Below are 142,908 nucleotides of genomic sequence, written 5' to 3' on the forward strand. Positions count from 1 at the left end.
TGGCTACAATGTAGCTTAGCATCACCAGTGTGTGAATGGGAGGATGACATGTTGTGTAAAGCACTTTGGGGTCCTTAGGTACTAGTAAAGCGCTATACAAATACAGGCCATTTACCATAATGTGGACGGACAGAATCTCGTGCATTGTAATTTTTATATGTTATACTATATTGTACTATTGCATGATGATTGTTATTCTTTTAGATTTTTTATTACTATTTATATATTTTTTTTATACATTTAACTTGAACATCGGCAGAGCTGCAAACCAAATTGTGTCACACTGCATAATATATGAATGAAAATAAAGACATATTCTATCTATATTAAGTATCCGTTTGAGACGTAACACCATGTCGCTATTATATGACAGTCATGATTTAAAAAGAGACAGCCATGATGTTGGTTGGTGTAAATAAACACAAGCAACTATTACTGGCATTGCTGAGATTACGTCTGGTCTTGGTCTGTGTTTAAATTTGTATTGCCTGCATGATATAATCGACATCTAAGCACCATAAAAAGCCAGAAATCAATTTGAAAGAGATTTTAGTACTTAGCGCTGCTCATTCCATTTCACAGTGTGTTAGTCTAAGTTAGTTTTCAGAGAGCCTTTTAACCAAGGTTATTAAAAAAATGTGGACATTGTGCATTTTTAATGGACCTCTTAACATCATTTCTCTTCTTCAGAACAAGCTTTATGTTAATAGATAAAGGTTCACTATAAAGAAAATAATTCCAATAGAACATTTAATTTCATTAATTTACATGATAAATTAACCTTCTTTTCCAGAGCAATAACATACATGACTGGAGGGTATTCTTTCTTACCAGTACTACAAGAGTCATTAGGTGGTAGGTAGTATTTGCATCCTCAGTGTGTGATGGGATTAATTATTAATTGCCAGCAATTAATGATTCATGCACCTCCTTTCTTGTTTGCTGCAGAGGTGTGGCGTGTGTGTGTGCTGTACAGGTGGCTGAGGTCTCATCAGGAGATGGAAGCAAGAGGATCACGTCATCTGAGACCCAGTTCATATACCTTGCACAACAAAGAAACGTTTATAAAGAAACAGGTTTGTCTCTTTCCACATCTCTGAACTCACATGTGGAGTTTTAAACATAACCACTGCGGCTTAAATAGGCTTAACCACAGGTTAGCTAATCACTGTAAATAGTTCAAAGGTTCTCTTTGTTTATCTAAATCACGCATAAGATGTTGTCAGTTTTTCCCAAAATTCCCACAGAGACATTCAACAGGTAGAGCTCATTATTTGTATGACTCAACATAATAACATGAGAGCCTATGACAGTTTGAAGACCTTTTTTTTTTCAAAACTTTGAGCTGTTTGGTTATTGATTGAACCTACCTGACCTTTCTCTGCCCTACTCTGATAAAACTTTCCTCGTCTCGGCTCACACCTGTAGCCCTCAGAGGGAACAGTTGTTGAGTCAGGCTGAGGGCAGGAAGACTGCCTGGAAGATTACCGGTCTTATCACAGAAACAAGTGAACATAAATGTAGCCGACATGACCACAAAGTGAAAGCCTATCTGTCTGAGTTATTCCACAGCCTCTTTCTACTTCTGTATTTTGTGCAGTCATGTGGTCTTTTAGTGAATGAATGCTTGCAAAGCACTTTAACTCATTTAACTTACCTTTCCTGATCTTTTGCTTGTTGGATTGCTGCTACTAAAAGCAAGCGTCATGTGAAGTGATTTCTTAGATGTCACTGATGCTGGCAGATGGGCTTTTTCCATCAAATGAAAATTAATTTAAAAAAATCATTTACAAAGTTGCATGATTGGAAACTGTATTTTGCCTCTTTTGAGAACATAAAGCATGTCACCCATGTACAAGCAAAACACTCCCTGTAGTGCTACGAATGATGGTCTCTGCTCTGCTTTTCCACTCGGCTGAAGACAGAGGAAGCTGTTTATGGACCGTCTGACAATGTCCTTTTGGTTAAACATGATCCTCACGCTTACCCCTTTTATCTGTGTCTGATTGATGGGTCTACAGGGGGGTTTGAGTGCTCTTACAGATCCTGTGCTGCTTCCTAATTGCTGCTTCTGACCTAGCTTCAACCCTCCTTGGTCCTAGGGGAAACTTCACCATTAATTACTGTGACTTCATGGTATATCAATCAGGGTGTCCTGAGGGGCCTCTCAACCACCCTTTTACAGTCAAGTACATGTAGAAGACCCACTGAAGTCTGATAAACTCATTCCTGTGGTGGGAATACAATCTTTTGCCTAATTTAGGAGGACGTTTCTGAATGAGCTTGATTTGATGTGTGGCTCTCAGTCACGCCGGCAAAGACGAGACCCCCGGGTGCAAGACGAAGTGGAAGGTTGAGGTGAGAGTAAACTAGCTTTTTATACTTTTAACCATATACTGTGCAGTAATAGCTGTGAGACCAATGTGTTTGAAAACTGCTGTGGTTCATCACTGTGTTTGAACGTATTTAATTCAGTGTTAATGCAGAGATTGGTTAAAAAATAGCGTGATCCTTGTATCAGATTTCTCATAAATGAGAAGAAACGTGGAGGCGATGTTACAAAATTTGAAAACCACACTCATATTTCCTGTACCCGGAAATGTGAATACTGATTTCCTGACAAATCTAAAATTAGTTAAAGGAGCTGGCTGACTGTCAAATACTTTTTTTTCCAAAACTGAAAAAAAGCATTTATTTGTTGCCTCTAGATCTCTAGGGGATCCTGTTGAATGTAAAAACCTCTTGTTCTCATAATCCAGACAAGTAATCTACTCTGTCAGCATAAAATGGGGCCATATTATGTCTTCCATTATTTTAACAGCAGAAAGGCAACGATACCCATATTCAGTGGAGAGTGTCTTAATAAAGAAGCAGATCAAAGCAGCTATGAAAGAGACTTTTTCCAGGAACCTGAGATGCTTGTGCCCTGAAACCTCATCTGAGGGAAGGCTCTGAGCTTGGTGCCCCTTGTCAGCACCTCAGAAACTTTCTGCTTCCTAACATCCATCTCTGCTCTAGAGAAAATTCCCAGGTGAATCTGAGCTTTCACTGAAACCAGGATGGAATGCGCTGTAGTGGTCTTTTCATCAGATGGAGCAACAGTGTGTATTAACGGTTGCCTGAATGAGGAGCCTCAGTCACTCAAATTAAATCTCTGAGTTTGCAGCGTAAAGGAAAGTCTGTCTATCTATCTATGGTAGCATAATTTGCTGTTTGAGTTGGATTGCTGTCTTATATTAGGAACTGTTGACATCTCCATTGCTAATTCCCCCTTCTTTCTTGCTTTTGAGTTAAGAAACCTCTTGAGTTTAGTCAGCCACATCAGCAGACCCAACCTCAGAGTCTTATGACAGCGATGCAATACTGAGCCTGTGGATGCTCATCGAGTTGATAAAAAAAAGAAGTACTGTTTATGTAATTGATTCTTTGCTGCCTCTGTAATGAAGCAGGAGTGTATCATTTCACTAAAATATACACAGGGGAGCAGAGGGTGGAGGCTTTGATAATCATAGAAAGCATGTGGTGTTATGATCATCATGTGGCAACAAGCATGGTTTTGTCTAAAAATTGACCAATAAGCTGAAGAATTAGGTTTTTGTGATACATGTTTCATATTCTTTTGACTTGTTTGCCTTAGATGAATATAAATAAATACTGTTGTTAGAACTACATAAATATGAGCGCTTTGATGACCGCTATAATAATCCTGAATGCATACTGTTTTATAGACATATCGAGTTGCATTTTGACGTAGAATTCACTTCAATTCTCTGTGTGTGCGGGCCAGTTTAGCCACCAGTACCTTACAGTTATTTGGTAGGAAAATGTCTTACCCTGTATTCAAAGTCCATAACCTCAAATGAATTCAAACAGGTCCCTGTGCTGTAACAGCTTGAGCCCAAGTAGCTCGTCTTTAGTCTGTGGGAGCAGTTCTTCACATGCATAGTGCAATCAATCATTTACTGGATGAAGATATTCGTGTAAACACTTGAAATTTTAATATAATCACTTCATTGCTGGGATTTTGTGTGCGTGTGTTTGTATTATGCCTTAAAAAGCCAAAGTTATGTATCTTAGCTGATAAAGATTCAAAATACTATGATATGTGCTGTTAAATCCTGAAGGTTAATTCGTGTAATTATCAAAAACTATTAATACGAGCTGTGATTTTTAAAAAAAAAAAAACTCACTGTGGTTTATTGCAGACGTGTTTAACTACAGTCTGTGTGGGTTTTCCTTCATTCACTCCACTGGGACACATCAATATAACTGATATGAAAGCATTATTATTGTTTAATTGGCCACAGCCATTTACCGTGAAATTTAATGCCTCTCATAACTATAACAGTCATGGTCCCCCCGTCTCACTGTAGATGAGGGTTAAAGGTTTCAGCCACTGGACCCCACTGTGGCTGAGGATATCGCTTAGTCACCCCGTCTGGAGAAGAAGCAGCGCCTCCCTGTGTACACACCGATTGGTTGGTGATCTTGACGGGCTCGCCTTCTCTACAGACCGTCTTCAGCCCAGGGCGGGGCTGATTCTCTACCAAACTGAATTGCTACAACCGCCAGGAGGAAACTTACCCCGGGTCGATCCATGGAGCAGTGTGGGAATGCTCCGTCTGTAGCAGAGAACCGGACGGCAGCCTCATTTCGACTTAATCATCCTGGACTGCCTCAGCTGCTCTTGGGATCGAGAGTGACCGGATTGAATACTACAGCACTGGGATTGGCTTAAAAAAATAAAATAAAACAAAATAACAGAAAAAAAAGAAAGAAAACCCATCTGCGGGGTGAGAAAAGAAGCGCGTTAATCGCCGCACCGCTGTCAGGATGATGTGACAAATCATTTATCTGCTGCCCGTGGAAAAATCAGTGGAATCGGATTTTTTCTCTTCTTCTTCCACTGCTGGAAATCAACTGAACCGGTTGTTATAAGGGTAAGTTGAGACATTATATCGTGGCACTCTCGTGTGGTCGCCCTTACGGAAGGCAGGACTCGGAGGAAGCGCTCACGCGTCGTGACCGCGGTGGAAACGAGCTCAATCCGGTCGATTGAATTACTGGTCAGTTAATTGATCCACAGAGGAACCCTTCAGACTCGGGTTGGCTGTAGTAAACATGGCATCGGTTAGGTTACGGAGTGCTTTGCCATTTTGCACTCATTGTGAAGTTTTCATAGAGAAAGTGGGCTATTTAAAGTGCTCCAACAGCAGCCAATAATTGGTCTATATTTTTGCCCAATCACCTGCTTAACAAGTGTGATACAGCCTAACCTACATAGTAAAAGAGGCGTTGAAGTGGAATTAATGGGGTGTGAAATGAGCTTGAAGTCTGGAAAGGTGAATTACTTTTATTTTTGTACTTGAACTCCTCAAATTCAGGATATATTACTCTCGTTAGACTCATATGAGCCAAAGGCGAGGTGGTTTCCATTTCAACATCTGGTTAGATTATCTAATCTGGCTGTAGGCTCATCACTGGGAGAAAGCCCCAGCCTCATCTGAATTATAGATGTAGCATAAATGTTTTTCAAATTCAAATTCAAATTTTATTTGTCACGTACACAGTCATACACAGTACAATATGTAGTGAAATGCTTGGACAACTGCTCGTGACCTAAAGATTTTGTGGATAATCATGCAACACAGCACACATCGAATCCCACCTGACCTTATCTTTGTCATTCTCCTCCCATATCACCCTTTCTTCCTCTTGCTCATCATCATAAACTGGGTGCACATAAATGGTACATAATTCATGGGTAAAGGGTGCAAGGAAAGAGTAGCAAACAGTATTTTCTTTCCACCCCCCAGTCTCAGCCTCTGTGCACCCTGAAAGTATTATTTTGTCTTTGGATGTTTGTTTTCTGTTGAATTGCTGCTTTTGTGATGCACAGACACACTGTGACTCAGTGTGACTCAAGAGAAGGGCACACGTTTCTCAAAATCATACCCATGGAGCAGACACTTAAATGTCTCGATTTGACTCATCAGCGGTCCGGAGCTCTGCCAGGATGGCAGCGCAAGCAGCGCAAACTTATTAACAAACTGCACTCTTATTGACATCCACAAAGGGTATGTGCACCTCTGTCATACAGTACCTGGGCAGACTGAAGTGAAACCATAGACATACTGTATTAGAAACTGCTGAGTTATTTTGGCAGACAGGACATAGGAGCACATGGCCTGGTTTGTGTGCCCAGTGTTCCTGATCACATGGAGCAGGAGGGGGGGATCATATCTCTGGGTGATGTAATCACACTAATAAAGCAACCTCCCGATGTGTGATAGTGGCACTCATTCCTATCCTCTGTGTCTGCTCCAACTGGACCCTGGAGAGAATATTCCCAGTGTGTCTGTGTTTGTGTGTTTGTATGTCCATGTGATACTTGGAAGGAGCTGGGAGTAGCTGTGGTGAGGCCGGTCGACCATTCAGTCTGGCTTTTGTTGACCAACTGCTATGTGAGTTTTGCAGAGGGCTGCTTAGGGGGCCACGGTGTAGTCATGCCTACATGACTCACAGTATGTTATCTGTCTATCAGCCTAGCCAAGTGTACAATCCTGTATAACTGCTTCATGGTGTTCAAAACTGTTTCGGGGCAGGATTTTACACTCAGTGATTGATATTATCAGCCTTCATTCACTGCCATTTTCAGTAGATATCTTTCCCTGTGTATCTCAAAGCATAACAACAGCAACTTGGCAATGTTTTTATGTGTGACCTATAATCACTTCAAGATGCTGTATCTACATTTAGGACACACTTATCTGGCCTACAGCGGGCTCACTTTGATGCGCTTTCAATGGGCTGATGCAGTTTTCAGTAAGACTACAAACAAGCTGGAGATTTCCTGAAAGCCCCCCTCTGAACTCTAAAATCTGCCTGTTCTCGAACTTTGAGTGTACTCTCTGTGATTGTGGGTCATTTTAAGTCTGGATTACGCTTTCTCCGAGTCCAAATGAAATGAGCGTCACTGGGCTGAACAGTTCCATGTGTGCAGAGCACATGCTTCTCAAAATAACCTCAGGCTGTTTCACCAGCACACACATCTGTATCACGAGTCAGAAAGTGGCTCACTTCACAATCCTGTTTACTGGGCATTCTAAAGCTGGGGTTAATTCCTAACCTGCTACAAAATAGCTCTGCTGATTTGCTTAATTAATGTTTAAATAGCAAGATAGTGCACACTGTAGAGGCTGCTAGGTTAAATCTGTTCATATATGCACATATTTATGCACATGTTCTGATTGCAAGAAAAATGTCCCTTTAGGGCCTTTTCAGGATACTTTTGCAGGGAACAGTGCCTACTCTGTAGAAGATACCTCTGAGCAGCCCTAAAAAGCTGGGGGGCATAGCCAGATGCAGCTAAAGATGTTGCTAAATAATTTTACTAAATAAAAGGCTTAAAGCAGCAATAAGAAGCAATTACTGCCTCTACCTAGCACCTGTCCAGAGTTTCTGCAGTGGAAGCCCAGCTGTTTATTAGAAAGCATTGCATGCTATTATTATTATCCCAAAATATTGTCACTTCTAAATTTTAAGATAATGTAATACTTATGCTTTTCATGTAAAACTTTCACATGTTAAAATTCTGTTAAAACGCAGAGAGGATTTAGATTTTGCTTAAGCTACCTTTAAAGCAGTGATATTCATCCTGGTTATTCTATATCTTCTGTTTTTCTAAATCAGAAAAATATATTAAAACCCAAGTTTAAAACACTCGGCAGGATGTATGACCTCACAGGTTTGGTATCCTTTCTTAAACTCTCTTCTACAAAATTCAAAGAGATTTGTAATGCTCGACCTCCCTACCAGCGTATGGAGTTAAAGATGTATTGTAGTGTCATAAAAGATTGATGTCTAACCGTTGTGCAGCTGAAACACACATTTTTGTCTGAGACTTTTATATACCTGTCATCTCAGGAAGCGTCTGCTTTGTGCGAAAGCTGCAACAGTTTTGTCTGCTTGCCCGGTGTATGAATCAGGGGCACGGCAGCATTACCTAGAGAAGTCAAACATGTTAACCAACTTGTTCTGCTGCTTTCCAAACAATGCATGTGCATTCCCGTTAAATATATTGGTTACAACTGCTACCACAACCGCACATTAGCTTAAAAGCATGTCAGGTCTGCTTGCTAGTGAGAGAGCTCACAGGCAATGTTTGATGTCTCCCTCCCTGGCGCTTGCTCAGCTCGTACCTTTTTGACTTTGATGTGGTTTTAACTAAGTTGTCAAAAAGAAGCACTGAGTTTTCTCCCCCCCCCCCCCCGCATGTCAAATCATGTGATATTTGTGGGAGAAAACTGCCTCTAGAGTATGCTTTAGAGCATGGAATGTAAGCAGATACATCCTGCCTTGTTTTCAGAGCAATAAACAGAATATAACATGTATTAGTAGTGGTGCACAAAATGTAATTATATAGGAAGTGCAGTGTTTGTATGAATCCGCATCCAATGGCTGCTGTTTGTTTGGAATTACATTACACCAGGTACAGTAATAGACAGTGTCCGAGTTCTTCCCCCGTTTATGACTTGATGCGTGAGTCACAGGCGCTGCTGTCCCCTTCCCATGATACCTCATTGGTTTTGTGATGCAGTGGCAGCCATGACGATGAAGTTAGTTGTGATGTAATGCTGCATGCAGCAGCGGCAGTGCTATTTCAGGTCTACCTCTAAGCCTTCAGGGCTTCCATTTGCCAGAATGCCAGCCTGCCCTTCTCTCAGTCAGCACCTCGTCTGTCATGAGCATGACAGCCATACATGAACTGGTATTCACAGAATTTACTAGAAACCTCAGGTGTACTGCTTTGGAAAAAAGCTGTAAATTAAAAACGTGTTGCCGGAGTTGTTTTCAGAGTTACTTGGCTGAACTCAACATAACAGAGACGAAAACTTTAAATGTCAGATTGATAGTTACAGGGTGTTTTTTTGGCTTCCTAGCTTGTGTTATCACTGACACGGCGTCTGAGGCTGGTTAACCTCAGGGCAAAGCTCACTTCCAGGGCGGTGGGAACGGTTTGCTCTTTCTCCCAGAAGGCCAGTGCTTGGAGACAAGCAGCAATGGCTCCTTGGCCTTTAATCTTCCTCTTAAGAGTGTGAAGAGCTCGTAAAGGGTGTGTCTGTGTATAAACCAATAAATATGCAGTATTTACCTGATGTCTCGAGACATCGTATGTTGCAACTGGGAAGTTTCCCTGGCTGAAATCTGTTGACTATTTAAAAGCTTACACAGGGTTCAGTTACTGCAGTGCAACGTGATAGTGAACTTGTGGGAAACCAACCAATAAAGTTGCTCCTTGTTGGAAATGATGAATGCTTTTATTGTCTCAACCAGTTTGTTTGTCACTGGTTACAAAATGTAGTTTTTGTGAACACACTTTTCTTATTGTCAGTTTGCACCGTTCGCTCCTTATGCAGTTCTTTTTTTTTGGACAGAAACCTTAGTTGTCAATTTTGGGTCATTCAAACGGACACTGGAAAAAACTATGATTAGATTAATGTGCTCTACAAAGCCACCGCAGGTGGGGTGTTGACAGCCAAGAGAAAAATATGAATTGAAACGAAGTTGAATGAACATAATAGCTTTACAGAAGCTAAACAAATAAAGGCAGGTTGGATCCTTTGGTAATGTTAATGATTGATAAAATCTTGTAAGGTGTTTTGCACGTGAACTTTTTTTTTTGGCTTCTGAAGTAGGGCCTTCTGGATAAGATTTGAGAAACCTGTGGGTTAACCAAACCAAAATATAATCCCTTTGTCACCACGATAGAATGATCCAGAAACTAAAATCAAACAGATTGTTAGATAGCTAACTAACGTTTGCTAAAGGCCATATATTGCCTTATTGATACATCCAGATTGAAAATACATTAAACTGCTTTCATCCTCCAGCAGCAGGAAGGATTCACCACAAGATAATGTCCAATTTCTTTTGCTTCCTTTTTCAGCTAATTGAAATACTGCAATTTAGAAGTTAGAAATGGATGTGTACAGTGTTTTAGGTAACTAAAATAACCTAATTAGGGCTACAAAACACATTTCAAACACATCAGCCGTGAGGACGGTTGATTCATAATGCAGCTGGGATGTCATGACTGTGAGTCAGCAGCATGACATGGGTATTCTAATACATATTCTTAACGTATTACGTCTTGCATATGAGAAATACACCCACGCATTTTGGCCTAAATTTAAATGTAATACCGAAACTAGTAAAAACTAAACAAAGACATTTTTTAACAGTAAAAACTGAAATGAAACAGGAAATTAAGTGAAAGCGAACTGGATCGGAAACAAAAATTTCAATCAATGAATATCTCATACAAATGTCCTATATCTACTTGTGTATTGATTAGGGCATAATGCCAAAGAGGCAGGTACGCTCCAGTTTAACAATGTAAACTCTTTAGTTGCTCAGAAAAGGATTGCTCTTTAATAAATAATAACTTTTCCTTTTTTTTTGAATGAAGTCTCTTCGCAGAAGCTTTAAAATTACATCCCCCTTTTTAGTTGTTGTTAGTCCACATTGCTGCAAAGACTGCAGGACTGCATAGTGTCTGTTTACTTTTCCCCAGCTTTTTGTCAGGCCAGAGGGTCGGCCTGACTAGGAACACCCTGACTGATATAGTATCTCAGCACTATTACAGCAGCAATGAGAGTGCTGTTTTAAATAGGAAGCCTTCCCCCGGCCCACTCCCCTCCTAACCCTCTATCTTTGGCACAGCTGGTTGTCATACCCAGAGGCTCTGAATCCTCATTGTGCACCAGACTGCTAAACCCAAGTTCCCTGAATTGATTTGCACGCACACAGTTATATCTGGACAGTTTCAGCGCAGTCCCACCAACATCACATACCATGCACCAAACTCACTCCAGCAGCTTTCCCAGAAATGAGGGTGTGTTTTGGACTCCCGTGACTTGTCTTTTTACTGCCTTTTTTCGGAAGAGGTGGATCACAGTCGGTGGAAATGCTCTTTTCTTTGGAATGAGACTGAACCCTTGAAAGACCAACGCTGAGTAGTGTCCAAAATGTGCCAGTCATGCATCTCTTTAAATATTAAATATAGATGTTTAATACAAACAGATTTTAAGTAACTGCTTGGAAGATTTTGTGTGTTTTGTGAATAATGTGGCTTTAACCCAGGCATAATTTGCACATTTAAAAGTACCTGATTCTGTAACTCTTAACTTTCCCTTTCTCCTTCCTCTGCTTCTTGTTACACCGGTGCCAACTTTTCCTCCCATTTGCCAGCCGACAGAGCTTGTAAATTTAGTGTGCCAAGGAAAATGATGTAAAGCCTGTCTTTTATGGTTCCCAGCTGATCACGCCCAGTTATAGTGAAAGGCATCAGTCTGCAAGCCTAATATGTGGTGAAGCATATTCGCTTAGAAAAAGGCAAAAACAAACATTAACAATTATGCAAAAAAAGAAGTTTTTTTTTCTTGAACCGACCCGAGTTTGTGCCCTCTCGTTTTATTTTCAGTTCTCTCATCTTTTCCCACTTAGACATTCTGTCTCCTGTCTCTGCCTCGTTTCCTGACGGTTTGTCACTTCTCCATCACAGTAGTTGTCTTGGTTTTCAGACCACAAACAAAACTTGGAGCCGTCCTTATGTGCGTGCTCTCTGACCTGGAGGGAAAAACTGATTTCAGTTCCATAGACAAAGAAACTGTGTTCTCTTTAGTTACATGAAGAGTAAGGAGGCCTTCCCCTCACTGGGCCTGTGACTGTCCCATAGGACCTGCCCCAGCCTTCCCAGTTTTCCTGTGCTTTTGTCCAGAGTTTTCCATAGATCTTGTGGCCCAGCTGCACGCCTCTATTCTCGCTCTTTCCTCCCCCTTCATCCTTGCTTTTACATCTCCCTGATCACAGCTCAGAGCTCATGGGTTCACTTATGGGTGATCCCCCCTGCATTCCCCTGCGTGTTCACAAAGTAACATATTTAAGGGTCTGCACAATTAGTTGTGAAGTCATGAAATAATTACCCCTTCATTAGATGGAAAGAAAGCCAGACTTTCTGAATTAGGCTTTCACGAGAGGTAAACTGAAAACTATTACAAATGTGAAATTCTGCAGTTCAATATTTGTAGTATTCTGACAAAAGACAGAAAAAACAAAATAATGGGTCAAAATCAATGAATCTACCTTTATTTTAAAGTAATTTAGTTCAATTCAAATTCCAATTAAATGTGAAAATATTTTTAAAAAACATTATTTTCATCCTTTTCGTGAAAACTAGTCATTGAAATGCCTTAAAATGACACCACCTAATAATAGCTTTGACACATAGTCACCTGACTTTCTTTGTTCCTCAGTCGTTGCTCCCCAATCTACACTCTTCACAGCCTCTGCCAAAATGCCATGTGACTCATATTGGTGTCTCAGCACAGTTGGCCTCACAGATTTCTCCTGAGTGGGTTGAATATCTCAAAGACTAGATCAGAAGCAGACTGTTTATCGTTAATTTTATTCCTTTTTCGCACAACTGTTCAAACAAATGTTGATTACGCGCGGCTGATTTGTGTGTTCCTCCCAGCAGTGAGAACTGGCTGTGAATAAGCACTTATCTGTTGGTCGGATCACTTCGCCGTCCATACGTTACGACCAACCAAACAAATACTGTTTCTCCAGCTTTTCCTTTCATCCACATATTTTCCCGTGTGACATTCGAAGGGGAGTTAAATGTGTAAGCTGTATTTGAAAAACATAGCTGTTGTATGTGAAACCGAAAAGGCTGGCTCTCTCTGCAATACACAGGCTTCTGCTGCCGTTTTCTCCAGGAAGAAATGAAATCTCATCTTTATAGAATCAAGCTTCTTCTATCAACCCAGACAGAGGCTCTATTACAAGAACGCTGAATCTGTTTTGCTGCAGAAGAATTGGTTTCATATTCCCCATAATTCAGGCCTTTTTTCAGCACCTGCATGCACAGCTTTATGCTTTCACACACATGCCTACAATCCACTGCTCCTATGTAGCTATACTGTGTATTTTCACAGCCTCCAGTGGTGATAATCAATGCAGCCAGTCAATAAGCAGTACTCTGTTTAAGGTCCGCAAATCTCTCAAAGAGGCGTTTCCTGAAATTGGATGTGAAGGTTGAGTTCATATGAGGCTTTTTAGTAATAACAGCAAGTGTGTTAAATGAAATTATTAAAGATGGAAAGAGTGAAAACCATGATTGTACCTTTGTGAGACGGTCGAGTCCATCAGTTGCTGAATAAAATTAGCAGCTGAGTAGAGGGTGACTCATATTTAAGAGAATAACTCGTCATTTAGATCTTCTGGTGTTAGACTGAGCGATGAATATCCTGTGTTTGGGATTAATAAGTGTGAGCCGTTCTTAACATTTGTTTTCCGTTTGTGTCTTTTATAAACACTTGTTGGGTTTTATCTCACATAAGCTTTTTATCTTACATCCTTGAAATGGATGCTGCTGTTTGCCTAATAACATAGATTCTCTTTAGTGTGCTCGTAGAAGAAGGCGGCTCGGTTTGCTCATTTTTGATGAAAAAATGAATACTTAATGCTTTAAGTTTTTATTCACGAGTTATTACAACTATAATCAAGGCTTAAATGATTTTGATTGTGTGTTTCTCAAAAGTTCTTCTTCATCGCTGTGCGGATTAGTTTTTCATCTACAGTGCCAGTTTCAGAATAAATTTTTTTTCTCTCCTTTATCCTTTTTTAAACTGCTCTACACAACCATCTCCACTTTGGAAGCTCAGTGTCACAGCATCTATTCTCTCCTCTGCTTGAAACCGTGCTACAGGCCGCGTGTTATCTGCTCTCTTCAACAGGCATGTTAGCTTTGATGTCACACTACACAGATCTCGCTCTGCGGCCAGAGTGGGCGGCGACCCTGACTCAAACCAGACCAATTATTTTTGGCGGATGGTGATGTTCTCTTTTACAGTGGACAGCAGTGTGGATGTGTTCCTGTGCATGTGAGCAAATGTATGTTGTTTCCGTGGTCGTGTGGACCGGACGCAGAGAACGCACCCAGTTTGCGGTGTGTTTCCTGCCTTCATTTTCACCTCGCCCCCTTCTCTGTTCTGCATTTCCTTCCTTCCAGCCCTCCTCATTAAAACTAGCAGTAACCTGACCTCTGTGGTCGTGCTCGTGGTTTCTCACAGAGGATGTGAGACAAGATGACAAAGCTAATGGCTGCCCTTTGTGAAGTATTTTTAATCATGTTGATTAGAACACAAGATAAACCTAAACACACACTGGAGGATGATGCATTACAGTTTGTTTTTAATGTTTTATATTTTTTTAAACTATTAACATAACTGTGGTCTATCCACATGTCTAACTTTTGCTGTGTTTGAGTTTAGCACAGACGCTGCTACTAGCACCTGAACGTTTTTAGAAAAGACTGTTAGAAAAGGCTAAGGATGCTTGTTTAAAGCAAAACTCATAATCACATTTATTTTGGTAAACACTGAGACCTTTCAAACATGATTACCTTAACAGAAAAATATTATTTTTCTAACTTGTTTCTCATGATACATCTTGAAACCAAAAGGCTTTCCTTTTGACCAAAACCTTTTTTTCTCGTCTTGGCTCAAGCTGAACTGAAACTGCCACAGTGGTACAGCCAGACGGTTTGGGTTCAAAGGAAGGAGAGAAACCAGAGTAAACTGCGTTTATAACTAAAGAGAACGCAGCACAGCTGTTTAAGCCAAACTTGTAATAGAACATTAATTCAGATTAGTTACACAGGCTTACTGCTGACACGGTTTACTTTGAAAATGTCACAACTCTGTTTTAGTCCCATCTACAGCCTGTATATAGAAGACAGCCATTTGTTGGTGAACTCCAGCAGTGCAGCGTCGAGCTTAGCGTTATCATTGTGGTAGTCTTAGTGTTTTAAATCCGGACGTGACAAGTTAGGGGTGACGGTATGGTGTGAATGAGCGAGAAACCAAGAGACACTTCAAGCTCATTTTAGCAACTAGTACTACGTGTCAGTCAGAAAGTGGGGTTGCTCTAAAGCCTCCTTTACTGCCTTATTTGACTATACAGTGTTCGCTCGTTTATCGCAGGTGTTACGTTTTAAAAATGACCCGCGATAGGTGAAATCCACGAAGTAGCAAACTTTGTTTTTTACAATTATTATAGCTGTTTTAAGGCTTTAAAACCTCTCACGACACACTTTATACACTTTTCTCAAACAGGCATCGACATTTTCACACGTGTCTCTCTTGTTTAAACACTGTCAAAGTTCAAACCGTTGTAGAAAAATAAGTCCAGTATTATAGAATGAAATCAAAGATTTAGGTTAGAGCAACATGAATGAATCAATGGTACAGAAGTAGAGGAAGCAAGAAGAATGAGTTGAGTAAAGTTTGACTTATCTGACCGTTTGGTTTCACTTAATGCGCCTTATAATCCTTTGACCTTGACACTGTTGTGTTTGTTGTCTTCTGCTAGCGAAGATTTATGTAAATTTGACAAGCTGAACGAATTCTGTACTGTACAGGAGACACGGCACAAGATTGATTGAAAATAAGCTACATCCGATCAGGACGCAGAACACAATCTGCTGTAAAAAAAAAAAAAAAAAAAAAAAAAATTACACCCCCCAAAAAATCCATGAAACAGCGAGGCTGCGAAAAGTGAGCTGCGATATAGCAAGGGACCACTGTAATGGGGACATAATTTACAAAATAGATATAATATTGTATTTAGTAAGACTTATGACCAGCAACTGAGCCTATAAAGTCTTAATGAAAGTCTTTACTGGTGTCACAGATCAAGAGAGCTGGGGCTATATTCCATTTAACCAAACTTCTTTGGTTATAAGGAATCGAGAATGGAGGTTTAACTTTTCAGACCTCAAATGTTTTTTTTTCTCTCTTTCTGGTTTCATCCGTCTCATGTGGATACTCCCACTTTCCCATTGTTATGTGTTTTCCCAGCAATGGATAATTTTCTCGCTGTTGCTCAAGCATGTTGTCATATTTACTTTGCAGCCCCCAAACCCAGTTTTAGCTGCACATACGTTTCTTTCAGTAACAATTCTTCCTCATTTTTGGCCTGAGCAAAGAAATCTCTGGTATTTCTGGTTATTGCTCTTTCTACACAAGCTCCGTCCACTTCCTGTTTACACTGATACCTGCCCTGTGTACATAAACGGTTATGTGATGATTTATGATGATGAATAAATAAGTCTAGAACTGCCAAACAAACATTATAGACAAACAGCTGCGCTAAAAGGTCTGTCCAGATGAAGATGGTTTTCTATGTGCAACAGTGTTTTAGGTTGAAAATGTATTGGCGCATATACATCTAAGGTGCATACCACCTTAACGTCGCTAACTCATCTTGTGCGTCACCCTCAGTAATTATCTCAGCTGGGAATTTGCTTACTGCACCATTTCCATTGATGAAGCAATGAAGACTTCAGCCCGCTGTAGCTTTTTTGACTGTGATCGGCCTGCACAATGACCCTTGTTCAGCCCAGTCCACATCAGCCCATACAATGAAGTCTTTTGTAGGGTTGATTCAGTCTGATATCATGCTGGAAACTATTTAGATGAGGATCACATGTTGTTCGGGCACGCCGTTTCTAAGATTCTCCTCTTACTCATTCAAGGGGAGAATGTCAAACCTCCTATAGACAATAAGATGGTTGTATGTAGTCTCAGGACACACCAGGAAGAGATGGTATTCACAAAGAAGACTGACTTACTTCCCTTTGTTGTGTAAAAAGACTTCTCGTTTTTAAGCTGTTCGCTTAACATGCTGTCAAACTGTTGGAGGTTTAATGAAAATACAACCCTGTCAGAAAGTCTGATGTGCATGCTATTGATCTTCTGATTATGGCATGTAGCACAAATAGATATCTTTGACATTTACATTATTTTGATCTGGTCTAACAGCCCTTGTTTAATTTGGATGCCAAAATATTTTCATAGTTTGGAATTGCCTTTCAGATTTATGAGAATGCAATTGCCTGTAAAATTGCTCCCTGAATACCATTTGATTCCTTTCATTATTACTTTATGCCATTGCCTTTCACGGCTTTTCTCAGAATATGCTGTAATGTTTAATATTCTGGCTTAATATCTAAAACATCTTCCTGAGATCAGGTCGTCTCCTCGAAGGTATCACAGCCTTGTTGAATTTCATTAAGTGCTCTCGACATGCATTTTGTGCGTACTTGCATGTGCTCTCTTATACGCCACACAGTGCAGAGTTGTACATCGGGACTTAGCTGCTGCTGAATTTTCCCACACTGTTGCAGACAGGCTGGAGCTAGAGATTCAGCGCTTTGATGATAAGCTTCTACAGCAAACAAATGCAGCAGGTTTCAGGTCTGGCAGCTGGAGTCCAAGCCTAAAACTAACTGCTTATCAACTACTTAATCCCAAAGTGGTGAAGGCCATTTCACGGTCAAATGATTCAACAGGGTGGTACCTTATCTAACTGAAGAGACAGAGACTATGCACACAACTCTCTTGTTATTATGTGAAACTCTATCTAGTTGTCTTGGCATGTGTAGTGTATATAACCCACGGTGAGGGAGTTTTTACTGTCTGCTGCTTCCTGAAGATTACAGACGCAAACAGCCCACGACTGAGACCTTATACAGATTTATCAAATGAGCTTTATTTTCCCTCCTTGTTCCACTAAAGTGAAGACAGGCCTTATCTATCTATTCTTAACAACACCGAGAATGGCGACGCTACAGCTTAACTTTCCACGACCACATGCAGCCACCTGTATATGCCCAGGGGCTCCAGTAGGAGGTATGTTGTAAATAATTTACCTGTGCAGAATGACTGAATAATTCAAGCGCTGAATTAGACACACGTGTTGTTGCATATGTGACCAAAGTGTCTGCAAAAAGGAAGCAAGCTTTGGCTTGAGTAGAATTCATATCCAGGTGGGTGCTATTTTGTTTTTAAACACATTAAGATTAAAGAAATATGATATCTTGGTTTCATTGTAGTGTAACATGTGTCAGCACTCCTTTGCATTGATTTCCTGTTGCAGGATATTAATGCGCGGTGAAGGGCGGGGACCTGTGCTGATAAAATAGTAGAGCACAATTTTCTAGCTCCTGGGCGAGATATAAGGCTTTGTGACGGAAGGGAAGTGGGTGCATGTCGTTTGATGGCGAATACAGATAGAACTTGTGGTGCCCGTTTCTTTTTACAGGGATAAACATCTAGTTCCTTATAGATAACTTGATGCGCTTTTTCACAGTTTGGTTTTTGTCAGAAACCAGCTTGCCACCCGGTGATCTGAAGCAGGATGTTTTTTTTTATTTATTTATTTTTGTCTAGAGGTACATTTGCAATCGACTTCCATAAATACACCACATGCACACAGCCTGCTGTTAGGAGGCCATTTATACTTTTGTACGCTATTCATATCTTTGGCTCGTGATCCTGTCATAAAGTAAACACTGGTGGGAGAGCCTAGCGTTGGATGCCATACAAATCTGACACTTGATACTGAAGCTACAGCAACTAAAAGGTAAAATCTGCTAGGTTAAAAAAAAATTATAAATCTAAAAGCCTGAGCTGAGATATTTTGAAAAAAACAAACAAACAAGGCAACGCCTGAGCTTTTCCACCCTTCTCGGCTGGGCATATCATCCATGCCCACCATCTACCTTGCCAGTCGCAGCGGGCTTGCCCGCCCACTATGCCTGCGCCTCAGCTAGCTGTGACACTTGATCTAAGGGTCAGCTGCGTCGGATATTTCTGCTGCCTCTGTGTGTATTTTTTTAATGTCGTAAGGGCTGGTTTGCTGTGACAGCCTGTCACATGTCACTAGGGTCAATTCGGATGACTGCAGCTTTTGCTGGCGCTCACTTGCGCTTGACTCTCATGCCTGTGGCAGTGATTCGCAGAGTATTTTCTTTCCTGTAAAATATGCATAATAATCAGTGGAAATAGAGAGTGGCTTCAAAGTCTGGACCACACAGCTTAATTTTGTTTTCCCACTGCTCTCATACTCGCAAGAGTGGCCAGAAAAGAAGTGACACGTTAGTGGCATGTTCTAATTACTCCCTTGGTTATATCATAACTTGTAACTCTATCATCAAATCAACTTCCACAACTGGTGAAGTCACCTGGCAGTAATGTCCGCCGTGCAGTATACCACGTCTATTTTTAGCGCCTGTTTTCTCTTCTCCACGCCCGAATGAAATATCAGTAGCTTTGTAGTTTTGTCAGCTTCTTAATTCATCCCAGTTGGAGGCACAATGTGCTATATAAAGATCAAAAGCCACCTTCTACAATTAATGCGCAGATGGGTCTCAGATGCATGCAGGAACTACACAAGACACAAGCCTGCAGTGTTATTTTGTGCAAACAAATTATATTTAGATCATCTGTCAGTGTGAGATACCTCCGCCCATTTTCCTTGAATGACTGTATAGCCATGAGTTTCTACTCATCATTACGAAATTCCCTTTGGGGAGCTTCTGTCAACTGCATATTGAGACTGATTTAAGAGTGTTTCAGCTCTAGATGACATTTAATTTGAAGACTTTTTCTCTTTTTTTGTGCTGTGTATTTATGCTGCAAAGAGCCTTTTATGAATAGTGTTTCTAGTTACACTAGTAAAAGAATAACTAAGTAAGAGTGACTACTTGAATAATGCGGTTTCCCTCCATTGTTTCCAGTGTTAAGTCTTGCCTCCAGCAAGGAGAGAAAAATGAGAAACAATGGATAGTAGGAGCATTTATAGTGAATGACTAACTGTTAGAGAATGGGGGAGTGAAACTAATATAACCTGTTTGTTCATTGTGTCCCTAACTTGTTAGTCTGTCTGGAATCTGCATAGATTACATACAAATGTCAAAAAATCCATCAAGCAAGAATGTTTAGGTAATGCATGAGTGCTAATTTAAAGCTTGGCTATAGTGAGAAAACGACCGCAGGAACCGCATGCAGGAATTAAAACGAAAACGAAACCAAAATAAAGAGTATCGACGGAGGAATGAATGCTCGAGGCCAGGAAGCACTGATGCTTTCATGAATCAGGTGTCTTGATTTTTCACTCCTCAGATTAACCAGGTCATCCATCCTTCGTATCCAGCCTTTCTTCCTTTCCAACGTAAACCTTGGATGTACAAGCCATGCTGGGAACAAGCAGGACCCTACTTGGCCAGGCACCTTAGGTTCTGTCAGCCTCAGTGACACAGCTCTCTCAGCCACCCGAAGTGTGGTTGCAGCCAGTCTGCCTCCTGTAGAGCAGCACATAGCAGCAGAGCACACACAGTACCCGGAAACCAGCCAGCTCCTGTCCATAATTGTTAGACTTCATGTGGTTTTTGGCGCTGCCATTTTAGCTTGGCTTAATTTCTACCAGAGCTCTTGTGGAATGTGGGTATGGCATTCACTGAGATTATAAACGACCGCGGATGGAGAAGATTCCAAGACTGTACAAATGCGTCTCTGGGCTAATTATCTCAGAAATGTTTGATTCGTTAATTTGATATCTAAAACAACTGATATCGTAGAGTTTCATACCCTTGGTAAATACCTAGATAACTCATTTGTATCGGAAAAAAATGTTATTGTAATGTTAATGGTGATGAAAATGTAAAGCGACTGACTGAGAGCCGTAGATTGTGATGCAGGCGTGTGTGGAAAAGGCAATGTCTCTGATATAAAGGAGGTCACAGCCAGATTACTATTTTATTTATGAGAGGCATGTAAAACACAAGGGTTATGCGCCTATCCAAGGTGCTTCACATATTTGAGGCATACAAGCTGCTGGACAAAAACTGATATGTTGCAGAGAAAAATAGCATGGCCTCCGTCTGAGAGAAGCTTTTTCTCTCTCTTGCTCCTGAAAGTGTCGGAGGTAGCACTTAGAGCTTCATCCTCCAAGCTTGTCTTCTATTTGACTTTAAGCCTCACCTGTGACAGCTGGGCCTCTGTTGTCATAAGCTAATGTCTTTATGTGCATGACTGAAGACCATTTCCCAAGTGATTACATTAAATGATGGCATGGAAAACTTCCCTGGGCTTGAGTTTGTATGCAGACTATAACGCAGCTTCCCAGACAGAGAATAAGAGCTCCGGTTATGCTTGTCAGCCCCGCTCATTATGGCCCATTGGACGTCCCCGCACCTGGAGAGATGTCAGCTTGATCTCTGTGTTTTGTTCGCCTGTCTGTCTTCTGCTGCCTAATGTGTCCTGGAGAGGCAGAATGAAAAACAATCCACGCTGTCGTGGATCTCGTGATTGAGTAGGAAGTGTTAGTTTCTTACAAGGACCAGCTGACGGCAGGGAGCCAGTCTTGCGAGGCGCTGTCCTAATTTATGGATGTGGGTGTTTTCCCTTTCCCGCTTTAGATGTGAATCTTGAAGTCAAAACAAATCGTTTGGAAAATTTTTTTAAAAAATAGATTTAATCTGTGGTTGTGGTATGCACACATCAATCAGCAGTGGGAATGTAAACAGACACTTGAAATTGTTGCCATACGCCACGAGAAAAAAAAAAAAAGCACAGTCACCTTCATAGTAGACATTCGGGTGCGTTTTAGCCTTGAGTCCCCAAGTGATTGCAGATAACAGTGCAATGTTGAGGAAAGGATAATCCAGCACTCTGAATAAGTGCCAAAGACAGAGTTTAACTCCTCTTCCCCTAAGGATATCTGCTCCTGAAGGACATCCTGCCTGTGATGTCCAGTCTTCCTCAGACAGGGACCAGCCTTGAATCTGACCTTTTCCTTGCAGTGATTTATATTTTTTCACTGTGAAACGTGTGTTGGTGCAACTCAGCAATGACTATACCCACTGTTCCAGCTAAACCCCTCCAAAGACACGAGTTGCGGGCCCATGCCAGGTCAGCTGCAATGTTGATTTTTGAGAGAGACGGGAGAGAAAGACAGAAACAGACTTCCAAGGCACTTGGCTTGTCTGTCTGTTAAAAGTTAGAAGTTCACATTGGGATTTGACCAAACGCCCTTGCAGCCCACTGACCAGTAGACTAATGGAAAATTATAACAGTAGCATATGGCTGGATTAATCCTGCCACATCAGGTTATACTGGCATCTCCAGCAAGACTACTTTTACAGATGTGGAATGACTGGGACACAGTCCTTGCCATTCTTGCTGTTCCCGCTCTGTGAGATATTCAAAACATCTCTTTCAGCTGTCAGATTTTCTCTCTGACATCATTTACATAATCTAAAAAATTGTTTAGAGAAAATGAAACTTGTGATTGCCTGTAAATGACAATCACTTATGCAAATACAGATGAGATGAGTGGGATGCAGCAGGCAAGAAAAGAGCCTAAAGCAGGAGGAAGCTTAGCGTTGAAACAATAAGAGTAAATTAGTCTGATTCCACCTAACCCTCCTTTATTTTCTGAAGTCAAAGCACCATCAACACAGCATTCAGGGCAAAATAAGTTAAAGAAGGAGTGGCCCAAGCCAAAGCAATCAAAACAGATTAAGCATAAATCAAAATTAGCTTCTGGGTGCTTCAGTTCAGTCCCAGTTTATGCCTGTCTGCAACCCTGAAGCGGATGCTCCCTCCTCCCTCCCTTCGCTGATCTGCTCTATATCAGGAGCCCCGCTGTTTGAACTAATGGCAAAAGTAATTAAATGTTGGATATTCTAGCTCGGGGCAAGAGAGATGGCTGTTGTTGCAACAGTGAGTGTGTGACTGGTGTCACACTTGTATTTTCCAAATGTTAGTGGCTGGGCAATGACAAAGATGAAGACAGTGATTGTTCTTTTGTGAATTTACATGTAAATTAAACAGATTAAACATAAGTGAAGTCACCGGAGGCCAAATATATGGGACAAAGTTGAGAATAATAAAAAAGTAAATACATTTTGCATGCTGTCATCGCTCTACTCATCAATCCATTTGACTCATCACCAGCCGGCTTTAGTCCAGTCTGCGGTGATAATCTGGTATCGGGAAGTGTCACTCAAGGTCAAACAGCAGTTGGGATAAATACCTAATAGGTGCATGAGTCCAAAATGTTCCACAGGGAGAGTGAATGACAGATAAACCCCCAATGTAACACCCTTAAGTGTATGCTATTGTATTATAAAGATCCCATCTAGATTTTCTGCGTAAAGTAGCACTTTCCCAGCATTGCAGTGGGAGAAATGTCAGCATGTGACACAGCAATTATACCGGTGCCCTTTTATGAGCCTGCAAATTAAGAAATATCTGTCAGGAAGAGGTCAGCCATGTTTAAATGTTAACACACTGGCGATGACCCTGCTGGTCTCATTGTGAGGCTTTCCTTCCAGCTCTGCTGAGATCAACTAATAACACTTCCCATCATCACTTGGGCTTGAAACAGAAGCCTGTGGTGCATTAAACTGACAATGTGGAGCAGATGTGGTCACTAGAAGGCGTGGACATTTTTTTAAGACGCTTGAACTGTAGAAAGAGAAGTGAGGACATGACCCAGTGTGGCTGATGAAAGCTTGCGTCAAAGCCCCTGATGTGATTTTATTTTTAAAATGAATAAAGAAATGAACTGCCATGTGAGGCATTTTAACCTCATGAGAAGCCCAGTCAGAGCTTGCACAAGGACAGGGAAGGGACTTATCAGATTTATTTGTTTTTTTTTAACTGCTCTATAGTCTCACAAGTTCACACGTTTCCACTTTAAAGGAAGGCGGTCAGTTATTTTGTTCATTCCTCCAAACTGCTGACTGAACAGCTGATTTAATCAATGATAAATGAGTACAAAAAAATTCATAGGGTAGTGCTTGATCTTTGGAAGTGCCAAGGAGTAGAGTAAAGGGGGTTAAAGAGTGCAGATTTTCATAGGAATTAGGAAAATAATAGAAAACATACCCAGAGTTAGATGATGGGACAATTAAAGGAAAGGCTGGTGATAACAAGGCTGCAGCTACAGACGGGGATGTCTGATGCTGATGTATACTGAGCGCCTCCTGTGGTCCGCGGGTCTTGTCGTGGGAGCACATACACAGTCTCTTGTAGAGCTGCTTTTAACCGCAAAGAAGGATTGCATTTGGTTTTTAACTGTAGAATTAAGGGATTATGTTGAAACCTGCTAACTTCCTCACTCCGAAAAAGATATTTATTGCTTTAAAAAAAAGACTTAAGATGATCTGTTTCAAGGAAGGAGTGAGCTGTAGACTATTCTCAGTGGTTTCCACTTTACTGTCTGATAATCAGAGCTGTGTGAAACTGTGTGAACGCCCATGCTTGAATCAAATAAGGGGCCTTAGCACCCTCTTGTGAAGCACTTCTGCAGCACAAAATCATTGTGATCACCATGTTTACAGCAGAAAACACATGTGCATTGTGGCCCTGTGGTATTTCTGTTAATTGCATTTGATACATTGAGGCTCATTATATTAATGCCATCTGCTCCTTCTCTGTGTGCATAGCTGGCAGGCCTGGGGTGGGACAGAGAACATGGCTGAACCACAGCGGGAAAGCACCAGCAGCCTGCAGAGGAAGAAGCCTCCCTGGCTCAGGCTGGACATTCCCACGACTCAGATGTCACTAGATGAGCCTCCCACATTTGTTCAGGTGCTCTTTCCCTTACTTTTTGTCACTGTTGTCATTTATGTGTGTTAACACTTTTCCAATAAATCTCCTCTGCAGCCGGTGAAGAGACAGGGTTTTCTGCGCAGTATCAGCATGCCAGTCGAGCCCTCTCACCTCCAGTCCCCACCCCGCGATGTCTTTGACACCCGGCGGCCTGTCTTGCAACGCCAGTCATCCATCACTCAGACCATTAAGAGGTAAAGCACATGTTTTTTTATTGCCATCACCCACAATATGGAAGTTTAGGATTAACACTTCAGGAAGCTTTAGAATTTTAACTTTAAGAACTTAACATCTCCTTAGCAGAGTAGCATGCAGTGAAGCTGTAGCCCACGTCTTGTTGGCTAGAGTTTGTGACTTTAGTTTACAGATTATGGGATGTCATGCAAAGTTAAATAGTGGATGGTGGCATGTTAAAAAGTAACTTCCCCTCCCTTACCTTTTTCCAAATTTCCTAACTGCTTCCCGTTAACATCTTGATGTCCTCTGCCCGGTATTACCTTCCTAATTTTGGAACTCTAAATGAAAACCTTTACATAACAATCTGCTTTGCTCTCTCCGCATGGCTGCCACAGCGCTATCCAGCTGCACATTTCCTTTTCACTGCCTGTTGTTGTCTTTTCTCTTTTCTTCTCCTTCCCCTTTCTTGTCCCTTCTCGCCACCTCGTGGTCCTGCTCTGCCTGGTCACAGCAGCAGGAGGGTTCACTTTGAGCGGATTAACACAGTGCCCGTTAAGGGGCAGCGGGCTGCACGGCGCAGCACCAGGAAACACCACTCTCTCTCCAGAACTCTGCTCAGGTACGCCAGGATGTGTTTGGTTCAGAATGAGGCTAGAGATCTGTAATTACTGATTTCACTATTATGATATATGGGCTTGATACTTTTAATGCAGCCTTAGACATTTGATCAGTATCAGTCCAGCTTCCAAATCACAGGAAACCATTTCTCTTTTAGTCACTGGATGTCGCATCCATGCGTCATGTCATCACCACAAAGACTTCTTTATAACTGAGTCAGAAGGGCATGCAAAACCAAAAGCTGTTATTTTCCTGTTACTGTTACAAACAAATGTTGTAGTAATGGCCAATAATGGCCATCTGCCAAACAAATCACAAGATGTATATGTTGTCTTAGAGCAGTGCTCATTAGTGAACCAGCATTTTAAGGATGACATGCCAGATTTGACGGCCCCGTTAGATTAGAGAGTATGTTCCTGGGCAGTGACAATGACCAGGCATAATCACGGAAGCCAAGCTGACGCAATAAAAGGCTCTCAACGTCTGTGCTTATCACGCAGTCCTATCACCAGCATACACTTCAAGAACTAAGGGTCACACAGATATTACATTGTCTTAAGGAAAGGGTGAGCTTAAGAATACATAAACACCATCAAATTTCCACCTAGCCTTCACTCTGCAGCTGGCAATTAGTGCAGAAACAGCTAGCTGGCCTGAATTTTCCTTTGAAGAATGTTTCCACTTCCACTTCCTGGCCTCGGGGAGCTGTAACATTGTTTGCTCTGGTACTTATTAGGCTTCAACTTAAACAACATGATTGCATGTGTATACATCAAGGGTTACTAGAATGTGCCGGTGTGCACAGTGGGACACAAATAAAACTTAAAAAGCATCCTTATTGTGTGTTTAATGGGATTTGCTGTCTGCTGGTGTCAGTTAAGATTAGGAAAGCTTAGTATGTTGTATTTTATTTGGCGCCTCAAAACTCAACTAGTTCCTAAAAGTGCGTGACAACACTGTGCATAAATATTTGGAGTGTGTAAATGTGCGACTTTCCCAGTGTATCTGGACATACGCAATACATGCCTAGACTTGTTCCCTCTCCTGTGCCCATTACTTAGACTATCTAGGGCACCTTTTTTACACCGTGGGAGGTGTTGTCTTATCAGTGCCTTGCATGTTTGCCGACCAACTCCTCTATATATTCCAAGGTTCTCTCACTCTGTCTTTCTTTAGAAAGGTAGGTGAATTTAATATCTCTGCGGGAAATGAAGCTGAAAAGTTGGTGTTTGTGGTTTTAAGGGGAACGGCGGACTGGTTTGGAGTCAGTAAGGACGGAGATGCCACTCAGAGATGGCAGAGGAAAAGTTTGCGCCACTGCAGCCTGCGCTATGGAAAGCTAAAACCACAGGTGATCCGAGAGATGGACCTGCCCAGCCAGGACAACATCTCCTTGACCAGCACTGAGACTCCACCTCCTCTCTATGTCCCCTCCTCACAACATGGCATGCAAAAGGTGAAGGGACACTTTGACACTACATGTTTAAAAAAAAAAACAAACTGATCTAATTTAGCAGAGAGGACATGAAAATAACACTGCTCAAAAGACATTACTGTGTAAGTGCAATAAAAACTTATCTAGCAGGTGTCACACTGTTTATTTTGTTTGTGATTGCAAATAAATGTGTAATTTTGATGAAAAAAATGAGAAAACACAGGTATTTATGGCCTTAATTAAAGAGGGGAACTTTTTTTAAAAACATGTATCTAATATCTGAGGTAAAACATTCTTGTGAGATCTGCCTAACTTGTTGATCCACTGATCTCCAGATTGTGGACCCACTGGCGCGAGGAAGAGCATTCCGCATGGTGGAGGAGGTGGATGGTTACAGCGTGCCCCAGACCCCCATCACCCCTGGAGCTGCTTCGCTTTGCTCCTTCACCAGCTCCCGCTCAGGTCTCAATCGGCTGCCTCGCCGACGTAAGAGGGAGTCTGTGGCAAAGATGAGTTTCAGGGCTGCAGCGGCGCTGGTCAAGGTGGGAGGGAGGGATCCAGTAAACAGATTACATTTAAATACATGCAGTCTTTATAAAAATTAGCATTAATACTGTACAATAAAGAGTAAAACACTTTTGCATGTGGGCTCTATTTGTGCTGGTTCACTGATTTTGATGATATTTCTCAGGGGCGCTCATTACGGGAGAGCACTCTAAGACGGGCTCAAAGACGAAGCTTCACCCCCGCAAGCTTCATGGAGGAAGATGTGGTTGACTTTCCTGATGAATTGGACACATCCTTCTTTGCTAGAGTAAGACGAGACAAATAACAATATTCTTGTTCATGTTTCAAAGCCCCTAATTGCGTCTTCTTTGTAGGATATTCTGATGCACGAGGAGTTGTCCACATACGCAGACGAAGTCTTTGAGTCACCGTCTGAGGCGGCCGTGAAGGAGGCCGAGCCCAGCAGCAAGAAGGATGAGACGGAGCTGACAGGCAGCGCCCTAGATAAGACGGAGCTGGAAAGAAGTCATCTCATGCTGTGAGTTGCCACAGGGTTTGTCAGTGAGGCTGTGCTGATAATTTTAACATGAATCTTCATTCCTGGAAAGCAGTTTTCTCATGAAAAGTGCAAAAGATATGAGTCAGACAGTAGTGTTAGTTTAGATCAGTGTTTCCAAAAATCAAAATATAATAGACAATATAAAAAGCAATATATAAACTGACAGTGTAGGTTTGTGATTCTGGTTGGCGATGTTGTCTGACATTATCGCAAGTTGGAAATTTGTTCTAAAAGACAATGCACTATCTGATGAGGACATACGTCTCCCTTTTATTTCAGACCTCTGGAGCGAGGGTGGCGTAAAGCCAAAGAAGGAACTGGACCACCAAAGGTGCCCTTGCGGCAGGAGGTCGTGAGTGTTCACGGACAGCGGCGTGGGCAGCGCATTGTTGTTCCTGTCAAGAAGCTTTTTGCCCGAGAGAAACGGCCCTATGGCTTGGGCATGGTGGGGAAACTCACAAACCGCACCTACCGCAAGCGCATTGACAGCTACGTCAAGAGACAAATAGAGGATATGGATGACCACAGGTACAAAACTTCTCACTAATGAGCAGTTCTACCCCACAGTGGGTGATGTTGATGGATGTGTAGCTGCTGCTTATTAAACATGTTCTTTGTCTCTTCTAGGCCTTTTTTTACATACTGGATCACCTTTGTCCATTTGCTCATCACTATCTTGGCTGTGTCCATCTATGGTTTTGCACCTCCAGGCTTCTCCCAGCATGAGACGGTTGATTCTGTGAGTCCAGGCTCAGATGGGGGATGTATGTGCATTGACGCCTTGGCAATTTTCATCTTTCAATAATGTGTAACCTTTCTTTTTTTGTGTGTGATAATTCAGGTTTTAAGAAACAAAGGTGTGTATGAAAATGTCAAGTTTGTACAGCAGGAGAACTTTTGGATTGGGCCCAGTTCGGTAAGCTGTCTTTGATTATGTGTTTTTTTTTTTGTTGTTGTTGTTTTTTTTTGTAATTTGTTCTTTTTTAAAATCTTAGAGTTCATGCATAAATGTCAGCAAATTATTAAATTTTTTCCTTTATACCTCTATCCATTCATTTTTAGGAAGCCCTGATCCACTTGGGGGCCAAATACTCTCCATGCATGCGCCAAGACCAGCAAGTGCATGATCTCATCAGGGAAAAGAGGGACATCGAAAGAAACTCTGCCTGCTGTGTGCGCAACGATCGCTCAGGCTGCGTCCAAACCTCAGAGGAGGAATGCTCGGTCGGTAAACAACCCTTTATTTTGGGATCCTTGACATTTGCAGCTCTGCATCAAAGAGAAGCCGTGGGCAATGTTGATTTCTTGTTTTCAGAGTACTCTGGCTGTGTGGGTGAAATGGCCGGGGCATCCCAGCACTCCCAAGTTAAATGGTAAAGACAGACAGTACGGTTCAGTGTGCCATCAGGATCCCAGGTAAGGCGCCTAGTAGTTTCAGTGGTTGAAGCTTGCGGTGTTTATTTAATGATAACGACACTGTACTGCTATACCTTCTGTGCTTCCAGGATATGTCTAGAGCCAGCCTCAGTGTCACCTCATGAATGGCCCGATGACATCACCAAGTGGCCAGTGAGTATGCTGAAACGCCGCTTGGTTTTGAGGCCCAAACAGAAGAAGGATAGATCAGATTGTGATTTTTCTCAAGAGAGTCCAGGATTTAAATCTAGAGCTAGGCCCTCCTGTGTGGCGTTTGCATGTTGTCCCTGTGTTTGTGCCGGTTTTCTCGAGGAGCTGGTACCCTCAGCACTGCAGGGCAACCACCCACTTTTCCACTACTAAGGATCGATTAAATGCATTAAAATAGTTTTTTAAATCTCACCTTTATTGCTACGACTGGTAAATCCTGACACCCTTCTAATATTTATGTTATACCTCAAAACACAGAAATTTTAGATCATTTGCAATTTAGCAATGTTATCATCTTTCTCCCTGCTACTTTTATACTATTCTCAGTATAAAAAATGCTTGCTTTTGGTGTAGCTGAGTTGTAAAAAAAAAAAAATTTACACTACAGAATTCATTCTGTTTTATTTTAAAATTTTTGCCTTGGATATAATCAGGATAAATTGACTGTTGTTCCCTTTTTCCCTGGCTTTTAGGTTTGTACCAGGTACAACACAGGGAACCATACCAACCTGCCTCATATAGACTGTACCATCACAGGCCGACCCTGCTGCATTGGAACCAAAGGGAGGTGAGGAGAGAAACATTTATTCCAAATAAATTGCACACTGGATGAATAACCACTTGATTCACTTGCTTAACACATGCCGTTTGCTTTCTTCAAGGTGTGAAATTACATCCCGGGAATATTGTGACTTCATGAAGGGCTACTTTCATGAGGAGGCTACTCTTTGCTCTCAAGTAAGCAACTCTGTTTAATACAGAAGAAAGAAAAAAAAACCCACTTAGTACTGATTAGAAAGATGTGGGGGGGTTTAATGTTTAAGGAACTGTGTAGGTGTCTGCCTTTCTTTCCAGTTTTTCCATTCCTTGTTTTGGGTTTTCATTATGACTGTGTGATGTTATTATGTCACGACACCGTGTTCTGCCCTTTCTTTAGGTGCACTGCATGGACGATGTGTGTGGACTGTTGCCTTTCCTCAACCCTGAGGTCCCAGATCAGTTTTACAGGCTCTGGCTCTCACTCTTCCTACATGCTGGGTGAGTCAGTCGCTGGCAGTAGCTGCTCATTCAGCTTTCTACCTGGCAAAAGAATCAAGTACTAATAAAAGTAATAGTTGGAAAGTTTTAACAGGTTTTGTGGTGTTTAGTTATTGTTTCAAGACAACTTCTAACATGAGCTGGAATAAACAAAAAGAAAATAATAATAATAATAACTAATTTCACCAACCAGAGGGACAATTAACACAGTTCTTCTTATCAGACAGTGGAAATGGTCCACGTCAGGGTCTGTGTTAGCACCAAGCAGCGAAGACAGAAATTATTAAAAGATCTGAATCAGGCAGGTTTATCCGCCCAAGATGTTTGCCACACACAAGGAAATTAGCTCTTGGTATCAATATGTCCTCGTATCACAACAAATCAAATACAGAGGCATCCTCAACACATATATGAAAGATGAATAGATGGTTAATAGAAGACAACAAAAGGAGGTGAGGACAAATAGTGCCTTTACAGACAATGAATTATATGTGGTTGGTTCCTGTTTGTTTATTAAAAAAATACACACTGAATGGGAGAATATGCCAGTTAAGAAGTGTTGAAATAGTGTTGGCTAGTTGATTATGTAGGCACCTGAGTACTGCAGGGATGACTTTTTCATTCTTTAAATTATATTATATTTATTGGTTGCTAACTGTGCTCTACACTTTTTGGAATAGTGCAGAAAATAAGATAATATGCATATAATAATAATATCATAAAGTTTCTCATACTTATGTGAGTTTTTGGCACAACAAACTTCACAAATTAATGCATCTTTCATTATTACTGAAGCACAAATGCAGTCACATAAAGTAAGTAATAATATTACCAGTCCAAGTTCCTGTGCTTGGCAAAATGAAGAATAATTTCCAGGAAATCCTCTGTAATATCATAATGCCACTTGTTAGCAAATGGCATCTCTGGAATACATAAAAATTAAGAACTCGTGGGTAGTTTATTTCTGTTTTGTAAAGTAAACACAACAAGATTGTAAACTGACATGTGACGTGTTCATTTACCTTGCAAATGCAAGGGGTCACCCGTAGGCGAGAGTGGTGCATGCTCTACGTGCAACCGCCAATTTTTACTTATGTGCGACTGAACTATAAAGCACTTAGTAAATAATAATGTTCCTTATTTTGCTGAATAACTAAATATTCCACAATAATGTGTTAGATATAAATACAGTTGCCCAAACTGACATTTTAATATTTGACGTGTCAGATAGTGACAGGAGTGCACGCTGCATGAATAGGCAGAGAAGTGACAGGTTTTCTGATTCTTCTTGCTGACGCTTCACTTGTCGTTGCCACATTTGACTCCTGCAAATGTTCTTTGGTTTGGCAGCTCTGGGTTCATTACCCTGTTGGTAGCGCATCCTATAAAACTGCTGCATTCAGGAATTTCCTTTTTTATACATATTTTTCTTTTAAACCAGAACGTTTGTGCAATACAAATTCAAGGGAAGCTCTGTTCTCCCCTCCATTGTTGGGGGGATTTAATTGTTCTCTGTCTTTATTCCTGTTTAAAAGTGTATATATAATAATGTTATTATAATACAATATCATTAGAGAGATAGGGGCAATCTTCTTATCAGATGAACCAGCAGTGCCTCATATGCAGTTGGCTAAAGTTACTCCAGCTGTTTTCCATGTGTTCCACGTATTCATTACTTGCAGTTATTCGCAGTATATATCAGACTGTCAGTTTCTCTTTGGTGTAGTTTAGACCTGTCAGTCAGGCAGCACAAAGAGCTGACCTTCATCTTTATTCAGTCTCTTATCTCTCTCCTGGGTAATTAAACAAAGTGCCCTCGCCACACGAACTCATTAAGCTTCAGTGAGATGGAGGCTGATTTTGCTGTTGAGCAAAGTCATTCCCACTCGGCACTTGAGGGGCTTGCCTCTTCAACACAGAGGGATTATCTTCCCAACACGTGCGGCTTTTCACCCACATTCACTCGCGCATCACACTCGTCACACATATGAACTATTTGTCATTGTCTGTCCTCCCAGAATCCTTCACTGCCTGGTGTCGGTGGCTTTCCAGATGACCATCCTGAGGGATCTGGAGAAGCTGGCAGGCTGGTTGCGCATTTCAATCATTTACATACTCAGTGGCATCACTGGCAACTTAGCTTCAGCCATTTTCCTGCCCTACAGAGCAGAGGTGATCACCAGCTAGACACAATACCTTTCACAAAATGACAAGTAATTTTGATCAGATATAAAAGACTGAACAGCTCATTGTGTTTTCTCAAGCCTGTGTCCCTCGATGCTGTCTTTGTCTCAGGTGGGTCCAGCTGGCTCGCAGTTTGGGATTCTGGCCTGCCTGTTTGTGGAGCTGTTTCAGAGCTGGCAGATCCTGGCCCAGCCCTGGAGGGCCTTCACCAAGCTGCTGTGTGTGGTGCTCTTCCTCTTTGCCTTTGGGCTGCTGCCCTGGATTGACAATTTTGCCCACATTTGTGGCTTCATCTCTGGCTTCTTCCTGTCCTTCGCCTTCCTACCCTACATCAGCTTTGGCCGCATGGACCTGTACCGCAAACGCTGCCAGATTATCATCTTCCTGCTGGTGTTTGTTGGACTCTTTTCAGGCCTCGTGGTGCTCTTCTACGTCTACCCAATCAAGTGTGAATGGTGCGAGTTGCTCACCTGCATACCCTTTACAGACAAGTTCTGCGAGAAGTATGACCTCAATGCTCACCTCCACTGAAGTGTGAGCACTGCAGGAAGGCATCAGGTCAAAAGACACGGACTGGCTGGGGGATTGTCTCCCTCTTCTATGTGGACTATGATAATATGCTTGTGTTATTTTACTCAATATGAATACCCATACCACTCATCATAAGGACTTATTTTCATCATCACTCCTTCACTGTCGAGTGAAACAAAGCTAAGGCACTTGTGAACCTCACCAAAACACCTAGCTGTCCTGCAGAAATGAGAAAAGCCAGCGCTGGAACAATGAAGATTTTCTTTCCCCTTTTTTTGTACATTCACCCTCCAGGCAAAAGATTTATTAATATTATTATCCAGGCAACCTCATACAAAAGCAGGGACAAAAATCAGATATTGATACCTTTGGTGCCTTGTTGATAAATGTACCAACTACTGCCATATTTTTGTTACATTATGCTGAGCACTCGAATGTTATCTCTCCTTTTTTTTTTTTATTGCTTCTCAAGAAGTGATTACTGTTTTGAACACGGTAGTGTTTTAGCTACCTGTCTACTCACATGTATTTGAAAAGAAAAGTAAAAAAAAATCTACAAAATGAAAATGTCTGCCTCTCCTGCTTGAGCACATGATGAAGATCGCTTTAAAGTATTTAAACTCATAAGAATTCAAACAAAACCACAACAAGCTATGGGATTGTATTACAGCTTGGATTTGTATGGTTTATAAAAATAGAATTGTATTTACACTGAGATGTTTACAGTAATTGCCTTCTATAATAATTAAAAACATTATTAATCTATTGTACAAGTGACAGAAGACTAGATAAATAGATAACTGAGAAAAGCAACAGGTTCATTTTGTTGCTTGAGCACCTAAATCCACTGTTGTTCCCCTCAGGCCTTAACACAGACTTAACTCCATGTTCAGTGGATCAGGGGACGCATTAGGATACTGAACCCAGGCCAGCTATATTCGTGTCCTCTTTTCTCCTGCTGCAGTATTTTGTGCTTGACAAGAGTCCATGTTAGAAATAAGTGGAGTGGAGAGTGCAGGGTAAGGATTGAAGGACTAGCAGTCGCTGTTCCGCCGTGAGTACGCCTGTCCAGATAGAGTGTACTCCATCTCTTGGAAGTGCATGTTAGATACTGTGATGGCTGATGGCCCTATCTCCTTGAAGCCAGCCTTGAGGTAGAAGGGCACGAGGAAATCCTCGCAGATCAGCAGAGCTCGACGGAGGCCTGGCATGCAGCTCACGTACTGCAAGTAGCGCCACAAGATGATGGAGCCCTTTCCCTGCTGGCGGCAGTGGCGGTGCACAGACAGCACATGGATGTGCACAGTGGAGCTGTCTGGGACATGCTGAGTCATGGCCTCCTGGTTAAATAGAAGTAATGTTATTAAAAAAAGAAAAAAGAAAATGAATGAGCCACAGAATCACAGTCATTTCACCAAAATCAGGCAATTGTGAAATACCTGTGAAAGCCTCTCCTTGTCCCAGCCAGAGCCGATGATGAAAGCTACCAGCTGTCCCTCTTCAAACCAGCCCAGAGACAGCTCAGGGCACTGACCCAGGAAGTTAAGAACTTCATCCAGGGTAAGTGGACACTCTCCAGACACAGATATAAATGCTGGGGAGGATTTTAGAGAGTGCGTCAGTTTGTGGGAGGAATGAAAATGAAAGCATGAAAGAAATATGCTCTCACTAACTCTGTAAATGGCACTAAGATGAAGTTACACATTAATATGTTGCTTATATGAAATGCAACGATCTTGCCTAATGACTTGCCTTCTCTTTCAATCTCGAACACACTGATGGCATCCTGTGGTGTGAGGTTCCTGAACTCGCTGGCTGGGAGTGTGTGCCGCCTCTGTTGCAGAGAGCTGTCCACCCTGACAGGTGTCTTCTGAAAGAAGGGTTTGAAGAACAGTAAGCCACTGACCTGTTGTGTCATCATGCCTCAATACAGCAACAACAGGAGCTTCTGATTATTTTACACAGTTCCTCCTGTGAGTCTGTCTCCTTTTTTCCAGCCTTTTTCTACTAGAACTTTTAGTAGCAGTCAGATAAAGTTAAACCCTGCAAACAAAACCTCCCGTGCCCTGCTTTTCCCACAGCTCTGAGTCCAGTCTTAGTCACCTCAGCTGGCAAGATGCTGACCTTCTCGCCTCCCCCACTCTCTCTCCCTCCTCCTCTTTTTTAACTGATCTCTAAGTGGCTGCTTCCAAGTAGGATAGCTGTCTGTGCACGTGCCACCGAAGTCTTTAAATCCTCTAACGTTAAACAGCAGACTTTATTGTTCTTGCTGTATTTTTTATGCGCTTTATACTTTGGATTTGGTTTGCACTGCCACATTAAGAGATTGACAAGTCTGTAGCTGCAGCAGTTCAGTGAGAATTTTTTACTTATTAGTATTCAGAAAGCTTTAATCATTCCAACACTGAGATAAACATTTGAATCAACCTCGTGTCAGAGTAGTTACAGAAGTCTTTTTTTAGTTTTTCCCTCTGTGTTAGAATATCTTTTTGTAATGGTAATATCCTGCCTGCACAGATGGAATAACTCAGGCAGATTAATTGTAAAACTGTGAACCTTCAGTATGAAAAAAAGTGTGTTGTTGAGATACTAGTTTTCATGGGCACATGGATATTGGCACATGCACATTTGCATGTCCTCTGGGTTTTGTCTTGTTCAGCGTGGGGATGTGCAGGACATGGTGTGACTGTTGTGGTGATGCTCGTGTTTTTAGAGACCAAGGGCGTCCGGGCTACTTTGACTGAACTGAGTAAGGAGGAGAGATTTTATGCGGATTGCTGTGGGGGTGATTTCATGCCTTAAAGAGATTTAGCACAGGCTAATTAAATGAGAGCGCACGAGCATCAGCTGGCCTTGGGTAAACCTGTTTACACAGACATGTTTAGCTGTCAGCACAACAGTAGAATTTCAAAGGACACTTTGAGTTCACTCTACAGCAAACCACTTCATGTCATGAAATAAAACCACAGTGCTCTATATCACAAATTCTGTGGATGTGTATGCATTGCATTCCTAAACTTCTTCATCTAATAAACTTTTTCATTGGATTTTCCTTTGTTAAGACTGAAAAAAGAAAGCCTTATTTCTCTGGCCCCAAGAGTTTTATATTTTATACTGCAGTTATTTGGCTGTACAAATACTTTCTCCAAATGGCCTCAACTATTAAAAAAGGAACATTATTATTAGGGATTACTGCTTCATACCACTCCTCCCTTTGGCCTTGGGCTGTAATGATGTTTTGTAAATCTCATTTATTCTGTGTTATCTGGACAGCCTGCTAATCACAAATACAAGAACATCTATGTGAGCCGGATCATCAGATGTCAGGCATGTACACAGCCAGAGATTGCGTTACCTTTTCTGACCTGGGAATCGTTCAGTGCTGAACACACTGTTACAGTTAAACAGTGACAGAGTTGACTTTCACTCATTCAGACAAATTTAGAAAAGGAAACGAACCTCTGACGCTCAAAGGTGTAAGCATGTGAAAGCTTATTAAACTCTGACGTTATGTAATTTAGCCTCGCTGACCCACTGACCAAAGTGTCATAGATCTAATCTAATGTGTGCGCGCGTGTGTGTGTGGATACACACATACTGCACACATGCACATTTCTACAGTGTATTATGTTTTTACAGGCTAGCTTGAAGCGAGCTTGTGTAACCAAATCCTCATTAAACTTTAAACTGGCTTACAGCTGTTGTTGTCTGAGCTGGGCAGCAGCTAATCATGACTGCAGAAAAGCTCTGAGACATTTTGCATCAGACGGGTGGAAAATTCTTACTGAAATGAGCTGTCGTTCATTTATTTATTCTTCTGGGATACATTATATCCATTTATTTAAATATCAGACTAGACTTCATGTTTTAGATGTTCTGGTGATTTAATTGTTTATTTTAATATGGGTGTAACCTCCTATGTGTGTTATTATACATATATTTGCACATTCATGCATATGTAGGTTCAGGATAGAGAATTCACTCAGACCTTCTTCACAGTCAACGCTCCCTGTGAAAAATACACTGAAATGTGATCCAAAGCTACACGTTTCCTTGGCCATGTGGCCAGTAGAGAGCAGTGTTCACAGTGACAGAAGACTCCTTATTGTCATGTTTATACACAATAAAAGATATAATCCAAAGTAGCAGAGTGCTTAAGTGTAATTCTAAAACCCTGTGTCAGGTGCTTGGTCTTCATAATGACAGAAACAGAGTATGCACACTTTTAATTTTATTTGATAATATACATAATATTTATTGATACTAGACTTGCCAGTATTCTGTTTGCTATTGTGCACACAGCAAAAAAGAAAAAAAGAAGAGAAGACAGACTTTGATAACTTTGAATTTTTCTTTGCTTTTCATCCGTTTACATGACGCAGTGCATAACATAGGAAACTGTGCTATCACTGAACCTTTTTGGGTGTGACCAAGTATTTGTCTACATTTAAAGAACACAGATTTGTATGTTTTTATCAATTTCAGGACCAACATCTTCATCTGAAGCTTGACAGATTTAATTGATATTGAGTGATGACTGCAAACATCATTTTACATCTCTTATGTTCTTCATCCACTACTAAACGTGTGTGCTTTTCTTCACGATGCTTGTAATTACCTTGTAAAACTCTGAATCCTTAAACTTCTGGGCTAATTTCCTACATCTACACAGTAGCAAATGTCACTGTTTTACTGTCAAAAACTTGTACATTTGTCAGCATTAAACTGTAATCTGTGAGCTCTACAGCATAATATTGTCTTAATAGAATTGTGTTCTTGAGATGATCAGCAAACAACTTGCAGTTGAAGTAATGACTCTTTCTTTATTGTTATACACATGCTGCTATACACACACGGGAAGAGACAGGTATTGATTTTACAGAGAGCCAAATACCACTTAGTGTGGAGTTATCCTGGATACCAGGTCAACAGTGGTCAGAACGGGAAGGCACAGTGTCAAGTTGAAATGGCACAGAAAAGGAGGGAGTAAAGACAAAATAAGCACGTTACCAAAAGTAAAAAAAAAAAACATTCAAAGGAGTCAGAGGTTTAAGCATCTACAAATTCACATGCAAATGCGAGCCCAATTATTAAGATGCATTTGCCTTTGCATCTATTGCATTGGATGCCTTCCTTTCAAAAACACAATTGTTACGAGGAGAACCCACTTGAACCTAAACACTAATATTGAATGCATAATCAACACATGGCAATAACATAGTAAATGAACAGTTCAATTGAATATTGCTCAATAACAACATACGTTTTTCCAGTAGCATGAAGTTTGCGATACGAAAAAAAGGCTCTGTACATCAGCATAAAAAAAATCCTGTCTACGGGCTGAAACTGTTGTATACTGTGGCATTTTTAAGAACACTAATGTCCATTGCAACAAGCAGGCAGCCACATTAATTCAAGGCACATAGATCTATATGCAGTGTGCTACACGTACACAACCATGGTAAGTACAGTCGCTGCAGCCACACAAACACGTGACCCCTTTTTTTGCAGCTACATCACAGAAGCAGACACTGGCATTGCCACGGAAAAAAAGGGACTGTAGAAAGTTGCCACATATACCACGAGCACCCTTACTGTGCCACACTAAGTCAGCAAACATGTAGGTGCAGCATCTATGCTTGTAGCAGGCTTTAGCTATCTTTGAGTTCAGCTGTTAGGATGTAAATCTGTAGCTCTTTTTGATTATCAAAGTCTTAAATATTGTGCATGTTAACTGAATGTAGTTCCTTTATTTATATTTTTTTATATATTATATAATATATATATAAAAAAATGTACAATTTTAAAGGCAACTACACAGGACTCTAGTTGTAATACATAGATATATAGTTTGAAATGATAAAACCATGTGTTGATGTTTTAGACAGCAGACAGCTTAAGACATATGTCATTATATACTTTTGTTGTGAGGAATGAATTATAACTGATTTTGTTGGGAGAGCAAAATCACCTCAAATGGCCACACGGATACACAAGTAATACAAATTCTTTAGAATTTAGTGTCAAAAACTTTGATACAGCGTTAATTTAAAGTAAGTGCGCTTAAAAGCACCACCATGACAGGTAGTGAAATTTCTCTGGAATAAACAGTACTAAACAACAACTCGACGACTGAAGACCATTCGAGAGTTAATAAAAAGCTGGGGGGAGTTGATCTTTTTTTTTTAAACTTCAGTCATAGAACAAGCCATCACAAACATCTTTGCGACCGTCCAATTTCTTTTGTTTTGTCAAGAGATGCTGATGGAATAAACAGAGTCCTGCCTCACTCTTGTTAACTTCCTTTCGGGGCTGTTGTCAGCTCTGATCACGCAAGCAGAAGACTGAGCTGTGGGGGTGAAAGGAATGAAAGAGCTGGATGATCTCTGAAGCAAAGATGGGAGGAGTTAGTGGATGAGATGTTCATCTTCCATATGAAGGCTGCTCGTGGGACACAGGAGAGGCTGGCTGGAGCAGTTTGTGCTCTGACTTTTCAGGCTTTCTGATGACCCTGGGGTTGGAAAAAGGGGAAACAATCAATAGATAAGAAACATAGTTAAAAGTGAAGTTTCCTTTCAGACTTTCAGTAGGAGAACAAACTGTTCTACACCAGTTTGGCCTTGCAGGCATTTAATTGTTGATCATAACAGAACATATCACTGCTGGGGGGAGGTTTCTAGCTGTGAATGATAGCAGTGAATGTTACCATTATCATCAGTAGAGCTCATACACAGAGAAGCAGAGCAGACAGGAAAGCCTACATACCACAGTTATTCCTCCATACCAATAGAGCAGGAATCAGGACCTAGAGCTGGCCAAAGTGAGATGGTAAAAAGAGACAAGATGGCAGGGAACAGAAGAGGGGGGGTAGGTAACACACAGAAGCACCAGAGCACACACGTTAGAGGCAAAGCACACAGAATTGCAGCCTTAAAGTCCAGGGTTAAAGAAGAAAGACACTGAGCTAAAGTACCAGAGGGAATATTTAACTTCCAGTCAACAGTGACAAGTCTTCACTTTGTGAAGACCTGATTTGCTCTAAGCTTTCATCGGAAAGTACAGGTCCAAAGTTTAAGAAATGACACATCTTTCATTTTTATCACTTCTTCCTTAATTAAAAGGATCCTTGTAAGGGCTTTTTTTTGTTCTTCGTCCCAGATGGAAAATCTCTTACCTGGCAAAGACAGATCACCTGGTGGGTCACTCTCTGTTTTGGTCAAGCTACTGTGTTCACTGATGCAGTCCTGCAGAATGTCTCCTCCAGAATGCATCCTGTCCTCTGGATACCAACAAAGTCCAGAATGTCATCACTGTCACTCAAACACATGACTGTTCACTGAGAACCAAAGGAGAAAACTCACCTTCATCTGGAGACAGGGATTCTGCCACGTCCTCAGTCGCTGTGGCCTGGAAGAATAAAGGAAGGTAGGTTTTTGTCTGTACTGGTGTCAGAGCTTAATGTCAGTTAGTGAAGAAGAAGCTTACATCTGTGGGGGCGGGGCTACTGGACAGAAGAGTGTGTGGCTGAGCATCAGACATCTCCGACAGCTTCTCTTCATCCTCCTCCTGGATTGGAGACGATGGAGACCTCAGGGTGCTGGAGGGGAACAATGCAGAAAAATAAGAAATACTTAACTATACTATTAGAAGTGGTAATTTAATTATTCACGGTGACATTCATGCACAGAATTTGACTTTGACAAAAATATTCTAGCCCTTAGATAAGCCCTTGGGCCTTCAGCCTCTAACAGGCCCATTTTACATGATTATGTCAGCTCTAAATTTTCCTCTAAAAAAGAAAATTTGCTGGAGGCATAAAGATTAACTAAAAACACAGCTCTTTACAGGAAATGGATAAAGGGGTAAATCTGATTACTGGCAGAGTCTCATGGGAAATGATGTTTGACACCATTACATGCTATCCAATTTCCTACCTAAACCAGATTACTTGCAGTAAAGATTTTATGTCTTAGATTACCTGTCAGGTGACTTGCTGACTTTGCCTTTCTGCAGACTTCCATCGCTTAAATGCTCTGGAGAGCTTAACTGTCTGTTGTCCCCTCCCAGACCCCCAGAGAAATTGATGTCGTCATAGAGGGGGGCTGATGGGATGGCAGGAGACACAGAGCGCAAACCATTCAGGGCCTCTAACAGTGAGATGGGCTCGAAGCCAGGAGGAACTGAGTCTGTGCCCTGCAAAAAGTCAGTGAAAGAGAAAAGTGGATTTATTGTTGATCTTAATATTATAATAAAGATTTCAAAATTTTTTTTTTTACAGTTAATGCAGTTAGGTAAGATGCACAGCTGGTTAAAAACGTATATCTTACTGAGTGCTCATCGTGGTCCATAGTCTGAGCCAGAACTGGACTAAAGGACACGGGAGAAAGAGCTCCAGGCTTTTTCCTTACAGCTCTGATCTGAAGCAAGGCTCTGAAGGCTGGAAAGCAGATACATTCATTAATGAATTCATTGATTGAATCTAAACCTGCTCATATAGCATGACACAACTTTTTTTTTTTTTAAGAAAGTAACACTTCTTACGCAGCCTGCAGATGGGGCAGTTGTTGGCCTGGTACCGCAGAGTGTCCGCACAGGAGTTGCAGAGACAAAGGTGTCTGCAGGGCAGGATAAGCGTGTCTCGCAGGTCAGACAAACAGACGACGCACTCGTTGCTGTTGTCACTGTTCTCATCATCAGATGGCTAAAGAAGAACAAAAAGGCTTACAAATCAATCACAGCCAACTTTTTCCAACATCGTGATTCTTCTCAGTTAGCAATTCCAACCTTAGTTTCTTGGTTGTTTTTGTTCTCGATTCCATAAATCTCCTGCAAGAGGTAGCTTACACGGTCCACCTGAGAAAAAAGTAAAAAATGAAATTCAACATTTAGATTTTATAAAAAAAATATCCACATATTCTTAAAAGTTTGAAAGAAAACCCATTCACTACAAATGACTGTAAATCTGTTATGTATACTTAATAACATTAAAGTAGTGCTTGTCGCTCAAATGTAGAATAAATAAATACATTCAGAGTCTAAAGCGCAGGTTTACAATCAAGTCTATTTTAGAGATTGGCACACATCTGCTCACATGCTTTCACAGGCTGAAACATCCACCTTTCACCTGCACTTTGATAGAAACATGCCACACATGGGCTGGATAAATAACTAACGGCTCAAATATGACTTTTCTCTAAACTTCAATAACTTATAATAAAACAAGACTGAAATAAAAACCTTTATAAACTTACAATTTGCTTCTGCTTCAGAGGTTTCACTGAGAAACTCCCATCAACATGCTGGGGGGGGGGGGGGGGGGGGGGGACGGGGACAAGACATGTTTTAGCTCATATAAATAGTAAACATGCTCTCTACATGTTAAAATTATTTATTGTTTTTTAACATATACATACTCTTTCAAATGCTGCCAAAAGCACATGGGCATGTCCAAGACAATCTTGAAAAAAACAAAACATCAAGATTATTACAAATGTTGAGGTAACAATTAAACTGTGATCGTAGTCCATTACTTTCAAATGTTAAAAAGGAGCCCACTGAGAGACGATTTCCAGCTTTTTAATTTTATTTTTTTGACTCCACTATAGTAGCTTTGCATGACTCAGAGTTCAAAATTATTCTATTTATCTTAAACAAGGCAGTTTAGCTTTTCTTTCTTGAAGGTCACCCTCCCTTCTAACCTTCCTCTGATTGGCTGCTCATCCCAAAAAGAAAGTTCATGGGGGTGGCTCTCCTGTTTTCACAAGAGAAAAACTGTTTGCCTGAGATGACTATATAAGGGAGATCTGCTTCCTCTGATATCATATAGAAGCAGAGAAAGGAGTCAGAAACCAAACACTTAGAGCACCTAAATGCCTAAACTTTTGGCTCACAAGAATTACCTGTACATAAACTGACCAAATTATCTAAAACTTTGGCCATGTTTGCTGTAAACATCTACAACTGTAGCATATATTAAAGACAAAATGTAAGAAAAAGTTCAACAGTCCCCTTTTTAACAGAGTCAATATTGGTATTAGTCCTGTGCAGCTCCAGCGACTTACCGTCCCCTTCATCAACCACAGCTTGGATCACCATGGGAAACACTCCTCGGTCGAGGTCGAAATTCAGCTTTAAAGGAGACAGTTACACATAAATAGAAGACATATATCAAATCAAACGTGGTGATGCAATGCTTTTTTATGTGCTAAATTAAACTGATTACAAAATGCATTAACTACTGCAAATGCTTACATCTTCTTCTTTCCATTCGCTGAAATCTATTTTAAAAGACGGCATGGAGAACTGCTGGCTCACCCCCCGCTTGTAATGCACAGTTTCAGAGGCCATCGACGGATCCTTTGGGCTGTACCTACATGTAGAAGACAGCAAAACTATCAAAGTTGACTTTGGAAATGACAGAAAAGGGAAGAAATATTCCAGTACAACCTGGAAACTTTTTGCTGCTGCACTTATACAGACATCAGCAATGAAGACTCAATGTGAACTAACACTTATATGTATTAAGAAATTCAGTACACTTTTTAAATAAAATCAAACTAAAGAAAATAGAAAACCAAGCACAACAGCAGCAGCCGCCGTCATTTTATGGATCATCTTGTTTGTTTCATAAGACGGCAACTTCAGACTATCACTTTCGTCTTTGTCTGAGTCTTATCTGGTATCCATGGTGACTGGTGGTTGCTAAGGACCCATTGCATCTATTCTAGACTTTGTGCTCTGGAGCTCAATCTCACACCCATAAAACAGCATTTAAATGTTTCTTGTTGTTACTGCTTCACATTAACATGAAGACGCTGTGTCAGAGCAGTATCAGTCTGTGTGAATGGTACAACTGATCCGCAGATGCATTTGCCCCATCTTTGTTTACTTCACACACGGCATGGATTTTTATTTAATAAGTAAAAAACCAGATGATGATTTGATTGTATTAATTGTAAGATTAAATCCTTACACTGCCATGCCATTGGAGAACTCCTCAAATGCCTGGCAGTAGAGGGTGATAGCCACTCGAGCATCAGCATCAAAAGTGAACTCCACACCATACTGGACCTTTGGTTTCCCGCCGTCCTCCGCCAGTGTGTCAGAGTCATCTTTATACCTACAATCCAGACATTTGACAAGGCTTAGGCCAATGTGACTGGCTTCATTAAAACTGTTATGGTGATGTTTCATTGTGATAGTGCCTTTATATCACTACCTGACCAAACGCAAAGAATCCTTCCTGATGTTCACCAGACTCCTCAGGGTTTTCACAGGCTCATGGGGTGCAGGTGTTACATATGGAAACTAGTGAAATAGAAGGATTTGAAATTATTGAAATAGTTCTACTGACCATTTTATTGATAAGAAATGTCAAACTGCTGTTGAAAATACAGTGCTAAACAGCAGGTTAAATAAACAACAGTTTTCACCTGCACTGGCCTATTTCCAAGAAAATTCAGGTCCATGTTTTCCCCAAAAAGGTATCCTTCTGGATGTGGCGTGTCAAATTTTTCTCCTCCCATGAAAAAGTGGCTGGCAAAATAATTCCCTGAAGGTGAGATATTTTAAAAGAAAAGGCGATGAACAGATTGGATGCACTCATGTTTAATAGTGCAGTCATTTCGGAAAAAGCAGCACAGCAACCTTGAAGCTTTAATTTTGATTCTTTTCAGCTATTTGTCAAATTTAAAATACTTCCATTATTCAGTTAATGCTAAGAAAATTAGTTTGGCAAGCAATAAAATGGTGGCTAAACTAGTTTATATACTCATCTTCACATTGTTTTTACAATGTGAAAAGATCTATATGCTATCAAACTGTTTAAAGGTTATTGCTTTAAAGGGTGAGAAACATTTGATGACATAGAGGGTCACTACGTCAACATCTATGATTCCCCAGTTCTTAAAAGTCCATCTACTCATGATCATCCTGATGAACATCAAGACTGTCTGTCTGTAATAGCCTAATAAACAGCCATCGTGCTTTATCCTCGGTGGCAGCAATGTCCGACACACCGAAAATACTGTAAATCTGACAAAAATGTTTTATTAAGTTACCGTCTATTGGTAAAAAAAAAAAAAAAAAAAAATCGCAATCACATATGTTTACAATCATTATTTGTCTGCGCGGCTGACGGTCATTAGCAGAAAGCGCATTTAGACCGCACTAGTTAGGAAGATGGGGGTTTATGACGAATATGATTTCATCGGAGACATTGACGATCATTTACCAGATTTCGGTGGAAATCGGTAAGCCGAGTTGGCTTGAATATCGATGTCTTCAACACCAGCGATTCTACGACTCAGGATGGACCCCATCTCTGCTTTCTCTGTTGGGTCGCTCGATATTAGCTCCAGTTAGCTAGCAGCGAACGATGCGTCGACAGTTCCAACTTCCTCTGCCTTCAGTCTAGACTAACACCAAAACGATAATAACACCAAACACAAATACACGCTTTATTTATTCTAACATTTTACTCGCTCTGTTTGTTGGTGGCTACGCGGCGAAAAGGAAAACAAATCGAAACGAGCTGTTGTTTTGCCAGAGGAGAGCTAACAAAGCAGGGAGATACGCTGATTGGCTGTCGCCGAGCGTTCCGGAGCGTTCGCTCTGTGTGTAGGGACTGCCCGGAGGTCCACACGGAGCTAATTTAGTAACGAAGGGAAGGTGTCAGAGCACGGGCGTCAGCTCCAATCCAGCAAATTCAACGCTGTATGAACTACGTGTAGGAAATGTTTGACCTAGGGTTAGGGTGCTTCCCAGAGGGTCATACTGATTTCTATAAAGTTAGAAAGCAGCAACAAACTGCATTGCATGGTTACAGATTACATAAAAAAGTCTATCAAAGTAGTTGCACTTAAATTAGTCTACAGCTTGCCAGTTGACTGATATGTAGCACTTCCTAGGTCACTGATGAAGGGAATTTTCAATACAGAATCACTGAAGAAATCTTGAGATTCCTTAGCATAGTTATGATTTTTTGTGGGGTTGGTTCGTTTATCTTTTATAAAAATTTTGGTCGCCCTTTACCAGTCCCAGGCCTCTAGCTCCTTGTATAATTTTCCCATGTGTGCTTTAGAAAAAAATTATAAACGATGACAAGGCATAATGCTGCTCACTGATTGTCACCACTCTTGTCAGCTTAAAAATCTCTCCCATCAAAAGTGTTTTATTTAACTTTTTCTTTATAACATGGCAGCACAGTGTGTTGTTGGGGGCTTTTTGTCCCCTGGCAGGGTCTCCAAAGTGATCCTGGGTGAGGGACCAAAGAGGGATTCAAAAACCCCTATAAGCAGAAGATCAAGGGAACTGTTCCTGCCTGGGATAGGGTTACTGGTTACCCTCTCGGGACCCTGGAGTCAGGCCCAGCGAGGGGCAAACGTCTGGTGGTTGGGCCTCCATTGCTAAAACTGCTGCACTGAAGCTGCAGGGAAACAGGGAACCATCAGGCTGAAGAAGGAGTCTTATTGGGCTTTGTTAGCCTGTGGGACTTCAGAGGCAGCTGATAGGTACCGACAGGCCAAGAGGAACACAGCTCGAGCAGTGGTTGAAGTAAAAACTCGAGTGTGGAAGGAGTTCGGAGAGGCCATGGAAAAACACTTTTGGACTGCCTTGAAGAGATTCTGGCAAACCATCAGGCGACTCAGAAGGGGAAGTGGTACTTTACCTACATTGTGTATACCTGTGGAGGTTCTCAGTGCTCCACGTCATCGTAGTCAAAGGAGCTTGGAAAGAAAAGCGTCTGGACTTCTTTAAGTTTCTTGTGAACCCTAAAGAAGTCCAGACGCTGCTGACTTTGAAGGAAGACATTGTCGGGCTTTGGAAGGAATACTTTGAGGACCACCTTAATCCCACTGACACATCTTCTGTAAAGGTAGCAGCATATGGGGACAAGGGAGACAACTTGTCTATCTCCGGGGGTTACGCCACTGAGGCAGTTAAATAACTTCTTAGTGGCAGGGCTCCCGGGGTGGATGAGGTTAGGCCTGGGTTCCTGAAGGCTCTAGCTGTTGTTGAGCTGTCTTGGTCGGCACACCTCTACAATGTTGTGTGGAGATCAGGGGTTGTAACTCCTGATTACCAGACCTGGGTGGTGGTTCCTATCTTCAAGAAAGGGGACCGGAGGGTGTGTTCCAACTATAGGAGGATCACACTCCTCAGCCTCCCCAAGAAAGTCTTGCCAGGGTGCTCGAAAGGAGAGCCCATCCGTTAGTCAAACCTCAGATACAGGAGGAACAATGCAGTTTTTGTCCCGGTCGCAGAACACTGAACCAGCTTCACCCTCTTTAGGATACTTGAGAGGGCATGGGAGATTGCCCAACCAGTCTACATGGGTTTCCCTCGAAGTGTCTTATGGGAGGTGTTCCGGAGTATGGGGTGTCAGGCCATTCGATCATTATTCAACCGTTGCATGAGCTTTTGTCTGCATACTGTTTCTGGTGGGTGTTGGAGTCCACCAGGGCTGCCCTTTATCACACATTCTGTTCATAATTTGGTCCTCAGCTGGAAAAAGGATGGAGTCACCACTCTAGGTCAGGGACAACTTCCTGCCCCAAGCTGAAAGATTTAGGTATATTTAGGTTTATTGTAGGGTCTACCTTACAATTCAAAAGCGCCTTGAGGCGACTGTTGTTGTGATTTGGCGTTATATAAATAAAATTGAATTGAACTGAACTGAGTGGTGGTGCACTGGAAAGGCTTGAGGAGGTGGCCGGGGAGAGGGAGGTCTGGCATTCTCCGATTAGGCTGCTGCCCCCATAAGTGGAAGAAAATGGATGGATAGATAGATGGAATTTGCAAGTTAAATGGACTGGTTCATATATAGTAATTTCCTATTCAGAGCTTTATATAATATCACCTGTTGCCCTGTGACAACTGGGATAGGCTCCACCTTCAGTGCAACCCTGATTTATATAAGAAAAAGAGAATACATTGACTTTATCTTTAAACACACTCTCTCTTCTCCTCATATTTTTCACCACTGTCAGAGCAACTTTAATTTTCCTTGATATTTCCACTTGCTTCATCTTCTACCACATCTTGTTGTAACTATCTGATACACAGACAGACCTCTACAAGAATGTAGCATAGTACAGAAATGATACAAGCTGGTTCAGTTCTCAACCTTTTTGGTGCTAAAGGACATCAGAGGTCATAAAAGATCAAAGCACAGCAGAATAATAGTGAATAGTAGGGCTGGGCCATATCATACCTTTCACGGTAATACCGATATAATGTTAGGCAACGATAAATATCGCGATACAATATGGGTAAAACGCGCATGTGCAGTGCCTTTGTTTTCATACGCACATGGCAGAAAAAGCATAATGACCGAGAATGAGAAGGGCGTTGAATGAAACAGATGAACCAGAATTGGTTTGTTAAAATGGTGCAACTTCAGTGGTGTGGAACTGGTTTGGCTTTTGTCCGTCAGATACACACCAAAGCACAATTTTTGCTAGAGCATGCTAGCGGGCCGTTGTTATTACCGTGGTTTTGGGAAAATAAGTTGCTCTTTAAATCCTTTGATTTTCTGAAAAAATTGACACTGCCCCTTATAATTCTTATGTATGAATTCTGGTTGTGCTTACTGACCTCGAAACGATTTTGTGTGGTACACTGGTGCTCAAAAAAAAAAAAAAAGTTTTAGTACGACTTTGCTAAGCTACAAACCCGCACCGCTTGATGGATTGTCAGAGCATTATGGCTATCGTAGTCAGGAACCTCACTGTGCTTCAACATAATATTACCATATTGTGTGTGTGTGTGTGTATAACCTCTTTTTAAGTTTTGTGGATATTATACATGGTTATGCTCAGGATATGTCAGCCCATTTTCACTGGAAATGCCTTTTGGTTAAACTGCCAGCAAGGAATTTGTATTTTCACTGTTAAATTTTCACTTAAACAGCTGCTTGTTTAAGTGAAAATACATTGATGTTTTTTTTTTCTTTTTTTGCACTAATAAAGTTGGGAGTTGTAAAGTATTTTGTCTCGCGTCAATTATATTGTCAGTTATATTGTTATTGCAAATTTTCAAATGTATATTGTGATAAATATTTTTGGCCATATTGCCCTGCCCTAGTGAATAGTGTAATCAGTCTATCTCTATATATATTTGGAAGTTTAAATATATATATGTCCAGATCTTTAAATGTTTATGAAACTGTAACCCTAAAATTACAGTACCTTGGTTGGGCCCAATAAAAGTGTATTAAAAATGCATTAGGGTAAATTAGATTAAATGCGTAATGATGTGATATATAAAAATCACTTTTTGTCAGCATTTCTTTAATGTGTTCAAACACAAAACTTAGAGACATATTGATAAAACTGTGAGACTGTACACAGATATCCTTATATTTTATGTTTAAATTTATACTTCATAAATTCATTGTCTGCAGGGTTTATTTAATTACCTCTCACCACACTAATAAGCCACCATAACGATAATCTATAACAACAACAACAATAATAATAATGGTTATGGTACAGGAATGGTTATGATAATGGTTATTGTACAAGGCAGAAATGGTTAAGCAAGGACTACTATTAGCACTATTAACTAAAGTTAATATTTGTAGTGCTGAGGGTTGGTTGGAGGTGATGGTCTAGGCACCTTGGGCCAGCTCTGACTCTGAATAGCTGGCGACAGAATAATAAAGCTAAAACATAATAAATATGATGTTGAATATATAATTCATAATAAAAAAGACTAGCTCACTAAACAACAATGGTGCGGTTTATTTATTTATTTTTTTACAGCATTGCCATTGTCTTTCCATTATGCCTTCACTGACACTAACATTGTCTACGTTGACTAATTGACTAACGTTGCAGTTCTCCAGTTCGACCGCAGGAGGCCAGTAAACAACGATTTTAAACACTCGAAGGTCAGCTATTAGTTTCAACTGGAATCTTCTGGCAAGCGGTAGATTGATCTCCAAATCACACAAAAAAGCTATATAGGCTTTGACTAATACATATAAACAATGAATATAATGCTGGAGTTCCACTTTCTAAAGTATGCGATGTCGTAAAAATATTGTAATCATATTTAATGCTCTAAATAATTATATAATAAAAATGTAAAAAAGTAATGGTTGTTTACATGCTATTGTTTAATATAGTTTTATTTTTGTCGTGTTATTTACAGGATAAGAAGTTAATTCGTATTTTACTTAAACAAAAGGAAACGAGCGGAATGTGACGTAGAAGTTTTGAGCAGCAGCTCTTGTAACTCCTGATTAATGACGTCAGGTGTAAATCCATCTCGACGGGTGTTGACTCTCCTCAGGAGGGACGGAGCTGCTAACGTCAAGCAACTTCACGCAGCGGGCTGGCGTCTCATCTACAACCAGGTAATCTGGCATTCAGCATACTGACAGTTGCCCCGTTAAAGAGTCGTGACCGGAGACGGTTTTCTTCTCCACAGCCCTCCGGGTCTTCACTCCTTAACCGTTTCTGTCCGCATCTCTTTTTTTTTCTTTTTACGAGGTCGTTTCTGTGTCACGAATGGCGACGCTAGCTATAGCCAGCTAACCACTGCTACCCAAACAGACATGCTTTAACTAAACAAACACATCGCTGTCTTTAAGATGACCTCAACGGCTGACAGGAAAACACTCCCTGCCGGCTGTCCTTCACGGGTTTCCTTTCTTTCTTTCTTTTTCGTATTTTTTTTAAAATTGCAGAGATGTTGTAGAAATAACGAATGCAACGGCTTATTTTACCGTTCACATCACTCCGCATTGCCTCTCAGTTAGCTAGCTACCCTACCACATGTATTAAATCCAAGCACCAATTTAAATTAACATCGCCGCTGGCTTCCTCTGGCCTCACTTACGTAACTAAGTTATTCATGGTTAGTTGTGCAAGTAGATTTGAGCAGGATTATCCGATACAGGATTATTAAAAAACACCAGCTAGCTGGCTAGTTGCTTATCTGGGAAAACTGTCGCAATAAGTTGGGAGCAGTTACACTCAGTAAACTTAGATATTTGGTTTGTGGAGGCACCGAAGTTAGTACTTGTTATTGCGATCACGTATAAGTTTTCTTTTCACTTTTGTTTTTTGTTTGCTCTGGACACAAGAAGAATCCAAATTTCAGCCTTAAAAAAAGAAACACATACACACACATACAGACACACATATATGTATATATTAGTTATAATATAGTTATTTCTTCTCGTTGGTTGTGAAATTACCAACCTGAGGAAGTGATAGTTAACGTTTGAATCGTTTTTTTTTTAAATGACCATTATCATTGTTTATATCGGTAAATGGGCTGTAGTCAACAGGATTTACAAACGGGTTATATAGTTAATTAAAAAAATAGCTGTTATGCAAGTATCTTTATGACATTATTTGTATTTTCAGTGTATTCTAAATGCTAATCAAACCATCCTTTCAGGCCACTTCAAATGTCTTCATAGAACTACTGTGTTATATTTGTTGTCATTTCTGCTGCCCTGTTGGCAAAATTGCTCTTAACAAAGACGTTTATAATCTTAATTAGACTTTTAACTCGGATAAGTAAAGGGCATATAAAAGTGACTTTGGCAAAACTGATTGCAGCTTTTATCATAGAATAGAATAGAATTCAGCTTTATTGTCATTGCACATGTCACAAGTACAAGGCAACGAAATGCAGTTTGCATCTATCCAGAAGTGCTTTGGCAATAGATATATTACAAAAATTGGTCTATTATAGGTAGGAGGGTACAAAATATGGGTCTATTATGGGTATGTTACAATGTACACGGTGTGAAGATATGTTATGAATATGCTATAACTATAAGTATGTACAGGCTTGTGACATATTATAGGTTAACAAGTTATTTACAACAGTTTCATTAATGGCTTACAGCATTGTAAGCAGCAGTGTCTTATTTCAGTTCACTGCTAAAGACTGACTTGTTTTTGTAAATTTTAGTGTAAATTTTAATAACAGTGTTGGCTTAATAATGTACTCTTTTAACTTGTACATTTTTAATAATAAAAATAATAATAATAATGGTGAATTTTGCTCATATTACAGGGTGTGGCAGATCTCAGGCTTCTCTGGAGGAATCCCTAATTTCAGTCATATCAGGTAAAACTATTAGTAATAGTAGTAGTAGCAGTAGTATTAGCCCTTTATTACAAAGCAAGTTTAACACACCCAGTTTTTTTTTTTTTTTTCATTCTCTTGATTCAAACATTGGCAATCAGAGTACCGGTAAGAGGTCACAGCTGGTTATCAAGTTGAGTCAGCTTAAAAAGTGGTGCTGCTAACAGTATCTGACCAATCACAGTTTTACCTAAGTGTACTTGCTGCAAAACGGCTGACTTTACATAGGAAGATAAAAAAAAAAGAAAAATATGAAGGATTAAACACATAACAAAGGCTGAACTGAAAATTAGGCCAAATTAGTGCAAATTTGATACAACTTTAGGAAGTATCAAATATGATCATTAGTGCTCAGAGTACATTAAAACTGTTGTGAAATTGCTTGCAGCCAGCAGGAAAAAAATACCAAAGGTAAAATAATGCTGTTGCTTGTCAAGGAAAATCAAAGACTTTAGACACTTCAACTGTCTGTGCACAGATGTCCAAGGGATCTTCTGGGAATGGTGACCTTGTTTTCACTAGAACTCATTGGTCTGTCAGCAGTCATTTCATACCTGTTGATCTCTAATCTGCAATTTAGCCTAGTTCAAGGCAGGTTAGGTTTGCAGCATACGTTACCATGGTAAAATACCCTAGTAAGTAAGGTCTGGTATTTCTTGTAAAAAATACCTAAACAGACAAACATACACAAAAAAACACCTTAATACATTGAGAAAAGAGAAATGTCAAACTGACTGAACTACACCAGTGCTAGCATGCAGCCTCAAAATACAGGAGTGTATGTTGTGGCTCTATTAGGGGAGCTTGTTATTGTTGCTGCTTATAAGTGTAGATGCCATTATAGAAATTGATACATGAGCACATTGGTTAGTCAGCTTTCAGCCCAAAGAAACATCACTGAGTCAGTTAACATAATTGACCTACATTTAATAGGTAGGGTTTGTAGCATATTTAGTATTAGCATTGAGGTTTGTTTCTGACTCAGAAAGAATCATTTGAGGTTTGCTGTGCACATAAGTGTATTTATTTGCTAACGGAAATTAATCTGTGCTATTGATTTGACAGCGACTAGTGTGCATGTATGTTTTTGATAAATAATGTGTTAATAAACAGACATACAATTTTGGTACATTTGAAACCCCAGCTAACAAGACTAACTGGCAAAGGAGAATTTTTCTGCAGTTTAATTTCTTTTGTTATTTTTCTCCTCTGCACTTAGCAAACACCTTCTTTAGCATCATATGCTTTGAACATCTTAATATAACTGAGGAATGTGCTGAAATGATATCAGGAGATCACTGGGACAGGCTCAAAATTTGCACCGCTGGTCTTTAAAGTCAATCTTTATTTATTTTGTGGGCATTTCTGTTTATATCAGTTTGAATAAAAAGGTCTCCCATAGTTTAAAAATATAGGGTAGTGACATTTCAACATCAAAACAAACTGAAGTCTAGAGACATTTCAACACTTTCTTTGGTCGGCGAGGAATGATCTAGTCCACACAAACCTTTGTCTGTATACTCGTCTCTGTGTAGCAGCACCTTTCTTTTCCTCTCCAGATAAGCTCACATATTTAAGAAGTCAGTTCACATTTGACTAAAACAGATGGAGGAAGTTTTTTTCAGTGGGTTTTGTTTGTACTAGATTCCAGTGGTACTTTATGGACTTGCCACCGTTTATGTGAGAATTAAAATATTATAATCAATCTTACACAGACATCTTTGGATCAGAGGTGTTGGCGTGCCAGTGCTGTTTCAAAACAGGCCTACACGATTCGTCCACATTTAGTAGAGGCATAGTATCTGTATAACGTACTTAAAAGAAGTCTCAATTTTGGCATTTTTTTTGCCCATTGTTATAAACAGCTTTTTTATTGCAGTCCTATCAGAAGGCTAAAACATGTTTAGCCAGATTTAGGAAAAACCATGACTGTTTTGTAGACATTCCCTCATCAGAAAGACTTCGTTTAGAGTCTTTAAAATTAAGGGGTCTGTTGTATTAACAGTAGTGTAGTCTATTACACATATTTTCAAGTATGTAGAGGTTCATGTATAGATGTGAGAGCCTGCTTCTTTCTGTGTTAGTACTTTCACTTCTCTGACCTAACAGGTGGAAAATGCAAATGATGTGTTTCCTTAGAACAAATTATAGCACCATGCAATAACACAGTCTTTGGTTTTGCTTGTGCCTTAGTGCTTTGGAGTTGTCATCACTGGACATACATACTTTTAAATCTCCCCCCAAAATTGTTGTTCTTCTCCGAGGCATTTGTTGCACCTTACATTCAGACACCATTTGCATTATTTAAGCAGAGAGAAGAGGTGCTTCCTGCCGAAACCTGAGCACCGGGGAAGGATGGAGGAGCTCACGATTGTATTGCTGTTGAAGTTTTCACACCTAGCAGTTCATTTCATTCTTCATTTAATCCAGGCCTTCCCTGGAATTGCTTTTGCTAAAGGCTTCTTCTTAACTGGTGGCTGTCACTCAGGAGGTGTAGAGCAGGTCATCTGGTAATCGGAAGGTTGGTTCCTGCCAAATATCCTTGGGCATGAATCGGTGAATGTATAAAGCACTTTGAGCGCTCGGAGTAGAAAAGCACTATATAAGAACCAGTCCATTTACCATTCTTTACTGCACTCAAGATCATCCAGGTTTTCACACAGTAATCACACTTACTCTGGTCATCTTATGGTTTTTACTGCTTTATCTTGGTTTATAAGACTGCAATTGAATAATTTGGTTTTAGTTGCAAATGAAATGTAAACCCATCATGATATTGTTTTCATGTTCAAATGAACAGTTTTGCTTTTACTTCTGTTTTATTGCCAGGCAGTATTCCTATAAACCAAGAAAATGTGATTAACACTGCCAGCGTTAAGATGTCTTAAAACCTCTATCTTTCAATTCCCCTGAAACTTATGGTACAGTATGTGCAGACTGACATCAGCAGTTACATCAGCTCCTTCATTAGCCTCTCTGACTGTTGATGGAACATTTTATGACTGTGTCAGAGAGTAATGAGCCAGGGGACTCAAACTGTGCTCATTTTTTATTCCTCACAGGGGGGGAAGTCAACCTGTCGAGTTGTGAGTGGAGCTCACGTGTCCGACCCATTTGCTAGTTCAGACATCCGGCCAGTATGTCCAGCGATCCTCCCCCTCCGTACCCCGGAGGTCCCAGTGCGCCCCTCATCCAGGAGAAAAATGGACAACCTGGTAATAAAGCTGAACACACAGGATTGTGAATGTTACAGTAGTGGTACTGGTGGTGACATATGTTCTACATTCAGTGTGAGTGATTCGGTAAACTTCCTCAGTTCAAGAGGAAGTACATCTGCGGCCGTTTTAACTGTTGAAAAAAATTGTAATTTGCTCATTTTAAATCCAGTCTGATTTGAATAATTTAGTCAAAATGTACCTTTTGTAATATCAGTCTGACTCAGTTCTAAGTTATTACAGCTTGGTCTCATTATGGAGCCTACCTACTCTGATATACTAACCAATGAAAAAGAGAAGTTCTTGAGTGCATTGAGAGAATTCAAAAGCAGTTTGACCACTTCCCTACAGTTGATGTGAGAAATTTGGGCACTCACTGAGCTTGAGAGACTTCATTGTAATATTTGCTAGATTGATGAAGAACAGTAAATGTAAATCACAGCAAATAATGGTCTCACCTTTGAAAGCTTCATAGATGACCAGTGAAGTGAACACCCATGTTGTCATGCACTTGCAGCCGTGTACTACTGCAGTTATTTATTTCAGACCACAAACTTCAGTTTGTTGTGTCAGACTTGTGCGGGGCTATCTCCAGTGCCATCTTTTTAATGTGTGCTGTATTTCAGAAGCGGTAAGGACTGGTCCTCCACAGGGACAACCCCTACCTCCAGACTATGGTCCACCACCCTATGAGGCCACACAGCCAGGCTTCCTACCACCACATGTCCCTGGGGAAGGGCCCATGCCAATGCCCATGCCTATGCCTCCACCACCACAAGGTGCGACAGACTATCTGCATATATAGATAAGGAAATGAAGCATCATACTCCCACAATATGTGACTGTCTTCTAAAGCTGTCAGGGCATGTTAGTGTTCATGGTTCTGGACCCGACATGGTGTACAGCTATGCACAGTACAAACTGCAATAGCTGTACACCCCCCCCACACACACACTTCAGCTTGTTAACTTTCATTACTTGAAAATAGTTTATTTGGCTTCAGTTTAGTTTGGTAGAAACCAGAAAATTGAATTAATAATGTGGAAATGTAAAAGAGCTAAAAAGAGTATTTTATTGCTCACTGGCTTGTAAATCTATTTTTCCTTTTGGCTCACGTCACTGTTGAGGCTATGGTTCATCTTCTTAAATATCATGACTGCTGTTCTTGTGCTCGCCCACTCTCATTGGTTTGTCTAAATGCAGGTGGCCACTACCCACCACCACCTGGTCACTTTCCTCAACCGATGCCAGGACAGATGGGCCCGGGTCCTGGTCACTTTGTCCACATGGGAGGTCACACAGCGACCGTCCTGGCTCCTCCAGGAGCAGCCACCACTGTGACCGTTCTGCAGGGTGAAATGTTTCAGACTTCACCAGTGCAGACTGTGTGTCCGCACTGTCAGCAGGCTATCGTCACCCGCATCTCCCACGACATCGGCCTCATGAACACACTCTTCTGCCTCTTCTGCTTCTTTGTAGGGTAAGTAGGTCCTGGAAAAGGCATCTGGTGGTGGGTTTTCGCTGTTTTTACACATGAGTAATGCCTAAAAGTGACAGTAGTTTTAAATACACAGAACTAGAGCTGGATGATAAATTATGTCAAGAAAATCTGCAAGAATCATATATCTGACAATATAAAACGGTCATTATCACAGAATACTGATTGTTGTTATATTGCTGCATTTCCATTGAGCTAATTTACTTGATGAGACACTTTCTAATTCAAAGTTTCACTTTATTGACACTAGATGCATTAAGTAGCCTAGGTAGTGTTTTGGAAAGTTAAGCAATTATTTTATACGTTTACTCAACACTTCAACAAAACTAAAGTAACTTGACCATTTAACTTGTCAGGAGACTGCAGAATATTGTACATAATATATGTGTGACATATTTTTCAGCACATAATAACGCTGAAAAATATGTCACACAAAGGTCACACATCACCAGCTGCTAGTGTCTCATACTTTGTGGCCTGGTTATGCTCATTGGTGGGAGGTTGTTTTTTTTTGTTTTTTTGATTCAAATAGTAAAAAAAGAAAGTTGTTTCCAGCTTTAGCTAGATTAACTATTACTAGTTTTCAGAATGCTTTGCATTTGTTGGAAGTTGTTGAAGTAGCTCCCTTATTGGATACTAAATTGTCACTGGAGTCTCACATGTGCTCTTGCTCTCAGACACGCCCAGGTTTGTCCATAGTTGAGCATGTTAGGGAATGTGAAAGACTTCACTTTTATTCATATAGCAGCAAATACTCAAATAAAGCACTTTTATTCTAAGGTAAAGATCCCACAACAATAGAGAGAAAAAAACAACAATCAGACAACCCCCCCATGAGCAAACACTTGTCAGCAGTGGGAAGGAAAAACTTCCTTTTAACAGGAAAAAACCTCTGGCATACCCAGACTCAAGGAGGGGCAGCTACCTGCCACGACTGGTTGGAGGTTCTGTCAGGTTTCTTTTAAAAGGGAGCTGTTTTTACTTTCCACATTCACCACAGTGAAGGCTGTCGTTTGATTATTGTAAGGACTTTACCTTCCAATATAAAACACCTTGAGACAACAGTTGTTGTAATTTGGCAGTATATAAATAAAATAAAATACCCTATAGCGTCCATTACTTCCCAGCTCACCTTTTAAGGACTTTGGAAGATAAAATATTACCTGAACATTCAGACAGATGGTGTTTCAATAATATGTTCTTGACTTAGTAACTTGTTAATCGTGTCTATCTTAAATTTTGCACAACAGTATACTGTGGCATCTGTGACCTTCAACTTTTGCATAAGTGCTGATTGGAGCAGATAAGCAGATGGTGTATTTTTCATGCTTCTGTGTTGCCATGTTCTTGACCCAGTGACTGTTTTGTGAGAGCTTAATGTACGTAACGTGTACAATCGTGAGCAGGTGTTTGATTTTCGCTTCATCTTCTGTCTGTCTGCTCCTCGTTCACAGCTGTGATCTCGGCTGCTGCTTGATTCCCTGTATGATTGATGACCTCAAGGATGTGACACACACCTGCCCTTACTGTAAGGGCTACATTTATACATACAAGCGTATATGCTAACCATGGACAGCTGGATGCCACAGAGACAAGTACATGCACACACATAAACCCACAGTGCCCCCTGCTGGTAGTGACAGGCTTCTCCCCCCCCCCACCCCTCTACATTTTTGCAAAGTGTTGTGTAGCCCTCTTAAATTGTAAGTGAAGTTTTCTAATTAGTTCACAACATATTTCCTGTATATACCGTTCAGCATACTTCTCTCATGCATTTGAAATGTACAGTTCTCTGACTTAAGCGCAGCAGGTGAAGGCGCTCAGAGGCACACAGGTAAATTTGTGATGTTTCGCATGTGAATAAAAAAAGGAAAAAAACAAAACAAAAAACTGCCTCTGTTAGAGAACGCTGTGAAAATGTCACTTTATTTGAATTCATCTGTGAATTTTGCTCTATAGCAGGGGTAGGCAACCTTTCTGATGACGAGTGCTATCTAAAATTTCCTCAGAAGTCAGTGTGCCATATGATTGCATTAGCAATAAATTTAATAACGCTCTATATTAACAGTTACACACTATATAGAACCACTTGTTCTATATTTATTCGCAGATGTTAGCAGCTATCAGCGAATAGTTATCAGCTATTTTGAAACAAAAAAAAGACACTTTTTATCCATAACAGCAAATGAACTGTACAACAGAAAATACAAATGCTATTTATGGTCTCCTCACAACAATGATAAGAAAAATAAACTGAGCCAATGTGGCATCTTTGTTAATACAGAGATACACATGTTAAAGTGATCTTTGGTCTCCCACTCAGATACAAAGGTCTCTGAGTGTCCAGCATTCAGACGGCTACCTGAGGACACTCTTCGTGTGGGAGAAAACCGGCTCACACAGATATGTAGAGCCAAATACTGTCAATAAGGCCTCTGCAATGTTCTGAAGACAGTTAAACTTGTCAGGTAGTGATGTCCAGCAGGTGAAAATGCAAGCTCCATGAAAACACACAGATATGGATTCCAGCTGCTTCGATGTTGCATTAACTGGCATTAACTCAGCCAGTTAATGTGAGACAAATCTAGCTGCTCATTAAAGCTTTCTGGTTTGATCAGAAAATAAAACATTGGTCTATAAAGCTGAAAGTCCCAAAATTGCATTGTGAATTCTGTCACGAGTCTACGGATGTATCCGTGTATCTCCGTGGTGCTGATGCTGTGCTGAGCGGAAAGCTGCTGAAGCTTTTGAAGTGTCGGAATGTGGAAAGCTAACAACGTCCCTCTCACCAGTAGGCTAAGGTCTCAGGAATTCGCATGATAAGGTGGGGCCAGGTTTCACAATGAACTCACCCGAAACTCTGGCTGATTGGGACCCACACCCAGTTTCACACCTTGGCTCAGGCGATTAGAGGATCATCAGGGGGTCCTTTTGTCCCTCTGTGGGGGGTTACTCCCACTAGGGTGTATGGGACTCTCCACCATTTGACCTTAGAACTGAAGAAGCTTCTCGGATGAGAGGTGAAACGTCTTCAAGTAATTTAGAGAAGTCCAGACGCTTTTCTTTGCAAGCTCCTTTTGACTTTACATCAGAAACTTTGGTTGTAAGATTCAGATAATTATTTAATAACAGCCAGACATTTTAAATGAGAATAAGAAAGAAAAGTTTTTCTTTGTGCCCCCTTTCCCTGTTAATGCCCTACCTGCCCCCCTGGCAAACCTTTGCTAGACCCGCCCCTGCACAGTTACCAGCTGTCAGCTACATAGAAAAAGGATCCTGGTGTTATTTGTCTCTCAGAAACAGTTCATAACTTCCCTTCAACTCATTCATGTCACCTAAAAGGTAAACCTGTTTCTCCATCACCTGTTCAGCTCTGATGATTCAGTAAGGACATCTCCTGGTTTCATCTTCATGTTTCCCTCTCACCAGATAACCAAACCGATATCATGACCAGCAGCTTTTACAGCTGTGGCTCCAGCAAACATCAGCTGATACTAGAAATTAATATTAAATAAATTCTAACAACAGCTGATCAAGCTTAAATGTGCTGCTGTTGTTTAACGCGACATCCGCTGGTTTCTTCTTTCTGGCACAAAATGGGCGATAAATAAACAAGAGAGAAAAGCCAATCAGCTGATCATTGATCAGTTTCATGATTGAAGCAGAAACAGGAGAGGGAGGGGGAGAGAATGAGAGAAGAAGAGGCAGCTGCAGCATAAAGACAGAATAAATCCAGCTTTGTGTCTTTTTCATTGTAGCTGAAGTCCGGGACAAACTGTGTTCCTTTTCAGCTCAATACGAAACGCGTAATATTTTCTCTGAATACGAGACGATTCCGTTTTTTTATGGGACGGTTGGCAACTCTACTAACTAACCTTGTGAATAAAATAAAGTTCAACATCAGTAACATCAAAACAACCACCCAGCTGTATAGAAACTCTGTCATGCTAGCTAGCACGCAGTACGAGTTATTGTAACTGACTGTAAAAAGTCAGCATAACGAAAATAAACTCCACCTAAACTTGTTTTATATCTGACCCAGACAGACTGCAGGTCATAACTTCTTACCTGAAGTTCAGTTCACCTGACGCTTGGACCGGCGGCTGCCTCGGGTCTCTCCTCTTGCCTCCCCTTTCTCTCATCCACCTGCTGGCCTCCACCACTTGCTAATGTTACTGAATCTGTGGAAGGTCCGCCATAGCCACCACCAAATAATTGAGTTGTTTTTAAACACTGGCCAGCATCTGGCCAATCCACCACCTTTCATTGTTGTACTGTAACAAAAAAAATAATAATAATAAAAAACTGATGGCACGACCATAGCTGGTCGTGCCATCAGTTAACCCTTCCTAGGGTTGCCGACCCCTGCTCTATAGCAAGTGTATTCCGACACGGGTTAATTTTTAACTTTGATGTCAGATATTTAATTCATTATTTTAATATTTAGAACTGAACTTTTATTTTCCTTTGTCTGATTATTTTGTTCCAGCAGGTCTAGTGTTTTCTTTTAATCATCGATCCCTTTTGAATGTGAGCAAAATGAACCATTTATAATATTTAGCTACTAAATCTACTTGTTGGGAAAGTCTCAAGATTTATGTTAACCTGCTATATTTTGTTATTAATTTGGGCTGTAGTCACAAAATGTCCTGTGACTTACTGTTGAGCTAATGCTCATCAGTGCCCTCTGTCTGTAAAGGTGTTTTATTTTGATGATTGAGTCATTATTTGCACTTTAAGTTAAAGTTCACCTTTGCCCCTCAGATGCATCATTTGTCTAGGGGGGAAAAAAGTGCGACCACCTATGCATCATTTGGTTTTTACTTTGGTTTGCTGTTAGCTGAGTGAATCCCACCATGGTGGCACCTTTTCAGAATTTAGTAGATGGAAGTAGAGCTGACAGACTTAGGGCTCGACTGTTACTGATGGACGAACACTTCACAACATCTCAGTAGTGATTTGTCCTGTCGCTGGCCAAATGCTGAGTCTGAGTCGTTTAAGATGATTTTCAAAATAGTTATTTCAAAACAAACAGAAAATTGTTACTAGTGGCACAGTGTGTTATATTTGTTCTGTTATAACGTAAATTTATTTTGAAAAGTCATTCCAAGTCACTCTCACTGATGAGAGGTGCTAACATGTATAATTTAACGTACAGCACTATCACTACAGTGGTGGGACCATCTTCCCACAGAGTCCCTGACTTAGCATTAGCCTTTCCCGATGACTTGCATTGCTCAGAGGCATGTTAAAAAAACAATTACAGATACTAAATAGTGAGCTCTTTGCTAGGAAAAAGCTTTAAATAACAAATTAACTCCAACATTGCGATCCCACTGAATTTAACACCAACAGATACTGTTCCACCATCAGCATGCTGGATGTCTCATGCACCAAGTGCAGAGTTTGTCTGCACGAGTCACACATTGAAACAAGTCATTCTCACTGGCAAGTTCCTGACTCTATGTGCATTTGTTTTTGTTTTCCTTGAGGCTAACGGAGCTCTGCAAGAAAATCAATATGAAATGAAGGATTGCATTGAAATATTAATACGGTGTAACGCACACCATTGTTGTGGATTTTGGTGGTCTGCATTGCTCTAAATGTCTGTGAAATGTATAACTATGTAAGTCAAAGATTTGTTTGACTGTTGTATACAGCTACTATTTTATCAATAAAAGTCATGAAGGAAACTCAATTTTGAAATTGTGAAAGTGGATATTTTATTTAAATATTAAATGTAAAGCAAAAAAATAAATGTTTCTCAGCTGTGCTTGTGAATGAAGCTGAAAAACACAGCTATAGGTGAAAAGGTGTCAATCTCTCCATCGATGTCCGCACTGAGCGTTGCAGCATTTGTAGAACGTGGTCATCGGTTCGTCTGCTGATCTGGTCTGAATCTGCATGAAGTATGCTCGAGGATGCTCGCACTTCGGGCACGTTTCTGTAAATGGACAAGTGCATCATGTCAGTGTGGAATCACTAATACTGTTGGGATTGGCTCATTTAATTTAATTCCATTCGGCCATGCAGTATATAGAAAAATGCACGGAGTAGCATCACTGATACAGGATGTTCCTAATTTTGACAAAGATGTTAAAGCACCCATCCTGCCAGGTTTCTCAAACTAGCACCTGGAGGCCAAAGTAATGTCATCCAGAGTGCAAATACAATAACTTCAGTTTTTCTTAAGTAGAAAAATTACACATTATCGAGGTCTCTTATTAGCCTGTAGTATGTAATTTGTGTTAAATAAATATGAAATCTGGTCTTTATTTAGAAATAATGCTCTTTAGTAACCAATTGAAGGAATATGACTCGTAATGGACTTTAATTCTTTAAATTTCTTGCCCGTGTTGCCATTCACAGGAAAACAACAACCTGCAGAAAGGTTGTTGTTTACGTCCTACCCTGAAGGGGGTGCAGTCCGGCAATGTAATGATGCAAAGACAAACTTTTTCTCACACTTAACAACCCCACATTAATTTTAGCTCTTCCATCCCTGGTATCCATTATAATAGACTAAACCTTCCTAAATTAACAAAGACAGCAGCGGTCAAGAAGTATAAAAGCCACCTCACTAATGATTAAAACAAACAAGCCAACACAAAATGAAATGTACGAAAATGCCATATAAATTACCATCCTCTGAAAAGACAAACACAAACATAGACAGACACACACTGTAATTAAAAGTTTGTATAAAATGCATTTTTACTCAGTGGAGGTCTCTAGCATATGCTGGCTCCCTAAAATGTGACTCAGTCATCATATCATTGACAAACCCCACCTGGTTATCAGGAATTAGAAAAATATATCTAGTTCCAGAGAATTTATGGAGAAGACTTTCACGTTGATGTCATCAAGGGTGGACCAAAAAAAGACAAAAAAAAAAAAAAGACATTCTATTCTTTATAATATAAAGTGTAGGTATCCAAGCTGGATAGTTAAAAAGCTACAGTTGTCTTTCTTAGAGCTTTAATCTATCTGTAGAGTTATGTTTTTATTGGGCTGGGATATTGCAACAGCCCAATTTGTTTTTCAGGCATTCTGTTGTCATTTGGTGGTGTGCTTGTGGTCATTGTGCTGTTGAATGATGCAATTTTAACCATCTGTCAGATAGACAGCCTCACATTTAACTCTAGAATATTTATATACAGAGGAGTTTCTGTTTGACACAGTGACAACATTGTGCCCAAACGTTAAGGTAGCAGCAGCTGGCAGGGACTCACCCTCTTAATTAAGAATGTACTTTGTTTTTCACAGTATTGCACATGAAAACTCTGTTTTTCACATGACTGTTAACTTGAGCTACACATTTGACAGTCCATATTGACAGTGTTAATAGATATTTACCCTAAAATAACGAAAAACTGAAGGACCTAGCTCAAGTGGTTTTCTAAATAATTACATTTTTAAATGGCACAACAAAATACATCCCTACTGTCATCCATGGGAATACTTGGATGCTAACAACAGTTCAGAAGTGCATATTTCCCCTCAGTGTTTTAAAGGAAAATCTGTCCATGGTCAGGTGGGAAGTTTTTGTTTCAATCTGATAAATTGAGTTGATCCAAACACACGCTTGCTCACACACATCACGGGTAAGTGGAAGAAGATGGATGGCTGGCTGGATAACTTTGTTTTAAAAAGTGCTTCTTTTAAAGAGTTTCATTTTGACATGAAAGTGTGTGTTTAGAGTTTTGACCCCACAATACTTGTTGTCAGCAATCACATTGAGCTAATAAGCCTGTATCCAGTTGTCAAAAACTGCATTACAAACCACTCAAAGGCACTGCAGACATTGGTGTTTTGAGCAGGAATGCGGGACGATAGACACAACTTAACTCTCAAGATAATTAAAAAAAACAACAATATTTCTTCAACCAGTTAATTTTGCGATTATAAACAGATACATAGACCACACCATAAACTATTTTGATGACACTCACCAGGTGTTGAGTCCACGTTTTCCCACGCAGCAGCTCCACCCAGAACATCATCCACCTCCTTTAACTTCGGATACTTCCTGTTATTTACCTACAGGGGTTTAAACAGATAAGGTGAGGCTCTCAGAAGCCACGCTAACCTTAATGTAAGATGTGATACATTATATGTGAAATATTTCGTCGTTACTCACCTTTCGTGTGATGTTATGTACGTATGGACAGGTGTTACACGCGAATCTCATGCACTTCTGCCCTTCCTCGACGATTAACACGTTCCCGCAGGTTGGACAGAAAAGAAGCATGTTAGCACGTACTTAAAAAACAAAACCCTGTTAGATTTTGAACTATTAAACAACACTAGCACTCTGTGGACTCAGCTGTAAACACTGCTGCGTGTGGAGCACCGGAAGAGAAGGAGAGAAAATGAGATGCACCCATATTGCGAGTTCGGTGAGAAACAAAGGCTTATTAAGCGGAACCATGTTTTCTAAGCCCCATTTCCTCGCCCGGTTATTATTGGTGACGGACGCACTTGCTTCCACTGGCTTCCAGTTAAATTAGTTTCCATTAAAAAGTATATTTTCCCCAAAGTTATAAATTAAGTCGACAAACTGCCTGTTAAACTGCCTGTTAAGCTGCTTGTCTGTTGAGTAAATTTAGCAGCTGGCGGTGATGGAGGAGGAGCAGAGAGCGGGAACCGCTGCTGCTGGAGCTGCAGAAGGAGGACAATCAGTGAAGGATGAAGAAGAGGTAAAAGAGGAAGATGTGACACATACAGCAACTCAAGGCGAAGAGGAGGAAGATGAGGACGCTCTTCCTCATTCAGAAATCTTGGATATTTTCGAGGAAGGACTTGCTCATCTCGTGCAGGATCCTTTGCTCTGTGACCTGCCGATTCAGGTGCTCCGTACACTACATGAACATGCGCATGTGCATCGCATACATACAGACAAGAGATTTGCATTTATGGTCAAAAGAGACATCACCTCATATAATGACTTATTACAAAGCCATTGGTATACACTCACCGGCCACTCCTAGTATCCTGATCCATCATAAAGGTGCTATGTTGGACTGAGATCTGGTGTCTGTGAATTCATTGTTGTGTTAAAGAAACCAACTTGAGATGTTTTGAGCTTTGTAACATGCTGTTATCTTGCTGGAAGCAGCCTTCAGATGATGGCTACATGTGGTCATAAAGAGTTGGACATTGTCAGCAATAGTAGGGGGTATATATAGGCTGTTGGGTTTAATCGACTCTCGGCTGGTACTAAACATCCCAAAGTGTGCAAAGAAAATATCCCCACATTGCAACAGAAATCAAGACAGCAGAAATCAAGACACATCCGACCAGGCAACATTTTCCCAATCTACTATTATTCAGTTTTAGTGAGTGTGTGAATTTTAGCCTTCCTGGTTTTAGGTGACAGGAGTGTCGCCCCCCCCCAGTGTGGTCTTCTGCTGTTGTAGGATGCCTGCTTCAGAGTTTGATGTGTTGCATGTTCAAAGATGCTCTTCTGATACCTTGTTTATAACAAACGGTTGTTGGAGTTACTGAAGCATTCTGGCTATTCTTATCTGACCTCTGGCTTCATCAAATCACTGGTTCTCACGTAGAGAACTGACGCTCGCTGGATATTTTCTCTTTTTCTCTGTAAACCCTGGAGATAGTTGTATGGTAAAATCCAAGTAGATCAGCACTTTCTGAAATACTCAAACCAGCCAACATGCTGCTGTAAAAGTAACTTTTCTTCATCCTTTTGATTCTTGGTTTGATCTTCACGATGCCTAATTGCTACCGTGGCTGTTTAAGTATCTGTAGAAGTATCTGTAGAAGTTGAAAAGGCTTGTCTTCCAAATTTTCCAGTGAGTGTATAAAGACGCTAGTGTCTGGTTTTGTCTGATTGGTGTTTCAATCTTAAACACGCATGCTTAACTAGCAAAAATGCCGTAACAACCTGTTGTTCAACACTGTAGGTTCAGGTTCAGGTTTATTCATTTATATAGCACATTTACAAACAACAGGGTTGATCAAAGTGCTTAACAATCGGCAAAAAAACAGCAAGAGATTAATGTGAAATGAATGTGAAATATTTATTTTGGTCAACAACAACAACAGATTATCATTTACATAAAGTACTCAATCAAACAGTAACCCAAAAAGGAATAGGCTGAAGCCTTGTGGCTTATAATTATCCTATCCTTTACCCCCATAGGAATAATCAAATCCTTAACCTAGAAAATAAATGGTGTTGATAAATAAGTTATATAACAGTTTGAAAAGAAATCAATGATAAATCAAGAAATTACATCATCAAACCAAATTTCTATAACCTTGTATGATACAAATGTTTAAATTCTTCCTGAAAAATGACAAAGAAAAACACATCTTCAGTTCATCATTAGGTCCATTCTATAATTTCACTCCCATAACTGACACACATCTATACTTAACACTGGTTCTTACTTTAGGTATTTCAAACACATAAGACCACCTCAAATCATATTTTCCATCTCTTAGTTTAAACATACTTAAAATACAAATTGGAACATTCTTTTTCATCACTTGATATATCATTTCTAAAGTTTTGGAATATATAATGTCCATGAATTTTAACATAGATGATCCTACAAAAAACTGGTTGGTGGACTCCCTATATCCAACTTTATTTATTATTCTAATAGCTCTTTTTTGCAATTTAAAAATTGAATCCAAATATGTTTTGTATGTGTTCCCCCAAATTTCCGCACAATAGGTCATAAAAGGCAAACAAAGGGAAGTATACAATAAATAAAGGCAGTTCTTATTCAAAGAATCTCTTGTTTTATAAAGAATAGAAATAGACTTGGATAATTTCTGTTTCACATGTTCTATGTGGGGCTTCCAACAAAGTTTATCATCAATAATTACTCCTAAAAATTTTGTCTCATATACTCTTTCAATTTCAACATTATTTAAATTCAGTTTTACTTTAATATTACTTTTACTTCCTTCAAATAACATAAATTTTGTTTTACTTTCATTCAATGATAGTTTATTAAATACAAACCATCTATTTAACTTCATGAGTTCTTTTCCACTGTTTTCAGTCATTTCTTTATGTCCTTTCCAGAACAAAATAAGTTTGTGTCATCAGCAAATATCACATATTTTAAAGTATCACTGGCTGTACAAATATCATTTATATAAAGTAAAAATAACTTAGGTTCCAAAACAGATCCTTGCGGAACTCCACAAGTTACTTTTCTAAGCTTAGATTTCATGTTATTAATACTCACATATTGGAACCTATTGTTCAAGTAACTATTTAACCAAAATTGTATAACACCTCTTAAACCATACCTTTCACGCTTCTGTAAAAGTAAAGAATGATCTATTGTATCGAAGGCTTTACGTAAATTAAGAGTTAACAAACACACCAACAAATATCAAGGGTGAAAGACATAAAACAGGCCCGATGATAGTTAAAACTAATTTGATCCAAAAGCCAAAGTAAAAAAATGAGTTTTAAGACGTGATTTAAAAGAATGTATAGACTCAGAAGTGCGAATAGAAGCACGGAGACTATTCCAGAGTCTAGGTGCTGCAATTGCAAAGGCCCGATCACCTCTGGACTTCAGCTGGGATCTAGGTTGTTCTATGAGCATCTGGCAAGAGTTCAGTCAGGTAACTGGGTGCCAAATTGTTTAAAATTTTAAAAGTAAGCAAAAGAATTTTAAAATCTATACGGTTTTTGACAGGCAGCCAGTGCAAATTAGCTAGAACTGGGGTGATATGATCATACTTTCTAGTACCTGTTAGAAAGCGTGCAGCAGCATTTTGAACTAACTGCAAGCGGTAGAGGGAGGATTGTTGGAGGCCCATGTATAGAGAGTTACAATAGTCCAGTCTAGAGGTGATAAATGCATGAATACGTTTTTCAAGTACTTTTAAAGGAATATAGGGCTTCACCTTTGATATTAAACACAACTGATAAAAGCTAGTTTTTACCACTGAGGACACTTGCTTCTCCAATTTAAGAGAGCTATCCAAAAACACTCCAAGGTTTCTTACCGTGCAAGATAGATGGCTGGCAAGAGGACCAAGGGTGTCTGTTAACTGACCCAGAGGGGTATGACTATCAAAGACAATTACTTCAGTTTTATTTTCATTCAGAGTGAGAAAGTTTTTTGATAGCCAAACTTTAACATCACGAAGACAGCTGAACAAAGGTTGTAGTGGGTCAGAGACATCCAAGTTCAGGGGGAAGTAAATTTGGAAGTCGTCGGCATAGCAGTATTTTATAGGGGTCTGATCAGTGAATAATAATAAAAATAATAATAATGATACAGAACAAAATGCAATAAAAATAAATGTAAAAAAGATTAAAAATCACAGGCTGAAGTGGAACATCGCAGCATTTCCAGTTGTTCTCAGGACCTGCAGCAGGCTCCTCAAGCTGCTTGCGCAATAAAAAGCCTAACAATGCCTCCTCTCTTGCACTTTGAAACAAAGAGCAGATTCCTGCAAGGGGACTTTATTTTTCCCAAAAGTTGGGAATTTCCTGTGTTACATGTGCCAAAATATAAAATCCTAAGGGCATGAAAATCTAATTCAGTTATGTAAGGCCAGACACAGAAACTAATTTGCCTACAGTCTAAAAATACAAGATGAGATGACATACAGGGTGAGACTGAACACATCCACATTTTCACTGACATCGAACAAAAGCTTCAACAGTGTGAAAAGAAACCTGTGCTTCGGCTGATGTTTTTTACTCAGGTACTGCGTTTCTCTCTTTTCCACTCCTTTCCACCTTTTGTATCCCTCTGTACACTTTGACTGAACAACTGCTCGCAATAATATCCTTGGTAGAGCAGACTCCTCACAGCAGAGCAAAAGGACTCAGTCCACTGGGAAATGTCTCCAACTGATGTCATAAAAGCCCAAGACCAGCATAAATTGGTTAATTTTTAATGCAATTTTTTTTTACATTATTTGGGGGCTTCTCATTGTCATTATGTTATGCAGTGACGAAGAGACAGGAAAGCAGAGAGCCAGTGAGCGTAGGAAGACATGCAGCTAAGGGCTGTGTTGGAGTCTGACCTCTGCCTCTGCATTCAATCTTGCAGATTACCTGTTGGACCTGTTACCTGCACCAGCTAAACTGGTGCTGCATAGATTGCTTTTTTTATTTTGTCTAAATGAAAAACCTCAAAAATTAATTTCCATATTATATAGGCTCAAAGAACTAGGAAGCGGCTAAAAAGAAAACCGTTCGGCTTTTGTTCTTAGAAGTATGACTCAAAAATAAATTAAATAGATCAAAACATTAAGTATAAGCGAAACTAAAACTAAACTATGAACATCCAGGAACTCCCTGCATGTTTTTGAGACCAAGTGAATTTATGTGCCGACAAAAAAATGAAAAAATATCTATCTTCAGGTGACTCTGGAGGAGGTCAACTCTCAGATTGCTTTGGAGTACGGCCAGGCGATGACTGTAAGAGTCTTGAAAGCAGACGGTGAAGTGATGCGTAAGTGCTGAAGCGGCCTTGTTTTCCGTTTACATGCTTTTTAAATTCGCAAAGCCTTTTATACTCTTCTGATTAAAAAAAATCAGAAAAATCCAAAACATACAAACTGCTTTTTTTCCTCATAGCGATTGTGGTGGTGCAAAATGCTACGGTTCTTGATCTGAAGAAGGCTATTTGCAGATTTATGGAGCTAAAACAGCAACGTGAAGGCGGCGTGAAACACATCAGCTGGTAAACACACTCACAAACACAAGAATGAAAAAGGGCATGTTTAAAAAAAATCTTATTTTTACTCTTTCCCTGTGTTCTGTGTTTCCAGGAGATATGTTTGGAGGACGTATCATTTAGTATTTCAGGGTGAGAAGCTCGAAGATGACAAGATGAGGCTTAAAGAGTAAGTGTATCAAGTTAGCACTTTATTTAACAGTGTTGATAACGCTTATTATCCATTCACCCCCTCCCTTTCTTTTTTCATTTGTGTATATCTTCAGCTATGGGATCAGGAACAGAGATGAAGTGACGTTCATGAAGAGACTCAGGAAAAAGTAAACCACGAAAAACACTGTTTGCTGCAGTCCTCGTGTGTGCTCGTGCTCACAGCGTTTTATTCTTAAAATAACTTTAAAAACAACGTTGTTGTAGTTTTTTAGCCTCTCAAAGAGGCTTCATGTAAATAAAATATTTATAAGTTGTCTCTTTTGTTTCCAGTGTGCAGTTTTGCTTTAAAGAAGCCAGACTTTCTTGTACTTCTTAAAGTCATTATAGTTCTTCAGGTTTTCTAAAGGTATTTGTTTGCCTTTGGACACTGGATGCTTTCTTACTTACTTTCATTCCAGTCCTTGTACCTTTGAGCTATGAAGCATTCAAGCACAAACAAGACACCTAACCCAAAGTATGAACTAGCGTTGTATCTACACACTTCAGACATCCAAGCAAAGAACCACTTGAATGTGATATTTAGGCACTTTGTTACTGGCAACCTGTCACAACACACATGATATGTTCCACTTTCTTATTTAGAGTCTGCAGAATGGTCAGATAAGTTTCACAGGCATAAATAGTATTTTGTGAATGAAGGTGATTTCCAAAGAGCTACTAGCCAAAACCTTTGCATATCTCACCGTGGTGTGCAGCATGTCCTTAAAAAACATTAGTGGAGGCCAAAAGAAGAAATGCAGCAGGTAAACATAATCTGAAAAAAAAAAATGCAAATACAAATCCAGCAAAGACCTGACTCAGGACCTGAGAGATACATTTGGCCCTTCAGTCGGTCCATAATATGGTTGCTGAAGCAGGGTGGCTGTCGAAGAGTCATTCTTGAGGAAGGGGGACCAGGAGAAAAGGCTGAGGTATGCAAATTTCCACAAGAATTCTACTTAAAGTCAGTGGAAACAGTGCTTTTATAGAGTGATGAATGCATATTTGAAAGTTTTGGTTCAAACCATCTTAAGTGTGTACAGAGGAGGTCAAGAGAGGAGTAGAAGAGTGAGTCTCTACAAACATCTATAAAGCAGGGTTATATTTTGGGCTCCATTTAATCGAGTGTTGTTGGGAATCCTGTGAAAATGGATGGAATAAAGAATGCAGAAAAATAAATGGCCTGTACTTGTATAGTGCTTTGCTAGTCCCTAAGGACTCACACACTGGTGATGACAAGCTACATTGTAGCCACAGCCACCCTAGGGCGCACTGACAGAGGCGAGGTTGCCGGACACTGGCGCCTCCGGGCCCTCTGACCACCACCAGTAGCCAACGGGTGAAGTGTCTTGCCCAAGGAGACAACGACCGAGACTGTCCAAGCTTGAACTGGCAACCTTCCTATTACAAGGCGAACTCCCAACTCTTGAGCCACGATCGCCCCAAACTTACCACCAAACTTTGACCTACCATTCAATACCAAGAGGAAAGCAACTGATTGGCAATGGCTTCATTTTTCAGCATGGTATGCTTTTCCTGCCGGTGCATTAAAAATAAAAACACACTGGCACATTGTCAGCTATGGACTGGCCTCCCTAGAGCCCACACCTCAACATTACTGAAGCAGTGTGTGATCAGAGCTTTAAATGTCCTTTAAAATCCTGGAGAACTATTCCTGAAAAGCTTGCATAAGAGAGTTCAGAATGTGTTGAAGAATAAAGAGGCCAACCAACTATTGGCTTTCAAGCTTGTTAAAATTGTACAGAATAGTTTTTACATTGCAAACTGTGTTTGTGCACGTGTGTAAATCCCCATATTCTTAGCAAAAGATAAAAAGATGGGGTCTAGAGACTTTTGCATACCTGTGCAATAACATAGCTGTTTTCCTAGGCTTGCATATAAGGTTATAACCATAACCTGATGATTTGAATATTCCCTGAGAACAGTTTGCTGTTGTTGAACCAGTACCAGTGTTACAGGATATACACGATACGGCAGGAACAGAAAAAGGTAAAGCAGATATCTTCCATTAAATAATGGTGAAATAGATTTTTATGAGGTTATAAGTTGAGATGTTAGATAAATGTTACAGCGGAGCATCAGTGCAGTTGGATACTTATTTGAACTTGTTTTATATACGATTGATCAGACGATTACACGCAATCATCAGCGTCCGTGTCTCTTTCTGTTTTATAGATCTTTTGCTTGTTTTCTAAGCATCCAGTCAGACCTGAGAAGCCATGTTTCTTTTAATGATTGTGACCAAGTTATCTGATTCAGAGAAAGCAGCATATTTGACTACATGCTGGATGAACTCATGTCCTGCATCTTTTTTATTTCATATCAGTAGTAATAAACTTTATTTCTATAGTTTATTTGTAAAATAGTTACAAGGGGTATTTGCAGAATTAGAAAAAAACTAACAATATTTCGTCCAATACATACATAGTTTTAAAAACGTTTTGGTAAGAGGAAGTAAATTCCAGAGTGTTCTGTTAAAGCCAAAACACGGTGCACCTGTTTTGTTAAGCCTGAAACTTGCATGTTTGTTGCTGATCTCGTGCTAAATATTTGAAGGGGGAACAAGATAAGCAAATCATATATGTAAATAAATATGGTTGGAATGAATTAAAAGAATATGAACTTCATCACCAGCACATTATAGTCCACAGTTTTTATTTATTTAAAGTAAACTAGCAAACACTAAAACTAATGGTTTTATTTTATTGTATGTAGTTTTCTAAGTTCACAAAATTCTTTATTCCAAAAGTCTTGTTTTGACTTTCATTGTAGTTAACTACGATTTTTAAAATCTGGTTTTAGTTTTTAGTTACATGTCAGTTAACTATAATAACGTTCGGTCCTGGGAATTGTGCCAAAAAGTGATTGCTGATGTTTGTATGTGCATTTTGTCTAATATCCATAGTTATACTGGTAAATTCATGGAGGGGATTTATATAAAATTTATTTGTTTTGCAAGTATTCTCGTGACCCTGCACTGTTGTACCTACGCTGTGTTCATTATAATCAGTCACATTATAATCAGTCCAGTCTTTTTTGCCAGTTAAAATATCTTTATAGAACTGTTAAAAGTCACTTTGCCAAAAAACTGATTGCAGTCTTTATGTTGTGATGGAAATGTTCTTTCTGCTTCAAAATGACTAAATATCATTCATGAGAGATATGTGTGACAGATTATAAGCCAACGAGCTATTTACAACAGCTTAAATACTGGCAATCACTTTTTGGACCCCTTTTGGGTTCAGAACTGCCTCGATTCTTCGTGGTATAGATTCAACAAGGTGCTGGAAACATTCCCCAAAATTCTGGTCTATGTTTACATGATAGCATCACAAAGCTGCTTCAGATTTGTTATGATGTGAACCTCCTGATCCACAATATCCCAAAGGTGCTGTGCTGGATTAAGCACAGGTGGCTGTGGAGATCATTTTAGTGCAGAAAACTTCATGTTCAAGATATTAGTTTAAGGTGATTTGAGTTTTGTGACATGGTGTGTTACCCTGATGGAAGCAACAATCAGAAGACGGGTCATAAAAGGTCAGCAACAATATTCAAGTGTACTGTGTCATTTAAACTACGGGGCACAAAGAGCATCAAGAGAATATCCTCCACAACATGCTTCCTGTTCCTAGCTGATGGGAGTGGCACCTGGTATCTGTTTAAAGGTTTGATATGCTGATATGTTTTGAGTAGCTATTTGAGTTACTGTTGCCTTCCAGTCAGTTCAAAGTAATCTAGCTATTCTACTCTGATCTCTACCATCATCAGGGCATTTCTATTGATGACATAAGTAAGATATTTTCCTTTTTTTGGACCATTCTCTGAAAACGCTAAGGATGTTTGTTTGGGAAAAATCCCAGCAGATCAAAAGATTCTAAAATACTCAGACTAGCCCGTCTGGCACCAACAAGCACGTCACGTTCATCTTTCTTTCCCGTCTGACTATCAGGTTGAACTTCAGCAGTTTGTCTTGCACAAATGCCTAAACATATTGAGTTGCGTTCGCACGATTGGCTGGTTAGATATTTGTGTTTCGCAGTTGATCAGGTTTACCTAATGCTAGAAGCTATAAGATGCTAGAAGAGCCTTCCAAGTCTCTGAGCCATCTTAAAGATGCTGTAGGTAACATGTTTTTGGCATAATTGAGAACAATTATTCTGTATTTTTAAACCAAACGTAAAAACAACTACCACAAATACAATATGAAAAATGATTAGGATAATCATGGAATCTGACTTCCATAAAATAAAATTACACAATCATTGTCATTTTAACAACTTTATGTGAAAAAGAAAGCGGTAGGAATAAACAGGGAGTTGGATTTCTACTATTTTCTGCCTCTTACAACTTAAAGACAAAGATAAATGCATGCACTCTCTTATGCAATCATCTCATTTAGAATGTGGGGTTTAGAAAAGAAGCACATTTGTAAATCTTTGATTCACAGTAACATTTTATATGCTTAACCGGTCCAAAAACAATGTCTGCAATTAAATAAGATCACGCTTTCTCTTCTGCTTCTGTCCTTCCAGCAGTTGCCATGGATTTGGACAGCGAACTAAAAGAGATAGCCACTGAGATGAAACATCTCTCATTCAAAAGGGTACAACTGAAGGAGAGGAAAAACATTCTGTGCATATTTCAAGAGTTGAGGAATCGAGCTGAGTTTGGACAAACAGGTGAGCACTCAAGCAACTTCTGTGACAGTAATGGCTGTTTGCAGTCTTTTATATTTTCCATGAGGAATAAAAGCAAGTTGCGCTATATGTATAATCTCTGTACGGTTACTGTTTTGTTTTTATAATCAGAGGAAGCAGTCTCTACTCAGAAGGAGATTGAGAGCATCGATGAGAAACTGAAGGAACTGAATGAAAAACAGTCCGAGCTCCAGAAAAATTACGACAACATGCTCAATGCCGCCAAAAACAAACAGCACAAGAAAGGTGAGTCCCAGTTTGCTATGGCAAATCTAGCACACTTTACGCAGCTAACCACATTTGTTCTTCTTTGTTAGTGGTCAGTTTCACAGACAAAGAGAATATAGATTCTGCTGCTCCTCCTTCTCCTCCTCCTCCTGGCTCTAATATTGTCTATGTTGTGGCTCCGCCTACTATCCCAGGTGAGCTACTTTTGGAAATTTGTCCTGTAAAACATAAAAGAATGAAAAGTTGAATGAAAACCACACTCGTGGTGAGGACTGCATGCAGATACTTGTGCTTGGATCGGGCCTTCTTGAGTGCATTTTCCCTTAGCTGCAGATCAAATACGACTTCATGCTACTGATTTTTGTACCTTCATGTGTGTTTTTCTTTCTTTTTTGTGGAAAACTATTTAACAGTTTGTCCAAGTTTAAAACGAGAGAGACGGATGTTTTGTTTTTATAAAATAAATCATCAGTCATGCATTGCTTCCCTTCACAGCCCCTGAAGTGGTTCTGGAGCTGGACAAGCTCCCGGCAGCTCCGTGCAGGACACAGTGCCCCGAGTGTCGGCAGTTCATCATGACAGAGACGTTCTCCTCTGTCAGCAGTGTGACATGGCTGGTGTGCATCATGACAGCTTTAGTAGGGTATGAAAGTCTCCTCCAGATTTACCATTGAAAGATTTGGACTGTTTCTGTTTGTCTAGCCAGTGTTATTGTCACCGTTACACAGCTTCCAGGCTAGTTGTCACTTAAGTGTCTTCTTGTTTCTTCTTTCGCAGCTGTGTGGCTGGTTGCTGCCTCATCCCCTTTTGCATGGATAGGTTCAAGTCCACCAACCACAGATGTCCTAAGTGTCGAACATTAATCACAACTATTAAAAAGCTCTGAGATGAAAGCAGATAGGGAAAGATGGAGAAGATGCTGGATATCCACCTAGTGATGATAACAACACAGCTGCAAAGGGTCTCCTGCACAATGCACTGAACATCAGTGCATGACCGGTGATGTTTGTAATCTCAAACTATAGCTGCTATTACTTTTTAGAAGCCTGTCAGACGAGACAGGTGGTTTCTGCCTTTATGCATATGCATACAGGGAGTGCAGAATTATTAGGCAAGTTGTATTTTTGAGGAATAATTTTATTATTGAACAACAACCATGTTCTCAATGAACCCAAAAAAATATCAAAGCTGAATGTTTTTGGAAGTAGTTTTTAGTTTGTTTTTAGTTTTAGTTATTTTAGGGGGATATCTGTGTGTGCAGGTGACTATTACTGTGCATAATTATTCCCTCCTTGTAAATCTCACATTTGATGATGGACCACAGGTTCAAATGGGGTTCAGATCAGGTGAACAAGGAGGCCATGTCATTAGTTTTTCTTCTTTTATACCCTTTCTTGCCAGCCACGCTGTGGAGTACTTGGACGCGTGTGATGGAGCATTGTCCTGCATGAAAATCATGTTTTTCTTGAAGGATGCAGACTTCTTCCTGTACCACTGCTTGAAGAAGGTGTCTTCCAGAAACTGGCAGTGGGACTGGGAGTTGAGCTTGACTCCATCCTCAACCCGAAAAGGCCCCACAAGCTCATCTTTGATGATACCAGCCCAAACCAGTACTCCACCTCCACCTTGCTGGCGTCTGAGTCAGACGCTCTGCCCTTTACCAATCCAGCCACGGGCCCATCCATCTGGCCCATCAAGACTCACTCTCATTTCATCAGTCCATAAAACCTTAGAAAAACCAGTCTTGAGATATTTCTTGGCCCAGTCTTGACGTTTCAGCTTGTGTGTCTTGTTCAGTGGTGGTCGTCTTTCAGCCTTTCTTACCTTGGCCATGTCTCTGAGTATTGCACACCTTGTGCTTTTGGGCACTCCAGTGATGTTGCAGCTCTGAAATATGGCCAAACTGGTGGCAAGTGGCATCTTGGCAGCTGCACGCTTGACTTTTCTCAGTTCATGGGCAGTTATTTTGCGCCTTGGTTTTTCCACACGCTTCTTGCGACCCTGTTGACTATTTTGAATGAAACGCTTGATTGTTCGATGATCACGCTTCAGAAGCTTTGCAATTTTGAGACTGCTGCATCCCTCTGCAAGATATCTCACTATTTTTGACTTTTCTGAGCCTGTCAAGTCCTTCTTTTGACCCATTTTGCCAAAGGAAAGGACGTTGCCTAATAATTATGCACACCTGATATAGGGTGTTGATGTCATTAGACCACACCCCTTCTCATTACAGAGATGCACATCACCTAATATGCTTAATTGGTAGTAGGCTTTCGAGCCTATACAGCTTGGAGTAAGACAACATGCATGAAGAGGATGATGTGGACAAAATACTCATTTGCCTAATAATTCTGCACTCCCTGTATTATAATGCATTTTTCAGGCATGTCTGTGTAACAAAATGTATATTTCATTAATACTTTGGTACTTTAAACAAGCTAGTTATTTTCAAATCTTTTTTAAATACAATAAAACTTCAAAATTACAGACTTTCCTTGTAAATTTTTAATGGCAAGCAGTAAAGGGCAAGTGCTGAAGCTCATAGCCAGACACTGAAATCCCAAAGAATCTCTGTATTTACAAAACGACTGTTAATATTTGTATAAAAAGCCAACATAAATACATCATGTGTAAATCATACAAATGCAAGGTTTTTGTATGCTAGTGTAGTAAAGACTAAACATTTGTCATTCCAGCACATAACCCCTTTTTAAGGAGAGACACTTGGGTGGTCAAATGAGGCACAAAGGAGGAGATGGGGAAAAGAAATAAAAAAAAATAATAGAAATTTGCATCATTTTCATAACAACTATTTCCATATTTGGGTGGCTTAGAAACTGCCAGTAAGTGGTCAATAATTTAACAATATGACACAGTTATTACACACAAACTGTACTGCCAAGATATAATGGTTTGTGTCACTATTAACAACAGAAACCAAAAGGATAGCACGTCTTCCATTTGTTTGTATGAAGCTGATTCAAATCAGATGTGGCCAGTAGATGTCACTGAACTACAACCTGACTTGTAACGTCTGATGGTTATTTGATTTTGAAATGATGCTGCAGCAAAAACGAGCGCTGGATCATACTTCTGTTATTTTTCTCTGGTGTTGTGTGTTTGTGAGCTGCGCAGATGTCTATTTACTGAAAAATGAAAATAAATTATTCAAACATCTTCAGCCTTTAGGAATCAGTCCATCGCCCATCGCTGTAAGTGAAGAGTCTGGCTCTCTTCTTCTCTGTCTCGCTCCCTTTTTTAAGCTCGCATTTGTCTCGCGTATGTTTGACAGTGTGTACAGATGCACGGTGAGATACATAACAGACTTGTCTTCACTCTTTGATCTGTTTTGCAAAGTGCAAGAGAGGAAAACATGGTTTTTTTTTTGGTAATAAATACTGGCCTTGGTTTAGTCAGAGCAGCTGGGCTGCTTGTTGTGGCCCCTTTTCTAATTTCATCATATTCACACTCCCAGCTCAAATTAAACATCTGATTTATACTTCACAATTCACATACACACAAGGATCGTGCAGCGGTTGTGTGTTTACAATCTGTTTTGATAGTGATAATCATTCCAAGACAGGGTGGAGTAAACTACACAGCAGCCCTCAGCTACATTCGCTGTTTGGCCGTTAGCACTGTGGCCAGGATTTGGGACATTTTCCTGCTCTTTCTGCTCACACCACGCTGACTGTAAAGCTCTACATTCACTGAGATCAGAGGACTAAGAGGAATCAATAACATTAAATGAGACTGATAACAAATCAGCGGCGTGTCTTGAGATGGAAATCTTAAAAGCTTACTTCCACTTTCAGCTCAAACTGCCAGTACCACTCTAACTTTATCTGTCTCCCGATACAACCAGAGGATTTAGAGACCTCAAAGGAAGCAGTTCAGCAACTTCTAAAGTGATGTTGCACGATGAGATTATTACAGAGCTGATTTATCTGTCTGGAAAGCAGAACGGGGCTGCTGAAGCATCCAAACAGCTCTTATTGTCTTATGGAAACAAAAGCAGTCTTCTCTCACAATGAAAAACGATCGCCTTGACAGCACTCAGTCCCAGTTCAAGTGCAGTTCACTAGAGTCCAGGAAGTCAGACGAGAAGACGCCTACTGGCACCGACACATCCAAAGAGTGACCCTCCTCTGCTGGCACAGACAGAGTGAGATCCAGCCAATCCATGTTGTCCATGTTGAGAGCAGAGGTGGACATGTTGTCATTAAAATCCACTTCCATGGTGTCCCCAGGTGCATGTAACTCATCCATCAGCTTCAGTTTTTGTGGTTCTGTGTCAGGGAGCAGTGCGCCCTCCAGGAGGGTTTCCAGCCGGGAGTCGGAGGTCACGCACGCAGGCGGCTTTGCTACCTGGACTAAGGGTGGAGGGCGGGATAAAGCTGTGTTGATGGGAAGGGTGGTTACACTAGCTGTCACCACAAGAAGCTTATCCAGGTTGGGAGGATCCTGTGTAATATAGGGGGAGATCTCTGAAAAAAAGAAGAAGAGAAGGACATGGTGAGATTTAAAACCTCATAAAGGTATCACAATAATCAAATCACACCCAGTATTCTCACCACCACTCTCCAGCAACACATCAAACAGGTCATCCATCTCCTGGCTGGCCGCAGTGGGACCCTGCAGAGAAGAGAAACCGTTACATGTCTGAATGACACAAGTGAGATGCTATATTTATGTATCAGATTCTTGCCTGAACAGCTGTTAACATGCTGTGTTTCTGTTTAACGGCATCCTCATAGCGCGGTGGGTCTTTACACTTTGACACGTGGTTCGTGAATTTTGGATGCTGCAAGATCAAACTGTTTGGAGACTGGCTGGAACAGGGAGGCTAATAAACAGGAAATAAACAACATCAAATACAAAAATACTAACTACATAACATTAATTCTTGCATGCTTTACAGAAAAATTAAACATAAGCAGAAGGAACATAAGGATAATCTCCACCTTATTTGTAGGTCCTTTGGGAAGAGCCTGGCCTGAAGAAGCTCCTGCAGTGCATCCACTCACTGGGAATGTATTGAGAAAGTTCTGTGCCGCGGTATTAATCCTCCACGTCTGCACAGAGAATTGAAGAGGTCAACACGGAGGCATCAGTGCAATCAAACATACTTTCTCTCAGGGAGTTTGGTTAAAGTAGCAGTGCAGCTGCATGAGAACTGTGGAAACCTGAAAGAAAACCCACTGTGGATCATTCACTTTTACGCAAAGACATCTTAAATTAAATTTCTTCAGCCCCTCTCCAGCCGGAGGATGACAATGTTTCATCTACCTATGACGGCACTGTTTGCAGGGTAAACCATGAGAGCTGCGGTTGAGTTAAGCAGCGGGTTCTGTTACTAATTCTGCCTGCATGTCGGACTCAGAGCAGAGGAATGACTGGGAGCGATGAGGGCACGATGGTCAGCTCTCACTCAGCACCTGCTCCAGTAACCCATGTTTCCACAGGCTTTCTTTTGATGTGCGGAGTGAAAGATGCCACCACTCAGCAGAGGCCTGTTATTACCGTAGCATGAAGGAAGGCGCATTAGCCATGGTAGCGCTTAACTGACTGTTAAATTAGTTACGTGATATATTATGCAGTGCCATGAAAAACATGGCAGAACATTTATGATGTTATCTTGTGTTTACACAGCACAATACTGGATTTATGATTTCAGGCGCGCATACATACGCATTGATACGTTTCCAGTTCCTACAAGGAGACTAAAGTGAGCACAAAGTCACAGCTGATAGTGGTGATGAATGGGGAGACAGGCTGAGGCAGTCTGTAGAAGCAGCGTAGCTTTTTTTCTTACCTTTGCCAGTGGCTGGGTTTGAGTACTGCATTGCTGATGTATTGCTGCTGAGGCCTCTGTTTTCTGTGGCACCGATCCAGAAGCCTGGATAAGGCCTGTGTGTAATGCAATGCCTTTGGTGGGGAGCTGGATAGTGGCTGCTGAGGCAGGAAGGGATGCGGGCAGTAGGATCTGAGCTCCGGCCTGCGCAGGCTGACGGGATTCAGACTGTGTGATGGTCTGGTGACCGAGAATGAATTGATTTTGACTGGCTACGTGGCTCTGATCTGCAGGCTCTTCCTGTTTGACCAGTACTGGCAGACCAGGAGAGCTGCAGGATGCAGTGCAGTTTGACGGACTCCTGCGTTCCTCTTTGACCTGCACAGGAAGCAGAGGACTGAGCTGAGATGGAGAGTCTCCCTGTTGACTCCTTTTCTCCACCTCCAATTGCATCTTCAGTTCCTCCACCAGCCTCTGCTCCTGCTCCAGCTTCCTCATTAGTTCCTTAATCTGACGCTCCTTTTCATGTAGCCGTTTGTCCTTTTCAGAGTCCTGCTCGTGGGATTTTGTGTCCATGGGACACTCCTCATGTGGCGCACTCTGTGGGGAGCTCATGCAGGGAGCATGATGGGCTGGAGCATCTGAAAGCAGTTTTGTTGGACTGTCTGCTGTACTATTATCTTCTATGCCCAGATTAGAGACTCTAGAAGCAATAGGGGACACTGGTGGGGTTAATTTAGGAGTTTCTGACTGTGAGATTGCTGCATCGATGGGAGCAGCAGTCTGGATGCTAGAGTTCTCCTGATACAGCTTTAGCCTCTCGATCAGCTCAGTCTTGGTCCCAGAAACAGGCAAAGATCTGAGTTTTAATTCCATTTTCAGCTCAGCTACCTGCAAAGATAAAAGACTTGTAAAACAGCTGCACAACACTCAGCTCGTTCACCTCTGCAGCAATCATATATGCATGATACAATCAGGCTGCGCAGGCTGCAGTGCGTCACCTTCATCTCGTCCAGATTAGCTGGTAAGTGATCCGGCTTGCGGTTCATGTGGTGGAGCTGCAAAGGGGCAGACGCAGCGTTTCCACTAAAAGCAATGTTAGAACAGCTGGTTTGTACCTCAGTTGTTGGTCTGCTGTAATAAGATGTCAAGAAAAGGGAGTGCAGATGAGAGAGGGATTTTTTCTTTAATCCATTTTTCATAATGAGCACCTTCTGTGTAGGAAGCTGCGAGCAGGAAATGCAGAGTAATTGAGACAAAAAGCAGCTGTGATTAAACCGTGATAACAGTTATTACATTTTACATAACAAGGTGCGTACGTCTGACTGAGGATTTGAAAATCAACGTTGAAGTAATTGTAATGAGGATAAGAAAAATCCTGACTGCGATGAAGTAAAGCTTAATGGAGCCATACTTGAGCTTGGAGGCCTGGTAATTGTACTGCTGCTGTTGCTGCTTCTGCTGGTTTAGGATCTGGAGCTGCAAGAACTGCTGCTGTTGCTGCAGGAGGCGGGCGTAAGCAGAGTCCATTGGCACGTCATTAAGCTCTTGTTTCTGGTCCGGGGGAATATACTGATGGTACTTCAACTTCTTCACTCGTGGTTTGGGCTCTTTGCTCTTTTTGCTGCGGCTTTTTTCAGCAGGAGGCTTAGCCAAGCTTTGCTGCAGAGCACAACACACACAAAAAAGGGGTACATAAGACCAGAGAGGACCATGTGGAGGATATTCTTTCCTCATGACTGATCTCAGGCCAGTCCAGTTAACTTTATCAGGGAAGACAGTTTGCACTGCCAGTACCAACACTGTAAGAGTTGGAACTGATACGGTACTTTTATAACTTTAACATTAACATTGCTCTGACACTCGATGAGAACAGCAGGATGAGGAAACGGGTAGTGGAAATGTTACACTTATTGTTTTACCACCTGCAATTACAGGATGTAGTACTCATGAAAATGGCTTGGCACAAGAGCAGCAGGTTCTAGCAATGAAATCAGAAACTCGGGCCGGGTTAAACAAGCACTCACTTTCCAGTTTGTCAAACTCACTCCCTTATTATGTTCAAAGGGAGGGAGAGTTTAGCTTATACTCTGAGGATAACTGCATTATGATAAATGGATAAGTTATAGCTTCACTCCCGTTCTTTGATTCACAGCTTAGCCACGATGAGGAGGGCCGGCCTGTCATTTGACCCTAAAAATAGACAAACTGTGGCACAGATTTAAACCTCTGGATGGGTGAAATAACTTTAACCCTTGCTCTTTGACCTGCGCTCAACTCCAGCTAAATGCTGAATTTTTTTTGTCTGAGCCAAAACTGATGTAACTTTTAGCATGAGAAATAACAGACTCTGACATTGTGTCTCTCGTCACATTTTCAAAGGAAGCAAACAAAATAAATCAAACACACAGATGAAGAAAATAAGTCAGGAAAACAGAGCCAGAGGTCAACACTGCAACAGCTGCGTATAAACTACACGACAACAATGACAAGTAACCATAAACTTATTATTATTATTATTTTTAGAAAAATAAAGAAGATTGGGTTTTTAGGGGAAATACAGATAGTTATTTTGAAGGTCAGATTGCCAAGACTTTGGAAACTATTTTCCCACAGCCAAAAATCTCATGTTTTTATATGATAGTGTTATTGGTTACGGTTACATATGATGATGATGATTTAAGACCTCAGAGGATTTTAAAAAGCATCACTAATCTAACTTTAGCTGTAAGATCACATTAAAATGACTAAGAGAAAAGTCACCTTCACAAGAACTGGCCCCGGTGTAACACAGGTGACGACAGTGGTGACAGGTTGAGGTTGAGTTGATTGTAGGTTGCTTTGTTGCTCACCGGTGGGCATAGGGTTGTTTAAATCTGATGCAGACTGTGAGCTGGGTGGAGGGGAGTGCTAAGAAAAGTAAAGAGAGAGCAAAATCACATGAGCCCCTCAGTAAGAACAGCAAAGCTGAAACACCTGCTAACTATCATGCCACCTATGAAAAGGAAGAAAATATTACCCAAAATAGGCTGATAAACACTTGAAAAATGAGCATGGAAAACTACTAAAACACAGCTGATGTGCTGTATGTAGCAACTTAAGTAACCTAGGTTTTTGGTCGTCTGATACTGGTGTTGTTGTACCTGTATGGTCGTTTTTAACATAAGAGTGGCTTCTTCAGACTCCCGCGGCGAGGCCGATGTAGAGCTGGGAGAGTGTTGGCTTGCAGGACGTTGCGGTGAAAAGGCATCGCTGCTGTCCTCATCAAAGTTGTACACGTCCGAAGTGTCAGGTGTCTTCGCACGATCCACCTTGCTACCACCTGTGGCACAGGATCAAAAAATAAGCAAGCACTGGTTATTATTTATTTCAAGGATAAATAAAAATAATGCAAATAGAGCAAAAATCTCTGACTATAGTTTAGAGATGTAAGCTGAGACTGCCCTGCTGAGATATTTCGACGTAAATGTCATAAAAAACAAGCTACAGTTTTTTCAGTGAGGGCCAGCTTATCAGTATTAGCATTATCACAGTTTTACTGCTGTAATTAAACGGGGAGACCTTTCTCACAGCAGGCCTTTGCTTCCCAAACAAAGATAATACATCATTAAAAATAGATAAAAATCCACCAGATGTGCTGCACAGCTGGTTTGAATTACCTTCGCTGCACTCACTGTAAGTGGTGAACAGATATAATAATAACAATGAGGCTCTACCATTATTAACCTCCTCAACACCGGGGTCCACAGGCAGGATGTTCTTCTCCACCAGCTCCATGGGTCCGGGCCTCTGGGCGATCTTCTCATTGAGATCATCAGTCAGTCTGGCCCTCTTCAGCTTCATTTGTGTGGCCTGCAGGGAGGGCTCTGCATGTGTCTCTGATAAACACAAAGAGGATGTTCATCTGTGATCTGGCCAGTATCAGTCAGTCTCTCAAACTGCTTTATCATACTGACTCACAGCAGACTGAGCCAGACCTCACAAAAGCCATGCGTGTGGTTATAGCTTTGTTAAACACAAAGGTTATCATCTCTCTTATCTCAACACTCTTGCCCAGTAAGAAAACACCCCCGGATGATTACCTTGTAGGATGTGCATGCGGACCAGCTCAGAACGTCCGGGTCGGCTGCAGAGTTTGTGCTTCAGGAAGGTCCCAGTCTGTTTAAGAAAAGAAAAAAAATAAGAAAATACTCTGGGTACAGGATTGTGATCATCTGCAGGCTAGAGTGCATTCATTGCTGGCTTACCCTGGCTCTCTCCAGGCTGCGAATCTGCTCATGGAAGGCAGCAGGTGCTTTTAGGGCTACGAGAAGAGAAATCCATAAGAAATCAATACATTTTCTTGTTTAATACAGGCTAATTTCACACACACGAATGTTCCTTTGATTTTAAGACTGACGTCTTTTTGCATTCTTTCTTTCTAATCCCAAATAGTTTCCCCTTTGTCTGCCTTTGATATCATGACAAAGTATGTTTATGTAGCAAGCCTCTTAGTGATAAGATTGTACTCCACAACAACAGAAATGACGGTGTAACAGCATAAGTATAATACCACAGGAAATCTCAGTATTTCTAAAACATATACTTTTCATAATGGCCCTCATTAAAAAGTCTTTTAAAGTTATCAAGCAGTTTTCTCAAAAGTACCAATAACGTACTGTATGCCGACATAAAGTGTTTAAAATTATGGACAACACATATGTAAAAAAAATCTAAACTACAAATACACATTTGTTACAAACAGTGTAAGCAGATATAAAGAAGAAAAGAAGGGAGATAAAATGCATCTTTATTCCCAAATATGCCAAAAAACTATTTTCACACTCCAGGGTCGTCCAGTTTCATGTCATTGTTTATTATTTTGTCTCCTTTTTGGCATGCAATGGCGTGTCATTAATAATCAGCAGCTCGTGGGCGGGTGTCTGACAGGAAGTGTCAGTTTAGCTGACTCAAACAACGATTATTCCGTCCTAATTTCTGATCTGACCGAGTAAACTTGTTGAGCTTCAGACGAGGTCTGGCTCACGGCGAGTCACCTCTGCTATGACGAACATTGTTTGGTTTAAGGACACTCTGCCTGGGGGGTGCTCTGAGGAGTGTGTCAGAGGAGCAAAGCAAACATTCCTCATGACCAAAACCTCACTGCATACCTATCATAAGCCTCTAAGTGTAGGAGAGGCAGATTGCTATGGAGAATGGCCTGGGAGGCTTGTGTGCAGGCTACGCTTGGCCAGGCCGCAGAGGAGATGGGGGGGCGTCTGACCTCCACTGAAGGCCCAGCCGCTGACTCATGAGGCCGCGTGGAGCCAGAGAGGACCTGAAAACTTGACTACAGGGGGCTTTTCATGACATCTTTTTCCCTTTCTGTCTTTCCAGCTCTCAGTGGGATTCTGTCACAGTTTCAGCTCATCTTTTATTGACTGTACTCCTAAACAAAAGGCTTGCTGGAGGGAGGTAAAACAGGGACCGAGTCAGCTCCACCTCTGCTGGATCAAAGGATGGATGTGGATGGTATTAAAGCGGAGAAAGCCACTCCAGCTTTGACACCAGTGTGTCATTTATCTGTTATATATTCCAACCATTTTCACCAGGTTTTCAAGCACAGTGAAGCGATTTCAGCCTCTGACATAATTCTATAAAACAGCCCTTATAAAATAAAGCAGTTTGATGTACAAAGAGGATCTATTATATTAACTCTGAAATCCATATTCTCGATTCTTGGACTCTACTAAAGTGGCTTTGCATGATTTATAAGTCAAAATAATCCTCATTGATCCTGTATTAGGCTTTGGTGCAGCTCCTCAGTTCTTCCACTGTCTCAAACAAGTCGTTTTAGCTCCTCTCTCTTCAGTGCCACCCTCAATTCATACCAACTTTCTTCTGACTGGCTGCCCCTGGTAAATTTGAGGTTTGATCAGCAGGTTCAGCCGGAATTTCTGTACTCACACTTGTATGCCTGTCAAGGGATATTCCATCTCTTTGACATCACACACAGTCAAGAATAGAAACGTCCTGAAAACAGTCTGAAGCCTGAGCGTTTGGCTCAAATTACTTGTAGTTAAAGAAACTCATTATTTCACACTAATGGGCTCCATTTAAATCCATCCATCCATCCCTCAGTCTAGTTTCTTCCACTTATCCAATCATTACAGAGGATTCATGATAAGCAGTGTATACTGGATGTCCTTCTACCCAGCAACATTTTGTAGGACACTTTCCTAAGGTAAGCTGAGCTATATTATCTCTCCAGTACATTCAAAACCTACCCCTGGGTCTCCTTCCAGATGTGCATGCTCAGAAAAACTATCCTGATTACAAGCCCAAGGGTTGGCTCTACTCTTGCAGCTCCCACTAGATTTGATTTATTAAATTATCAAATAAAAGCACAAAAAATACCACAATAAATTCTGTATTTTGAGTTGCTTCATGATCCCCTATGTTCACCAGCTATTTGCTAATAGAGCCTGTTAATTTGGGAGAAATAAAAACAGAATATTTTGCTAGCTATACATTTTTTATTTCTTATTAACACTGTTGGTGATGTTCACTGTTGTCTTATGTAGTAAAAATACTCACGCGGCATGATGCCTTGGTCCACAAGTTGCTCCCGAGTTCTCCTCTGCTGCAGACAGAGCTGCAGGACTATGAGAAAGCGGAGACACAGAGGTCAGGGTTAAACTTTTACCATTCAGAACCAGTTTGACTGAGTCACCTAACAACCATCCCTTCTGGCTTTGAACTGCGAAACCTGCAAGACTTCAAATAAAACAAGGCACTTATTATTTCTCAATCAATACGCTGCCCAAAGGGCTCAACTGTAAACCCCGTTCACCACCACAGACATTCTGTACTCTTCCTGTATGGTTTTAGCTCAGGGGTTGTGAGGAGTACCACACATTTTACAACACGCAAACAGTGTGATTGGCTGACAGCCTTCCCAGTGAGAGGCAATATCTCTGTGTGGGTTGCAAATGCGCTGAGGAAATAAAGTAACTACAGAGAAGAACACAAACAGATAAAAGAGGGATTAATGTCAGACCTGCAGTTACAATAATGAGGAAAACTTGAGCTGGTCATGACACCACTGAGAGCCAAGTAACTTGTGTCTGTTTAATAAATTGTTTTTAAAAACTAATCTTGCTTTGGATGGATAAGAAGTGACCAGTCATGTTACTGTGGAACATCAAAGACATGACTATCTTCCAACAGAAATTGTTGAGTCTTGCATGCGAGCTCTGCATATAGCACTTGGATGATCTTCGGTTTTATTTCCCCAAAAATATAAACTGTAGTAAGACGTTGTTTAAACATTTATAAACACGTGAGCGTGGACATGTTATTTCAGTAGAACGCCGAAATTCAGTGCAGGCAAAAAAAAAAAAAGTCTGAACAGAAGGCGGTGGGTGATGGGAACGAATGAAGTGGCGGTGGTGAGGTACGTGAGGCCTTTATTGTCACCCTCGTAGTAAAGTGAAGTTAACTTTAGCTCGATCTACTCAGGGGCATTTTTGGGGGGTGGGGGGCAGCTCCCACTCATACACAAACACACACAAATACAAGGCAGACCTGCTCAACTCTCCTGGGAAAGGCACTGCTTCTGAACGGGCCTCTGTGACTCACGCTAGCAAAAATAAACTGGGCAGCTGTGAGAACAAGGCCTGGGAACCATGAAATTTGGGGGTAGTTAAGGGGGTGGGCTCTGCATTCGTACGCAGAGACGAGGGGATGTTCATGGGCTTCTACTGGTGGGCAAGGGAACGCGGAGTGACAAGAACCGAGGCAAAGGGTGGAAGGCCGAGGCCACTCTCATAGCAGCCCATCCACTGCAGGACAGAGAACACAGTGTGCCTGCTCTGCCTGCTGTGTTTCCTATTACAAACACAGGCCAGAGGGGTTTATGGTCAGCCAGAGATGGATCATAACGGAAGATTGTAGAAAATGCCACAAGCAAGAGAAGAGTGCATACTACAACATATGAATAATATCAAAAAGTGCCTCCTAGCTCTGACAGAGAATGCAATTTTTAATTTGAGGTATGGTAGTATGGGGTTACAACTCATGCCGGGTCCTCCTCATCACTCGGTGTCATCTTTGGTTCAACCTGAACCCTGGCTAACCTTCTCCGTGATGCAAACTGGCTCCGCTCTCCTGCTCACCAGCAAAGCGTAAACAGAGGTTTTGGAGAAACATAGAGAGGGGGCTCGGCTCAAATCCTTGTCTACTGATGTAATGTTGTTCTCAGCAAATCATCCATGGAGGTCTCCCATCAGACCTCTGAAACAATACAAATAAAAACTGGTGTGGCCAAAGCTGAATTTAGTTTAGAAAGAGACTCATGCTGGGTTATGTTGATTTTGCAGTTATAAATACAGAATTCTCCAAACAGAGTCCCACTTTAACAGCATTTGAGGCATTTATGATGGAATGCATCATGAATATTGAAATAAAATTAGTCTATCAAAAATGTCATTTTGATTTTCCTTCCATGCCTTTGTGTGGAGCCTAGAAACTTAAAGGCTGACTTCAATCCTTGGAAAAAAAATACCTGCAAACTTATCGATAATAAAACACATACATCCTACGTTTAGCAATGCAGAGAATTCATCAGCAAGACTATCTCAGTATCTCAATTTTACATTATTTTTTAATTTTTGTATTATTTTGCCTCAGTGAAAAAGGCCAGAATCATATTAATAATAAGAAAGTAAAAAAATATTGCTTCCTTTCTGCCACGATTAGGTGTCAGGGCAACCAGGTTTCTCGCTTTATATGGGAAAGAAAAGCCTTTTAATAACATTATCCCACATTTTAAATGGCAAAAGTTTTTTTAAGGTTTCATCCAATGACAGTGAAAAAAGCAGAATGACTGTGTGGAAGCCAGTTGTTTGAGTTTTAAAGTGTATAAATACACAGGCGAAAATATGATGTGAAGTGAAGCAGAAGCACAAACTTCTGCTTCCTGTCAAGCTTGTTGTATTTTTTTTTTTTTTTTTAGCAAAGGAGTAAAATTCAAGGAAACACATTTTGGCTAAATGCCAAACCTGCAAAGATTGTGATTTTTTTTTAAAGACAGACACATTAAAGTCTCAGACTAACTCCTAATATCGGTATCAGCATCATCCCACACAAACATACTCTTTCCCCAGCATTTACTTTGTTAGGATTTGGTCAGATTAGTGTCAGATTATTACTCTGTCCTGGCAAAGTGATCTGAATCTATGAAGAAAGAGATATACTTAGTCAGGTAATGAATAATGATTTTTGTAAAAGCAGCAAGAATAGTTCTAGTGGAAAAACTTATATATATACTTCTTTTGCATAAATCCAGTATAATACACTGTTTTCATTTGAGTGTGATTCTCTGCTCACAGTATTAAAACGTAGCATGCAAAACACGCTATGTTGGATGCCCTATAAACTTTAGGTATTTGCAAAGGTTTTTTTTTCTCACATTGCCAAACAAAGCCTATAAATCACTAACAAGACAGGTATTTTGTGTTTTACTGGCAGAGGCCACTTGCTTAGAGGAATGTCCTGGTGATGAATGCAAACCAGGAAGATAAAAACATGCAAATAATGATCAGAATCCTGATTAGCAGCATATCCAACTACTGCACGTCAGTTGAAGTAACTTCATTGTGTATGTGCATTACAAGAGTGAAGTCATGCTTCTGTGAGGTAATACCTTATAATAGTGATCCTACAGAGTGCCAGTTTGAACACAGGTAATTTAAAGCGATGGGTAATTACTTTCTACTTAAACAAATTCATCAGAATTCAAAAGAAGTGATGCTCCACTTGAGTCACGATCATGATCTTTTACTGTCATTTCCTGTTATGGCTGTGTGTCCATCACAACAATCCCCCCCTCTGCTTCCGAAGGCAGGGGATTAACATTACATTACAACAAAGCTTTCTGGTTAGAAAAAAAAGAAAGAAAGAAGCAGTACCTGATTTGAATTTACCCCTGCAGATGGAAGGGGTCTCCACGTCAAGGCACGCCATAGGGAAAAGTTGTAGTTCGATTGGTGGCCAGGTCTGGAGTCCCATGTGGTGATGAGGCCAGTGGAGAACACGGGAGTCAGCGAGAGGGAGGAAAGAGCCAGCGCTGAGAGGACGACAGCTGGCTCGCTCTCTCTCCGTCTCTCTGCCGGCCTCAGTGGAGAAAGTGTGTGTAAGTATGTGTGAGCGCTCACTCAACGTCAGAAGGAGGGAACACAGTGGTGCCTGCGTTAACCCTCGCTAGGTCACTGTGTTGTGTTCACAGAAGACTCAAATTGCAACACGACACCAGAGGGAACAACTTTTAAACGTGGTAATAATCAATATTTCTTATGCTGGGGAAATTCACTTGGCCTGGGACCAAAACATTTACTGGCAACCAATAGGAAGCTGATCAAAACAGGCTGTGATGAATTTTGAGTTGGCACATTTTTATGAGAAATAGCGTGTGTGTGTGTGTGTGTGTGTGTGTGTGTGTGTGTGTGTGTGTGTGTGTGTGTGTGTGTGTGTGTGTGTGTGCGTGCGCGCGCAGGGACCCTTGCTGCACTAAATAACAATGACAAGAACACATAGTGGGATGATTTGATTTTTAAATGAGTGATTATTCCTTGAGGTGTTTTTGCAAAATGACATATTTACAGTGTTTGTTTCTTTCTAGATTCCCAGTAAACCCCCAATAAAAATCAAAACTAAAGGGAATGTATAAGAGAAATTTAAAGAGGGGACGTCCAAAAACATCTTTGCTAGTCGTCTTTGCCTTTCCGCAGCTAGAAAAACGCTAACAGGAAATGAGATAGGAGCGGATTAGACTAATTGTGGGAAGTTGTGTGTGTCTCAGTGGATCCAGGAAGGATTGCATGTGAGCCAAAACGATCTCGTGTCAAGGCGACGCTGCAAAGACATGATGCTGTGGCAGCGCTGCGCTTGACTGTGAGGTCAATGCATGCTGTGGAGGAGTGGACAACTGCACTCTGGATTAATAATGTCACTTGTGGGATCAAGAAATATGCATGTCAAACAGCGTGGGACGGGGAAAAATAGAGATGATAAACAGAACTGGTAGAGGGCAGGCACAGCATGTTATGACAGCCCACAGTGGGGATTCAACACTGATGCACAACAAGATGATAAAAAATATGGGAGAGTAGTAGGAGGAGCTTTTTAGGAACGTGGAAAAACATCTTCCTGCATGTCATTTTGTCCACAAAAAGTTCACATTTCGAAAGTCTGCTGGATATAGAAACAAAACAAAAGCTTTTAGGAATGCGTGCACACCTGTATTAAACCACAGCGAACATCTAGCTGTGGGCTCTCAAAATTTCCATAGCTTTGTTATTGGTAGTCCAGTGCAGGAGCCCAGTTCAGTACAGTCATTAAAATAGTGAGATTACTTTAAAAATAAGATTTTAATTCGTTCACAAAAGACGGAGGTTAAAAAAATCATCCAGCTGTTGTTACTGTCTACTTCTCAAAGTCTTCACTGCTACATTTTCATTTGCACCCTTACTGGTTAAAGCCTAGAATACTAAATGAAAAGATTTTGTTTTATACAAGAAACTCTGGCCGCTGCATCAAGACCTTTATTTTACAGCTTTTTTTCTAAAATATAAGTTCTTAGTTGTTGGATATTTTTCTTATTTTCTTCTAAGGGAATGTTGATTTCAAAGTTTAAATGTCTCGAAGAACTTAAAAGTCTAATCTCTCTAGTCTAGACTGTTGATGCTTTCCATTTACATGAAAAAATTACACTTTTTTAGTGTTGATTTCCAGTTTGGGGTATTTTTTTTCGTGCACCACCAATTTCACCATTAACGACCATTTTAGCCCGATGATTATTGCACTCATTACATCATTACATCCATCTGTTTCCCATTGGCCAGATGGTTTCACTTCCTAATAATTCATTTAGAACTGAGTGAAGGACTTTGCAGTTGCAGCCACTAAATCACTTTGATTCATGATGCAGGTTGGTGCTGAGGAACGCTACAGCCAGCGGTATTATTGACTTCAAGGTACCAAAGGGAACTGTGATATTGTGTTTTAGTTCTAGGTGTGCTCGTGTTATTACAAATTGAGCAAGAGCAGTAAATATGAAATTGATAACTGACTCATTCTTTGGAGTGTTTTGGATGCCGTCATTGTGCATCACTTGTGCAACATAACCCAGTAATCACTGACAGACAGATATTGTCATTATTAGGTAGACCCAGGAGACTCATGAAAGATCATCTTCTGTTGTAGCGCTATTGCCTCACCGCAAGAAGATCCTGGGGTTGAATCTTTTAGTCTTTGGGCCTGCATCAGTTTCCACTGCTTTCCTTCAATGACCAGTCCAAAGAAATGCATGTCAGGCCAAATCGGTGATTCTAAATTGATCATAGGTGTAAATGTAAGATAGATAAAGTGCTTCACATGCCTAGAATATGAATATGTCCAAAAGGTAAAATGCGTGAAGTGCGCAGTGGTCAGTAAGACTAGAAAAGCACAACATAAATGCCATACCACTTTATTCCCTGACAAATCTATGTTCCCAAGGAAAACTCTGATTTCAGAAGCTACTTAAGCTGTGATTACGTTTTGGCTTCCAAAGGCAATTCTGATCTGACTTCATTCTTCATTCCATAAACAAATCGCTGAATTTAGTTTGTTTTTCCAGAGTGGCCTTGCTCTTAAATGGTCAGTGTGCAACGTGCGTTGGTGACCTCTGATGCCATTCTTGTGAGGTCAAGTGATGGGAGAGTATGTTGAAGAAAACACATGAATATTGTCAATCCACACACGAGTATGCGTACACGGACACAAATACAGATACACTACAATCTGTTATGTATAAGGCTACGTGATATTTTAGACTCTTTGTCTTCATGTGAAAATGTAATGACAGTGCAGAAGAGTAATTTCAGCGACACAGAGCCACAGTTTTATTGCAGTTTTTGACTGGGCCTCCCTCGTCTATCTGCGAAGCTCCGTAATAAGAAGCTGCTGATTCCCCAAGGGTGGACAACGCCATGCTATTTTTCTCTCATTAACATAGTGGGGTTTTTTTTTGTAATAGCTGTTTTATATGAGAAATGCCCAAGATATTTCAACAATAAAGGATAATAATTAAAATTGTCATTAAAATCCACAACCTTGCTACTGAATGTTTGGGTTTCTTTCTGTTATTGTAGGGTCTTTACCTTACAATATAAAGCATCTAGAGGTGACTCTTGTTGTGATTTGGTACTATATATAAAAAAACTGCCTTGTATCGAAGACACAATCAGGCATAAGGAAGGAGATAAAGGAGCTACACTGTAGGTGTTGCTGGTGTTGCAGGGAAATTTATAACACAAGTCTCAGATGAGAATAATTCTGATAATGTATTATGTTGAAATAATTTCTTTCTTTTTTTTTTTTTTTACACTTTATCAGCTCCACATCATCCTGGTATGAGAGTCTAAAAGATTAGGATTTCATGGTATTTGTTTCACTGAAGGTGTGCTGCGGTTGAAGTGTTTAGCTTCCCATTTATTTTTATTCTTTGCTCCCACTGCAACAAGAAAAGCAAAGAAATAAACGTTAACTTTATTCATATTTGGACAAATGTAGCCTGTTCACCTGACAGGGGGGGTTACGCTTCTGTGTTAAATCTACACTGTAGATACGCTGGAGGGAGATTGCAGAAAGTATCAGGAACAAATCTGTTTGCACTTGAATAATACTGACCACAACAAAAAGTGGGGAGTTTTATTTGTTTCTATCATTGCTGTCAGGTGTACATAAAACACAAATAAACCATCATGAAAAGTATGAATGCTGTTATTAGCGTCGTCTACTTAACATTGGTTATGCTGTAGGCCTGCTGAAGACAACTATTCATTGCAGAAGTCTAAATCATCTATTGGGGGCAAGGCACAAAAGTGGCGTGGGTACCCAAAATCTTTCTTCTTCGCTCTTTGACCCACAAGGCCAAAAGTTGTGAAGTTTGATACACTGATTATGAAGCTTCACCTCAAGTATTTTAATGCCACCTCTGAGCAGATGTTTGAGGTGTGTGCATGCAAACCATTAACCATCTGCTAATGACATAACAATGAAATACTCAGATCATGTTTAAACATCCTATTTTATGAAAATAATACTACTACTACTAAATAACTGTACAGTTTTTACCAAGCTGACCAAGACAAAGTAATAGAATGAACAATATAATTTCAATACAACTAGCCAATCAAATTTGGTGAGGGCACTCAACAACAGCTGTTTTTTTTTACTGTCACCAGATGTGCTGTGCGCATCGTGGCATTTGTTGCTTCAGGCTTCAGACCTGAACGACCTGAAGTTCTACAAATCTGTTACATTTTTTGATATCCTGTGTTAGCAATATAAGTACTGTAAAACTGCTGTGTTAGACTTTATACCTGTGATGCACTGACAGGTTGGTGAGATTTATAGTTGAATGTAATTAGTTACATTCAGCTGTATAATTAGTAGTATTTGGTCTTTGATATTTGTTTTGTAATTTAAGCTTTAAGGAGTTTAAGAAAAGTTTTGTATTAACTGCTTTGGATTATAGTCATTTTATACACAGGGTACCATTTTCACCGGCTCAAAAGTATTTGGACAGCTGACTAATAACCAGTTCTTTCATTGTCTCATGACAGCTTAAGCAGATAAAAGATGTGGAGCTGATAGAGTTGAGCTTTGGTAGCTGTTTGCTGGAACTCTCGACACGAGGCCCAAAGAGATTTCAGTGCAATACTTTTATTAACCCCCTTGAATTAAAATTGAAAGCCTGCACTTTAGCCACTTCTTGTTTGTTTAACGTGCAAGTAACAGGGACTACTATGGACTAGTATTCACTACTTTAGGCTATGAAAACCATATCTAATCTTTCTTTTTTGAAAACACTGTGTGTATTCCTGCTCTATTACTCTGTATACTCTCTGACTTCACACCCAGTGTTTACCATCCCATATGCATGTGTTATGTAAGTTAAATGAAAAAAGTGGTTGCTTAGTGTAGCAATGAATGACAACAAATGTGTTACAGACACTAATATTTATCAGTCCATGATGATTGCTAAAGTTATTTTTAGCTCATGTATCAGATAGTTTATGCTGCTGTGCTATCATAATCTCCTGGTGAGAAAGTGCAGCTCAACCCATCACAGGGATCCTGACAGTCTTATTACACCTTGCCAAATGACTTTTCAGAGCCAAAATCCACATTGCTTTTTCCCACATGAAGCTACTTTTAACATCAAAGCACTCACTAAATCCAACTCCTGTCCAGAGCTTCAAACTTAGATTCACCAAATCATGTTGGCAGCATAGAGCCCAGGTTAAACAACATTTTAGGGCAAACACATTTGGTTTAACCTCTCTCATTCATGAGGAAAAGAAACAAAGTCAGTCTCAAAAGATGAGATTTTTCTGACTGTGCCTGCTGATGGGCAAGTTCACGTGTATTGTATTAACAGAGTGAGCCGTACGACTCCTCTCAGCTTGCATAGGTTTTTCACATAAAATGCAGCCAGCTTCATATTCCTTGTGGATCTTTGCTGCAGCGGTTTCAGGAAGAATTCAAGGAAAGGTCAGGACAAGAAGCACATTAGAGGTAATCTAGGTGCAGGTATGCACAGCAGACAGCTCCTTCCAAAACACACTATTCATTCTGGGCCAGCTCTGACTCGAGTAGTCAAAGTGAAAAAGATTGATCTGAGTAGCGAACAGCATGTGCTGCTGCACTAAAGACAGATGTTCAGTTTAATCAAACTATGAACATGTTAATCAAACTCTAAAAGTATCAGACGTCGAGACGTCGATGACTGATTGTAAGGTTCTAAAACACTGACATTTCAAGCTTTGGAGTTATTTATCATGGAAGTGAAAAGTCTGGGCAGCTGCCACAGTATTATCTCTGCAACAGGTGTGTTAAATTACACCTGGATTTAAGTTTAGTCCAAGACAATAAACCAAGAATGTGCTTCAGTGATAGGATGCAAGCAAAAATGTTTTGTACGCTCGCTGCTCACTGAACATCTGCCAGCATACAGAGTCCAAAATTGTGCTGAGAGAAGACTGCATGTGCTGAAGATGTTGGAATTGCACTGGATATTCATTTTCACAGGGGAGCCACCAAAGCAGCTGTCACATGCAGATGGTGGGAAAGCCAGAAAGAAATCCCTGCAGGCCTGCAGCTTTCTTTGAAGCTGTGCTATAAGCAGCGGTCACGAGAGCATAAATAAAGGCCGGCCCGCGACAGCTTTGGCCACATTAACATAGTCACCGAAACACCATTTGCACACATTTACCAAAAAGTAAACATACCCACAGCTGCCTGAAACCAAACTGTAATTACATTTCATTGCACATTAACCGTAGCATTTGTACACTACTTTCCCTCTCTGATATGCAAACATTCACATTCCTTCCCACATTTTCTGACAAACTGGCAGCATCTTTTTCTGCTGCCAGTCTGAACAACTGTTTCACCAAAATAAGTAATTATTCAGTTTTTACAGCAACTAACAGACACTTTTGTTCACCAAATACGCTGTTTTTCCAAATAAATCCAAATACAATAGAAAATCAACTGACTTATTAGAACAATGACTGAAACACAAGTCACAGGAAACAGAACTGAGTTAGTCACAGCATCCGATAAAATAAACACTTTAGAAATAACCCCACAGTTCTTTCATGTTTGATGTTTAGACTCACATAAAGTGATCAAAACTTTAAATTTTGGTTGAAGTCAGTGTATTATTAACAAAGCACACAATAAAAGCAGTCATACCACCTAATGTTACACCTACAAAACTACAAAATATTTCTGCAAAATAATTCACTTGCTCTGTGACGTCAGTAAACACTTCACTGATGACTTTATGGGGTCAATTGCGAGTTTCAGGGCATGCAGAATAGAACATTAAGTCCATTCTGTAAATTATGGTTATTTTGAGTGTCATTAAGAAAGATTAATGAGGATATGAACTTGAGGTTTCTGAGGTTACGTTGTTAGAGCCACTGCTGTCTCGCCACGTCTAGCTTCAAAACATCAGATGTGGCAAAAAATACTCATGACAAAGGCTTCATATCAGCACTTCACTAACCAGCGGGCGATGTCACAATACTTCCTCTCAGATATGATTGTTAGCATTAGCAGCAAATATGGATATTTTTATTAAAATAAGCAGCTGATGCAGTGAAGAAGCTCATTGACTAGTGAGCTACAACATGATTCTCACCTCTAATTATTACCTAATTATATTTCCTCTGCAGACCTTGAAGATTAAGTATTTTTTATCTTTGAGAAAAACTTTTCCCTTCTGAAATAAACCAGAAAACAGTCGACTAACATTAACAAATTATGTACATTTTACAAACGTAACGTTTGGCTGTACGCTAAAAAAATTTGACTGATATTTTAGTATGTCAGAACCAGTGAGGTGAGGAATATTGAAATATGCAAACATTGGACACCAGCACAAATATCCTATGATGCAATGAAGGATGATGCACATAACAGACATTGCTGAAATTTAGAGTAAGCGAGCTTCCTGTGAAGGGTGGCTGGAGTCACTTTTAGAGACAGGAAGAGGAGCTCAGTCATTCGGGAGGGACTCAGAGTTGCTACTCCTCCACATTGAAAGAGTCAGTTGTGGTCGGTTAGGAAAAGGCCCCAGGCCAGGACATGCTAGAGTTTCTCTCGGCTGGCTAGGGAACACCTTCTGGATGAGAGGTGATCAGGGAGAGAGATGAGTCTTGGTTTAGACTGCTGTCCCTGTGACCTGGATAAGCAGCAGAAAATTGATGGATGGATGGAACTTTTCAGTTCAGGTTAAAAACGTAGCTTCACTTTCCTAGGTGTAAATTTTTTTCTTTCTTTCCTGTGAATTTCTTATTCATCACTTGGTTCATCTGAAATATTTCCATGGTAACATGTCCAAGTGGCAACACGACTTTTAGGAAGTGAGGTTGACACACTAAGCAGGGTAAATGCTATTGTTGTTAAACCATAGCACACATTAACTACACAAAAACAATGTACTGGTTTTAACTGGCTTTGTATAAAAGAAATTCATGTATTCCTTAAAGGTGACGAAAACTTTTCATAATGTCCATCTCTGTACAACAAACGAGCTGCTGTTTTGACATGTGTATGTGGTAAATTAAAAATATCACACCACTGAAAAAACGTTGAATGAGTAATCCAAAGATTTATACCAGGAAAACCTTAGTCGTGAACAAACACACCACATTATCCAGTGATTAAATCAGCACTATAAAGCAGGAACAGGCTGTGCTGCTAAAAATAGCTGAGTGTATAGCCACAAAAAGCAGCTGAATAGGAGGGGGGGTTGAAATATTTTCTGTCCTGACAATCTGAACAACATGTAAAAAACTAAACAGCTCACACTTCCCCACCAACATTCCCTGATTTCAACAACCATAACTTTCCAGTCTAATTAACCCTCGAGTGGCTGTCACACACAACGTGAGCCCTCCCCATCTCTCCTCCTAGTTAAAGCCAGGCAGCAGTGTGGTTAGCAGGGGGTCGGTTAGGGGTCGCCCACAGACAAAAATAACCTCCTGTTTGCTCACTGGCATGCCGCAGCTCATGGTGTTGTTTTGAGAATCGGGAAAGGACTTTATGTTTTGGTAGTGGATATGGAAAACCACTGACAATGATACCACACGCTCTGTGGCTCACAGCTTATGTTTAAAATCTTTGGAAGATACAAAATGATTCTTAAAAGCTAATATTTTTTTTAATAAGACTGCTAAACTATGTTGTAGCCTATGTAATAGGGTCACAGATATGTCGCGACTTAGGGAAAAAGAAGAAAGCTTCTTACTTTATGTCAGCCATAATCTTCATATTGTATTTTGATGTTTGTACCATTAATTCAAAAAGCATTTTCAGAAACCTGATTTTAGTTTAGAGTTTAGTGTGAGGCATAACCAGTGAACATGATGTCATTGAAAAGGGTTCGTGGAGGTCCCGAAGTGCAAAAAAGTCATTACTCTAAACGCACCGCACTCGAACAGTCACGTAACTTTTCCATGCCTGAGTGGAAAATAAACACTTCTGCTCTTGGTATCAGATATCAGGATTTTGTTGTGCAAATAAAACACTGCCTCGAGACTTCTACAGTCACTGAAACATTTACAGAGTTTAAAAAGAAATAAAGAAAACTGATTCGGGGGACAAATATTATCTTTTTGCATTTGACACTCTTCTTTGTCAAAAACATGTCAAAACAAATTAAGATTTGCTTAACACAACATGAGATTATATTCATTTTCAAACTTGAGGGCCGAGCAGAGGGACTGCTTTTTTCAAGAAAAGGAGCTAGTTGGAGTGGTTCAATGGTTAGGATGCCTCCTGGGCACCTCAATTTGGAGGTTTTCCAGGCATGCCCAACTAGACGGAAACCCCGAGCAGACCCAGAACCCACTGAAGAGATTATAAATCTCATCTGACCTGGGAATGCATCGCGATCGCCCAGGAAGAACTGGAAAGTGTTGTTGGGGAGAAGAATATGTAGAAAACCTTGCTTAGCCACTGCAACTCAACTTCAGATACGTGGAGGATGGATGGTTGGTTGGTTGGATGGATCTTGAACTCTTTAGAAAGACCTAATAGGGTCTGAAGTGTAACAAAGCCTCTGAGTTAGATGTTGCAGGGAGCTCAAGCTACACTGTGTTATACACACTGATATGTCTCATGGCATATACCCACCCATATTGTGGGTGGCTGTAGCTCAGGAGGTAGAGCAGGTCATCAGCTAAATGTTGGTGGTTCAATCCCTGGCTGCTCCAGTCTGTGCCAAATTATTAAAGCATCCAACATACACCACTGGATTATTATGTGTGTTAGATAGAAAGCACTCAGGGCCTGTGGATGTGAATTGGTTAATGAGACTTTGAGTGCTCCAGTAATTTAGAAAAAAAAAAGCTATAAAAGAACCAGTCCAGCACACGCTTACAACTTGTGAGTCTATTTAAGCTGCATCTCTCCCTCTGACACATTATTTCCTACTGCCTTGTGTTTCACTGCTCCAGAATCCACCTGTAGACTCTGGGGGGATGTTTATTAATCACTTTCCAGTTTTTATGGGTATTACATTTGCAGGGAGTAATGAGCTCAATTCATAGATCCCCTAAACTCTGTTCTGATGCAGTAATAAATCAATCATTTCAATATGATATAATTTGAGAAGCTTTATCAGCTTCAAGAACAACAAAGGCTTATATTGGATGCATGAATGCATGCAGTAGTACTCTGGGATGTAGGCAGTAAACAGGCTTGTATTACAATCCCAGCAGCCTGCTTGGCCTAAATTGACACTTGCTGGGTCTGAACACTAGGATTTATTTTGTCATGTAGACCCAAGCTACAGCTGTTAAGTTTAATAATGTTTCTCTCTTTACACATAGACACAGATGCAAAAAATATCTTGAAGAAGCATATAACTGTATACATTTGTTGCAGTTCCCCCGATAAAGGGGGAATAATCCATTTTACAGATGCGTTCTGAACATTTTCTTCCTTCGACACAAATGTTCTGTCCATCAACACAACCAAGTGGTATGACTACAATTCTGCGTCCCCAGGAATAGATCAGGAATAATATTTGTCCATTGGAATAACAGGTAAGAACAACAGTGTAACTGTGGCCTCAGCCTCCAGGGAGACTGGAAGAACACAATCCAGACCACAAGGGAAGCATTAACTACCCTATAAATGCCAGGAATATAAAGTGTGCAGTGTTTTCAGATGAACAATGTATAATACAGCTTATACACCGAAAGCAGTAAAACGTGAGATAAATCCATCTCATTTCTGTGGAAATATGCACATCAGAAATAAAACATATATATCACATCTCAAAACCCAACGTTTATGAAAAACCTCTCCTTGTTTTGTGTCTATCAGGATATGCTACCTCTATTCATCTACTGTCATCTCCCTGCAACTGATTTACTTCCTGACTCAGCTATGGGAAAGTTACCCTGATTACAGACATTTCCTTCCTCCCGTATTCACAGCAATGCCTGGAATGGCTGCACTATTTACTCAGGCCCGAAGCAGTAAACTGCAGATCCCACACCCACATGGCATATGCATCATGGGTTACAAAAGCCAAGGCTTCCTTGGAGAGTGGTTCTTCCCCATCCAGACAGAAATAAAAATAATCGTTCACAAGCTATGCAATGCAGTTAGATAACCTGACTAGTTTGGTTGGCATTTCAAAGGATTTTGACTGGTTTTATTTTGACTGAATCCATGGTGCTGGTGTGGGACTTGTGACCTGACCCGAGACTGGGTTTTGTACACAAATGTCTCCAGAATGATTGTTACTCTGTGAGTAAGCACTTTGGCCTCAGGCCCACTGATGCTGTGAAATCCCTAGTGAGTGAAAAACAAAACATTCACAAACACCTACAGTATAAGTATCACAAATATCTGTTAAAAAAAAGGGAAAAAAGTTTGATTGACTGTAAAAATGTCGGGTGAAATACTCATCGGGTTCTTCTTCACTTCTCTCCTAATGTTGACCAATCCTGTGCCAGGCTTGTAACGCAGATAAAATGACTTCAGTATATTTGAATATGAAAACAGAACTGCACTTTTACACACCGTCTCTGTGAGGGAGAGGCCAGCACCTATTATATTATACCACACTACGTACTGTTTCATAATCTTTGAGGAACCACAATGGGGCAAGGGAAGTGAGGGGTGGAGCTCCCGCAGTGCAGCATTGTGATGGTTTTATTATGTACTGGCACACCAGGACATTCTTGTTCTTTTGGATGAGATAGGATTTGTGCAGTTTTAATACACCAACACATTTATATGAATGCAAACACAAAACGTTTCCATGCACAGAATTTGCTGAGAAGGCTCGATCTAGCGATGATCATATTTAAGACTCTTAAAGTTTTGAATAATGCATCAGTTGGCCTTCTGGTCTCTTAAAGAATCTTTTTCACTGAGGTGATGAAAGGATGCAACATGAAGCAAAGATCGCATATTTAAAACTCCACCGTGTGGAGCGTGGAGCTCTAGAAAGGTTCAAACATCACAAATAGAAGTCAGCTGAATGACACTGCCATCTAGTGGAATAATCAGAGAGAGGATGAGCAAGAAGAAAGCCATTATCAATGTCCTGTTACTCGGGAGCCATATGTGCCCCACAGCAAACAATGATGTGATTTATGCAGAATTGAAACTTGAAACCAAAAGCAGCTGCAGCATCATGCTTCTATTCATCTGAGACACGACACAAGCGGCCAAACATGTTTTTCATTTTACCTTTCAAATTAGCATGAAAAGCAATAAGTGGTAGAAGATACACCAGATACACCATGGACTCTCACTCCAAAGATGAAAGCATAAATTACAAAGCTGTGTTGAATATTGGCCACATGTACTTCAGAATTTTTCACATCTAATGTGGAAATGGGCACGTTCAGCCAAGTGGGGGTGCAATTTTAAAACCAAATTAATTTCTTAAGTGAGCACAAGCTGCACGAATGTGAATTAGTTCTACGGGGATGAGCAAGCTGGAAATTGAGTGGATAATGATCAGTAGTATGATCGTGTAGCTGCTTTTTGTGAGATGTTCTTTGCTTTATTAATTATCCAAAAAAGACAATCTTTATGTCAGCCTTCAGAGCTTATTTACATGTAAAAATGAATGCAGTGATTAGATTGAGGACTAACATCATGTATCTCTTGCTTTTCCTCTCATGCTTGGATTTAATCACAGACACAAGGGGGCAGTGAAGTCTTTAAGAGCAGCAGCTTGTCATCTGGCTTTGAATAGAGGAGGTTAAAATTATATCTGAAGTGTTGCTCGGTGCCACAGAGCGATAATTTTAAAATCTTTTTCAGTACATATGCCCTCCATCAGCTCTGCCCTAAATATGGATCCAAGTATGAAGCTACAAGAGTGTGATGATAATATTAGTCAGTGATTTTCTCCCTCGGAGGCAAATTGTGGGAGTGACTCCATCAAGATTCTGCGGGATGTTATCTGTTCTATAACTATATTAAAATTACCACGAGGTACGCCTGCTTGGGATAATTCTTCTCAAATTTGCACTCACATCTATTTCAGTCATTTTGATGTGTTATTTTTATGAAGTTTGAAAAAGAATGATTAAAAGTTTCATTATGTATGTCAGGATGGCTTAAATTTTTTGTAAGAATCTCATATATAGGGCGATGGATGTCAGCTCCTTTCAGCACACTAAATGACTTCACTTCAAATACAGCTAAGAGGAATAGTGAGTGCTGTGCAAAAGTCTTGATCCAGCTGTCATTTCTTTACATTTTGCTTCTAAGGAGCCAGATTTCTTCTTGAGCAATAAATCTCCAGGTCTTTTAATGTTTTCCTTTGGACATTGGCTGCTATTACACTCATTTTCAGTCCAGTTCTTATACCTGACAATTGTCAGGGATGTTTTTTCAAAGTGCTTTAAAATGACCTATAAAGCTTTAAAGCATAAAAAGGCGCCTAACTCAAGAGATGAAGTAGAGTTCTGTCTACAAATAACAGACAAAATAACCAGTTATTAATAGCTGTTTAGATTTGAATTCAAAATCCTGCTCCTCACATATAAGGTCTTAAATAATCAGGCCCCATCTTATCTTAATGACCTTATAGTACCATATCCCCCCATTAGAGCACTTGGCTCTCACACTGCAGGCTTACTTGTTGTTCCTAGAGTATTTAAAAGTAGAATGGGAGAGAGAGCCTTTAGTTTTCAGGCCCCTCTTCTGTGGAACCAGCATGTCAGTTCGACGAAACAATTATAGGACACAAGAAGAAGCGGAAGGCCTAAAAAACTCTCCAATATATCTGAAAGTAATGTCCTTAAAAAACAGGAAAAAACAAATCCAGTAAAGCCCTGACACGGGACCTAATGAATCACGACCATCTACTATTTGTTGAAGCCTCAGAAATGTTCTTGGTGAAAAGGTGGCTATTAACCAGCCATTTTGAAGGAAGGGAAATGGAGAGCAAAGCCTTAAGTATAACAAATTACACAACAACTAGAGTAAAAATTGATGACAACAGCACTTCTGGAGTGAAGAATCAAAATGCGAAGGTTTTGCTTCAAATAATGTTCAGTATGTACAATAACACCTTTATTTCAAAATCACACATATACTGGTAAAACTCTGACAAAATGAAATTGCAAACCGTTTCTCTTAATGTCACATTTCGCAAAGCAAGCAAACAATGTGTAAAGAAACATGTCCAAAAAACATAAAAAATGTGGTTTCATATTAGCAGCAATATCCTGCTCCATGACTAAAATCAATCTCAGTAACCACAGGATTCGGTGTAGTTTTTTAAAGCCACTGGTGGCTTTTAAAAGCTGTGTCCATGCTAAATTGAATAGAGTCCTTTCAGTTTTAAACAGTCCGTTGCTCTCTCTCCATGGATACAGTTGTGTTTGCAGGGTTGCAGTGGTGATTAAGGCATATACAAATAAGCCGGACTCAGCCTGATTCCCTCTGATTGTAAATGTCAAAACTATTTGAGAGGTAGGACACTGCCATTTGGCAAAAGCGCCACCAGAGTCACTGAGGTTTCCGAGCGTCTATCATCTCGAGAAGCACAGCGTTTGTTTTAAATAGATAAGCGTTGACAGGTTGATATAAAATCCCTCTGGGTACAGCTTATTAGCCCTGTTCTTGTTTCCATTTATGGCATTTAGTTTTTAGTTGTTCATCGAATTCCCACAATAAGCCAACGCTATAATTGAAACAGCACATTCGCACTGTAATCAGGTTTTTTAAGGGGTGTTTTGCAGATTGTGATTTTCTGTGTCATTTGTTTTTGCACCCTGGAAGTCTGTATTCAATTTAATTCAACTGAATAATCAGTACAATCAGTATAAATACTACCTTCCAAAGAGCCCCACTTATATAAGTATATTAAAAACCTAACACAAGCAACTTTAATTAAAAATGGCTTCAGTGAATCAGCTTTGTTTTTTTCTATTAGCTATTATTTTGACAGCTGTTTTCTTAATTAAATGATGCATCATGTTGTCTCTCAGTTTTAGGCAGACTGCGGTTTAAAGATGACAAGTTCCAGTTTTACAAAGCATAAAACTACTGGATCAATTCCAAAAGCAGCTATTTTCTGTTAAAGAACTAGTCAGTCATTTCAGCTTTAACAAGACTATGTCTGATGTGAGCTTTTGAAAGAGTGCAAACCTTTATGCAATGTTTGTTCTGGGCATTTAGTTTGTCCATGTGAGCCAGTAATTAAGATATGGAACTACGGAGACCCTTTGTAGAGTTCAGCCTATGTCCAAAGTGGTACTGAGTCAATTATATTCAGAGGGTTATAGGTGATTTAGGAAAACAGAAATCTTTAATAAGTCTCAAAATATCACCAAGTGGCCACAGTGGTACTTTCAGCATCTCGTCTGAACCCCTTGTACAGAAATAATATGAGCTAAATGGTTCTGATAACTACTGATCAGTGCGCAACAGCTTGGAGTAATTTTACCCCCAAAACAGAACAACTTCATCTGGGGTGCTGGCTGGTTTTCTCACATGAACTGCAAACTTAATTTTTGCCGACTGAGATCAGTCTTAAACATTAACTGCATTCTTCTGTGACCATTCTCTGGTATAAAAGACATGTTTGTTGTCTTGCTGCATGAGCCACTTTCGCTTGAGATCAGTCGTGGCATTTTCTTTTTGAATTTTCTTGTATAATTCAAAATTCAATTCTCCATCAGTGGTGGCAAGCCGTCCTTGCCCGGTGCATCAAAACAGGTCTAAACAATGATGCTAATATCACCCTTTTTCATAGCTAGAATGCATCTGAGCACCAGACAAGGTTTTATTTTGGTATTATTCATTCGATCATTTATTCTTTTCATTTATAAAAGGCTAATCAAACTACTTTCTGGTCTGTCCATGTGATTTTTTGCAAACTGCACTTTGGTAACAGTCTTTTTATTTTTTGGAGAGGAGTACATGGCATGGCTTTGTCCTTGCACCCCTGCAAGCCACATCTTTCAGCACTTTCCTGATTGTGAACTTGTGAATACAAATGGCAGTATTCCTTTAAAATCAAAAACATGCACAATCTATATAATGACTACACACATTAAGAAAGACAAAACTCAAGTGACAAAATATAGACAGACAGTACAGGGCACAAACTTCAGTTTACTGAAACGCTGCATGAGCGATTCCACTTTAAAAACTGTTTCATTTTAAAATGATCCCAATCAGGATCCAGTTTGACTTCTGAACCGAAACCCTGTTTGTCCAAATGAGCATTTGGCTTTTGCAGTTTCAAATAGATGCTCCACATGTTACTGAAACCAAAGCTTTTGGAGATCACTGAGCATGGGAAGCCCGATTATGTAAGCATTTGTATGGCAGTCAGTCTCTAATAAATTTAAATGCATGCATGTTGCTAAAGCAACCTTGGTTACCTTTTTTAATATATTTAATATATTTGTTTCTCAATTTTCAGATGTGAATGTAAAATAAGGCCCAAATATCATACTTTATATCTTAAACCTCCTCTACGAATTGCACATAAATATTTACATTTAATGTATTGGCTTCTTTTAAGGACCCAGTCCTGGAAAAAAAGCAAAATGACACTGTTTTCTTAATGCTGTGTGTGAGATATGCTTTCAAACCATGCTGATATGAACCATAAATCATGCAACAGTCAATCCATTTCTGTCTGATACATATCACCGTATTGTTGACATAAGTCTTGAAAATCTGCTCCAAGACATGACTGTGAGTAGATAATTTATCTATAATTTAAGCACACCAACAACTGACTCCAATGAACTCTGTGGTTCAGTGATCTTTGTAGACCCCTCCTGAGGAGGGTAACACAGTCTGTTTGAGTGTGGATGGAGTCTAAACTCTTTAGAGATGATTCTGCAACATGTTTCAGCCTGAAGACGACCGGCAAGAGTCCAGAAACCTGATTCATAAATAAACTAAGATGTCCATTCATGATTTAGTTCACAATCAGAATCGCTGCTAATTTTCCAGATTTCCATCTTTATGCCACTAACGGATATTATTTTCTCTTAATAAGTACACGAACAAGCCTAATATCGATTTCATTTTCTTAATCTCTAACGGGTTTAATAAAGACCCTGTAATAATGAGCAATTTCATCATACCAGACCACAAAAATTAGATCTGTTTAGACTGTCTGAGAAAACATCATAAAAATAGCTGTGATGCCAACAGTTGTCAGTTTCAATACAACACCAACGAGCACCTTTAGCAATAAAGCTTTAAAAACATTGGGCAGAGGTAAAGGCAGGGCTGAATATATGACACGGAAAAGAAAATTTGCAACAAAAAATAAATAAATAAATAAATAAATGTCAATCTTTGCCGCCTTGAAATACCATCCCGACACGGGCTTGGTGAAATAAAAGCACAATTTGTCGTAAATGTAAAAGTTGTCTAGCCCTGACAACAGTTGAACAGCTTGATCACATTGTAAAGAAGTGTGACAAGCAACACTCACCAGCTTGTTAAAGCTTTCCTGATCTATGAAAGGCATCTGCTCTGTCCACATGCAAACAGAAAATATAAACAGAGCAATAAAGACACAGCAAATACGTCTAGACATAAGTGAGAGGCATTAAAGGCTGTTGGTGAAGCACTGTTAACGAGGCTGTCTGCAGATCTGGGTGTTTTCAGATACTATTTGCAGATTATGATGGGCTGGGCAGACCTGAGTCTTTCCCTCAAAGGTCAAATTTAGCCTCAATTTGATTTGAGTAACCCAGCCAAGTGTCTGCTCAGTGTGTGCAAGTGTGTGTGTGTTTGTGTGTGTGTGTGTGCGTGCACTGCTGCCAAATTCTCCCAGAGAGCATGTCAGGGAGATCAGCTTTGCTCCAGTAAAATGTGTGAGCTGAAAATAGGCCTGATCGAAGAATAGTGTTTCATATTACAGTGCACAGGAGACCCATGCAGCTAAAGCTCTTGCTGATGTCCTCTTCACTTTTCTGGACTGAGGTCTCCACTTCTCATGAACAGCACACTGTGGACTCTAACAGGACACCAGGCAAGGTCACATTATCACCACAGGGAAGTAAAAGAAGCCAAGGACAGGGAGCTGCACAGATACTAAATGATCTGTCAAAAGAACCCTTGACCTATAGATTACTTGAAAGGTGCTTTAACTTGTTTGTTTTGGCTCGTGACCTCAAACAGGAATTAATTATTCGACATCATTTTAAAGTAGGTCATAAACATGCAGGTCCACAGTGCTGTCTTTTGGCACAATTGTTTTCTATTCTTATTACAATGCGTGACTTTGCTTCTTACACTTGTGCTTTGAAAGACTCTAAAAATAATCAAAGAAGCCACAAGCACATTGCACATAGTAAAGGGCATTTTATGGGGCTGCTCACCCGGGAGCAGACTGGATAGACATCCAGACATTAGTGCTATAGTTGAGTCACAATTCTCTGGGATATATGCCAAGGCTGGCAACCCATTTCTGGATATCTCTGCTGTCGCAGGTCCACAGTCTTTTCCCTCCAAGCATCTAATGTTCCAGCACCAAAAAGCAATATGTCCCCCCCCTCCACAGACCTACATATCTGGGTCTCTCACACATAATGCATCGCCTGCAGCAAGAGTGTTTTTGAATGGCAAGGTGAATACTCAATGACATCTGAAAATAACCACCTACAGCAGTGATTCTTGGAAAAGAAGAACAATTTTCTACAGTAGAGCTATGATTGTACATTTTTTCAGTTCTATTGAACTTTCAGACAAGTGGAAGTTGAGTGTTCTGGGTTAGTGATTATTAAAAGTGCATGTTATGAGGAGGAGATGGAGCACTTAGATCAAACATTAACTTAAGATTAAAAAAGACGGTTAATTAAAAAAAAGAATTAGTTGATCACATTCTATACATACAGCTTTTATAGCTATATAAATAACTGACCAGACAAGTACCCAAATACATTGCAAAATTGCTGTTGAATGGAAAGAGTTGCTTCTTGGACTTTGAAGCCATCCGACACACTTTCCACAAAAGTATTTTGCTCAAATGATCCCAAACACCCTAGCAAAACTACATCAGAATCGCTGTGGGGAAAAAGGTGTGAGCTGTGCATAAAGGTAAGGGTGCAAACATTTGTTTATGCACATCCATTATGAAGTGCCTTGAGGTGACTGTTGTTGTGATTTGGCAATATAAAAATAAAACTGAATTGAAATTGAATTAAATTGAAAACTGAAGTGATCTCTTAGCTGAGCTGGCGTTTTGCAGCATAATTTTATTGAGGTAACCGAGGTGCAAGAGGTTCACAGTAACTGGAACACTATCCTACACTGTTAAAAAAAAACATCTTAAAAAAAAACAGTAATATTCCGGCAGCTTCCTCATAAAAATACGTTTTTTTCCAGTAATGACAATACAGTTTGTTGCCCTAATTTTACATGGGATCTTGCCTTTTCAAGTGATTTTAGACATCAAATTAAGAACATTTTAACGTGATCAAACAATGAAATTACCTATAAACAAGGTCAATGAATGTGGCAATATGAATCATAATACGTAAATGTACAGAAATATACAGTTAACAGATGGCTTAAATAATAATGGATTGCATGCCCTGGGACAGACTGACAGAGGCGAGGCTGCCATATCACACCATCAGCCCTTCTGGCCATCACCAGTAGGTGAAGAGTCTTGACCACAAACACAATACCGAGAGTGTCTAAGCCGGGGCTCGAACCGGCAACCTTCTGATCACAAGGCGAATTGCCAAGTCTTGAGCCACGATCGCCCTAAATTGTAATAATAATAATAATACTTATGTGATGTAACACAAGCTTATAGGAATCATGTTATATACTTTTCCATAGCATTACATTTGAATTCAACAGTTCAATCTTTTAAATAACGGACAGATATTTGTGAAATCATGATACATTTGTGAATGTATTTTAACAATCTAAATATGCATATGTACAGACAGATACATTTAATAATCATGAAAATTATTTTTTATTACATTACAGTGATTTAACGTTAATTTACATTTGAAATGTGAAATCACAGTCTATTTACGTAACTTTAATGATATTCTAGAAGAACAGAGCAAAACTGTAAAATGCACAGTAAAATACTTTTATATTAGGATTTTTTCCTACAGTGCAGCCATACCCACGACCTTGTGGTTGTTAGTTCACATTCATTGGCCGATGCTTAGCGTCATGTTATTATGTGTCCCAACATCCAATGGCATGTCACATTGTTTTCATGGCCACACCCTCACCCCAGGTGCAGAGGCCTATTTCTGTTCAGGAATGTTGTGAATACTTTGAGATTTATATTAATTGCAATTCCTACCTCTACATTTATTTTTAAAAATATATAATTAGCACAGCGTGGCCGTGCAATGTTTTATATGTTTTTTTTAGTTTTTATTCCTATTAATTATATTTTCACTTGTTACCTCTGAATTATTGAATCAGACCTAGATGACATGAAATTTTCAGCACAATTATAATTCAAATACTCCTTTAATTATTGATTATTCTCATTAATTTTCGATCATTTTATATATTTTTCCATAGTATTACATTTGACTTTAACAGATCATTCTCTCACATAACAGCTAAATATTTGTGAAATTATGATACATTTCTGAATGTATTTTTACAATCTAAATATGCATATGTACAAAAAAATATATTTAAAAAACAAGTAAATTGTGTTTTACTATATTTACAGTGATGTTATGTTATTTTACCTTTGACATGTAAAATCACAGTCTACTTATGTAAATTTAATGATATTCTAGAAAGACAGTACAAAACTGTAAAATATACAGTAAGATACTTTGACATTACTATTTTTTGGAACAGTATAAATCTAGTGTCACTTCCCAGATGATCTGTTGGTTAAAGGAATTTTGGAAGGTTGCATTTGTACATCTGATTGTTTCTCACTGCAGATCTGTTGAGTACCAGAGAGTATCGAAATACTTTTTAATCCTGCCAAAACTAATGTATTTCTATCATTTTTGAGACCTTTTAGTGAGCTTAATGCTTCTAAATTGATTATGACCAAGACAGCTCTGCTAAATGCCAGCTTTCTTTAAGGTCACCAAGTTACACAACAACAAAAGCAAACAAACATTAAGTGTAAAGTAATCTCATGTAGTCAGAGAAATAGTGCTAATAGGTAGATGCTTCTTATTTTAAATCACACCAAACTAACCAGCAGCTGCATGTGTCCTTAAACCTATTAGATAAACATGCATGATACCATAGATGGATGGTACTTTTCCAAAATATCCACATTTTGCTATAAGACAAGTTTCAGTAACATTAAATTAAGGTATATTATTGCATATCACAGCTTATTAAAATGTTATAGTAATATGTAATATACATAGCTATAAGCCTAGCTGACCTATTAGAAAACATTGCAAGTCAGGGAGAAAGCTTCTTCAACTTTGTCTGCTTGACACAGACAGACTGTAGCAGCCAGACGAGTATTACTCCCAGTGGTCAGGAGGCTCATTATCCCCTGTGAAGCTCATATAGTTAGAAGAGAGGTGAACTCTCATTCTGGTATAATGAGCTTGGCATCCCGATGGAGACTTGCATGAAGCCGGCCAACTCAGAACAAATCAGCCACCCTGTTGCTTCACAGATGACTGAGGAAAATGATTGGACCCTATGATGATGTCCTGAATGGGCCGTTAGGTACCCACTGCCAGGCAACGCTGCTTCCACCACTTCCTGTGAGCACTCTGAGCCAACTATTAAAAAGGCATTCGGGACTTTTCTTATAGTTTTCTCTGACTAAGTCGCAACTGTTCATATCGGCATCTTACAAGAGCAAAAAAAGACACTTAAATATCTTGAGTCACTCCGCTGAGGTATATAAATTATTAGCCATGATTTTTGTACATATTTTTGCTTTTTTTCTTGTGTTTTGGAGGAAGAACAGGATGTTCTTTTCTATTTTACTTTTCTCACTCAAGAAGAACAGTACAAGTGTACCTACTTTAGGAGCTGGTGCATTAATTATACCACTGCAGAATACATACATACATTGTATGATCAAACAAAAGTAAAATATTCACACATGTTGAAGCTTTTAGATTAAAAAGACAACTCAGTTTTCTATCAGTGTGTTATTTTTATTGTGATTCGGCCCATTTTTTCCCTGCTGAAGCAGATAAAAGAAGGGAAACTGCTAAAATAGACATTTCTATAAAAATAAAAATGTTCAAAAACTTCTCCTGACATCCTTTTAAACATCTTCTTTAAAGATGAGAGAGTTTGAAATCTTTCCAGTTGCTATTTGCAGCTACAGAGTCAAAGATGATGAAACATTTCTTACAACTCTTTGTCAGAGTAGTACGCAGAAACAGCTGCAGGTATGTCAGTGGTTCAACTCTGTCTCAGCAGAGAATCTTCTCCTGTGTCACAGAGCAGCTTCTTTATGGGACAGCGACCACTGAGAGTGACCGATGGATTCTGGCTCTTAGGCAGAAAGTGCTGAAGTGTAGAAAGAGTAAAAAAAAAACATAAGAGGCTGCGTACTCTTCTTACGACACCAAGGATTAAGTTTAAGTTTCCCCGTCTAATGACAAGAACATACATCATCAGAACAAAAACAGAGAGCTGATCTCAAACCCTTTCAGCCTTGTTCAGCTTCTTTCTGCTTTAAAAAAAAACAGAAAAAAACTTGAGAACACAATTTCACCAGTTTTTCCCCAACCACACAAAACTATCAGTGATAAATCTAAAAAATGCTTTGAATCAATAATAGCTGTCAGTCTATGTAGAGATTGGTACGGACTACACAAAAACCAAATTATTATTTTTCTTTCCCCCCGCTACGTACTTTGAAGTTGATTTCCAGAAGACATACTGGGAACACAAAAAGAAATAAGCAATTTGGAAAATTGGCCACAGTGACAGCAGAGACTTCAGCGAATGAAACAACCTCAGAAATATGCCGCTGTTCCAAATGCATATTTAACAGCTTAAGCTACAATGAAATTTATTAACACCATCTCAGGGCAGTGATAACCTTCACAAAAACGCTAGCTACACACTAGTATGAACCTTAAGGCTAGAGCTGGGCGATAGAACGATAACGATATGTATCGCGATATAACTTTGACTCGATAGAGAAATTAAGCTATCGCGATAGACCCGCCGCTCTTGTCCTCAAGAAAAAAGAAAAAAAAAAAGAAGGTCAGCCAATCCAAATTAAGTAGCGCAGAGCCGAACCAATCACAGCCGCAGCATCACGTCGCGTGACTTGTTACGTACAGCACAAGTGCCAAGCCGCACGTGTGTTTGTTTGGGAAGCAGCCAGCGGGTAATGGAGGAAATGAGTGTGCCGACTAGAAAAATCAACCGAGCGTGACCGAAGAGAAAACAGATGATGGTTCCAATGCCGGAGAGATTGTCGAACGGAAGAGCCATAGAAGTTCCGTAGTGTGAAGGTATTTCGGCTATTTCAAGTCTGACAAAAAACAGAGTAGCGCGCACTGTAAATTGTGCCGTAAGCAAGTCTGGAAATACAATAAACTGGTGCATGCGTCACACTGTGCGCCACGTTATTGTTTCGGTGAAATGAATTTCTACAATACTGTTACTGTTAATTCTACTCTCTGCAGTGTTTAAATGCTTACATATACACACAGTTACTGTCCCTCCACACATACGACTTGGTTCTGCTTCTATGCCCCAGCTTTGTTTACTTTTTCCCACCGAGGCTTCTAGACTTCTGATTGGCCAACATTTCTGCACGGTTAGGAATCTAGCGCCACCTGCTGCTTTGGCATGTTCATAGCAGCGTTTTCCTTCATTTCTGCCTTTATGTGTGGACGGGATTATTTTTTAAAACGAAAACGGAAAATCTCCGTTTTCAAAGATACCCATGTACGTGTGGACGTAGCCTCAGTCTCTGACTGGAAGCGCTAATTCGTCATTCCACTGTTAAAACTGTTTGAAAAGCTCAGCTATACAACAAGGAGAGATTGAGAATTTCCTTTTAGTTCTCAGTTTATTTGATATTGACAAAAGTTAGTCAGTTTTGTCTGTTCTTCTGTAAAACAAACTAAGATTTATTTTTAGAATTAATATTTTGTTTCTAAGTGGAATTGACAATTTAGTCTGTTATGTTTGTTCTATTTTGAAACTTAAACGCTTTAGCGGCTGCCTTTTGTGTAGTTTGCAATATTTGCCTTTATTTATCTGAAAAAGTTTCATGTTCCTTAAGTACATCTACCCTGTTGAACTTATTATGGGAAATAAATATTTAAATAAAAACAAGCTGCTGATTATTTCACATTTTACTTGTGAGCAACAGCACATTTAAATCTTACAAATATAGTTATTTGGCTTATATCGTGATAGATATCGTTATCGCCTGAAATGAAAAAAACATATCGTGATATGAAAAAATCTCATATCGCCCAGCTCTACTTAAGGCTCACACTCGTTTTTTTTTTTTATCTCACAGTAATATCCTGCAGCTTTAGCGTCAGGTCATGAAACCCCTTTGCAGAGTACAGCGTTCAATCAGGTCTGTCTCACTCGTGGTCATTGGGGCTATTTTTTTCTGTTACCATGACAACATCCCTCTGCACTCCTCTGCCTCTTGATTGTGTGGAAAATGAACGAGAAGACAAAGGGAAAAATGTCAGGCGCCGAGCAGCAGAGACCGACACAGGCGAACAGTCAGCACTGACTGGCCTACTTTGTCTACAAATTACTTAAAAGGCTCAGCTTGATGTGTTTGAGATGTTGAATATCTCACCAACTTTAGTTGCAGTGTCGCTGTCTATCTATAGCTGCGGAAAAGTGTGTCGCTCGATCTTACAGGCCAATCCTTCGCTGCCATTGCACATTTAGTGAAACCAGTCATGGGGTGTAACTGATCAGAGTGAATCAGACTGATCAGATTGAATGGGAGGCGCCAAAAAAAATTGTTTTAAAAAATTCTCCATTCAGTGGCGTACCGCTGATGTGACCTTCAGATTTGAAGCTCCAGTGTTTTCACTGTCCTCCAGTACTTCTCATAACTAGGACAAAGGAGAAAACAAGCACATTGGATGTTCACCAAGACACACTATGGGACCAAAAGCCTGAAGTAAAAGCGTACAGCTTTTTGACCCAGTAACACTCAGTGAAAAGTCCTGTGAATGCAGTAGCCTTAAGAGGAAAACTTCAGTATGATAGCCGGGCACTGTATTTTCAAAGAACTTCCTGTAAACGTACTAAAAATGGAACTAGGACTTAAAAACAACTCACTTCAGTGCCATAATTTGAGCGCATGTTTCCCAAGTGCTGTAAATAGCAGTTAATGATCCTTGGCAGTGACTTGCAGTATTGTTTTTTGTGTGTCATGAAATAAATATAGCCTTTTGAATGGCAACTTAATGTCTGTAATCACTTGAGTCCATGTGGATGACTGAGTCAGCCATTAAGTTGTTTTGCTCTCGATTAACGCCATTTCAAAACTCTGATCCCTGTCCAATATATCAAATGGATTTCCTCTCTCCGAAGAAATTTGCAAAAGCATTTTTAAAGGATTTGAAAATTTGTTTGTCATTGCTCTGCCATTTGTCAGTGAAGTAAAATAAAACTGATGGCGGGAATGTGTTTAACGCTACTCAGTGGAAGCAGAATACATTTTCACTCCCAAATCGTCACATGGTTTAGCACAAAAGCACGGCTTTTTCTTTCTGGCTTGAAAACAGTGTAGCTCCTCCGCATTTTGTGTCCTTCACTGTCAAAAGACTCTGGAGATGAAAAGAAACCACAGATTTGAAAAAGTAAAATCATAAGGTCATGTACTTGTTTGTGTGTCTCGCTTTGAGGTAGTAAGCTTCACGCCACACCCACATCAACAACTCATGCAGCTGGAACTCGAGACCATAACGCCAGGATCACAAGAGCAATCGCCGTTTGCACGATGGTGTATACTTTTATATAAAAGGTGCACAAATAGCACCCAAAGTAATCTTAATTGAAATCTTTATGGGAGAATTCTACAACAACAAAGATGGTGATTATCTGTCCCCAAAAGAGCAGATCAATAACCAAAATTGGAGACATGTAGGTAAGTGTGCTTTTGTTGTCTTACTGAACCTGTAACATGAATAAGCATTGCATTTGTCCTGTGTTTTCTTTGGATGAGCAGATGTGCTGATCGTCTGGCACTCTTGAGTCAATAATGAAGTATAGGATTGTGAAACCGTATAGCAAAAGCAACATAGAGTTAAAGAAAACATTAAAAAAACAAATAAAAATTTTTTTTCTGTTTTTTTTGACTGGTGAATGAGTTGAATTCCCAGTTGTACAGAAATAAACGATGAGGCGCTCTCCCTGTTCATTAGCTAGGTGTCTCAAAATAACTGCCTAAATACCGTAGCTGCCTAATGGCTGAGGAAATTTGGTGGTAACTGCATTTTACATAAATGACTTTAAAGGACTATATTACCAGGTTGTCCTAAAAACTCCCTGAAAAGCCTTCAGCTGATCAAAAGTGCAGCAGTGAGATTATTGACAGGGATTAGAAAAACAGAGCGTATCCTGGTTTCTATTCACCAGCTCCCTGTTGAATCCAGAATCACATTTAAAATTGTTCTCCTCACATACAAGGTCTTGAGTAATCAGGCCCCATTTTCTCTTAAAGACTTCGTAGTACCATATCACCTCAACAGAGCACTTTGCTCTAAGACTGCTGGTTTATTTGTTGTTCCTAGAATGGGAGGCAGAGTCTTAAGCTTTTAGGCCCCTCTTTTGGTGAACCAGCTCCCAGTTTGGATTTGGGAGTCAGACATCCTCTCCACTTTGAAGTTAAGTAGGCTTAAAATCTTCCCTTTTGATAAAGCATATAGTTAGGCCTGGATTAGGTGACCCTGAATCCTCCCTTAGTTATGCTGCAATAGGCCTTTCCTTACCCTTGTTACCCAAGTTCTAATATTTCTAAAGCACCTTGAGGTGAATGCTGTGGCACTATATAAATGAATTGAATTGAACTAAACTGTTAATGTTGATGTTTTGTTGTATGGTTTACCTTTTTTAATTAGCACATTTCACTTCATACAATAATACAGTAGATTAAATAATTAATAGTTACTGATTGCCAATAAAAGGCATATATGTTAAAATGAAACTTTTACAAGATTTTCAGAAAACTTGACCCCTGACCTTCAGGTCAAAGTCACTGAAATCCAAACTCACCTGAGATTTTTTGTAGATGCACCTATGGCATCAATTTGAAACTCTTACTATGTTCTGCCCACATTGCCCACATGCCCAGCAGGGTGTCAGCAATACAGTCAGCCTTTTATGGCGTAGGGGTAAAAACCAAGTTACAAGTGCAAAGGACCAAATGTGGATCCACTTCACTCTGGATAGTACACTTTGGAAATCTCAACCTGTTTAACCTGTTTAACCTGATCAAAGGACTGATGTTAAAATGACATGTAAAAGAAGAGATAAATATAGATGCCTGAAGAAGAGAATAGAACTAACCTGAAGTGACAAAACAAGAAGCTGTAAGGGAAACAACTCAAATGTCACAGAAAGGTATGAAGTATGAATATGCAGATAACTGAAATAAAATCAAAACCAATTAAACATGCTGTCACACTGCTGCTGACACTGAATGTAAGTGCTAATGTTATTCTCCACGTGTTTCTTTTACAGATCTGACACAACCACGCGCTACCTCACCTGATCTTTCCCTCTAATCGAGAGACTTGGCTACGTGCTGAAAGAATACAACAGAGACATAAAGCCTTGCCTTAGTCAAGCTAAAGTGTATGCGTACAGTATCTATATTCTTTGATAATTATAACATGCAAACAGGTGACAAACTAAAGGAGAAACCAAACTACAGTGTGAAAGCCTATTGTAAGGATTGTAAGATGTCTCAACACCTTACAATCTACCTTTGCATTAAGGCTTCCAGTCTTCCAAAAGAATGATTCAGTGTTTTGATGATGGCTTTGAAGAATGCAGTCTAACATGTGTGTTCAGTTGGCTTGAAATCTGGTTAGCATATAATTCACATCATTTTCATACTAATCAACAGTGTAATCATTCAGTGAACCCTACAAAAAGAGATGGTCAATGTAGTGAACAGCAGAGACCTTTCTCCGAATGACCTACAGGCCTCACTGTAGGGGTCAGTCATCTGGGGCTATACCATTTTCTTATTCCAAATTGGATGACAGTTGTGATCACTGCCTGTGCTTATGGACTCTTACATGATATGCATTTAGGGAGCTAACCAAATTCAAACACGGAACTCCGGAGTTTCCTCAATTACACCTGCAGCTGCAAAAAGAGCTCTAACAAATTTAAGTAGTTCCAAGAACGCCCCAGTTAAGCCTTAAAATGCAGAAAAGCGTTAGCTTTTGCTTTAAAAAAGTGCGTATGCATGAAAGATAGGAGAGGAACCAAGATGCTGAGAGAAAGTGAAGCCTATTTGGGCCTGGATTGTTAAGCGCAGTGTGAGTTCAGGTCAGCGGGGGAGTAGGAACAATTGTGTTTGGGCACGGCACATGGTACAAGGAACCCATGCCAAGTGTGAGTACACCCCTTAGTGTTCCCCACACAAACACACCCACTTGTCAAGAATATGGTGGAGGATGATTCATCTGACCACATATCTCTGTTCACACCTCTCTGTAGACCTGTGCCTCTCACAAGTGCATTCATCTTCATAATGAGGGATTCATTATCAGTTGCAATAGTAGAGTTGCAATCCAACTCTAAATGCACTGACGCCTAAGGACTAGTTGCTCTTCTCTTCTACCTCACTTATCACCAAGGCACGAGCACCACAGTCATTTCTGCCTTCACGGAGACGTCACTGTTCCTATTAAAAAAATTACCAAGTTGTCCAGTCTTCGTGACTCCTGCCATCTCAATGCAAAATCAGAATCAAATAGATCTCGTTAGCCAATTTTATACATGTTACAGCGTGCTACGCCATGCAGTGCATCTTAGTGGAACCGTCTCCAATTCGTGTGTTTCTTGACAACTTTGTTAAGGTTCTCAATTGTAATTTGTCATCTAATTGGCCATTTTTTTTTACAATACTGAAGTGTTAAAGGTTTTCCTGAGACACAGGTTTCATTAAAGATGGTACAACATATGGATATGACAACATATAGCACAGTATCCTTTGCTTCGTATGACAAATAACAGACTAGCACTAAATATTGATCCATTCCATTCTTTGCCACTTATCCTTACCAGAGTTGCAGGGTGGCTGGAGTCCATCCAAGTTACCAAATATTGATAATTTTATGAAAACATGCAATCACTGCAAATTAATTCCTCCAACAATCTGACTTATAGTAACTCCTTAATAAGTGGTTCTACAAGGAGACAAAATTAATACTAGTACTACTGCTAATAACAATAAACACCATAATTGCAGTGAATAAATGCATAAGCCCTTTTTGTGCCTTTTATTTCCTCTTGATTTACACAGATGTCATGGTGTGGCATATATAAATATTTAGTTTAACTATTGTATCACAGCACTACTATTGTTATGAGCAACATATGGTGAGAATATTGTATTGTCCCAACTGTACTGTAGAAATCACAGTATGCATACAGGTGGTTCATAGTTCCCTTTAGGGCAATCCCCACCAGCAGACTGTAACAGCAGTCAGCGACAGTCGCATTACTCAGTTGGAACAAAACAGGATTACACTGAAATCCCCCACCGTGCGAGCATTTCATTAAGCACGCTCCCGTCAGAGTGGAATTATAACCGCCGCGTTTGCCCACCTGTTCCCACCCAAAACACAGCACAGGGTGACTAACTCTCTGGCAAAGATTTACCTGCCAGAGTCATGCAGTTTTCATATGGCAGCTTCATGGTGCAAATTGCTAGAATTTATGAAGAGCATGTTTGATTTCTGTAGAGCAATCCTGTAGAAATCCATTAGTTGTTAATGCTTTAAAATAAAAACCTTTACTGCTAAAGCCCCTTCATTAAAGATTGTGTTATTTTGTAATGGTACATCGTGTCATTTCCTCTATTCATTCATTATCTACTCGAGCTTAGTCTGAGAGTTGAAATTTTAAACTATGTGCCACTTGCTAAAAACAAACAAACAAACAAAACAAAACAGCGATAACACAGCAGATGTCAAAAATTAATTGAACAGACTAATAAACACTAAAGCTTTAGCATTTACTTTGTGGTACTCTTTATTAGGACATATATCAAAACACTTTAGACCCAAACAAACAATAATTTTCTAGACTGAATTTATAAGCAGATTTTTTTTTAAATCACTTGGTTGTTAAATTCTTTAGTGAGCCATCTACTTAAAGAAGGTGTAAAGAAAAAACTAAAACAACAAAAAAAAGTGTCACCATCATCAAAAAAAAATACAAACTGATGGGGGGGGGGGGGGAATAAAGAGCAATAAAACTAGAATGTGCTTTTTTCACTGAGCATTAATGTAGCATTTTAAACTTCACAGGAATACATAGATAGGAATTCATTATCTGGAGTTGATCTGGTCCTTATAAAACTTCATTGCCTGCACTTTGTTGGAACTCTGAAGATTCATCCCTGGGGACTGTGTATAACTATTTATAGTAAACTTTAAAGATTCACAAAGACAAGCAAAAACTCTTCTGACAGCCAACTGTAAATACAAGTAGCCTTCCATACCTAAGATGATTCAACATCAAACAAGAGGAGTGAGAATTCTCAAGTGGCAGATGGTATGCCTCCTTTCACTAATCATAAGTTTAGATGAAACGATTTGTCTAAAAATAATTTGCCACATTCTTTTTTTTGCAGCTCCATACTTGTCGAGACTCATTCATCGTCCTTTTGATTAGTAATCAATAGCTGAGGTCAACAAATGGTAAAAAAAAATTTTTTATGATAAAACAGGTTATAATGTTTATTAAAATAAAATGTTTATTAAAAGTGCTTTAATCTTAAATTCAGGTCCAAAAGCTGGATGGAGTTTTACACCTATCAGATAGAAGATAAATTCTCCACAGCGCTTGTTTTCTGTGGAGCAGGAAAAAACACACACCCTGAATGATAGTTTTCACTTGTGTTACAATCGTGTGGGAGAAGCGACAATAACAGAGGGCAGGAGGGTTACCGCTCTAATTAAAACTGCTAAAATTAAACGTTTTCTCCTTGGATAGACTTCGAGGAAATGAAAACTTCTGAGATTTATTAGAACCTCATTTGTGTGTTGATGAAAATGATTTAAATCTAATTTCCCATGCATGATTTCTGGGACTCTTTTGTCATTGATCAAATGACATTTTTTTCGTGGTGCAACTTGAAAGGTCACGGCTGTTTCAACATGACCTTACGCCTAAACAAGAAAGAGGTTTGAATGGATGCCATCACTTTTTTAATCAGAACTGTCGACTAAACAATGTAACACACTCTGTGTATCATTTATCTTTATGGACAAAATAAAATTGACTGTGAAAAGCTACTTGTTTTAATTCTTTCATATACAGAATATTGTGTAGATTTTTTACACTGGCTGAGCTTCCCTGAAAACGTATTTACTTTATGATTTCTCATTAACCATCAATCATTGCACTGCTGTGCAGACATCACTAAGTTGCTCAATAATAACACCGTTTGCTTCTACACATCAAAGCCCTGCCAACTAAACTTGGAAATGACTGCTTGGAATGACTGTTTTTTTGGTTGATGTGGATCACGAATTGTAGCCTACAGACGATTTTACGACACAACCCGATAATAATGGGCTGTCACGGCTTGTAATTAGCGCTATTGCACATCGCTCTCTCTTTCTCCCATTGGCTCTCTCCCTTCTCTCGCTCTCTCCCCCAATTCACATGCTCACAGGGTCCTTTGCGTTGTCTTTCTCCCACTCTCTCTGTCTCTGACGGCTTTGTGGAGTGGAGCAGCCTCAGAGGTGTGTGACACCCTCCAGCGCAGCCAGGGGCACAGCTTCGGTGATGCTCTCCAACTATTTACTACTATAAGCGACCCTTTGGGTGTCTGAACTGCTTTTTCCACAACAATCGTTTTGCTGTTGTTGTTAAAGGAAAGAAAAAAGTACAGAGTGGCATATTGTTTTTACGCATGGAGGTTGGAATCAGCCTTTTCCCGATTACGCATGGCTGTATCTCATCTCCTTGGAAGATGCTTGCGAGTTTGTGAGAGCGCGCCAGGGCGTCAAGCAGGGCGGAATAAGTGAGCAATGATGCGGGGCACTGAGCTGCTGCTCGGTTACTTTCTGGTGAAAGTTATGGTGTGCGATGCGGAGGGCGAACCCGGTCAAACTATCGATGACTATATTATACCCGGATTTAACGACTCAATGGAGGCTGAGATTGGAGTCACGGAGACCCCACACGTGGAGGACAAGTGCCGTGGCTACTACGACGTGATGGGCCAGTGGGATCCGCCGTTCGTGTGCAGGACGGGCAGCTACCTGTACTGCTGCGGCACCTGTGGCTTCAGGTTCTGCTGCGCGTTTAAAAGCTCCCGACTGGACCAGACCACCTGTAAGAACTACGACACCCCACCGTGGATGATGACAGGGCGACCTCCGCCAAAGGTGGACGTAGCGCTCGAGTCCGCGAAGGATAAAACCAACCTCATTGTTTATGTCATATGCGGGGTCGTGGCCATTATGGCACTGATAGGGATTTTCACCAAGCTTGGTTTGGAAAAGACGCAGCGTCCACACAGAGAAAACATGTCAAGGTGAGCTACAAATGTAATAACTTTTGGTTCTGCTGGATTACAGTTTCTGACTTTTTGTTTTGTTTTTAATCTGTCTAAATATTTAAAAGCCCCCAAGTTAGACAAATTCCGTCAGTATGGAAAGAATGTTCCAACTTTATATCAAGAACGAGTCAAAGCAACAGGTTGTTTTATTTTTATATGGACATTGATTCTGTTTAAATACACGCTAAATGAGTCTTATCAACCCGAGGTAGCGCACGGACTTTAGAAACATCTTCCTCATTCTTAAGTCTGTTAATGTTATAAAGCAGAATATAAAGCTGAATGTTAGCTTTTTGGTCTTTATCTATAGCGAGGATTGAAGATGGTAAATACAAAAAAATGGATATAATCTATATTGGGTTTGGAAAACTAGGTCTCTGCCTATTTTCAGTACATTACAACTGAAACCAAGCCGGTGACCTATAATGGGACTTATGCCTTGCATCATTATTTGCTTGCAGTATTTACAGCTTTTCAATCAAACACAAACACATGCAGGGCTGATGCTCTATATATACTCACAGTGATTTTGCACTAAAGGAAGAACGACCTTCTGAGAGACTTAAGGAGCAGTCCAGGATATCACCATCAGCGAACCGCTTGTGTCTGTTTACACCTATGTTTGTTGATGACTTTTCAACACAAATGTATCCCATTAAATCTATGTTTTATTGGAAGTACACTCTTGACTTACAAGGTAATCTGTAAGCCTCAACTGAATCAATCCTTCTACCCAATTTGTAGAAATTTCCTTAAAGAGAACAATAGGAAAGAGGTGAGGTCATAGTAACCTTTACTAAATTCTGATTGAGAATGAGTCTAAGTGGATTTTACTGTAAGATTTAATGCAATTCACAATTTTTTTCATGCGTCATAATTGCAAGAGGCAGACCACCCTAAAAACATAGTTACTCCATTTATGAGTACCACAGACAAATATCTATTTAAAAGAAATTAGGAAAAAAAACCCTCAATGCCTCAATTAGTCAAAATCCATGCATGTGTATAGCTCGTAAAATCTCGAGTATTTTTTTTTTAACAACAACGTAATCTTCACTTTATCTCCCACTACAAGTGTGCTTGTGTATCTGTCTGCAAAGACCCTGTCCTCTGCATGTATGTTTGACAGCTACAGAGGCAGCGCTAGTATTCTTTTCACTTTGTGAGTCTATTTGTGTATTCATGGCAAAACATGGTCCTGGAGACTGCAGCAGGAACTACCACAAGAGTTGTGAGAAGTGTGAGATGTGTTTGAGGACAGAATTGCTGATGTGAAAACATCACATCCATAAATATCATCAAGGTTTAGAGGTTTGTAGTTAAAATCAAACTAGGTGTATAACGATTCTCCAAGCCAACAGCTGTAGAGAGTAAGGTGCATTTAGTTTAATTTAATGGAGAGCAGCAGATATTTTCTGTTAAGACCTCCCTCACATCTATCAGTGCAGCATGTGTTTGTTTACAATAAAATGACACAAATAGTTCTGTTATTTTCAAGAATGAAAAAAAAAAATCAAGATAGAGAGAGAAGATCAAATCCCATCTCCTTTCTCACCTCTGCACAGCAGGGCGGTCACGCTGTGAAATGAGTGCGAATGTTACAGAAATAGTTAGATGCAACCCTCCCCAATACACTGCTGGAAAGGTGTGTGTGTGAAGATATTCGACCTTCTGACAAGCAGTGTTGACAACCTAACTCCAAGCCCTGATGACATCTGGTTTATGCCAAACAAGGACTAAGACTTAAAAGAGAAAAATTCTGCATGTGGGATGTAACGTGTGGAAGCTTTAAGGAGGCAAACATGGTCTAAAGATTTGCTTTCAAGATATGATCCAGTGTTTTAACTCTTCAAGAACTAAAAGTTGGAATGACTTAGCCTCAGTTATTTTTCAGTCTGTCTCTTGAGAGTAGTGTTGCAGATGTTTAGAAGAGCAACAATCACTGGCTGCAATATTTCTTAAAACTGCAGAAACAAAGCCTGCGACCTTAGTACTGTGAATTGTCTCCTGAAAAGTTGATGAAAACCATTTTTGCAACTTTAACCCCAAGTAGATTTGGCTATGGATTATATAACATGTTAAACAGATCTTTACTTATATTTTATTTTTGCACATATTTCATGTATGTGTTCATATTCACATTCTTCATCTTTTCAGAGCTCTTGCACATGTGATCCGCCATCCTGCCTCAGAACATACAGACGACGCTGGACTCGGTCAGCACTATGAGAACATACAAACCAGACTCACAACTAACAGTTTCCGTAAGTAGCCGCATACATATCTACTTACATGCACATACATATCATAGGACCATACATGTTTGGACAGAGACAATGTTTTTCTAATTTTGGTTCTGCACATTACCTCAGTGGATTTTAAATGAAACAACTCAGATGTAGTTGAAGGGCATTCTTTCAGTTTTATTTAGTGTATTGAACAAAAAGATGATATGAAATAAAAAATGTGAGGAACTAAAAGATTTTGAACACAATCCCTTCTTTTCAGGGGCTCAAAAGAAATTGGACAAATTAAACAACTGAAAATAAAATGTTCATTTCTAATACTTGGTTGAAAACCCTTTGTTGCCAATGACAGCCTGAAGTCTTGATCTCATGGCCTTGCCAGGCCTTTACTGTAGTGGCTTTCAGTTCCTCTTTGTTTGTGGGCTTTCTATCCAAAGTTTAGTCTTCAACAAGTGAAACACATGCTCCATTGGGTTAAGATCAGGTGACTGACTTGAATATTCAAGAATATTCCACTTCTTTGCTTTAAAAAACTCCCGGGTTGCTTTGGCTGTATGTTTTGGGTCAGTCCATCTGTATTATGAAATGCCACCCAATCAATTTGAGTGCATTTAGTTGGATTTGAGCAGACAGTATGTTTCTGAGCACCTCAGAATTCATTTGGCTGCTTCTGTCCTGTGTCACATCATCAATAAACACTAGTGTCCCAGTGCCACTGGCAGCCACGCACGCCCAAACCATCACACTGCCTCTGCAGTATTTTACTCTTCCACACCTTCTCCATACTTTTTTCTTGCCATCCTTCTGGTAGAGGTTGATCTTGGTTTCTAAGAATGTTTTTCCAGAGCCGTGCTGGATTTTTAATATATATATTTTTTAATATTTTAATTTTTAATATTTTTTTTTTAGGAAAGTCCAATCTGGGTTTTCTATTCTTGAGGTTTATAAGTGGCTTCTACCTGACAGTAAACCCCCTGTATTTTCTGTTCATGATAAACTTGGATATCGATATGCCTATCCTCTGGAGAATGTTGTTCTCTTGGTTGGCTGTTGTAAAGGAGTTTCTCTTCACAACAATCTACCATTGTTGTCTTCTGTGGACGTCCAGGTCTTTTGAGTTCACCAGTGCTCTCTTAGATTTCCATCCATCCATTCGCTTCCGCTTATCCTTTTCAGGGTCGCGGGGGGCGCTGGAGCCTATCCCAGCTGTCATAGGGCGAAAGGCGGGGTACAACCTGGACAGGTCGCCAGTCTGTCGCAGGGCTAACACATAGGGACAGACAACCATTCACACTCGCATTCACACCTAGTGACAATTTGAATTATCCAATTAACCTATCCCCACAAGCTGCATGTCTTTGGACGATGGGAGGAAGCCGGAGTACCCGGAGAGAACCCACGCAAACACGGGGAGAACATGCAAACTCCACACAGAAAGACCCCGGCCTGATGGTGGAATTGAACTCAGGACCTTCTTGCTGTGCGGCACCTTAGATTTGTCCACTCCTAATACAGTAGCAATTTGTCAGATGGGTTTTTTCTGTTTTTGCAGCTCAAGGATGGCTTGTCTCACTTTGCATGGAGAGCTCCTTTGACTGCATCTTGTCTGTTCACAGCAAAATTTTCCAAATGCAAGCACCACACCTCAAATCAACTCCAGGCTTTTTATCTGCTCAATTGATAATGACATAAAAAAGGAGTTGCCCACACCTGCCTATGAAATAGCCTTTGAGTCAACTGTCCAAATACTTTGGTCCCTGTAAAAAGAGGGTGGCACAAGTTAAGGAGCTAAAACTCCTAAAACCTTCATCCAATTTCAAAAGCGGATACCTCCAAAGGAAAGCTAAGAGTCTACAAATTATGTACATGTCCATTATATACTATAATTGAAATATGTTTCAGTAAACAGTTAAAAAAAATTTAATTTGTGTCAGTGTCAGTATCTGAGCACACAGGATGGATGGGTAATATCTGTTAACTCATGTTGCCATCATAAGCTTTTAATTCTAGTAAATTCCCACTTTCAGCGACTAATTGCTTTGTACCACAAAGCTCACCCTCGAAGGTCTTAACTGTTTCAAATACAAATATGAAACTGTGAGCTTTGTATGTTTTTTGTTTTCTTTTTGGCCTAAATGTGCGGAACCGGAAGTATCGGAAGCAGGGGGAAAAAAAATCCCATATCCTCAAGCCTGGCGAACATATTAGTCATACCCTCATACTGACAACCTTGAGCTCTTCCATTGCCAAAACATATTGTATGCCACGGCCATTATATTGCACCGTGATTCTTTCATTCGTCAGCACCAACGCCTACACACACCCACAAATGCACGCAGACAGAAAGGAGTTCTTATTAATGCTAACCTGCTTACTGCCAACCTACTTTCTGCCTCAACAGCTACAGCCAGTAAAGGTCTCTTTGCACCCCCACGCCCCAACGAGATGGATAATTATGGCAAATGCCATTGTAATAAAAAAGGTTTTACAGACACAGTCAAACAGCACTCATTTTTGAAAAGCTGCTACAGCCAGACATCTGACTTTTAAAAAGTAAATTCCAAACTCTTAACTTAGGATAAACACTGACATGATACTGATTAGGTCCAATATTATACAGTATATACTGGGAAGTATGAGTTAGAGGTAAAAGAAATAACATGATTTAAGCTAGGTTCTGATTCAAATAAAGAATGAGGGATGCTCTGCCATTTTATGGTAAATGGTTCTCTTAATTAAAAAAAAAAAAATTCAGGTGGAAATAAAAATCACCAGTTTGTTAATTTATCATTAATGAGGCCCAGACACTTGCACTTTCTCAGTAGAATTTACGGGCGCAGCAAGTGCACCCTTATTATTTTGCAAGGGTTTCTAATTAGTGAAAACATGAATTCTGTGATTAGAAAGAAAATCTTTTAGGTCTTAGCACATACTTGTCAACTTTAAGATGTTGAGACATAAATCCAAGATGATCACAGATGAGTGATGAATAGTAATAAATGTTCTCATTCATTTTTAGATGACAAACAGAGAGAGGGTCTGGAGGACTTTACAAGCACGAGTTAAATCTCTTTAAATCTCTGTAAAGCCTCAACTACAAAATAAATGCCAGAAAATTCTCCTTTTTAAACTAGAGTGCTTACTGAACCTTATGAAAAAATATATAATATAATATGCTACATATGGCATTTTTGTGCAATTTATTGCTTTATAATGTGTTGTGCAATTTATTTCATTTTTTTGTGAAAAAAAAATCACATTGTTGATTGTAGACATCGCAAAAACTTACACAAAAACTAATGTATCAAACATAATACACTTGGCATTACAGAGTTAAAATATAGTATAATAGCAGCAATCAGGTGTATTAAAAGGCTGAAGAAATGTTATGCAATCACACCAATCATGCTAATATTGCTAACACAAGACCGCTGTGCGTGATGTGTCACGTACAAGTGTATTTTTATACATCAGTGCATTCATACAATTTCAAGGCAGAAGGGGATTTTTGAAACTGAAGTGAGATGTCTGCATTCACAGGACAAATAACTAACCAACCAAACAAAGCAAAACAAAGAAACAACAAAAGCGCTAATACGATTTGTGTTTATTCAGTTAGTCTCTACTTTTTAACTATATTGAGGAGAAGACGGTTGCAGCTTTTATTTTGTGACCTTGCACATGCCATTTCAGAGCACAGCAGCTTAGAAATTTATGACAAGGACTCTGTGTAATTGAGGTGGCAACAGAAGAGTCATGATTGTTTTCTTGACAGCAAACCCTGGAAGGTTACATGAGGTGAGGTGGTATTTTTTGACACATGTACCCATCTTGTACAGCTGTGGTTTCTAGTGGCATGCCCAAGCCACTGTATTTTACAGATAGAGGTGTAAATCTCCGTAGGATACCCGTCTTTATCTGCTGCCTGTCAAAGATAATAGAAATCTGTTAAACTGGGCTATGAGCTCTTATTCTCCTTAAGACACCAGCAACACTGTCTTTATGACAAGGGCTTCTTTGGCTACCGGGACTATCATATCTTTGTCCTGCTGGACATCCGAGTACATGGGGGTAATTGTGAAGAGTGGCCTCTTTTTACTCCAGGCAGTCAGCCAGTGAGAACAAAGTCTCCACTCAGTGCCAACACTCCACTGGTGCATGACAGCCCATTTCCTCATTTTCAGATAGAAATGTATTTCAGCAGCATTACTTATGACAGCAGCTGAGAAACAGCTACCAAATGTAGAGTGTACCTATAGTTATATTTCCGCCTGCCACATGCTGTACTCTGAAACTCGTAGAGAAGGCTCAAAGAAGATGATTACTATGTGACTACATAGTGACCTGAAAAATTATTTGGATGGTGAGAGAAAGTTCAGTTGTGGATTCTCACTTATAGCTGACTGGCCAATACTATGAGGAGCGTTGCCATTATGAGATTAATATGAGCTTAATATGATCTTAAAGTGCAGAATCTAAAGTACACATGATGGGGTAAACCATTATATTGTAATAACTGTTGAGGAATTATTTCTTTATTTATATAATTGTTTTTATATAATATAATAATTTATCATGAATCCTTTGCAGCCAGTGATTGCATAAAATCTGATGTTGTTTTCAAGGATTTTACTTTGGATTTCTCTGCAGACCATTAACAAATATTACATTTCCTGGCCTTGAATCTTTCAGGTTGCTTCTGCAGTATATTTTGGGTTCCTCATTCGTACTGTGACACACATTCCAGTCAACTTTACTGCATCCGGCAAAAATAATAGCTTTTCAGAGCATTTCCAAATTCATGGAGCTGCACCTGTCTTCCATCGCATCAGTAAACACCTGTGACTCACTGGCATAGGAAACTATACATAGCCATGCATCACGTAGTCCGTTTTCCATATTTTTCCCCTAGTTCCTGTACAGGTTGATCTTTGCTGCATCTGTCCTAAGAATGTTGCTTCAGAGTTTTGCAGATGTTTATGCACATTTTATTTACTAAGTTTAATCTGGATTTTCTTGAGAATTATGAAATGTTCTTGCAACCTGGGGTGAGTCCTCTGTATTGGCACTCATAAAGTCATCTCTTTATAGTAGAGTCAAATATAGTGAGTCTTGTTTGCTGTGTCTTTTCTTTACAATGGAAAGGATTCCACACTTACTTACTTACTTACGTACCAGTCTCTGTGTGAATCTCTTGTTTATGTTGCTGAGCTCAGTTTTTTTTTAAATAACAAATTATTACATTCAAATTGATTGTTGGAGATTTAATAAAAAATATAAGCGAGGAAGCATTGAAAAACACGAGCGGTTATAATTTACAGTAAGCAAACTTTTTTTGTAAAAAGTTTGTTTTACAACTTTTATTGTAAATAAAAAATCTCTTTAAGATACAAAAACCATTCCTAAATTAAATTAATGTTAGAACACACTTCAGTTGTAAAACATCACCAGTTTTCACAGGTACACTGGTGGATAGGATGTCCCAAGTATACTCTAGAACTTATCAGTCTCTGTGTGTATCCAGGCTGTCTTAATTGCTTTTGTCTTTTGATGTAATCCCAGACTGATTCCATGATGTTGAGCTCAGGCGTTGTGTGGGCCATACCATCTGCTGCAGCACTCCTTGTTCTTGTCGTCACTGAATATAGAGCTTCATAATTTTGGCTGTGGGTTTGTGGTTGGTGCTGTCTTGATGCAAAATGCAGTTGGGACCAATAAAATGTTTCTCTGATTACATAATATGATACCTAAACTTCCTCAACCTTTTGCACAGCACTATATGTACTTAAATGTTAAGAAAACTAACAAAAGTTAACTAACTTTTAACTTCACCATGTTTTCAATATCTGAGTTTGTACAAAGTTTTTTAATGCCTTTAGTTAAAAAAACAAAACAAAAAAAAAACAATGAAGCTTTGTACACTAAGTAATCCTCACTTAATAATTATCAGACTAAACCATACTCGTTGGCCAATTTATTAGGTCAGTCTTCTTAGTATTGGACCCCCTTTTGACTTCACAACTGCTTTATTCTTCTTGGCACATACTCAACAAGGTGCTGGAAACATTCCTCAGTGATTCTGGTCTATATTAACATGACGGCATCCCACAGTTGCTGCAAATTTGTCAGCTGCATATTTATGATGCAAATCTCCCACTCCATCATATCCCAAAGGTGCTCTTTTAAAGATTTGGTTAAGTACAGTTAACTCATTGTCATGCTCAATAAACCAGTTTGAGGTGATCTGAGCTTTGTAATATGAAGTATTATCCTGCTGGAACATGGGTACACGGTGGTCATAAAGGGATTGGCACGGTCAGCAGCAATACTGAAATAGGCTGTGGCATTTACATGTTGTTCCGTTGGTACTAAGGGGCCAAAACTACACCAAGAAAATATGTCCTATACCATTACTCCACCAGCAGCAGACTGAACTATTGATATGAGGCATGGTGAATCAATGTTTGACTGGTAGTTACACTAAATTCTGATCCTGCCATTCAAATCTCACAATAGCAATCAAGATTCATCATATCAGGCAACATTTTCCCATCTTCTGTTGTTCAGTTTTGATGATCCTGTGTGAATTGTAGCCTCAGTTTCCTGTTCTTAACTGACCATTTCCAGTGTGGTTCTCTGCTGCTGTAGCTTATCCACTTCAATGTTCAACATTTGTGTTGTGCGGTCAGAAGTGCTCTTCTGCATCTTGGTTGTAATGATTGGCATATGAGCTGCTATTTGGAGGTCAGGTTGTACTCACAGTGTCTACATGCCTAAATGAAAACTGCTGCTCAAATTTGATCAAGTAATTTACACAAATGTTTAAATACATAAACTGAAATAAATATATAAATGTGTTTGGTAATTCAAATTTTCATAAATCTGGTAGAAACGTCAAGATATTCAATCAGAAAGAAATTAATATTTTCATTACCAACTTGAAAGTAGGGTGCCTGTAAATAAGAGCAAAACTTCTCCTTGTACCATTTATTCTGGGGCATACAGCTCCCAAAATACTCTCTTAAATCTTTTATGAGTTCCAGGGAGGTGTCTGTGTCTGGAGTGTTAACTCACTTATTTCCCGCATCAACCATTGAGTCTTTAACCTTACAACTCTTCAGAAGTGGCCTACTTTCCACCAGCAGCTGACACAGAAGCCGTGACTACAACAACAGTGCAAGCTCAAATGGCACTCAATCAGAGTAAAATATGCAATAAAGAGGAAGATAATCAATAGTACACACCAGTACATCAGTTTAATGATGCTGAGTTTGGAATCCTGAAAAAGACATCAGATGCTAAAAAAAAAAATCAGCTCCCAGTTTCAATTTTAGTGTCCATTTTTCAAGAGGAAATTTGATTTACTCGAGACCTCCAGACACAGAAAAGATCAAATGTTTATGACAAATGTTGAAATGACAGTTTTACCAAAGCATTCAGAGTATGGGAATTAAAATATTTACTCTCAGTGGTCTCTGCCTTTAAGCAGATACCTAGACTTTGACCTTGGCTGGAGTATCAGATAAACAGAAGTCAGGTGAAACAGCTCAAATGGTATCACTTACAAACTTGCCTGAGACTGTGGCCCAACAAATGAGGGCATGGACAGTTTTCCACAGATAATAGCTTATCCAAAAGAAAATTGCACTACATGGAACTATATTTAATTGAGGAATGTCATTTAACATGTATGTCAAAGAGTAAACCGATTGCTTTTATTAAAAGTAAAGTAACTTCTGGGTATGAAAGCAAAAGTTCTAATCCATGAGATTTAACAAGATCAGGCTGAATGAGAGCCTCTGTGGCTGGCCCACTTACAACAACTGTATGAAACTGAAACAGGTCAATAAGCTCAGAAAAAAAGTATGACAGCAATTTAAACCAGACAGATTTAATGTAGGGATTTGATTAAATGTATTAACGTTTTGACTATTTTTACCAGCAGTGACTATGTGGCTGGACTTTCTTCCACTGTTTCACTGTTTTCTCTTCATGACCAAACCAGGTCTTGGTGACGTTAAAGGTAGCAGGAAGCATGGCACAGTCCGTTTAAAGCGTTTATACTCCATCGATCCATAGAGACCGAGAGAATATTTATTTGCATATATGGACAACTATGAATTATGAAGCATGTACATGAAGCATATGGACAGACAAAACAAGACACAAACTACAGGATGGCCATTATACTGTAGTTTTACTTTAACACCAGGGTCTCATGATGTAATAATACCTGCTAAGCCCATGAAAAAACATTTTTTTAAAAAGAACACCTTGGGGGAAAAATTTATTCCGGTTATTAAAACAACTTGAAATGGGACCATCTGGTGTTTTCAGTTTTCAAGGTAGGGGAGACAAATATAAATAAATACATAAATGCATACATACATAAATAATCTGCCTCATAGGATTTTAAGGTGCAAAAAACAAAGTCATGTCAGCTTGAAACAGGAACCCATCCATTCCTGCATCCATCTATCCATCCACCAGCTCCTCCCCAGGACCCTGAATTTGATAAGCAGAATTAATAGAGGAACATCCCGTAAAAATAAAATAGGCTAGTTGTTAAGCTGGCCCGAGATAGTGAATAACTGAAACAGGACCAGGTTTCTGTCTTGTAGAACCTTTTCTTCCTCCCCTTATTTTACAGATGGTCAATATGGTTGTCTTCACTTGGACAATGGTATTTGAGACCTCGTGCTCTTTTGTGATGTGTTTGAGAGCCTGTCATTTGAGTCATCACACAGAACAGTGGTTTCTTTTTTCTTTTACCAAGAAAAGATCATTTTAACGGCATCTACAATGTTGGCTGCCGACAGCTTCGCAGTCCTCCCTCCTACCTACATCCTCACCCTCACCACCAACACTGATGTTTTCCGTTTTCACGTCTTCAGGACCAGTCCATGATTGATCATGTTCCATTGTGTATTTCTATTCAGGGACAGTTTTACTGCACCAGCAGTGTGTTTGGAGTCATTGGCATGGTGAAAAGTGAAGAAACTGCATCAGATCTTTTCCAAATGGTAATATATGATGGATCAAAATCTGATGATAGTTTTCTGCGTTCATAATTCCAGCATATCCCCCAACAGCTAAACCTTGACAGAGCCTCCACCGCAGCTGCAGACGCTCACTGTTGTACATCTCTCCTGACTTGTTTTGTACACTTTGAAAAAAACAAAGTCATGTCAGCTTGGAACAGGAACCCATATATCCATCCATAGGCTCTAGCCCTCCTATGACCCCAAATTTGAGAAGATTGGTACATTTGGATTCATCACTCTATCAGACTTGTCACCACTAATGTTTTGACCTCCACTTTTTCAGTTTCCTTAAAAATATTGAGGACATACTGTACAGGAAATTACTTGTTTCTTCCTTGCAACAGGCTGCTGATAAAAAAGTGCCAAACGACTGAAAGAAAAGACCATTTAAAATTCTTTGCTAAGTTATCTGCTATGGACACATTCAATACCATGTCATTTCTTGACTTAGGTGTCTTTCTTATGCCTGAATGATTCATAAGTCAGTGTTAACTGGCTTCACTAACAGTAAAAACAGTGACTTGAAAATGAGCAGGTACAAGGACTGGACTGTCAACTCACATCTCTACTGAAGTCTCCTGCTCAGACCATGACCTTAAACCTCTAATTCATAGGTTGAGGGTCACATATTGATTTGTATTGATTTGTTTCCACTGACTTTATTGGACTCTTATGTCATGCTGTCATCCTGATGCTCATTTTGTTGAAAAATTTGACCACACTGACAAAGACAAAAACGGAAATATAACTGTTTCCTGTTTCAATTAGCTTTGCAAGTACAAAATATTGTTTTTTTGTTACCTTTTGCCTTTTTGAATATTTTTAGTTAACTAAAAACTTTTTTTACAACTAGTTTTAATTTTTTAGTTCTGTTTTAGTGAACTACTGTAAAATGTCCTTGATCACAGATGATCTTTAGTTTTTATTGAACTGAATAAGTTAAGTCCCAGGAAAGGAAAGCTTGATATATAGATATTTTTATAATATAACGACCACTGTGGCACCACTAATCCTTTGCTATTTAAAATCCCCAAATCTGTTCGTACTAATTATACCCTCCCCTTGTCTATGGTGAAGTATCTGTTGCAGCTGTCCTCTGCATCATTTCATGAGACAGCATTGATAATTTGAGACTTTCTGAATTAATTAGCACAGTAATAAAGTTTCTTGCTGACCAGTGGGGAATAGGAGCCTAATTAACCCATTTTCTGTATTAATGATCTGTTTTTATGAGATGTATTCTAGACCAATGGGGCTAAAGGAATCATTGCATTTTAAACTTTGTAAACTTAAATAAATATAATAAACAAACATTTAATTAAAACTGTCCACAACATGTACAACCATAAGCATGTTGATATCTCTACTCAGATTCAACACAGCACACAGCGCAGTCCTCAAACAGCCGGCTGTGAATTGGTACGTTCTCCAATCTAAAGTAGGAGTAGACACTCTGAACATTTGTTTGCTCTGTCATGCCAGTAGGCAGGGGGCCAGTCTATCTGCTGTGCACCCCTTAATTTACCAGATGTCTACTATACGATTAGGATGGTTTTACAAAGAGCAGTTCAGCTCTACAGCTGGCTCCCCAAGAAAAGGCTACTTAAAGGAAAGTGACACTAGCAGGTCAAAGAAAACACTTCATGTTTTAGCCTATATGTTCACATCTGGACAGTTGATTTGTTTTTTGGAAGTTTGACATCACTGAACATCACTAGCTGACTGAGACACGACTAAATAAGTGAATAAAATACAAAAATTTCATTCATAAAACCTGAAGCATAAACTTTGTGCACAGACTATACCACACTGCAAACCATAAAGCTCAAAAAAGCACTGCGGAAACATGATCAAGTACCTTTTAAAGTAGCCATGCCCCTAACTCTAGTATCAAAATCACCCCCTGTAGTGTTGTTATGAAGGAAGAAGCTATCCATGGAGACGTGTCTGTGAAGGTTCTCAGTCAACCAGGTCATTGTAGTCTAAGGGGCTTGGAAAGAAAAGCATCTGGACTTCTTTAAGTTTCCTTGAAGACGTTTGACCTCTCATCTGAGAAGCTTCTTCAGTTCTAAGAGCAACTGGTGGAGAGTCCCAGATTTTAAACCCTATGGGAGTGTCCCCTGTTGATTCTCTACCTAATCACACGAGCCAGGGCGCGAAAACGGGTGTGGGTCACAATCAGCCAAGTTTTCAGGTGAAACCTGGCCCCACCCTATCATGTGATTTACTGAGGTCAAATGGCCCAGGATGTGAGTGGGCGTTAAGGCGTCTGGGAAGGGATCTCATAAGTGGATTATAGATGGCCGACAGTTGGTGTTGTAAGCCACCGCCTCTGTTCAAAGATGGTCGCTCACAGTGGACATAGATGGCTTCTTTCACTCCTCTTTTGGGGCTCTCCACCTGTTGCTCTTAGAACTGAAGAAGCTTCTCGGATGAGAGGTGAAACGTCTTCAAGGAAACTTAAAGAAGTCCAGACACTTTTCTTTCCAAGCTCCTTCGACTATCCATAGAGACCAAAACAAAACACTTTTGGATTGAGCTGTCTGTCTGTAAGGACTAATTTGCTATTTATTTAATAGCATGGCCACTAGAGGAATTGCAGTTTCTAGTACTAGTACACTTGAATTAAACATACTCTGAAAAAAACCCAACATTTGTAATTTCTGTTTCATATTTATGTCAAAATATGTCGAAAGAGCTAATGCGTGTAGCAAAAGCAAAGTTACTTATTATCAGTGATAAGATCAAACCTAGCCACTAGCCCGTCTTCAGTTAGCACAGAACACAAAAGCTAAGCTGCTAATAAAAACTTAAAAACCTGCACATCACTCCTGTTTTTGTTCCCCGACACTGATTCTAAATTTCATTTGACGGCAATATTGAAATGTTATTATTTACATGTAAATTACATCCATGGCAAGGCATTATGGAATCTTATTTTCCCAGCAGTTGGTCCTCTGTAAACACCTGATCAGGGTCTTTTGACTGTTTCACACACACTTGTTTTAAATCCAAAGTCAACCATACTTTTGAGGTTGTAGCGCCTCAACTTTAGATCAGCCCCTCTCAGCTAATCAGCTCACCTGAATCAGTAGTTCGTTTCAAACGGCTGCAATGCGCTCACATAGATAGGCTTGTATTTCCTTAATCTGTTCCATTATTGCATTAATTTTTGCCTATAGCTCAGAGCAAATGCATGTATGGAAGAATGAAGAAATGGAAGGCCGCATGATCGACTGCATGCTTGTAGAAATGTACATTTTTTTAATGTCTATTTCATCCATGAAACTGTGTGTTTTGAAAACTGCTACAGTAATAAAGCTATTGTGTTATTATGACTCATTTTAAATTTGTTGACATCTTGCTTACAAATGCACTTAAAGAGGAAACTGTAATTCAGTTTCTGCATTAATAACTATTGATTGCCCTTCTTTAGAGAGCAACCAGATGAACAATGCAGCTCATGTACCAACTCTGGTAAGTCAGCCATATCCAGGTGTGGGACCAATAATCAGCCCATATGAGGACCCAAAGGATCTCAACAAGTACACCACACTCAAGGCTGTGGGTAAGAGGTTGTTTATCACAAACCAAAAAAACATATGGTGAAAAAGCACTTGAAATTCATTGTTTGATTTTATTAGGTAGGATCTTACATCAGATATAAATGCAATTTGCATAATTAATGAGGATTTCCCTGGATCTATAATGAGTGTCAGGGTGAGTGAGCTGAAACAATCTGTCATATGAGTAACCATGAGGGCAAGTTCAGAAGTTAATGAGGCAAAGATTTTGGATGAAAATCTTCATTAAATATTGTTTGGCATTTCAATAAAATTGGTGTTAAAAGTTGCTCATATCAACAGACAGAAAAGAGTAAGATGACATCTCTCTCTTTTTAGTTTAACATCAACAATTTATCTAATACATCTAGCTTTTCTTATTTGATTATTATCTACATGCCAAGGATACTACTTACATAATACAGCGGTAAAACTTTACAAGTGCTTTTTTGTTATTATAAAGGAGAATAGTTGGTTTGAATCTCTATCAAGTCTCTTGCTGTCAGAAATCCTTGTGATTTAATCCACCGTCCATCAATGCCAACAGCGAGGGGAACTGAAAGATTATTTATAGAAGCAAGTTTGTTGTTCTTCTCATGGGCTAATTTTGGAAAGTCTACAGCCAGTTCCTGGACAAGCAGCACTTTAAACAAGAAATTATAGAAGCTGTCAAAATAGTACTACTTAGAAACGTGGCTAAAAATATCTTTTTAAATATCTTTTGACATGCTTTTAATGTCAGGGTAAAGAAAAGAAAATCACTTCTCAGTTCCACTTTAAGTAACAATATTGTAGTGGTATGTATTTAGCAAGTATCTTTTATTGTTCGATTGGTGTGTTCATATATCCTCAAGAGCAATAAACTCCAACTTCAAAACCTCAGTTTTGAAATGTATTGTTCCCACTGTATTATATTAACCTTATCAGTAATCTGAATGAACTATAGTTAACCAACTACTTATCACATTGATTACTGAAGGAAAAAATAATTCCAAACAAATAGTCCTAATTTGACCCGATCACATCCAAGTCTCTAGTGATGGTATTTGTAGATCTGTGCATAATGCTATTAACACAGAAGTGCAATGCTTTATTTAGATTCCATTGAAATCAATTGGCTCTGTTTGACGGACCTGAGCATGGGAGAGATGACAGCTATCAGCATGCGTGAAACGAGGTCCAATCACTGCTCGCAGTCTTTGTGATGGCACAAGCAGCTGATGCTTCTTCGCCGCTAATCCACTGAAGTGCCGTCAAACGAACTTATCATTAGGGAGCAAATCTTAGCAAATGAGAGCAGGAACAGGAGACAATCAAGAGCAATCAAAACAAAAATGAATGAGGGGATGGTGATGTGATGCATCTTGTGGTCCGAATATATGAGCTATAATGAGCTACAATGATTTGTGTTTCACTGGTGCAAGGATATGCTTGTGTGTGTGTCTGTGCCAATTACAGCATCACTTTTGCCAAATCAAAGATTTCTTTCTGTATATATTTATTGTTTTAGTAAACAATGTCTAATATATGATGATGACACAAACGCACACACTTTTTGCTACAATAAATCTCTTGTTTATTTTTGTGTTTATTAGCGGAGAAAGCTAATGACAGCTTTCACAACAACCGTCGACAAGTGATTGAGATGACAGCCAAAGGTAGCCTTCCAATGGAAGGTGTGGATATGGAGCCAGAGCCGAGCAATCCTTACAGCCCTCCCAGACAGCTGTCAAAGCAGAATGGACACAAGTATAAAAGCTCCAAGAGCCACAGCTCCCAGACACTGTACTACAGCGCCAGCAGTGCTCCCAGTCCAGGCGTGCTAAGATCCTGGGAAAGCAAGGACACACTGGGACTCCGACAGAGCTATGGCCCAAAGAAACTCTGCATCACAGAAAAGGAGCTGGACACCATTCGCTACATGCCTCCACAACCATACTATGTCACTAACAGCAAGACAGAAGTGACAGTATGAACGACTGCCTAATCGTCAGGCTTATAATGAGTCTGCAGACTCCAGATGTGGTTACAGGAGAGCAGTGTGAACTGTAGTATGTGGCTCTGTCTTTGTAATGGATAACATTTATGACACTGTCACGAGGTGAAGTGTACTTTGACAGGACTCTGTATCTAACACCGTGCCTCAGATGGGCACTGTAATGAATATTTTGTGTTTAATATTCACATAATCAAACTGCTAAAGTTACATAACTTATAGTACAGTGATGCGATGTGACACATTAAGTACTATCTCCAGTATCTACTGAAAGGACCTTAAAATAAAAGCGTATTATGTAACTTCTATTAAGAAAAAAAAAAAAAAAAAAAAGAGGTTTATGTTTATCTAATCAGAGTGGAATAGCCTGTGGTTGGTGGGATCTTTATGAAATGCTTCACTAGATAATGAATAGTGTTTAAAAATGTTGGGAACTGTTCATGTGTTAAGAGTACGGATTAATATCCAGTGGAAGTTGGACCAATTGCAGGGACCAGGGTTTGTATTTTCAGTCTATACAAATCTGTACCATACTCTGAATATGAGATAATCTAAAACCTCACATGAGACTAAATATCTCTAAAGTCCAACTTAAGGACTTATTCACACAGGCACAGAAACCCTGGCAGCTGGAGTTTTCCAGAGAAAACTGTGTATTCCCCAACCAGCTGTTGACTGGTGAAATTGGTCACAAAAAAGGATGCTGCTCTGGACACCTCTCTGCAAATGCTTTGACCTCTAGCCGATTGTTGCAGTTACCCGTATTTTGCATGAAATACACCGACTTGCCTGGAAACGATTACTATACTTTGAGCTGTAGTGAAATTTGAAAATGTCTGAAACTGGAAACGGATGATAATAACCTTCAAAGTTGAACCTAATTGCTGCAAAAAAAAAGGTGTTTCAAGAGGCGCAACTTTTACTTTAAATGCGAAGGGTCTCCATTTAAAATTTGCATTGCTCTTTTCACAGTTTCACAGACAAGCCGGCATCTTCCGTGCAAACTACAGGATTTTAGTGCCAAATCAAAAACTTCTTTGTGGCAAATTCTACACTCGCAACAGCTAGCAACCTCTAGCAGCTTCATTTCCTCATCGCAAAATACAAACTTTTCCCTAGTAGCCAGGTGATCACTGTCTGATCTCAAGGCTTACATGAAAGAGGTTTTAGCAATTGATTTTATAGTGACTGCCAGCAACCGCTCACCAACCAGCTGGAGAACTTTTTTCCTAGCAAACAGTGGGAGCCCTTTGGGACTGGGGCAAGATAATAGCTGTACTTATTTAAAAGGAAAAACAATCAGAAACAAGAGCACTCAGAGAGCGTAACTCCAGCTTGATCTGATTTTCACCAGAATTAAATTAGCTTGAGCTATTATTGGTATCTGCTATCAAACACCATTTGAACATGATATCTTGAAAATTGTGGATGCCAGACTGCCAAACATACCTTACATACTAGATCCCTTCACGGGGAGAATCAATCTGTTTCCAAAATCCCGTCTATTTTCAAAAGCTGTGTTTGTTGATAAAGCATAGATGAATCAGTTTGTAAAAGTGTTGATGTTTACTTAAATGACTTAAGACTCATTTAAATT

At 39.8% G+C, this 142,908-nt stretch overlaps 9 protein-coding genes across 12 annotated transcripts; 5 read left to right on the top strand and 4 right to left on the bottom strand.

The window, feature by feature from the left end:
* Nucleotides 1–4,476: 4,476 nt before the first annotated feature.
* Nucleotides 4,477–33,753, top strand: rhbdf1a (rhomboid 5 homolog 1a (Drosophila)). 3 transcript variants are annotated; one of them, XM_085454591.1, is made up of 19 exons: nt 4,477–4,940; nt 24,365–24,509; nt 24,585–24,724; nt 25,222–25,326; nt 26,568–26,781; nt 27,096–27,302; nt 27,452–27,574; nt 27,642–27,805; nt 28,106–28,354; nt 28,454–28,565; nt 28,668–28,742; nt 28,889–29,050; nt 29,142–29,242; nt 29,332–29,395; nt 29,926–30,020; nt 30,115–30,190; nt 30,390–30,490; nt 32,509–32,662; nt 32,786–33,753. In XM_085454591.1, exons 2-19 carry the CDS (start codon nt 24,393–24,395, stop codon nt 33,203–33,205), a joined length of 2,679 nt encoding a protein of 892 aa, XP_085310717.1. In that variant the 5' UTR covers nt 4,477–4,940; nt 24,365–24,392; the 3' UTR covers nt 33,206–33,753. The 3 variants fall into 3 exon arrangements, with proteins under 3 accessions (XP_085310717.1, XP_085310716.1, XP_085310718.1); XM_085454590.1 differs by having other exon boundaries at nt 25,219–25,326; nt 32,786–33,752; XM_085454592.1 differs by lacking the exon at nt 25,222–25,326 and having other exon boundaries at nt 32,786–33,752.
* Nucleotides 33,754–33,872: 119 nt separating this feature from the next.
* aanat2 (arylalkylamine N-acetyltransferase 2) lies at nt 33,873–35,132 on the bottom strand. Its single transcript, XM_085454596.1, has 3 exons — nt 34,958–35,132; nt 34,645–34,799; nt 33,873–34,545 (listed from the first exon to the last, which is right to left on the bottom strand). Exons 1-3 carry the CDS (start codon nt 35,124–35,126, stop codon nt 34,240–34,242), a joined length of 630 nt encoding a protein of 209 aa, XP_085310722.1. The 5' UTR covers nt 35,127–35,132; the 3' UTR covers nt 33,873–34,239.
* A 2,876-nt stretch (nt 35,133–38,008) lies between these two features.
* mgrn1b (mahogunin, ring finger 1b) lies at nt 38,009–45,814 on the bottom strand. Of its 2 annotated transcripts, XM_085454595.1 has the most exons (17): nt 45,438–45,814; nt 44,638–44,756; nt 44,424–44,512; nt 44,178–44,324; nt 43,457–43,574; nt 43,267–43,333; nt 42,619–42,662; nt 42,457–42,504; nt 41,990–42,058; nt 41,747–41,906; nt 41,533–41,642; nt 41,184–41,398; nt 40,691–40,802; nt 40,567–40,612; nt 40,380–40,484; nt 39,971–40,016; nt 39,653–39,716 (listed from the first exon to the last, which is right to left on the bottom strand). In XM_085454595.1, exons 1-16 carry the CDS (start codon nt 45,523–45,525, stop codon nt 39,976–39,978), a joined length of 1,578 nt encoding a protein of 525 aa, XP_085310721.1. In that variant the 5' UTR covers nt 45,526–45,814; the 3' UTR covers nt 39,653–39,716; nt 39,971–39,975. The 2 variants fall into 2 exon arrangements, with proteins under 2 accessions (XP_085310720.1, XP_085310721.1); XM_085454594.1 differs by lacking the exon at nt 39,971–40,016 and having other exon boundaries at nt 38,009–39,716.
* A 4,351-nt stretch (nt 45,815–50,165) lies between these two features.
* On the top strand, nt 50,166–62,729 carry cdip1 (cell death-inducing p53 target 1). Its single transcript, XM_085454599.1, has 7 exons — nt 50,166–50,230; nt 50,363–50,567; nt 52,247–52,300; nt 55,381–55,533; nt 56,160–56,312; nt 56,737–57,013; nt 58,486–62,729. Exons 4-7 carry the CDS (start codon nt 55,458–55,460, stop codon nt 58,595–58,597), a joined length of 618 nt encoding a protein of 205 aa, XP_085310725.1. The 5' UTR covers nt 50,166–50,230; nt 50,363–50,567; nt 52,247–52,300; nt 55,381–55,457; the 3' UTR covers nt 58,598–62,729.
* On the bottom strand, nt 62,049–65,394 carry polr3k (polymerase (RNA) III (DNA directed) polypeptide K). Its single transcript, XM_085454602.1, has 3 exons — nt 65,172–65,394; nt 64,984–65,071; nt 62,049–62,975 (listed from the first exon to the last, which is right to left on the bottom strand). Exons 1-3 carry the CDS (start codon nt 65,280–65,282, stop codon nt 62,848–62,850), a joined length of 327 nt encoding a protein of 108 aa, XP_085310728.1. The 5' UTR covers nt 65,283–65,394; the 3' UTR covers nt 62,049–62,847.
* An 83-nt stretch (nt 65,395–65,477) lies between these two features.
* snrnp25 (small nuclear ribonucleoprotein 25) lies at nt 65,478–71,193 on the top strand. Its single transcript, XM_085454600.1, has 5 exons — nt 65,478–65,880; nt 70,407–70,497; nt 70,623–70,728; nt 70,817–70,891; nt 70,989–71,193. The coding sequence occupies exons 1-5, from the start codon at nt 65,653–65,655 to the stop codon at nt 71,044–71,046; spliced, it is 558 nt and encodes a 185-aa protein (XP_085310726.1). The 5' UTR covers nt 65,478–65,652; the 3' UTR covers nt 71,047–71,193.
* Nucleotides 71,194–71,263: 70 nt separating this feature from the next.
* LOC146711665 (uncharacterized) lies at nt 71,264–79,037 on the top strand. The gene is made up of 6 exons (XM_085454598.1): nt 71,264–72,924; nt 75,468–75,614; nt 75,744–75,878; nt 75,950–76,054; nt 76,356–76,503; nt 76,638–79,037. Exons 2-6 carry the CDS (start codon nt 75,476–75,478, stop codon nt 76,744–76,746), a joined length of 636 nt encoding a protein of 211 aa, XP_085310724.1. The 5' UTR covers nt 71,264–72,924; nt 75,468–75,475; the 3' UTR covers nt 76,747–79,037.
* mrtfbb (myocardin related transcription factor Bb) lies at nt 78,671–91,821 on the bottom strand. Its single transcript, XM_085454597.1, has 14 exons — nt 91,605–91,821; nt 88,231–88,296; nt 85,902–85,957; nt 85,737–85,812; nt 85,371–85,532; nt 84,798–84,976; nt 84,418–84,564; nt 83,069–83,316; nt 82,656–82,788; nt 81,676–82,545; nt 80,825–80,935; nt 80,569–80,706; nt 80,435–80,495; nt 78,671–80,347 (listed from the first exon to the last, which is right to left on the bottom strand). The coding sequence occupies exons 1-14, from the start codon at nt 91,702–91,704 to the stop codon at nt 79,917–79,919; spliced, it is 2,778 nt and encodes a 925-aa protein (XP_085310723.1). The 5' UTR covers nt 91,705–91,821; the 3' UTR covers nt 78,671–79,916.
* A 31,797-nt stretch (nt 91,822–123,618) lies between these two features.
* On the top strand, nt 123,619–141,670 carry shisa9b (shisa family member 9b). The gene is made up of 4 exons (XM_085454603.1): nt 123,619–124,438; nt 126,620–126,726; nt 139,189–139,320; nt 140,911–141,670. The coding sequence occupies exons 1-4, from the start codon at nt 123,930–123,932 to the stop codon at nt 141,288–141,290; spliced, it is 1,128 nt and encodes a 375-aa protein (XP_085310729.1). The 5' UTR covers nt 123,619–123,929; the 3' UTR covers nt 141,291–141,670.
* Nucleotides 141,671–142,908: the final 1,238 nt, after the last annotated feature.

This window comes from Copadichromis virginalis, linkage group LG4 (genome assembly GCF_057382275.1).
Source record: "Copadichromis virginalis isolate Kocher_CV1m ecotype Utaka linkage group LG4, C_Virginalis_male_GT1.1, whole genome shotgun sequence".
In the NCBI taxonomy this organism is placed as follows: Eukaryota; Metazoa; Chordata; class Actinopteri; order Cichliformes; family Cichlidae; genus Copadichromis; species Copadichromis virginalis.

Bases quoted from the DNA above. Each gene is read 5' to 3' on its own strand.
- LOC146711665 (XM_085454598.1), top strand. From the start codon at position 75,476: ATGGATTTGGACAGCGAACTAAAAGAGATAGCCACTGAGATGAAACAT. The intron at 75,615-75,743 runs GTGAGCACTCAA...TTTTATAATCAG, and splicing joins AGCTGAGTTTGGACAAACAG to AGGAAGCAGTCTCTACTCAG. The intron at 76,504-76,637 runs GTATGAAAGTCT...CTTCTTTCGCAG, and splicing joins ATCATGACAGCTTTAGTAGG to CTGTGTGGCTGGTTGCTGCC.
- cdip1 (XM_085454599.1), top strand. From the start codon at position 55,458: ATGTCCAGCGATCCTCCCCCTCCGTACCCCGGAGGTCCCAGTGCGCCC. The intron at 56,313-56,736 runs GTGCGACAGACT...GTCTAAATGCAG, and splicing joins TATGCCTCCACCACCACAAG to GTGGCCACTACCCACCACCA. The intron at 57,014-58,485 runs GTAAGTAGGTCC...CCTCGTTCACAG, and splicing joins CTCTTCTGCTTCTTTGTAGG to CTGTGATCTCGGCTGCTGCT.
- mrtfbb (XM_085454597.1), bottom strand. From the start codon at position 91,704: ATGGGACTCCAGACCTGGCCACCAATCGAACTACAACTTTTCCCTATG. The intron at 88,297-91,604 runs GTACTGCTTCTT...GCTTTCTCATAG, and splicing joins CAGGGGTAAATTCAAATCAG to TCCTGCAGCTCTGTCTGCAG. The intron at 80,496-80,568 runs GCAAGAATCTGA...TCTTCTCTGCAG, and splicing joins GCATGTTAACAGCTGTTCAG to GGTCCCACTGCGGCCAGCCA.
- shisa9b (XM_085454603.1), top strand. From the start codon at position 123,930: ATGATGCGGGGCACTGAGCTGCTGCTCGGTTACTTTCTGGTGAAAGTT. The intron at 124,439-126,619 runs GTGAGCTACAAA...TCATCTTTTCAG, and splicing joins CACAGAGAAAACATGTCAAG to AGCTCTTGCACATGTGATCC. The intron at 139,321-140,910 runs GTAAGAGGTTGT...TGTGTTTATTAG, and splicing joins CACCACACTCAAGGCTGTGG to CGGAGAAAGCTAATGACAGC.
- snrnp25 (XM_085454600.1), top strand. From the start codon at position 65,653: ATGGAGGAGGAGCAGAGAGCGGGAACCGCTGCTGCTGGAGCTGCAGAA. The intron at 65,881-70,406 runs GTGCTCCGTACA...ATCTATCTTCAG, and splicing joins TCTGTGACCTGCCGATTCAG to GTGACTCTGGAGGAGGTCAA. The intron at 70,498-70,622 runs GTAAGTGCTGAA...TTTTCCTCATAG, and splicing joins AGCAGACGGTGAAGTGATGC to CGATTGTGGTGGTGCAAAAT.
- mgrn1b (XM_085454594.1), bottom strand. From the start codon at position 45,525: ATGGGGTCCATCCTGAGTCGTAGAATCGCTGGTGTTGAAGACATCGAT. The intron at 42,059-42,456 runs GTAAGTTTATAA...CTTTTTTCTCAG, and splicing joins CTCTGAAGCAGAAGCAAATT to GTGGACCGTGTAAGCTACCT. The intron at 40,485-40,566 runs GTGAGTTTTCTC...GTTGGTATCCAG, and splicing joins ATCCCTGTCTCCAGATGAAG to AGGACAGGATGCATTCTGGA.
- rhbdf1a (XM_085454590.1), top strand. From the start codon at position 24,393: ATGGCTGAACCACAGCGGGAAAGCACCAGCAGCCTGCAGAGGAAGAAG. The intron at 24,725-25,218 runs GTAAAGCACATG...GCCTGGTCACAG, and splicing joins ATCACTCAGACCATTAAGAG to CAGCAGGAGGGTTCACTTTG. The intron at 26,782-27,095 runs GTGAAGGGACAC...ACTGATCTCCAG, and splicing joins CACAACATGGCATGCAAAAG to ATTGTGGACCCACTGGCGCG.
- polr3k (XM_085454602.1), bottom strand. From the start codon at position 65,282: ATGCTTCTTTTCTGTCCAACCTGCGGGAACGTGTTAATCGTCGAGGAA. The intron at 65,072-65,171 runs GTGAGTAACGAC...AAACCCCTGTAG, and splicing joins TACATAACATCACACGAAAG to GTAAATAACAGGAAGTATCC. The intron at 62,976-64,983 runs GTGAGTGTCATC...GTCCATTTACAG, and splicing joins AAACGTGGACTCAACACCTG to AAACGTGCCCGAAGTGCGAG.
- aanat2 (XM_085454596.1), bottom strand. From the start codon at position 35,126: ATGATGACACAACAGGTCAGTGGCTTACTGTTCTTCAAACCCTTCTTT. The intron at 34,800-34,957 runs GCAAGTCATTAG...AATCCTCCCCAG, and splicing joins GTTCGAGATTGAAAGAGAAG to CATTTATATCTGTGTCTGGA. The intron at 34,546-34,644 runs GTATTTCACAAT...CTATTTAACCAG, and splicing joins ACAAGGAGAGGCTTTCACAG to GAGGCCATGACTCAGCATGT.